Source organism: Mobula birostris, chromosome 4 (assembly GCF_030028105.1).
Source record: "Mobula birostris isolate sMobBir1 chromosome 4, sMobBir1.hap1, whole genome shotgun sequence".
Lineage (NCBI taxonomy): Eukaryota > Metazoa > Chordata > Chondrichthyes > Myliobatiformes > Myliobatidae > Mobula > Mobula birostris.
In genome coordinates this window covers 164,333,625-164,477,803 of record NC_092373.1, presented here as the reverse complement: position 1 = coordinate 164,477,803, position 144,179 = coordinate 164,333,625, and the positions used below count along the sequence as shown (strand labels likewise).

General features: G+C 41.8%; 1 protein-coding gene across 1 annotated transcript; it reads right to left on the bottom strand.

Moving 5' to 3' along the window:
- Nucleotides 1-62,020: 62,020 nt before the first annotated feature.
- Nucleotides 62,021-104,329, bottom strand: dkk2 (dickkopf WNT signaling pathway inhibitor 2). Its single transcript, XM_072257000.1, has 6 exons — nt 104,285-104,329; nt 98,707-98,772; nt 97,718-97,948; nt 75,607-75,760; nt 70,053-70,202; nt 62,021-67,151 (listed from the first exon to the last, which is right to left on the bottom strand). The coding sequence occupies exons 1-6, from the start codon at nt 104,327-104,329 to the stop codon at nt 66,913-66,915; spliced, it is 885 nt and encodes a 294-aa protein (XP_072113101.1). The 3' UTR covers nt 62,021-66,912.
- Between the last annotated feature and the right edge of the window lie 39,850 nt (nt 104,330-144,179).

Genomic DNA, 144,179 nt, shown 5'->3' with positions numbered 1-144,179 from the left:
CAAGCCGTTGTCTTGAGCCTCCAGCCTCCAACAGGCTCATACAATCACAGACATTCAGCTTTGACTTCCCTAACAGACTTGCAGGGATCTGCAGAGCTGGAGCTTTCCTGAGATGTGTGTGGCAAAGTTCCCATGGTCAAAAAATCTGATGCAGAATCAAAATCATTTTCTACAAGATAAACAAAAGATATCCACTTCATATGCTGATTGATCTCCTATGTCCTTCTGTACATTTGATGGCTGAATTGTTTTCTATAAATGCTCTATATTTGTCAGCTTATAGGGCAGTTTAGCTTAAAGCACACAAACCTGGATTTGAAGTGTGTGCTTACCACTGAGTGAAAAATTACTCTCCCAAACAAGTTAACAGATCCTCTTGCTCTAATTTGACATTGAACTATTCTTGCATTCCCATGTTTCATATGCGAGAAGTATAATCATCTTCCCAAGGTTACCCAATATTCCATACACAAATGGTAATGTTGCACCATGTCCACATGCCAAAAGGGTTTGGCATTGCTTCATAGAAGATGTCAAACTGAGGTTTGGAAGGGCAGTTGAGACATCTGAGGTACATTTCCAGCATTCCAAAAGACATTTTTATTATCTCTGAAAGTTGTCTGTTGCACTTGATTATAATTTGTTTCTGGCTGACTAATCTAATTTCTAAATCTATGTCTGAGTCATAGTTCCAGATAATAGCCTCAGTAACCACGATTGATTGTGCACCAGAGGAAAAGTTGAAGGTGAAAGGATCACAACCTTTGGTAAACAGATATTGATGAACAATATGCTTTACTTACTAGTCTAAGTTCTGGCAAAGAGAATTATTGAAGGATGGCACATTGTGCTGGGCATTTATCGGGATGCTAAACAACAAAATCATATACATTTTCTTCATAACGACTGAGTTTCATTACATATAAAGGACATCACTTTATATTTATCTTGTGTGTAGATTATAGTGATATTAATGCTTTAATTATAGGATAACTTCATATGTTTACTGGTAGAAGTTTACAGTCACACTTGTAGGTAGACTTGGATGAAAGAAGAATAAAAATGTTTAGGTTTGGTTTTGACATTATCTGCAAATAAAGCTGATACTAACACTTGATACTTACCTCAGCCTAGGCGTTATAGATTTTTGTTAAATTCATCCCCATTGCCATATTTATTGAGGTGGTTGATTAGCTGGATTCTATTCTCTAACAGAAATAAGTTGAAGAGAGCTGAATTGGCTTTATGGTAACATATCTTGGAAGACTATATCATATCCTAGAAGACAATATCATTAAGTACTGGAAACTGAGAAGTGCTCTAATTGAGGTGTTTCCATATCATTAGAAAGGAATTCATACGATAAATGATTTTAATCTTAAACATAGAGTAGGAAAATTTAGAGGTCACATTTAGAAACATGCTTGCACTCTCTCCAAAAACTTGTGCATGCTGAAATATTCAGAGTTTTCATGATTGAAATGATTGGATTTATGCTTTGTAAAGTATCTGCAGATATGAAGAAAAAGTAAGAAAATAGAATTGAGACAGAGATCAAACAGGATTTATCTAAATATTGGAGAAAATTATGACTCATGCCTGATCCAAGAGCATTTATTAAAGTTTCAGCTGAAAACTGTGAGTTCTGGAAATAGAACTCAAACTAGAATACACAGACAGCTACCAGAAGATCATCCACTGAAGTGCAGTGACCTGTGTAAACACTCCGTCGCTTCTGATAAAAGGACTTACCTGAAGTGTTGACCCAGTTCTTCTCTAAATACCTACCTCCCTGTCCTACGTTTTAAACCCAAGCCATTCTTTATCCCTAAGATGCCATAGGGAGTATGAAGCTGTTGGAGGGAGGTTATCCATCGAGTGTGGGTCACATTGATTTGATATAGTTTCCAAATGCATTTCTTTGAAGTTTCACAACCCACACCACTTGGTACTGCTATGTATTTTTTAAGTTTGATTCTACATGCTTTGTTGCATTGGGTTGATTCATGTGCTGACAAGTTTGTCATATGAGGAGAGGCTAAGCAGACTGAATCTGTATTCTCCAGAGTTCAGAAGAATGAGAGCTGATGTAATTGAAATGTAAACAATTCTTATGGGCTTGATAGGGTAGTATATTTAAGACAAAGATTGATAGATTTCCAGAGAGTGAGGGAATCAAGGGACATGGAGTTAGTGCAGGAATATGATGCTGAGGTAAAAGATTAGCAAAGATCTTACCGAATGCTGGCAGAGACTTAGGGGCTAAGGGGCTAAGGGGCCTACTTCTGTTTCTCCTTCTGAAGTTCTTAGATAGGAATATATCGTATATTGTTGCAAATGCTACATTTTTATGGAAGAAATATTCCTGGAGGTGAATGCTCCTAGCGGGATTCTGTTTGTTTTCATGCAGATGAGGAATTGGGTTAGAAATGTAATGCAACAACACATTTTTCATGTATTTTGTGAATGACAGCAAACATTGTTTTCGAAGCAGGAACAGCAGTGATAGGCAAAAATAATGACAATATCAGCTTGATTTTTTTGGCTTCCCTGCATCAGATGCATGAAGAAACCAACCTTCCACCCAGAGACTCTCTCTACACCTTGTTGCTTCAGAAAGGCAGCAAACATAATCAAAGCCCCTTCCACCCTGGATATTTTCTTTTGGTCCTCTTCCACCAGGCAGAAGATATAAACTCCAGGAAGGCATGTACCACCAGGCTCAAGAATAGCTTCTAGCCCACTGTTATAAGACTATTGACCATCTTATATGATAAGATGGACTCTTGACCGCACAATCTTCCTACCACGTCCTTATACCTGATTACATTTTCTCTGTAACTGAATTTGACATCTTGTTATTGTTTTCGCCTTGTACCACCTCAATGTACTGAAGTTGCAAAATGATCTGTATGGTTTTTCAGTGTAACTCAATACGTGTGACAATAATAATCCAATTACCAAGGTAGTCGGGTATGCAGCGCGGTGCCAATCAGTGCGCGTTGGAAAAGAGGAGTTCGACGGGAGGGCTAATTGAAGGGTGAATCCTTATATGAACCACAGTTGGGTAGCCTGCCACTGCGGACCAGATGTATTTGCCATAACAAGGCGAATTGTGAGGTCAAGAGTCCAATTTATCAGTCAATTTAATAGCTTTATAAAAACAGGATAGAAGTTGTCCTTGAACCCTGTGGTAGATGCTTTAATGATTTTATATCTTCTACCTGTTGGGTGGGGGGGAGAGAAAATGTCCAAGGTGGGTTAGGGTCTTTGATCATGGTGGCCACTTTACTGAGGCAGTAAGAAGTGTGCAGACAGAGTCTATGGATGGAAGACTTGTTTCCATGACGTGCTGAGATATGTTCACAACTCTCTGCACTTTCTTTGTTCTGAGTACAATTTGTTTCTATGGGTAGTATCACTTGATAGTAGATTCACCTTAAATTTACGTAGGGATCAGACCTATTGAATGTACATTGAAATACATTGTGGGATGCTCTCCTCACCTTGGCACTTCTTCCTCCCTACCATTGGCTTTTATATCTTCTAAGCCAAAACTATCAGATTTCCCCTCCTAAATCTTTCCATCATTTCCCTCCTCTATCCTCTCTGTTAGGGCATTTGTCTTCAATCAAGTTTGTGATAAGGTGCAAGGCCATAACCTCATTTCCCTTTCTTTAATTTGATATCTTACAGTATTTCTTTATTTCGTCTTCTTATGTTCCAGTGAAGTACCTTTGCATTTGGTTAAAGATGCTGCCTAAATACAAATTGTTGCTTTAAAATATATTTCTTGTGAACTTTACCGTGATGCATAGAAGATGACTTTATTTCAACTAATTTAACAAATATGAACAACTCATTCATCCTCCCTGGTATTCCACTAGCCGCTGGTTTTCAGGTGTCTCAAGGATGTATTGCATTCCAATCCATGAATGGTTAATAAATGTGTAATCACCTGCAGCCAATTTGTTGTGCAATTTCCATTTCCAGCTTTCTCTACAACTTTGCTAGAACGAATTTAAGGCTTGTGGCCCATTATATATATGATTATCCAGATGTTGCTGAGAAAGCTGTAAGTAATTAATGCCAGGTGTTTTGTATTTCTCTTGCTTGTAATATCCTGTTTGAAGCCTTACTACCTTAGGCACTGTTCCAAAACATTCAAAAACTTCTTTTAGTGATGAATATACTTCATTGCAAAGATGTGCATGCATTAAGAGAAATTGCAGAGACCACTTGCAGATGAAGGTGTGAAAATGAAAAAGGCTTGAGGGCTTTGCTGTTGCAAGCAGAGGCTGCTTTGAGCTGTAATCCAAGTCAAATCGAGTTTATTGTTAAGTACATAAGCATGGTGAGGTACAGGTTCAATGAAAACTTGCTTGCAACAGTATCGCAGGTACATGGATTGAGAACAATAATTCACAGAACATGGTCATATGTAAATTACTGATGAAATACACTCAGTGGCCACTTTATTAAGTACCTCCTGTACGATAGAAACTGGGCACTGAGTGCATGTAGATGGTCTTTGATGGTGTAATCTGTCCACTTTAAATTCTGATGTAATGTGGATTCAGTGATCCGACACTAACCTGATTTTTTCAGTCCGCTTACATATTGAATTCCCGTATTATAATTGTGACATTACATGCCCTTTCCAGCTCACTTTGCAATCTCAACCCCACATCTTGGCTACTATTTGGAGGCCTATATATGATTCCCATTTTGTTTTTTTCACCCTTGCAGTCTCTTAACTCCACCCACAAAGATTCGACACTCCCTGACACTGTCACCTCTTTCTAAAGATGTAATTCCATCTCTTACCAATAGTGACATCACTGCCTATGCCTTACTGCCTGTCTTTTCTATACAAAGTATATCCTTTGATGTTAAACTCCCAACTATGACCCTCTTTCAGCCATGCCTCAGTGATGCCCACAACATCACATCAACCAATCTTTAATTGCGCTGCGTGTTCGTCCACCTTATTCCAATTGCTATGTGCAGTTAAATACAACACCTTCAGTCCTGTCCTCTCCACCCTTTTGAATTTTGCCTCTTCAGTACAACTTAACTCTTTGCTCTGTCTGTATTTGTACCCAATCATTGGTTTGTACTTTTTTACATTCATGTTACATTTTACATCATCTACTTGTAAACCTGCTGACTCATCCTCAGCTCTAGAGTTAAAAATAAACGTGGACTAAGATGTTAACTGTCCTGTGCTATCATGAGTGGGATCATCAGTTGATCAGCCACCTGTCTTCAGGAGTTTCGGCCCGCTTATGATCAAGACTCCCTCGAGGTGGTGGGCCAGCAGTGCTAAAGCACCACCTCCCACTGGTGAACTTAAAAACTTGGCATCTGCCTCTATCAGAGTTGTTGGTCACTTCCATCCAACAGATAGTCTGCTCTTCAGGTGTCTATGCAACTCCTGAAGGGTTTGCAAGATATGTATACACTGTCTGACTATCTGCTCCTCTGGACATACTTGGTCCACACCCATGCTGATCCTTTCTCTGCTGCCTCAGCTACAACCCTGCTGGTTGACTTGATCTCTCTTCTAGTGAAGCCAAGGTCACACAGCCACTTCTGGAGAGTGAATGCAATAAACCCACGGCAGCCTACTTTGAATAGATAGCATGAGACCTTCTACCCTCTGTCTCTGCACTCTGATCTTAATTCTGCATACTTGGTTAACTTGCGCTCATGGGCTTCATCGATGTTGTCTTCCCAGGGGACTGTGAGTTCACCAATAACCACTTCTCTACTGGTGTCAGACCATACAATTATATCTGGACACAATGTGGTGAAAACTATTTGCTCCGGGAAACTGCCTTTCCCATCCACGTCGGCCTTGACACACCAATCATTGGCTGAAGAAAGTATGATTGATCGTGGGCTTGCGCTGTACACCCTTGACTCGGAGTCTTCTTTCACAAATGATATGCGATGTTCTGTGCAGCATGGGGCATGAGATAAGTTGTGCTGCAGTACTCTCTGCTCAATCGCTTCTGTTACAACTTTGAGAACGTTGTTATGTCTCCAAGTGTACATGCCGCTGGAAAGATTGACTCTGCATGCACTCAAAATATGTTGAAGTGTTCCCTTCTCACCACAAGCAGCACATCTGTCTGTCTTACCTTCATACCAGGTGCTGAGGTTGGCAGGTGTTGGGAGCAGATCGTACGCAGCTCTGCATAGAAAAGAAATGCGGAGCGGTTCCATCTGCCACAGAACATTCCAAGATAGATGTCGTTGTTCAACACTTTCCCACCGGGTCCAAGCCCCTTGTTTGGCTAGGCCAGCTGATTTAGCTAACCTCTTCTCCTCTTCTACCTCTCACATTTCCTGTGTTACAAGCTCACGGCACTCCTTACCTGTAGAAGATGACCACCACTTGTGGGTTGTCCATCCAAGTCCCTGGCGGCCTAGCTGGATAGCCCCAACTGTCTCCTTGTGCTTCAATCTAGACTCTGCCTCATCAACTGCTACACGGGCTGACCACTTCCTACTTGATCTCACATCTGGCTGGGTGTTCTTGATGACAGGGTCTTTTGAGTCTCGAGGCATCAAGAATGATCTTACCTTGGCTACCTTGACCTCTTCAACAAGGGATTGCACTGGGATGGTAAGCTTTGTCTGGCTACTGTGGATTGCAACATTGGTGAGGCTGCTTGGTACTCCAGGCCACTTCTTCACATACTTGTTAATCTTCTGTTCCATTGCCTCAACATGGGACGTTGCCACTCCATAGACAGTTAGTGGCCACATTATCCGTGGCATCAGTCCGTACTGCAAGCAGCACAACTTCAACTTGCCAGGCAAGCCACACTTGTCAACAGATATCAGACCTCTGCTGATCTGTTCTCCTGTCTCTTGAACCCTTTTGGTGTCTCTCAGCTCCTCTGTGTATCATCGCCTAAGGCTCTTAACTGGTTGGTCCTGAATGGATGGAATCTCCTCTCCACAAGGGGTGAAATGAAAGTCAACCAACTTTCTTCTCCTAAGAACAAGGCTCCTTAACTTCTTGGTCTCGAACTTCATTCTTCCCCAATTCATTAAGCTCCTCGAGTCTAGATAGTACATTTTCCACTGCCTCCATGCTGGGACCCAAAAGGGTGAGATCGTCCATGAACGCTCGTATTGGTGGTAACTCCCCTCCGTCATCAAGTTCAACACCTGGTCCCACTGATTCTGCAGCTCTCACAATGACCTCTATGGCTAACACAAAAAGGACGGGTGAAATTGCACATCCCATTGGGATTCCAACATCCAAGCTCTGCCACCTAGTTGTAAACTGCTGAGTGGAAAACCTCATCCGGAAATCTATCATACTGGTTCTCATGCCTCTGCCATATTAATGTAAACCACTCCCAACAGCTCTAGCAAGCTTGCCTGCAAGGATATTGGTCGCCCTCAGATTCCAGTGAAATCCCTCCCTTTTGTACAGGTCACACCTGTCCCAGAAGAGATCCCAGTGATCAAGAGATCTGAGTCACTGCCAGTTCTTCAATTCTTCAGCCACACATTTATCTAGCATCTCATTCTATTCCTATCCTCACTGTCGTGTGGCACAGGCAGCAATCCTGAGATTACTACACTTGAGGTCCTGCTTCTCAGCTTCTTTCCTAACTTCCTGTATTCTTTTTTCAGGACCTACTCTCTTTTTCTACCTAATTCGTTGGTACCAATATGTACCATGGCTTTTGGCTGCTCACCCTCCCTTCTCAGGATATTGTGGACACATTCAGAAATATCACCGACCCTGGCATCTGGGAAGCAAACTACCATCTGTTTTTCCTTTACGCATTCATAGAATCTCCTATCTGTCCCCTGTCACTGCTGCCATCCTCTTCAGTTTCCTGCTCTTTGAGCCACAGGGCCAGACTCAATGCCAGAGGCAAGGCCACTGTTGCTTCCCCCAGGTAAGTCCCCCCTGCCAACATTATTCAAAATAGGGTACTTATTGTTGAAGGGGACAGCGACAGGGGTGCTCTCCACTATCTGGCATTCTCCCTTCCCTCTCCTGAAAGTCACCCATTTATCTTTCTCCTGTAGAGATGTCAATCCGAAATGGCTTGGGTTTGCAAGTGAGGAAAGCAAAGATCCAGTTGTACAAGGAGGTATTCAGGCCACTTCAAGCTTATTGATTATCTTTGAGGGGATGATGGTGTTGAGTGCAGAGTTGCAGTTGATGAAGAGCATCCTGATGTATGCATCTTTTCTTCTAAATGTTCCAGGGCTGAGTGAAGAGTCAATGAGGTGGCACCTGCTGTGGATCTGTTGCTCTGGTAGGCAAATTGGAGCGGATCCAAGTTGCTTCTCAGGCAGGAGTTGATACTGTATGTTTCATATTTCATCACTGTGAATCTAAGTGCTACTGGATGATAGTCATTGAGGCAGACTACTATATTCTTCTTAGGCACTGGTAAAATTGAAGCCTGCCTGAAACAGGTGAGTACCTCAGACTGCCAAAGTGAGAGGTTAACGATATCAGTGAAGTCTCTAGCCAGCTGACCAGCACAGGTTTTTAGTACTTGGCCAGGTATCCCACCTGGGACAGATGCTTTTCATGTGTTCACCCTCCTGAAAGCTACTTGTTCAGGGACTGTGGGAGATCAAGATGGTTCCTTCATGTTTTGACGGTCAAAACAAGCATAGAAGGCTTTGAGCAACACACATAAATGTTGCTGGTGAACACGGCAGGCCAGGCAGCATCTCTAGGAAGAGGTACAGTCGATGTTTTGAAAACGAAGACATGTTGTCACCTATGTCACTTGATTGAACTTTATAAGAGGTGATAATATTCAAGTTTTGCCACAACTGTTGAGATACTTCATTGATTCAAGTTTAGTCTGGAACTGCCACTTCGCCTGTGAGATGGCTTCTGGAGATCGTACCTGGACCTCTTGTAACATTCTTGATTACCAGTCTTGAGTGCCACTGATTTGGCCCTCACCAGATTGTGGATGTGATGGCTCCATAAGACCATAGGAACATAACATATAGGAGCACATTTAAGATATCTGGCCAATTCAGGCTGCTCTGCTATTTCATCACAGCTGGTCCATTTTTCCCCCTCAGTACCAATCTCCTGCCTTCTCCCTGTATCCTTTCATGTCCTGACTAACGAAGAATCCATTAATCTCTTCCTTAAATATACCTAATGACTTGGCCTCCACAGCCACCTGTGGCAATGAATTCCACAGATTGACCACTCTCTGACTAAAGAAATTCCGCCTCATCTTATTCTAAAAGGGCACCCCTCTATTCTGAGGCTGTCACCTCTAGTCTTACATTCCCCTAATACTGGAAACAACCTCTCCACATCCACTCTATCAAGGCCTTTCAACATTTGATAGGTTTCAATGAGGTCACCCCTCACTATTCTGAATTCCAGTGAGTAGTGGCCCAGAGCCATCAGACGCTCCTCATATGACAAGCCTTTCAATCCTGGAATCATTTTTGTGAACCTCCTTTGAACCTTCTCCAGTGTCAGCACATCCGTTCTTAGATAAGGGGTCTAAAACTGTTCACAATACTCCAAGTGAGGCGTTACCAGTTTCTGATAAAGCCTCAGCATTACATCCTTGCTTTTAAATTCTAATCCTCTTGAAATGATTGCTAACATTGCATTTACCTTCCTCACCACAGTCTCAACCTGCAAATTAACCTTTAGGGATTCCTGCATGAGGACCTCCAAGTTCCTTTGCATCTCAGATTTTTGAATTTTCTCTCCATTTAGAAAATAGTCTACACTTTCATTTCTGCTACCTAAATACATGAGCATACACTTACTGACACTGTATTCCATCTGCTATTTCTTTGCCCATTCTTCTTATCTGTATAAGTCCTTCTGTAGCCCCTCTTCCTCAAAACTACATACCCCTCCACCTACCTTCATATTGTCCGCAAACTTGCTCATAAAGCCATCAACTCCATCATCCAAATCATTGACATATAACATAAAAAGAAGCAGTTCCAAAACAGACCCCTGTGGAACACCACTAGCCACTGGCAGCCTTCACAAAAGGCTCCTTTTTCCTTCTGCCAATCAGCAAATGCTTTATCCATGTTAGTATCTTTCCTGTAATACCATGGGCTCTTAACTTGCTAAGCAATCTTATGTGTGGCACCCTGCCAAAGGCTGAAAATCCAAATACACACAATCCACTGATTCTCATTTGTCTATCCTGGTTGTTATTCCTTCAAAAAATTCCACAGATTTGTCAGTCAAGATTTTCCTTTCAGGAAACCATGCTGACTTCAGCCTACTTTATTACGTGCCCCCAAGTACCCCGAAACAACACCCTTAATATTCGACTCCAATAACTGCCCAACCACTGAGGTCAGACTAACTTGCCTATAATTTCCTTTCTTCTGCCTCTCTTCCTTCTTGAAGAGTGGAGTGACATTTGCAATTTTCCATTCCTCCGGAACCATGCCAGAATCAAATGATGCTTGAAAGACCATTACTAATTCCTCTATAATCTTTTCAGCTACCTCTTTCAGAACCCTGGGGTGTATAGCACCTGGTCCAGACCTTTCAGTTCCTCAATAACCTTCTCACTAGCAATGGCAACTTCACACACTTCTGCCCACTGACAATGTTGAACTTCCCACATACTGCTAGTGTCTTCCACAGTGAAGACTAATGCAAATTACTTATTCAGTTATTCTGCCATTTCCTTGTTCCCCATTACCACCTTGCCAGCTTTATTTTCTAGCAGTCTGATACCTACTCTCACCTCCCTTTTACACTTCATATATCTGAAGAAACTTTTGATATCCTCTTTAATATTATTGGCTAGTTTACCTTCGTATTCCATCTTTTCCTTCTTCATGACTTTTTAATTGCCTTCTATTGGTTTTTAAAAGCTTTCCAATCCTCTAACTTCCCACTAACTTTTTGTTCTATTATATACCCTCTCTTTGGCTTTTCTGTTGGCTTTGTCTTCTCTTGTCGGCTCTGGTTGTGTCACCCTGCCTTTGGAATACTTCCTCTTTGGGATGTATATATCCTGTGCCATCTGAACTGCCTCCAGAAATTCCAGCTGTTACTTCTCTGTCGTCATCCCTGCTGGTGTTCTTTTTCAATCAATTTTGGCCAGCTCCCTTTACTCCACTGTAATACTAATACATCTGACTTTAGTTTCTCCTTCTCAAATTACAGGGTGAATTATTTCATATTGTGATCACTTCACCCTAAGGGTTCCTTTACCTTACGCTGTCTAATAATTTCCAGTTCATTGCACAACACCCAATCCAGAATTGCTGAACCCCTAGTGGGCTCAACCACGAGCTGCTCTAAAAAGCTATTTTGTAGAAATTCTAGAAATTGCCCTCTTGGGATCCAACATCAGCCTGATCTTCTCAATCTACCCGCATATTGAAATCCCCCATGGCTATTGTAACGTTGCCCTTTCGACATGCATTTTATATCTCCCATTGTAATTTCTAGACCACACCTTTACTACTGTTTAGGGGTCTGTATATAACTCCCATCTAGGTCTATTTACCCTTTTGGTTCCTTAGCTCTACCCACAATGATTCAACACCTTCTGATCCTGCCACTATTGATTTGACTTCACTTTTTACCAACAGAGCCACATCATCCCCTCTGCCTACCTGCCTGTCCTTTCAATACAATGTGTATCCTTGGATGTAAGCTTCCAGCTATAATCTTCTTTCAGCCATGACTCAGCGATGCCAAGAATGTCTCACATGCCAATCTGTAACTGTGCTACAAGTTCATCTACCTGATTCCATATACTGCGAGTATTCAAGTGTAACAGCTTCATTCCTGTATTCACCCTTTTTGATTTTGTCTGCCTTTTACACTGCATCTCATCCTGTTGACTGTAACTTTACCCTATCATCAGTCTCTCCTTGCTACCAGTTTGACTATTCACTGTCTCTTTTTGTAAATCAACTACCTCATCCTCAGCACTATCACTCTGGTTCCCAACCCTGTGGCAAATTAGCTTAAGCGTTCCTGAACAACTCTCGCATACCCGCCCGCAAGGATATGGTTCCCCCTTGGGTTCAGGTGTAACATGTCCCTTTTGTGCAGGTCATACCTTCCCCAGAAGAGATCCCAATCATCCAGAAATCAGAACCCCTGCCCCTTGCACCCGTCCTCAGCCATGCATTCATTTGCCAAATCATCCTAATCTTACCCTCACTGGGCATGACATGGGCAACAATGCAGGCATACTACTCTGGAGGCCCTGTTTTCAGATTTCTACCTAGCTCCCTAAGATCTCTCTTCAGGACCTCCTCACCTCCCCTACCTATGTTGTTGGTACCAATATGTACTGTTCACCCTGCTCCTTTAGAATGCTGTGGACCCAATCTAAGGTGTCCCTGACTCTGGCACCTGGGAGGCAACATACCACCTGCGTGTCTCTATCACACCAACAGAATCTTGTTTCTTTTCCTCTGACTATCATCACTGCAGCGCTCTTCACCCCTCTTCTCCTCTCAGCCACAACACCAGACTCAGTGCCACAGCCCTGGTCGCTGAGTCTCCCCTGGTTGGTCGTTCCCCCTCAAGAGAATCCAAAGTGGTATACTTATTATTGAGGGGTCCATCCAGGGCTTCTTGTTGGGCAAAACTCTGAATGATTTTGTGGGAACATACTCACCTACAACTGTTTTAATAAAGTTCGTGGGAACATGGTGTATTCATTCAGATCCACAGACAGGTGCTTGAACACGGCCCAGTCCACCGAATCGAAGCAAGCCTGTAGTCACTTCTCTGCCTCTGGCGACCACATCTTTGCTGTCCTAATCTCTGGAGCATTGCTATTTAGCCACTGCTTGTACTTAGGTAGGAGAAGGACTGCCACATGATCAGATTCACTGAAGTGCAGTCTGGGCTTTGAATGGTAGGTATTCCTTACCTTACTATAACAGTGTAGGGACCTCTCATGCTACAGGTTATATGCTAATGGTTATTGGGCAAGGTTTTCTACAAACAAGCCCCAATTATGATTTGCAATGCATTGGCTTAGACATCATGCAGTATCTCAAGCCCTTGATTATATTTGTTGTATGAGGGGATGACTGGTGTGGGTGTTGAGTCCAAATGCCAAGAAGAGTTCCTGTGAGGGACTAACCTATTACATCAACCCTCTGTATTCCTGGCAATGTAAGTAAGACCTCCTTTATATTCTGGAAAAGCAGGCTTCAACTCCATTAGAACACAAGCACCTAAGAAAGAAGACAAGAAGTTCATCCTACTCCTCAAATCCGATCCAACATTTAATTGGAACATTTCTACTGCAATTCCATTTTTGTGCTACTTCCCAATATGCTTTGATTCTTTTAATATATTTGAAAACAATAACTGAGCCTTCACAAAAAAATCCAAAGATTCACCACAGCTTGTCTGAAGAAATTTCTCCTCATCTTTATCTTAAATGGGCTCCCTTTTATTTTGAGATTATGACCACTAGTTCCTGGCTTAGCCATGTGAATCATTCTTTCTGCCTCGAACCTGTGGAGCCTTCTAAGAATTTTGTATGTTTCAATGATGTCTCCTGTCACACATTGAGACACCAGAGAATAGAACTCTGTCCTACTCAATCACTTCTCATATAACAGACCTGACAACAAGAAACCAGTCTTGTCAATCGTCAAAGCAATCTATCAATAGGAGGTATATCCTTTGGTGAAAAAGGAGACAAAATTCAAGGTGTGGCCTCTCTAAGACTGCATATAAATAGAGTAAGGCATGTTTATCCTGGTAATTAAATCCTCTTGCAGGCTCTGTCTAATTATAGCAAGACAACTTGATTCTCACATTCACATCCTTTTATACGACCCATGATAAGATTTGTTTCATTGCAAGATGATGTATAAATGAGTTATATATTGTATCAAAACCCACTTGCCTTTCTCCTTTAAACTCACCGGAGTCAGACCTGAGTGAAATATTTACATTTTAGGGAATGGGATAGCAGTGTGTACTATCAACAAGATGCACTGCAGCAACACACCGAAGTTTCTAAGGCAGCACCTTGCAGACCCACAACCACTACCATCCAGAAGGACGAGAACAGCAGATACCTGGGTACACCACCACTTGGAAATCCCCCTCCAAGTCACTTACCATCCTTCATTGTTGCTGGGTCAAAATTGTGGAATTACCTCCCTAACAGCACTGTGGGTATACCTATATGTCAGGGACTGCAGTGGTTCAAGATGGCAGCTCGTCACCACCTTCTCAAGAGCAACTAGGGATGGGCAATAAATGCTGGCTTAGCTGGCGATGCCCACATCCCATAGATGAATAAATTAAAAAAAAAATAAATAAACACTAGACTGAAATCTACCGATATTACGTTACTATTAAGCTCACTTTGCATTGTAAAAATGTTAGTTCTTAGCCTTTACTCATTAAGCTGACATGTCACAGGCCTGGATTTAGGATTGAAGTGGAGAAATTTGCCTTTGGTTACATGATGGCTTCCTCTCGCAGTCTAACAATATGCCAGTAGTTGGTCATTGTAAATTGTCCTGTGATTAGGCTCAGGTTAAGTAGGTGGGTTACATAGAAACATAGAAAGCCTACAGCGCAATACAGGCCCTTCGGCCCACAGAGTTGTGCCAAACATGTCCCTACCTTAGAAATTACTAGGCTTACCCATAGCCCTCTATTTTTCTAAGCTCCGTGTACCTATCCAAAAGTCTCTTAAAAGACTCTATCATATCAGCCTCTACCACCGTTGCCGGCAGCCCATTCCACACACTCACCACTCTCTGAGTAAAAAACTTATCCCTGACATCACTTCTGTACCTAGGTACAGAAGAGGGCACCTTAAACCTGTGCCTGTGCCCTCTTGTGGCAACCATTACAGCCCTGGGGAAAAGCCTCTGGATATCCACATGATCAATGCCTCTCATCATCTTATACACCTCTGTCAGGTCACCTCTCATCCTCTGTCGCTCTAAGGAGAAAAAGCCAAGTTCACTCAACCTATTCCCATAAGGCATGCTCCCCAATCCAGGCAACATCCTTGTAAATCTCCTCTGCACCCTTTCTATGGCTTCCACATCCTTCCTGTAGTGAGGCGACCAGAACTAAGCACAGTACTCCAAGTGGGGTCTGACAAGGGTCCTATATAGCTGTAACGTTAGCTCTCAGCTCCTACATACAATTCCACAATTGATGAAGGCCAATACACCGTATGCCTTCTTAACAACAGACTCAACCTGCACAGCTGCTTTGAGTGTCCTATGGACTCAGAACCCAAGATCGCTCTGATCCTCCACACTGCCAAGAGTCTTACCATTAATACTATATTCTGCTATCATATCTGACCCACCAAAATGAACCACCTCACACTTATCTGGGTTGAACTCCATCTGCCACTTCTCAGCCCAGTTTTGCATCCTATCAACGTCCCGCTGTAACCTCTGACAGCCCTCCACACTATCCACAACACCTCCGACCTTTGCGTCATCATCAGACTTACTAACCCATCCCTCCACTTCCTCATCCAGGTCATTTATAAAAATCATGAAGAGAAAGGGTCCCAGAACAGATCCCTGAGGCACACCACTGGTGACCAACCACCATGCAGAATATGACCCGTCTACAACCACTCTTTGCCTCCTGTGGGCAAGCCATTTCTGGATCCACGAAACAATGTCCCCTTGGATCCCATGCCTCTTTACTTTCTCAATAAGCCTTGCATGGGATACCTTATCAAATGTTTTGCTGAAATCCATATACACTACATCTACTGCTCTTCCTTCATCAATGTGCTTAATCACATCTTCAAAAAATTCGATCAGGTTTGTAAGGCACGACCTTGACAAAGCCATGCTGACTACTCCTAATCATATTATACCTCTCCAAATGTTCATAAATCCTGCCTCTCAGTATCTTCTCCATCAACTTGCCAACCACTGAGGTGAGGCTCACTGGTCTATAATTTCCTGGGCTATCTCTACTCCCTTTCTTGAATAAAGGAACAACATCCGCAACCCTCCAATCCTCCGGAACCTCTCCCATCCCCATTGATGATGCAAAGATCATTGCCAGAGGCTCAGCAATCTCCTCCCTCGCCTCCCACAGTAGCCTAGGGTACATCTCATCAAGTCCTGGTGATTTATCCAACTTGATGTTTTCCAAAAGCTCCAGCATATCCTCTTTCTTCATATCTACATGCTCAAGCTTTTCAGTCTGCTGCAAGTCAGCACTACAATTGCCAAGATCCTTTTCCATAGTGAATACTGAAGTAAAGTATTCATTAAGTACCTCTGCTATTTCCTCTTGTTCCATACACACTTTCCCACTGTCACTCTTGATAGGTCCTATTCTTTCACACCTTATCCTCTTGCTCTTCACATACTTGTAGAATGCCTTGGGGTTTTCCTTAATCCTGCCTGCCAAGGCCTTCTCATGGCCCATTCTGGCTCTCCTAATTTCCTTCTTAAGCTCTTTCCTATTAGCCTTATAATCTTCTAGATCTCTAACATTACCTAGCTCTCTGAACTTTTTGTAAGATTTTCTTTTCTTCTTGACTAGATTTATTACAGACTTCATACACCACACTTCCTGTACCTTACCATAATTTCCCTGTCTCATCAGAACGTAGGTTGCTGCGTGGTGCGACTCATTGGGCCCGATGGACCTGTTCTGCATCGTATCTCAAAATGATTTGAATGTAGGTCAGTAGCATAACTATATTTTCCTTAACCTTTAAAATTCAGTTTCAGGAAATGAGCAATGATGCATGCACGCTATCTATTTCTACCCCACAGCACAAAAGAATACCATAATATCAGTGCTGTCTCTTTGGAAGAACTATCCAACAAGTATTGGTTCCCTCAACACACACAAAATGCTGGTGGAACGCAGCAGCTCGGGCAGCATCTATAGGAAGAGGTACAGTCGACGTTTCGGGCCGAGACCCTTCGTCAGGGCTAACTGAAAGAAGAGATAGTAAGAGATTTGAAAGTGGGAGGGGGAGATCCGAAATGATAGGACCCCCTCCTGTCTTTCCCTACCATTTTGAATCTCCCCCTCCCCCTCCCACTTTCAAATCTCTTACTATCTCTTCTTTCAATTAGTCCTGACGAAGGGCCTTGGCCCGAAATGTCAGCTATACTTCCCACAGATGCTGCCTGACCTGCTGTGTTCCACCAGCATTTTGTGTGTGTTGCTTGAATTTCCAGCATCTGCAGATTTCCTCGCATTTGAGTATTGGTTCCCTGTTCTTTTTCAATCACCTTGCAAAGTCTTTTAGCAATTTACCCTTTTGAAAGTTACTACTGAATCCGGTTCCGTTGATCTTTCAGAGAGTAAACTCCAGATCATAGTAATTTGCTGTATAAAACTCTCCATATCTGACCTATGGCTTCTTTACTTATTATGTTAACTTTCAGCCCTCTGGTTATGATTGATAAATTATTCCACTAGATTGGAACATTGAAAACTCCTTTCTTTAAGGAGAGAGAAAGGCTGTGAGAGAGAACAAAGATGAATTAAAGAGGCAGAGAGATACAGAGAGAGACAGAGAGTGACAGAGAGAGGGTGAGGCAGAGAGAAAAAACAGGAAGTTATTGATGTTAATTTAACATCTGTTCTGGAAAAGTTGTGGTAATCCACAACAAAGTGACTGAGAGATTTCAGAAATTTAAGCTGATTTTGAAAAACTTAGCCCCTGGCCCCCTTGCTTTTGTTCCTTATGTGTCTTATTTACAAAGCTATATGATCTGGACTTTCTGCATTAACACCTACGTACAGGCAGAAATAGATGAATTTGGAAAGGGTCATTATGTCACACAGAACTCATTGAACATTTTGAGGAAACAGCTAATTTAGAATACAGTGGCACCTCTATGTACTGTAAGTGGTTTACATAGACTTCCATAAGGTATTCATTGTTGGGGAGATCATCTGTTTTGGACAAATATTCAAAATCATTGTTTAAAATAAAAGTATTACAACTATAAAAATGTAATGGGCTAGAAAAGCACATATTTCTCTCTCTCTCTCTCTCTTTCTCTCTCTCTCTCTCTCTCTCACATTCACACAAATTCTTAGAAAGAACTGAATTAAGTTAAAGGAAATGATTTGCCTTTCTCTGAGTAGCCTTTTATCTTGTTGATTTCAATGGCCTGAAAAATACTGGCACTAAGGTAATTTGGCTTCAGTACAGTTTTCTAATCTAACATTTCCATGAGGAAACCAACAATTGTCCAGTTAATATTCTACACAGCTGAAGGCTATGCTATCATCTCTATTTGGGAATTGCCTAGTTATGGGTATATCTTTTGACGGATCTTAAGGATCTCAGTGGAAGCTTTGCCCCGGTGCTTTATTTAAGAATATATTACTCAAAATTAAAATTTGTGGAATCAACTATCCAATTATAGGTCAACTAACTTCCCCTCCATTGACTCGGTCTACACTTCCTGCTGTATTGGAAAATCAACCAATTTACTCACGAATCCCTCCCACACTGATCATTCTCTCTTCTTAGACAGAAGATACAAAAGCTTGAAACCATGTACTACCAGATGACCAGATTCAAGGTCAGCGTCTACTCGGGTGCTATCACACTCTTGAACGAACCTCTCACACACTAAAGGAATCCATACACTAGAGGAATTCTTGATCTCTCAATCTATCTTGTCATGGTCTTTGCACTTTACCTGTCTACTTGAACTTAGCTTTAACTGTACACTATATTAACATAGAGCCTGGGTCATTTCAGCACAGTACAGGTCCTTTGGTCCATGATGTTGTGTCGAATTTTCAGCCTATTCTAGGGTCAATATACCCCTTTGTTCCTACACAGCCCACCATTCCTCTTTCACCGATGAGTCTAAGAGTTTCTTAAATTTCCCTAATGTACTGTATCTGCCTCTACTACCATCCCTGGCTGCTCATTCCATGCACCCACCAGTCTCTGTGTGAGATCCCTCCTCTGACATCCCACCTGTACTTTCCACCAACCACCTTAAAATTATGCTTCCTGGTATCAGCCACATCATCTTATATGCTTCTATCAGATCACCTCTCATCCTCTTTCACTCCAAAGAGCGAAGTCATAGCCTGCTCAGCTTATCCTTATAAGACAGACATACAGTCTAATCCAGCAAGCGTCCTGGTAAATCTCTTCTGCATCATCTTTAAAGCTTCGACATCCTTCCTATAATGAGGCGACCAGAGCTTTTGAAATCAGTCTAATGGAGACCAATACACCATGGGCCTTATTAGTAAGCCTAGCACCTTGCATGACACCTTTGAGACACCTATGGATATGGATCCTAAGATCCTTCTATTCTTCCACACTGCTAAGAACATTGTCTTTAACCCTGTATTCTGCTATAAATTTGACCTTCAAAAGTGAATCACTTCACACTTTTCCGGTTTGAATTCAGCCCAGCTCGGCATCCTGTCAATGTCCCGTTGTAACGTACGACAACCTTCTACGCTATCCGTAATATCCACGGTATTCTGCATTCGTTTTTTCACTGTCTCAGTGTTTGTATATATGGCAAGGTCTTCCTGGATGGCGTACGAACTATTTTGTTTCTTGTACTTTGGTACACGTGACAATAAACCAATACCAAGTCATTTGAGTTGGGGGATCGCATTTCCTCGGATAGCTTGCACAGGCCACTCCCACCTGAGCATTGAACCATCTTCAATGCTCCACTGCAGGAAGTGAGCCAACTTAAAGCAAGCTATCCATTTTATCCCTTTCTTCAGTCTTGGTCTGTGCACAGCATACTCAGGGTCAAGGTATATTTGTGCTCCTGCCTTGGGCAGACAATTGAAGAAAAAACTGTATAGTCCAGTTAATAAGTCTCTTTTCCTCCAAATTAATGCACAAGTGCCCATCTGTTTCTCTCCAGATCATTGCACTTCGCTCTATCAGTTATTGCTTCAATTTTACAGCTTTCATGGCAACTCCCTATTTCTCATCTGATAGTTGCCCGTTTTAACTCAGTCTTTCTCTGCCATAAACCACTGTAACTTGTGCTCATGTATGATGATCACATATGGTGGGGTATTTTATTGAGTAGGCCACCATGGCCAGGTATTGTTGAGACAGCAGATCCTGAGGCCCTGTCCTTAGACTGTTTTGGCAGCTTTTTGATGATAATATGATACATCCTTGCAAATGGATCCTCAGTTTCCTCACTTGCAGACCCCAGTCAATTCAGATTGGCAACAATATCTCCACCACAATCACTATCACCACAAGCCTGTGTGCTTAGCCCCTTGCTCTACTTGCTTTATACTTATGACTGGGAAGCTAAGCACAGCTCCAAAGCCATACTCAAGTTTGCTGATGACACCACAGATGTTGGCCAAATCAAAGGTGGTGATGAATTGGCATATAGGAGGGAGATTGAAAATCAGGTTGATGGGTGTCACAGCAACAGGCTCCGACTCAGGGCACCATTGTAGTGTAGACGTTAGCATGGCACTAATTCAACCTGAGGTGTTCCAGACTTCTGAGTTTATTTGATGTGCATCCTTTAAGAGTGTGTGGGTTTCCTCTGGGTGCTTCAGTTTTCCTTCACAGTCCAACAATGTGCCGGTTAACAGTTCATCATGAACTCCCCTGTGATTAGACTAGCGTTAAGTAGGTAGGTTGCTGGGTGGTGTGGCTTGTTGGGTCAGAAGGGCCTGTTCTACACTGTTTCTCTAAGTAAATAAGATAGAGCTGATTATTGATTACAGGAGGAAGAAATTGGTGTTCATCAGCCAGTGCTCATTAAGGGATTGGAGGTGCAAAGGGCCAGTAACTTTAAATTCCTTGGCGTTACCATATCAGAGGATCTGTCCCAGGACCGACACACAAGTGCCATTTCAAAGAATGCATAGCAGTGCCTCAACTTTCTTAGAAATTTGCGCAGGTTCAGCATGCCATCTAAAACTTGGACAAACCTCCACTGATGCACAGTGGAGAGTATCCTGACTGGTTGTATCACAGCCTGCTGTGGAAACACAAGTGCCCAAGAGTAGAAAATTGTGGTGGGTATAGCCCAGTTCATCACAGGAAAAGCCCTCCCTACCACACAGAGAGCATATCTACAAAGAACACAGACACAAGAAAGTAGCATCCATCATCAAGGACCTCCTCCGGGCATCTCTCTTCTCACTGCTTTCATCAGGAAGGAGGTACAGGAGCCTTAGTTTAATATCACCAAGTTCAGGAACCATTACTACCCTTCAACCATCAGGCTCCTGGATCAAGGTGGACATCTTCACTCACTACAGCACTGAACTGATTGTTGAACGCAACCTGCTGACTCACATTCAAGGACTCTATTAATCATGTTGTTAGTATTTATCTTTCTATCTGTCTGTCTGTCTACTTGTTTGTTTATTTCTTATTACTTATTTCTTGTATTTGCACAGTTTGTTTGTCTTTGTGTGTAGTTTTTCATTGACTATTGTACTTCTTTGTTCTACTGTGAATGTCTGCAGGAAAATGTATCTCAATATTGTATTAGGTGACATACTGTATACTGCTTTGATAATAAATTTATTTTGAATTTAAATGTAATTAAGAATAAATTTAATGGTTATGAATTGTTTTGAATTAAAATAGCAGAAAAGAAATAAGCAACCTACCTTCCTGTACTATTTTCATCCAGACCACTATGCACATCAGCACATGTATATTGTTAGACATCGGGGAAGATACGTCTATGAGGATTCTCTCAAATGTGGACAAAGCACTACAGAGAATATCCTGATGGGTTGCATTTCAGCCTGGTATGTCCACTGCTCTGTTCCACACTACCTAAGACTGACTACTATACTTTGTAGCATTCTATTGTTACTGTATTTATTGTTGTACTCTATTTATGATAAATATGTTTACTGAGATCTTCATACCAACAAGGAATTACATTGCACCCTGTTAACAATAAACTAACCTGAATCTGAATTAGGTTCACCTGCCCTATTACCCCTGCCCTTTCAACTGACCAGCAACCCAAACTCTCCTTCCAGGTGAATCACCTGCAATTCATCTGCCTTAGTGTACTATATTTGGTATGCATGATGTGGTCTCCTCTGTTTTGCCAGAATCAAACCCAGTTTGGGTGACAACATTACAGCGCACCTCTGTTCAGTGTGTAAGGGTCAGGTCACTTTAACTCTCCACCCTACAGCCACTCTGACCTCTAAATTCTTACAATTGCAAAATAAAAGCGAAGTTCAAGGAATGGTACTTCATCTAGCAACATTGGGACTCAATAATTTCAGAAAACTAGCCTTTCCAGGTTGAGTCAGAATTAGCTGTTTTGATACAATGACAATGAGCTGTGATGGCTACCTCCACAGACGTCTCCTGACCTATTGAGTCTTTGTAACATTCTCTTTTATTTCAGACTTCCATTCACTGTGGTGTTCTGGTCCTCAGATTTCAAGCATTTGTTTTTATTTATCTTTCTCTCTGTACAACTCCTTCACAAAATTCAACTCTAATTGTCAAGTCTTCACCACTGCTTTTTGTCATCTGAATTTTTTTGGTTTCTACTTTATCACGATCATTCTCTCTATTCTGTCCGACTTTTCCCCTCTCTGCAGCTTAAAACATGTTCCCTTTCTCGTTTTATCCAGTTCTGATGAAAGGTCATTGACCTGATGAATTTCCCTCTCCACAGATGCTGACTGACCAGCAGTGTGTTTTCAGCAACTTTTGGTTGAAGCTGAAGAGCTAAATATGAAGTGCATCCAGCTCTGCAGTTACTCATTAAAGCCAATGTCAAATGGTCTAAACTTTCTTCTACTTCTCACCTACTTATTACAAAAAAAAATGGAAAAAAGGAAAACACAAACATCAGTTCTGACTACAGAAATTCCTATTATTGGCAACAACCAAAAACAGGTTGTGTAGACTAGGACATTATATCGTGGAATATAGAAGATTGAGAGTTGAACTGATAGAGCTATCTAAGATCACAAGGAGCATAGACAGGGTAAAAATATACGGTTCGTTTTCTCAAAAAAGGAGTACTAAAAAAAAGGGCATAGGTAGAGGTGAGAGACTTCAGAGGCATCTTCTTTACACAAAGAGTCTGCACATTTGGAAATAGTAACTCAGATGGGCACATTAGCAACATTTAAAAGGCATCTAGAGAAGTGCATGGGTTGGAGAGGTTTGGAGCGCTATGGGCCAAACACAGGCAGGTTGGACTTGCTCATTAGTCAATATAGTTGTCATGTATGAGTTGGGCTGAAAGGTCTGGTTTTATGCTGTATGATTCTAACACTCTATGATCAACAATTGCACCATGTCATAGAACTGAAACAGGAAGATATTTCTAGTTGAAAATATGTTTGGAGGAGTCATCAGCTACTTTCCTGGCTTAATCTCATGGTGCTGTGCTTTTCTACACCAGTTGGAATACAATGAGACTTTTCATTACTTAGCTGGATAGTTGTAGGCTGCCAGGCAGACTCCTTCTTCTGTGTCCAATAACTTGACAAGTCCTAAATAAAATTTTGCAAAAAAAAAAAATTGAAAAAAGGCATAATTTGTACTGTTTCTTCTTCATGGCATAGCTTGGAATAATCCTGGCCAATCCAGGAGAGTTAAGAACCCTAAATTGAAAACATTAGCTTTATAGCAGGTAAGCTCAGCCACTTGAAACCAGACCAGACAACAAGCATCTGTTTCCGAAAACTGCAAGACATCTGGAACTGAAGACACTTTCCATTAAATATTAAGCCAAATGCCTTTTCTATAGGTCATCTGTTTCTCTCTCTTAAATTACTTTCTTGCTCAACAGGTATTCTTGAGTACAAAGTAGAAATGAGGAAAACCTTAGACTCCCAGGTTCAAGGCATTGTATTCCCAACATGCCAATAGTTCTGCCTAATGGTCTATAAGTTGGCTGGTACTATTGCTGCATGATATCAAAAACAACTGTAACTTGGCAAGACTCAATCGTGGGATCTAGGGAACAGGATATTTAGGATTATGACCCCTTCCACTGAGCTATTGGTTGATCTATATATCCATTAGTTTACGTTTAAGTTCTGGAAATAGTAACCCCCCCCCCCATATATTTAATAATGATGGCTTATCCAACACTGCCACAGATTTTTCCACACTCATTTGGGTGGAACAGTAACAAATCGAACCCCCTATCCTATCCCTTGACAACTGGTCAAGTGATAGTGATCAGTCCTCTGTTAGTACTTCTCTTGCCTCTGAGTCAGGAACACTTTAGCCCATTCTGTCTTCTGAGGAGATGTAGCTCGTTGCATTAGCTTGAAGAGTAGTGATTTCCCTAGCAGTGTGGTCAACACTGAGCTGTTAAGCAGCATCAATGGAACTGATATCATGTCATTGACAAGCTAGGGTCTACGGAAGATAGCAGAGTTCGATGTGACTGCTTTGTGTTCCAAAATTCCACAAAGACAACGCAGAGGAAGACTGATGTCTTTGTGGTGTTGCTAGAGAGGTCAATACTGGCCACCAAGGATAATGACTTTACTCTTTTGTGAGACAGCCCCAGAAGAAAAAACAATTTCTCTTTTTATTTGGTACCTGGGAAATCCAGAGATCATTTCAAAGAAACTGCATGTTCTCCTTTCAAGGTATTCACTTGTCATACATGCCAAGTTAATCTCCTATTCTGAGTTCTTGAAGGAGAATTAGGCAGATGGGATCAGATTGCACTCTGAATTCATTCGCCCGCAACGGTAGCTATCACATCATATTAGTATCACTCTAAGAGGGTTGGTTAAAATAAACTCCCCATCCTCTACACAGCGGGCAATCTCTATCACTAGCTGTCTCTCAAACTGGCTCATTTGGAGTCACTCCTATCTTCATGTTCGATTGTCACATGGTAGGTGTTGAATCAGGAATGCTAGTAGTATCGTCAAGGATGCCTGCCACTCTTGCCTTGCCCTTTTCACTGTTTTCCCTTCCAAGAGAAGATAAAGGAGCTTAAAAGTCTGGACTCAGGTTTAGCTTCCCTTCCAATCCTGTCAGCCTTCTGAACTAATCAGCTTTTTCACATCACGCTCTTGATGATACCGCCACGATCTTGAACCCTTAATTCCAGCTCTTCTCTTATTGTAACTTCAACATTTCTTTTTGCACTCAGTTTACATGACTGTAGTTTGCACCGTTCATTGCTTTGCTGTAGTTATTGCTGCATTCATTGCTACCATTTATGTAAGTTTCACATAAGCAAGGAATTTCTTGCTCATAATAATCTGAATCTGATTCTGGTTGGGGGTTTAAATTCTGTTTGAAACACTTGAACATAAAAGCTCATGATAGACACTGCTGTGCAATACAGAAGAGATGCTCCTCTGTCAGATGTCCTGGCTTTCAAGCTGAGCTCTGACTGCTCTCAAACAGATATAAAATTTCCATGGGGCTGTTTCAGAGAAAATTAAGAGCATTATCCTTGGTGGCCTATACCTATCTGTCAAGCAATGTCACAAGGACTGATCTTTTGTTCTTTACCACGTTGTGTTTAAAATGTGTGCAAGTTGGCTGCTGTATCCTCCATTACCAAGTTAGCTGCACTTTAAAAATTGCTTTATTAGCTATAAACTGCTTTGTGGCATTCTGTAACGAAGGCCATTGCAAGTCTTTCTCTCTAATTACTGTGATCCATTAAGGCCCACTCCAGGGTGTGAGTCACAGGGTGAGGTTGGGCAAGCTAGGATTTTATTCTTTTGAACATAGGGGATTGAAGGATGACTTTACACGAGTGAATAGAATTATTATGGGTATAGATAGAGTGAATGTACATAGTCAATTTCCCAGTGAAGGGGAACTAAAAGCTAGGGGCATAGATTTAAGGTGTAAGGTGAAATATTTAAAAGGGACCAGAGGGGCAACTTCTTCACACGGAGGATGATGCATATGTGAAGTGATCTACCAGAGGAAGTGGTTGAGGAAAGGTACAATAACAACATCTAACACATTTGGGTAACTAAGTGGATAGAAGGAGTTAGGATCTATTAGACTCCTGCTGTAATACTCTGTAACTCCTATAGATCTGAGCAAAAACTTCCTCTAATTATTTTTCTGCTGAACTCTCACCCCTCTGGCATTGCTATTTGCTAATGAGTTTCTCCTTCTTAAGAGGTCCCAATTGTATAAATGATGATTTGCTTTCAGTCTGGTTTTGTGCATTCTGAAATGACCAATAAGCCCAAAGTTGGAACTGTAGACTTCCGTTGATGGGACAGGAAAAGCACAACAGGACAGGCTTGAGTTCTTCCAGTACTTTAGCTTTTATTTCACATCAAAGCTCCTTCAGTTTTATTGTTTTACAGGCCAGGTGGGCTCACCTTCTGCCTCTGCAGATATTTTATGCGCTCTTGATGTAGACATTTTGCAGGGATGGGTGGCATCTCCCCAGTGCCTGGAGGTGACTGCTACAGGTAATCCAGGCTTCAGAGGTATATTGGAGATCAGGGAGCATAGTTGCCGAGTAGACCATGAGTTTTGTGCCAGGTCTGATGTATTGATCTTCAGATATCCTTTTCCACAATCAGCACAAGGCTGTGCTGGTGCTTTGAAGTGGTAATGAATTTCATCATCTACTTTTGCCTTTGCCAAAATAAGGAAGTGGTCCACATTTTCCAAGGTCTTGCCATGAACCTTTATTGTGTATGTGTTATGTTTTATAACATGTATGTATATACAATGGTCAAATCACATGTTTACTTTGCGACATGTGAAGCTTTTTCCAGTTTTTTTCACTTTTTTCAGTTAGTCCTGACGAAGGGTCTCGGCCCAAAACGTCGACTGTACCTCTTCCTAGAGATGCTGCCTGGCCTGCTGTGTTCACCAGCAACTTTGATGTGTGTTGCTTGAAATTCCAGCATCTGCTGATTTCCTCATGTTTGCGACATGTGAAGTTGTTAGATTTGTCAATGTTAATTTGTAATTCTCAATATAAATGGCCATTTTGTAGCTATGATATTTATTTTAATGGCATTAATGGGTTCCAGAGACTACTGTATAGCTTATATCACAGCTATATGCTTGTGTCAACATTTGTTGCTCTTTGATAGATCATAGAAGTCAGTCCAGTACAGTGCAGGAAAACACCCTTCCACCCAACATATCTGTGCCAAACACAACACTGAATTAAACTAGAGAGACACAAGAGACTGGAGATGCTGCAGTCTGGGGCAACACACAATATGCTGGAGGAACTCAAAAGGTCCGGCAGAATCTGTGGGAGGTAAGAAACTACAAGAAGTTGCAGATCCTGGTTTCTGGAGCAACACTCTGTTGGAGGAACTCAATGAGTCAGGCAGCATCTGTAGGGGAGGAAAGGAATTATAAGGGATTGCAGATGCTTGCATCTGGAGCAACAATGAGTCTTTATGCAGGGTTTGATCCGGAAATGTTGACAATTCTTTACTTCCCTAGAACTGTTGATTTCCTTCAGCAGATTGTTTGTTACAGCAAATTAAACTAAATTACTTCTGGCTGCATAAATCTGAATGTTTTCTGGTGTCAGTAGTTACTGATCAAAAGAAGATCCAGTGAAGGAGATGAAACATAAAACAGTGAATAGATTAATGGCAAAAATACTGAAAGGAAAATAGGAAGATTTTTGTTTTGAGCAATGAGTTGCTCTGATCTTGAGTATACTGCCTGTCAGAGCAATTGTAACAGATTCAATAGAACTTTTCCCCAAAAATGGCTTTATAAAGAAAAAAAGAAAGAACTTGCAATTTTATAGTATCTTTTACAACTTCAAAATATCCTGAATTTTTTTACAACCAATGATGTAGTTTTGAAATATAACATGAGTACTAGCCTAATATGGGTAAACATAAGAACATAAGAACATAAGAAATAGGAGCAGGAGTAGGCCATCTGGCCCATCGATCCTGCCCTGCCATTCAGTAAGATCACGGCTGATCTGTCCGTAAACTCAGTTCCATCTACCTGCCTTTTCCCCATAACCCTTAATTCCCTTACTATGTAAAAACCTATCTAACAGTTTCTTAAATATATTTAGTGAAGAAGCCTCAACTGCTTCCCTGGGCAGAGAATTTCACAGATTCACCACTCTCTGGGAAAAACAGTTTCTCCTCCTCCGTCCTAAATCTTCTCCCCTGAATCTTGAGGCAATGTCCCCTAGTTCTAGTCTCACCTACCAATGGAAACAACTTTCCTACTTCTATCTTATCTATCCCTTTCAAAATTTTGCATGTTTCTATAAGATCTCTTCTCATTCTTCTGAACTCCAGAGAGTATAGTCCCAGGTGACTCAATCTCTCCTCATAGGTTAACCTCTTCATCCCTGGAATCAACCTGGTGAACCTCCTCTGCACTGCCTCCAAAGCCAGTATATCCTTCCTCAAGTATGGAGACCAGAACTGCACACAGTACTCCAGGTGCAGCCTCACCAGTACCCTGTATAGTTGCAGCATGACCTCCCTGCTCTTGAATTCAATCCCTCTAACAATAAAGGCTAACATTCCGTTTGCCTTCTTAATAACCTTTTGTACCTGCAAGCCAACTTTTTGTGATTCATGCACAAGCACTCGCAAGTCCCTCTGCACAACAGCATGCTGCAATGTCTCACCATTTAAATAATAATCTGCTCTTCTATTATTCCTTCCAAAGTGCATGATCTCTCATTTACCAACGTTGCGTTCCATCTGCCAGACCTTAGCCCACTCACTTAACCTATCTATATCCCTCTGCAGACTCTCCACATCCTCTGTACAATTTGCTTTTCCATTCAGTTTAGTGTCATCAGCAAATTTTGCTACGCTACACTCAGTCCCTTCTTCCAAATCATCAAAGAGGTGGACTCTGAGCATGTTGAGCAGCAAAGCTGATTAATGAGAGTGACTGATGGATAAATGTTGCACAGATCAAATTTTACAAAAGGTAACTCCCCTCCTCATCAAAATAAACCCATCTGAAGGAGCAGACAGGGTCTTGGTTTAATGCTAGGAGGTTTCCTACTCAAGGGCAATTCGCAACTGGTGCAGCATGGCACTTTTGGCATTGGAGAAGGTCCAGAGGAGGTTCACAAGGATGATTCCAGGAATGAAAGGGTTACCATACAAGAAACGTTTGATGGTGCTGGGTCTGTACTCACTGGAATGCAGAAGGATGAGTGGGGATCTCATTGAAACCTTTTGAAAGTTGAAAGGCCTAGATAGAGTAAATGTGGAAAGGATGTTTCCCATGGTGGGAGAGTCTAGGACAAGAGGGCACAGCCTCAGGATAGAGAGGTGCCCTTTCAAAACAGAGATGTGGAGAAATTTCTTTAGCCAGAGGGTGGCGAATTTGTGGAATTTGTTGCCACGTGCGGCTCTGGAGGTCAGATCATTGTGGGTATTTAAGGCAGTGATTGATAAGTTCTTGATTAGACATGGCATCAAAGATTACGGGAAGAAGGCTGGGAACTGGGGTTGAGAAGGAGAAGAAAAAAGGATCAGCCATGATTGAATAGTGGAGTAGACTCAATGGGCCAGATGGCTTAATTCTTCTCTTAAGTCTTATGGTCTTAACATATATCTCTGAACGGAAACAGCCATAGATGGAGAACTGGAATTAAAGAACACTGCTGTGCAATTTCAGCCCTGGAGAGTGGTGTAAATGGTTGGACAAAATTAAATCTGTTGGATTCATACTTGCTAAAAGTTGTTCATCTTTTAATCTTTTAATCTAAAGTTATTAACATGAATTATTAAAAAGCATTGTTTTCTCACAAATACTCCCCAATTTGAGTGCACTTACCTCTTTTATTTATCATGTTCCCTTGAAATCACTTTGCATCCTAATATACAAATGTATTATTGTTCCTATAATGTCTAAGCTATAATCCTGGAATTCCCCATATAATGGTGTAGTGGGATTAGCTTCACTGTGCAGTCTAGGTCTTCAAGAATATAGCTTATCCTATGTTTTCAGTACAGAGAATGCTGTTCTGCTAGAAATACTGCAAAAAGCATCCTAACTTGGAACTTTCCTAAAATCTGATACGTGGCAGAAATAATAGTGACACAGCAGATTGCAGATGCTTGAATCAGCAATGATGGAGATCACAGCAGGCTGTGCAGCGTCTGTGGGAGGAAGGAGATTGTTGATAATTTGGGTCAAAACCCTGCATCGGGACTCTGCATCTGGTAGAAATACAAGAATTGTTGATAAAGCATAATGAGACAGTGATTATATAAATTGCAAACATTACAATATGAATTGTTTCCTTTGTATGAAGCTCTAGTTCCTGACATGTTCTGTTAGAATATAAGAGAAGGGTCTTATGAGCCTGCTTCACCATTCAATAACATGCAGGCTGAACTATGCTGTCTTGTTCTAGACTGATTAATCAGGGGAACCTATTTCCCAGCATCAACTTACACCATGAACCAAAACAGATTTTAGCATGTTTTTAAAGTGTGACAAATAAAAATGCTTCTCTATTCTTTTTCAATCTTTTTTATTGAGTTTCAAATTGATAAACATAACAATGATATTGATACAAAGAGATCGGGATTACATTAATGACGGTTAACGCATACAGACACAGACTCCAAGAAACATATTTAATTTAAACCTCCTAATCTCTTAATAACTGAACATGAAAAAGATTCCAAAAAAAGTTTTACCCCTACACTAAAAAACAACAAAACAAAACAAAACAGGAAAAGGGCTGCCATATTTCATCAGTTAAAATCATTATTTGTCATTAACTCCGCTCCTCTATACACAAACAAAAAGCTATTAAGAAGGATTCAGAAAAGGTCAACTTACTTCATATGAAAATGTTGAATAAATGGCCTCCAAGTTTCTTCAAATTTAACCGAAGGATCAGTGGTACCACTCCTAATTTTTTCCAAATTTAAACATGTTATAGTTTGGGAAAACCATTGAAATGTAGCAGGGGGATTAGAATCTTTCCATTTAAATAAAATGGATCTTCTGGCTATTAGTGTAACAAATGCAATCAAATGACAAGCTGAAGGGGATAAATGAATAAAGTCTATCATTGGTAATCCAAAAATTGCAGTAATAGGAAGAGGTTGTAACTCAATATGTAAAACTACTGAAATAATATCAAACAACACACATCAAAGTTGCTGGTGAACGCAGCAGGCCAGGCAGCATCTCTAGGAAGAGGTACAGTTGACGTTTCAGGCCTAGACCCTTCGTCAGGACTAACTGAAGGAAGAGTTAGTAAGAGATTTGCAAGTGGGATGGGGATGGGGAGATACAAAATGATAGGAGAAGACAGGAGGGGGAGGGATGGAGCCAAGAGCTGGACAGGTCATTGGCAAAAGGGATATGAGAGGATCATGGGACAGGAGGTCCGGGGAGAAAGACAAGGGGGGGGAACCCAGAGGATGGGCAAGGGGTATAGTCAGAGGGACAGAGGCGCGCTTGATTCCCACTGGAAATGTCTCATTTCAAGTTTCATGTCCTGTCATATTTTGGAATGAACTGCTAATCTTGGAGAATCGTTAATGATTCAGTGAAGTTTTGTGTGAATGTGCAGTGGCAGTGGATCGCAACTGGTTATTATTAGACAAACAATGGGAGTCCTGTTGGATTATCCATTCAGTGATCTTGCTTCTCTGTTGTCATTTAACTGGCACCAAAATTGCCAATGTGAAATCATTTATATCATTACCTTGAAAAGTGGAAAATTGAGGTAAAGTGCAGAAACTGCTGAAAATACTCAACCATAGCATTGGTGAAAAACAAACCCTATTAACATTTCATGGTAATTTGAAAAGGGAGAAAAAAACATGTTAAATTGCAGAGGGGATGGGGGAGTGATAAACAGAACAAAGGGAATATCTCTGATAGGATAAGACTGGTATTGCTAAGGTGATGTCAAAGTTTATAGAGCCATGGCCTAATAGATTAATTGGTCTATTTGCATGTCAACGCCTATTGCTCCTGTGAGGAGTTTTCACAGAACTGCACCGTGCAAGACTATAGATGTTATTAATCTTTGTCAGCTGAGAATACAGATGGTATTAGTGCATTATTGGAAAAACTCTGGGCTTACCAAATAACTCTCGTCCCATGCTGAGCCTTCTGCTTCTCATCCCCTTCAGTTCAAGGAAGTTCAGCTTCCACCTTCAAAGAGGTGCCCTCAAATTTCTGCAGCACTTAGTGTGTTTGTCAGTTCTCGCCCAGGTAAACATGACGCATTGGGTAGCTCAGTATTAATATCTTCCTCAGAAGTGATAAAAAAGTGGAAACATGCATCGCTCTGTGCAAACAAACTTGCAATTGTTGAAGGACACTCCCAGTCGAGCATTTTTTTTGTGTCTTCAATTTGCAAGTCTACCATCAGGCTGACCTACTGAATTTCTTTTACCAGAGCAACCTGACAGCGAGTGTAGATGGGACCCATCTAAGGATCCAGAGCCCAGGAAATCCTGAAAATTTTTTGATGCTTTTCGAATTTCTTAACAGGATGTATGAATGTCCTGTCTCGTTCTCTTTCTCTCTCTCCCTTTTCTTCTCTTTCTCTCTCTCTCCGATTCACTTCATTTTCTTCATCTTTTCTGTTTGGCTTAATCATCTTATTTTCTTTTCCAGCTGATTTTGTGCTTCAGGAGGATTTATTGCTGTCAGTGCAGCTAAAAGCCACAAAGCTCATCCTCCAGAATACAAATATTAAAAAGTTGGCAGTTTTAAAGCAGACTGACACAAATATAAAAAAGCTGACAGTTTTAAAGCAGAAAAACAAATCCTTCTGAACATTGTGCACATGCCCTTATCCTAAACCATCTGGTTTTAACTACAATGATGAATCAAGAAAGCAGGTTTAATATTTTCACCTGTGGACTTGAGTTTTTTTTTAATCCACTTCAGATGAGCTGATATAAACAATACAGGTAAATATCTTTATTTTAGTATCACAAATTAAGTACCTAGACAATAAAATCATGTTATTTTGGAAAGCATCTGCTTCTGATAAATCTTTTAGATAAAATTGATTTTGTAATATTTGCAAAAATAATGCAGCAGTTTTTTCTGTCTATTAATGACCCCCTTCAAAGTAAACTAAACATTAAAATATGACATTGGCTCATATTGTCTTAATTTTATTTGGCAGCACTCAAGATTTTATTTGTTTGCTGAATTTATTCAATTTATTTTGCTTTGGGCAAAGGTTAATCAGTTTCCTTTGTGTTGATTTTACTGTTCTGAAGCATGAATTGGGAAATTCCTCCTGCTGGATCTAAAGAAATCTATGGATTGTATTTACAGACATAGACCCTGCATCATTAGTTGGAATCATGCAGCTCCAATGAAGGAAGGACTTCGAATTGGGTGCTGGTTCAACTATTTACAACTGCCTGCTTCTTCTGTGGACATCATTATTAATGGCTAGTTTATTTTTTAAAGTGCCAGATTATTAACCTGAATTTAAATTCCACATAGTGGAATTAAGTTCTGCTAGGGTGAGGTTCAAACTCAAATCTCTTGTCAGTCTAGTCGGCTTGTAATAGGCTGAGTTGTGCAGCTGGTAGATCTGCTAACTGACAGCTCCAGCAGCTTGGGTTCAAATCTGAGTCCGTGTGGCGTTTCAATGTTCTTCTTGTTAGCAAGTTTACTGCATCAGAGGGAAATGAGGGATTGCTACGTTCTGTGTTTTATGGAATCATCAGTCACCTCAGACATACTGGATATGTCGCTATGACCCATTGGCTTCTCAATACACCAGATGGACCGGACTGCTGATTTGAAGAAGGCAAAAGGTCTATGTTTCATGATAAACTCTTTGTGGTGCTCAGACAGAGCAGTCTTGTCTCACTCTTGTTCCTCCAATTTGGAACATCTAATGATTAAGTGTTAACCATTCTACTTACCAAGAAAGTGCTCCTCCTTGATCCTGACCACACTTTACATACTGCCAAAGGCTGATGTTAACAGGCACTCAAGGTATTGAGTGCCGCCATCAGCAAACAAGAAACAGCCTATCCTGACACCGTTCAAATCATTGCAGAGACTTCGATCAGGCTTGTCTGAAGAAATCTCTGCCCAATTATCATCAACATTTCACCTGCAGCACAAGAGATCCCAACACACTTGACCACTAATGCAAGAATTCTGCAGGTGCTGGAAATCCAAAACAACGCTCCATCCATCCCTCCGTCCCTTCCTCTATTCATCCCTCCATCCCTCCCTCCTCGAGAGAAAGACTCAAGAGCTAAGGACAACAAAGGTGCAGTCATGGGAGGTAGAGGAGCAACTATAAGATTGCTTTGAGTTGGTAGGCTGGGCCATGTTCAAGGACTCATCACGGGATCTGAACAAATATGCCATGATTGTCAAAGACTTTATGAAACAGTTGTAGATGAATGTGACCCCACAAATCATTAAGTGTCTTCCCCAACTAGAGGCCCTGAATAAGATCCACAATCTGCCAAGGACCAGAACGGTGGTGTTCAAGTCTGGTGACCAAGTAAAATACAAAAGGTCCAGGTACGACCTCCGGAAAGTTATCTCACATGTGAAGTGTCAATTCTAGACCAAACGAATCTCTGAATGATGCTTTACAGCTGCAGAAGGGCTTGAATTCTATCACGTCTTACAAAGTGAAACCAAGTGATCTAGGTGACAACAAAATGTTTTGCTCCCAGATGAGCTCAATGCCTTTTATATTCGTTTTGACTATCAAAATATGGAGGTATCTTCACAGACTTCCATAGTCCCTGATGGCCCTGTGATTTCAGTCTCTGAGGCCGACAAGAGTGCTTTCTTCAGGAAGTGAACCTACAGAAAGTATCCGGTCTAGGCCTGGCTGAGTACTGAAGATCAGTGCTGATTCACTGGCTGGAGTGTTCACTGATATATTTAACCTCTGGTTTTGGCAATCTGAGGTACCTACCTGCTTCAAGCAGGCTTCAATTATAAATGGTGCCTAAAAAGAACGTGGTAAGCTGTCTCAATGACAATTGCCCAGTAGCACTTACATCAACTATGATCAAGTGCTTCAAGGAGTTGGTGATGAAATGTATCAACTCCTGCGTGGGAACTGACTTGGATCCACTCCAACTTGCTACTGTCACAAGAACTCAACAGCGGTTGCCATTACATTGGCTCTTCACTCAACCCTGGAACTGCCAGACAGTAAAGGTGCATATATCAGGATGCTCTTCAATGACTACCGCTTGGCATTCAAATCTAATCAATAAGCTCCAAGACCTAAGTCTCAATACCTCCTTGTGCAACGGGATCCTCAATTTCTTCATTTGCAGACCCAAGTCAGTTTCAATTGGCAACAACATCTCCTCCACGATCTCCATCAGCACAGGCACACCAGAAGGATGTGTGCTTAGCCCCCTGCTCTGTTCGCTGTACACTTACGGCTGTTAGGCTAAGTAAAGCTCCAATGCCGTACTTAAGTTTCCTGACGACACCAGTGTCATTGGTCAAATCAAAGGTGGTGATAAGTCTGGAAGGAGGCTGAAAATCTGGCTCAACTTCGCACTCAATGTTAGCAAGACCAAGGAGCTGATTATTGACCACAGGAGGAGGAAACTATGAGCCAGTCTTCATCAGGAAATCAAAGGTGAAGGGGGTCAGCGATGTAAAATTCTTGGTATTATCATTTCAGAGGATATGTCTTTTGCCCAACACATAAGTATCATTACAAAGAAAACATGGCAGCATCTCCACGTTTTTAGAAGTTTATGAAAGTTTTCAGTATGTCATCTAAAACATTGACAGACTTCTATAGTTGTGTGGTGGAGAGTATATTGACTGGTTGCATCACAGCCTAGCATAGAAACATTAATGTCCTTGAATGGAAAAGCCTACAAAAAGCAATGGATGCAGCCCAGTCCATCACAAGCAAACCGCGCCCCCCGCGCCCACTGAGCTCATCTACATGGAGCGTTATTGCAGGAGAGCAGCATCCATCAGTAAGCACCGCTGCAACCCAGGCAATGCTCTATTCTTGCTGCTGCTGTCTGTAAGGAGGTACATGAGTCACAAGACCCACACCACCAGAGTCAGGAACAATTATTACCCCTCAACCATCAGGCTCTTGAACCAGAGGGGCTAACCTCACTCACCCCAACAATGAACTGTTCCCATACTTTTAAAGACTCTTCGCCTCATGTTATTGATAGTTATCATTTATTATTATTATTATTATTGTTCTTCTTGTATTTGCGCAGTTTGTTGTCTTTTACACATTGTTTGTTAGTCCGACTGGTTGTGTGTGGTCTTTCATTGATTCTATTGTGTTTTTTTTATTTACTGTGAATGTATGGAAGAAAATGGATTCTGGGTTGTATATGGTGGCATCTACATACTTCAGTCCTCCAAGAGGAACACATCTTTGTTGTGGTTTGAAGACTTGAGTGCCTCAATGATCCAGAGAGCTACGTTGACTGGAGTTAGGGCTTTATGCTTTGGCTCTTGGTAGGATCACTCATGCCAAACAGATCAAAGGGTAGAGGCCAGACTAAGAGTGACCCACTGATCCTTCAGGTTTGGGGATTCAGCTCAGAACTAACAACCCTGACTGGTCAAACAAAACTGTTATGGGAACAGCACAGAAGAATCCTTCTACATCCATGTGCAAAGGTATTCCAGAATCTCCACCTGGGACTTGCGTGACTGACAATAGACTGAGAGAAAGCTACCGTTGTGATAAAGGATGCCGTGAATGCCAGTAGAGTTGGAGGAGCTGCCAATGTGAAAGCCAGTTTCTCCCTCACAGTTAGCAGGAGGAACCTGGTGGAGTGGGTGGTGTATTTTTATGAGATGGTGCCCTCTTCACTTTGTTTGTGTTAGTCTTCTCTGTTTTGGATGCATGGGCTTGAGGGTCTCGATACCATCCTGAATGTTTCTTCTCCACTCTATGAACATAGGCCAGAGATTCCCAGGAGCCAGCAAGAATGTTGCCTTTCTTCAAGGAGGTTTCGATATCATTCTTGGGTGCTTTCCTTTATCCATCTTGTATTTTCTTTCCATGAGGGAGTTCAAAATGGTGTCTGTTTCAGGAGTCTAGTCTCAGACATGAACACTGTGCCCTGCCCAGCACAGCTGACCAAGGCTTCACCACTGTGACTGTTTCCCTGGTGGAGGACACTGAAAATTTGCGGTGAATTTGAAGGATTTTTGCAGAGGTAGCTTTGGTGATACTTTTCCAGTGCCCTGTGATTCCCTGTTGTTCATCATCCAGGTCTCAGGTGCCTATAGGAAGGCAAGGATCATTGCTGCCTGGTAGACTGCAGTTCTGTTCTGCTTCTTCAGCACTGCAGCACCCTATCAGCACTGCTCTAGGAATACAACCCAGGCCTCTGCTCAACACTTGGAGGTGGTATTTAAGTACAAACCCTTCTGCTCAGGTTCAAGGGTGCTACTTACTGAGCCACAGCAGCACACAGCCAGGAATTAAGAACTGAGAGGGTGGCGTGAAGGAGATTCTCAATATCAGGAAAGGATTTTCTATGTTTTCCATCCTGGTGACACCTGACCTCAAACTGGTAACGATTGTCACTAATATATCTAATGGAGCACTCAGGAAAAAACACAGTTGGGATGTGGAGCAAGCTGACACAGGAAATACCTGAGGCAAAAAAAAAAAATAATTTGAGGAATACTTGTAAATGAATATAATAATATAGCATTTATAATTAATATAATAATAATTATACAGACATGCTTGACAGAGAAAGAAATAGAAGGACGTGTCTGTAGGTCAGGTAGCATCTGTGAAAAAATTAATACAGTTAATGTTTCAGGTTGAAAATTCTTCAAGGGTCTTCAACGTGAAACATAAGCTTGTTGCTATGTTATAAGTAGTTGCTATTGTTACTATATGTAGTTGTTATTAGGAAGGAGAAAGTTCTTGGGAAGCTCGAAGGTAAATAAGACTTCTTGACCAGATGGACTATACCCCAGAGTTCTGAAAGGGGTAGCTGAAGAGATTGTGGAGGCACTAGTCATGATCTTTCAAGAATCTATAGACTGTGGAATGGTTCCAGAGGACAGGAAAATTGCAAATGTCATTTTGCTCTTTAAGAAGAGTGGGAGGCAAATGACAGAAAATGAAGGCCAGTTAACCTGACTTCAGTAATTGGTAAGATGTCAGAGTTCATTCTTTAAGGATGTGGTTTTGGAGTACTTGGAGGCACATGATAAAATAGGCCCAAGTCAGTATGGTTTCCTTAATGGGAAATTTTGCTTGACAAAACTGTTGGAATTCTTTGAAGACGTTACAGCCAGGATAGACAAAGCAAAGTCAGTGGATGCTGTTTACTTGGATTTCCAGAAGACCTTTTTACAAGGTGCCTTACATGAGGCTGCTAAACAAGATAAAAACCCTTGGTACTGCAGGAAAAATACTAGTATGGGTAGAAGAGTAACTGGCAGGAAGCACAATGGGAATAAAGGGGGCATTTCTGGTAGGATGCTGGTGACTAGTGGTGTTCGGTCAGGGTCAGTGTTGGGACTGATTCTTTTCACATTATATGCCAATCATTTGCATGATGGAATTGACGGCTTTGTGGCCAAGTTTGCAGACAATGTGAAGATAGGTGGAGGGGCAGATAATGTTGAGAAAACAGGGAATCTGCAGAAGGGTTTAGACAAATTAGGAGAATGGGCAAAGAAATGGCAGATGGAGTACTGTGTAGAGAAGTATTTGGTCATGCCCTTTGGTATAAGGAATAAAGGCATACAGTATTTTCGAAATGGGAAGCAAATTCAGAAACTAGAGGTGCAAAGAAAGAACCTCATGCAGGACTCACTGAAGGTTAACGTGCAGGTTGAGTCAGTAGTAAGGAAGGCAAATGTAAGGCAAACGGACTCATTCCTCCGAGATGCAGCACAGGGCGTCATAGGAAGTCATTCCTGCCTGTGGCCATCAAACTTTACAACTCCTCCCTTGGAGGGTCAGACACCCTGAGCCGATAGGCAGGTCCTGGACCTATTTCATAATTTACTGGCATAATTTACATATTACTATTTATTACTATTTTCTATTACTATTCTATTACTATTTACTAATAGTAATATTACTATTACTATTTCTATTACTATTTATTATCTATGGTGCAACTGTAACGAAAACCAATTTCCCCCGGGATCAATAAAGTATGACTATGACTATGACTATGACTAATGTTAGCATTCATTTCAAGAGGGTAGAATGTAAAAGCAAGGATATAATGTTGAGACTTTATAAGGCACTGGTCAGATTGTACTTGGATTATTGTGAACAGTCTTGACCTCTTATCTAAGAAAGGATACGCTGGCATTGGAGTGGGTCCAGAGGAGGTTCATGAGAATGATTGGAATGGAAGTGTTAATTTTTGATAAGCATTTGATGATTCTGGCCCTATAGTCACTGAAGTTTAAAAGAATAAGGGGGTATCTCATTGAAACATTAAATTTAGAAGGGCCTAGATAGAGTGGATGTGGAGAGGCTGTTTCCTATGGTGGAAGAGTCTAGGACCGGAGGGCACAGCTTCAGAATAGAATGTCATCCCTTTAGAACAGAGATGAGGAGGAATTTCTTTAGCGAAAGGGTTGTGAATCTGTGGAATTCATTGCTACAGATAACTGTGGAGGTCAGGTCACTGTGTAAATTTAAAGCGGAGGTTGGTAGGTTCTTGACTAGTAAGGGTGTCAAAGGTTATGGGGAGAAGGCAAGTGAATGAGGCTGAGAGGAATAATAAATCAGCCACAAAGGAATGGCAAAGCAGATTTGATCGGGCAAATGACCTAATTCTGCTCCTATATCTTATGATCTTATGGTCTAACAAGCTGTTTCTCTATGCACAGATGTTGAGTATTTGTGACTCTTATTTCAAATTTTCAACACCTTTCAGTTCTTATTTACATTTGTCTGTAGGGTTGGTTAGATGAAAGGCCTAAAAGGACAGCCAAGCAAGAACGTTGTTGCTCAATTGGTTGAATGTATCATAAAAACGGCATTCCACAATGAAGTGACTTCATGCAGACTGAGTGGATCCACAGTGGTCTTCATAAGGTAGCTTTCAACTTTAGACTGTTGGTAAACAAGAACCATTGGATCAAGGACTGATATATATCTTTCTAAATCTTCACTAACTTCATAGAAAGAGTAAGTTGTAAGGGACAAATATTGGGAAGTAAATCCTATTAAATTGATATTACCATGCCATCTTCTTTTTTCTCTGGCAGCATATCTTACAGTGTATGATAAATTATTTGACCATCCTACCTATGCTATTTAAATTGACCCATTCCCTGCTCTTTCCCTGAAGGTCTGCAGACCTCTCCTTTACATACCAAATCTACTCCCGACTTAGTATTGAATCTGCTTTCCTGGTCCTTCCAAGCTTTGCAAGTCATCATAACTTGTTATATAAAGAAAATACCCCGCTAGGAATAAGGTTGCCCTGGTCCTCACCTACCACCCCACCAGCCTTTGGGTCCAACATATTATTCTCTGTAACTTCTGCCACCTCCAACGGGATCCCACCACTAAGCACATCTTTCCCTCCCCCCCCCTGCTTTCCGCAGGGATCACTCCCTACGTGACTCCCTTGTCCATTCGTCCCCCCCATCCCTCCCCACTGATCTCCCTCCTGGCACTTATCCTTGTAAGTGGAACAAGTGCTACACATGCCCTTACACTTCCTCCCTTACCACCATTCAGGGCCCCAGACAGTCCTTCCAGGTGAGGCAACACTTCACCTGTGAGTCGGCTGGGGTGATATACTGCGTCCGGTGCTCCCGATGTGGCCTTCTATATATTGGCGAGACCCGACGCAGACTTGGAGACCACTTTGCTGAACATCTACGCTCTGTCCGCCAGAGAAAGCAGGATCTCCCAGTGGCCACACATTTTAATTCCACATCCCATTCCCATTCTGACATGTCTATCCACGGCCTCCTCTACTGTAAAGATGAAGCCACACTCAGGTTGGAGGAACAACACCTTATATTCCGTTTGGGTAGTCTCCAACCTGATGGCATGAACATCGACTTCTCTAACTTCCGCTAATGCCCCACCTCCCCCTCGTACCCCATCCATTATTTATTTTTATACACACATTCTTTCTCTCACTCTCCTTTTTCTCCCTCTGTCCCTCTGTCTATACCCCTTGCCTATCCTCTGGGTTCCCCCCCCCCTTGTCTTTCTCCCCGGACCTCCTGTCCCATGATCCTCTCATATCCCCTTTGCCAATCACCTGTCCAGCTCTTGGCTCCATCCCTCCCCCTCCTGTCTTCTCCTATCATTTTGGATCTCCCCCTCCCCCTCCAACTTTCAAATCCCTTACTCACTCTTCCTTCAGTTAGTCCTGACGAAGGGTCTCGGCCTGAAACGTCGACTGTAGCTCTTCCTAGAGATGCTGCCTGGCCTGCTGCATTCACCAGCAACTTTGATGTGTGTTCCTCCTTGATTTCTTTTTCATTATTTTATCCATTAATTCACAATCTTTGATTTGTTTAAAATAATGCTCTCTTATAAAACTACCTCCCCAGGTTTAGTTTTAAATTTTGTTTTAACTTTTTAAGGTGAATATTTTACAAGGCTTGTTCAATACAAGGATTCCTGGTTTCTAACAAGGGGCTTGGCAGGAAACATATAATGTCTACAACTGAACAGAATGGCTTTAGATTCTGTTACTCCAAGTAATGAATAAGTGGATATTAAGGATATTATGTTCTGCATTCACCACAACCTGGAGATAGTTTTGGCTTATGCACTATATGAGTGCAAGTTCTGAGGGTTTGCACATTATGGCACTTGCAAATGACTATCCAGCCTCTATCCACAACTATGATAGATCATTCAAGAAAAAGTATCTGTAAGGATGTGGTGCTGGGCCGGGCTAATTTAGCCAGTTGCCATAAAATAAATGGATCATAATAAGTGAGTTTTTTTAGTGTTGATAATCTAATTGCCCAATATCTAATTTCAGAGCCAGCAGCAATGGGAAGATTCTCAATGTATGCATCGGTTGCTCTGATCTTAAATGTGATAAAAGTTCATTCCTCCCATTTTTGGAAGGCAAACATTTGAGACAAGGCTGGACTGCATTGTATCAAATGAAAGATATGACACAATGGAATTATATAATATGCATAGACCCAGCACAATAATCACAATTCAACTATCAATAATTTTATAAGGGGGGTATTGTCTACCTTTATGCTTGAATCCAAATGTCCCCACACTTACAAATAAAATTAGTGAAGTCCAAAGAGCTGATTATTGACTACAGGAGGAAGAAGGTCAGGGAATGGAAGTGGAGAGGTTCAGTAGCTTTAAATTCCTTGGCGTTAACATGTCAAAGGCTCTGTCCTGGGACCAGCATGTAAGTGTCATCACAAAGAAGACACAACAGCACATCTACTTAGATGATTCTACTATGTAGATTCACATGTCACCAAAATCTTTGACAGAATTCTATAGATACACAGTGGAGTTTATTCTAACTTGTTGCATCAGAGTTTGGTATGGATACCTAGGAATGAAAAAGGATACAGGAAGTAGTGCATACAGCCTAGTCTATCACAGTCAAAGCCCTCCCCAACTTTAGGTACATATATATGGAGCGCTGCCAGGTGAAAGCAGCATCCATCATCAAAGACCCCACTGTCCAGGACATGCTATCTTCTTGCTATTACCATTGGGCAAGAGATACAGAAACCGTAGGTTCCATACCATCAGGTTTCAAGTTCAACTTCAAAATTCAGGTTCAAGTTTAATTATCATTCAATTGTACATGAATATAACCAAATTAAACAGCGTTCTTCTGGGGAGTAGTTAGAAATGCAAGGTTATTACCCTACAAAATTTAGGCGATTGAACTTGCATGGATAACTTCAATCACCACTAATGTGAACTGATTCCATGACCTACAGACTCACTTTCAATGGCTCTTTGCAGCTCATGTTCTTAGTATTATTTTATTTGCATAGTTTGTCCACGTTCTTAGTATTATTTTATTCGCATAGTTTGTCTTTTTTTGCATATTGGTTATCTGTCAGTCTTTGCTGATGTATATTCTGTTGTATGTTTTATAAATTCTATTGCATTTCTTTTTTCCTCTGTAAATGGCTGCAAGAAATTGAATCTCATGGTAGTATATGGTAACATGTAAATACTTTGATAATAAATTTGCTTTGAACTTTTGTCTTTCTCCCACACAAAAACCAAGATCCAGTTCAGACTTTTACAATCATGCCCTACACAGCATCCAGAGAAAGAACACATCAAAATTAACATGCCAACTGCAACATGCGCACCATCTGCCTGTGTGCACTGCAGTGGGGGAGGTAAAGAATTCAAAGAATACTAAAGAAAGAAGACCCAGGGAATTTATTTATTCATTGTTTATGTATTTAGTGATGCAATGTGGAGTGGGACATTCTGGCTCTTTGAGCCATGCTCCTCCAACCTGATTAACATTAACCTAATCACAGGACAATTTACAATGACCAGTTAACTTACCTAGTACGTCTTTGGACTGTGGGAAAAAAGCAGAGCACCTGGGAAAGCCTACATATTCTATGAGGAGAACATACAGACCCCTTACAAACAGCAACAGAATTCACCTCTGAACATCCAGAATGCCCCAAGCTGCAATAGCATTGCACTAACCTCTACACTACCATGGCGTGAGAAGTTTCAATCCATTTCCCAAAGGTTAAAGGCAAGCTCCAGAAGACAGTAATAATAGATGCTGATGTTATAACTTGCCCCAGCTGCGACACAACTCGCTCAGTAAAACCAGACATGACTGCTTTCTGACTACATACTCCCAATGAGTGGGTTGTGCTGGTTCAGCCTACAGCACTCTGCAGCCCCTTGTGATCCTATGCGTTGGAACCTCCATATCAGGCTGTGATGCAACTCGTCAAAATCCTCTCCGCTGTACATCTGCAGAAATTTGGAAGGGTTTTTGGTGATATACGTACCAGCTCTTAATGAAGCAAAGCTGCTGGCATGACTTCTTTGTGATTGCATCAGTGTGTCAGGTCTAGGTAGCATGCAGCAGCATGGTCTCCATTCAGGTCAGCTCTTCCGAACCGAATCTGGCTTCTCCTGCGGACCGACGGCCTGACTTGAATCTCCCAGCATGACAGCCCGGATCGAATCTCCTAGTCTGATGGCCCAGCTCGAATCCCCCAGCCCAGCGACCTGGCCTGAATCCCTCTGCCTAACGATCCCCAGCCCAGCTCGACATCCCCGTTCTGATGGGCTGACTCGCCTTCTCCGAACCGCCAGCCGGCACTTACGACATCCCGGCCATCTACTCTGAATAATGAGCAGCTCACTGATGCAGTGGACCTGCTGTACAGGTAGTTATTGGAGACAAGAATAGTCTTACTGTGTATAAGAACACAGCTGATGGGGGAAAAAGCGCCTTTGGTTCGCCCGGAGAGGCTGCTGTGTGTATATGCACCGACATCTTTCCAGAAGATGGTGCTTGATTCAGGGATTCAAAGATAATGAACACTGTGATGTGAGAGGCAAATGGGAGAGGGGTAGAGTGGGATTGTTTGGAAATAAGCAGTGGGCAAAGGCACTCAGTTTATGTGTGTGCATATGTAATTGTGTGTACGTACGTGTGTTTGAGGGAGAGAGGCAAAGGAAACAAAGTCTGTACATGTTTAGTGTCACAATAGGCAAAGTGAAGAATCGGGAGCAATGGCATAATTTAATGTGGTTCTCACATTGAAAGCTTTTAACCAAAGCAGCCCACTTGAAAAATTATGAAAATCGCTGATGCAGGCAGGGACCGAGTTGAGGGATATGCAGTCTGTGCAAGAATAAAGAGCTGAATCAGTTTCAGTAGTTGATCCACAAATGAGCTGGGTCCATCCCAAAAGTGAGTCACTGCCAGCTCACTCCTACACAAAGTTATACAGTTTGTAGCTCTACTTGACTTCACAAAGTTGTCCAGTACATACTTTTTAAAAAATGACTTAAGTTGCTGTACTTAACTTTTGATAATGTTATTGGGAATGATTGTTACAAGTGCCTGTTATTATTCCAGTTATCCTGGCAATTATTGCAAATGATCTCCTACATCAAAGCGTGGCACAGATGTGTTTGACTTCTTTCCCTTCCTGTTCGGGTTAAAGTTTAGTGGAGTCAAGCTGTATTTTCCCTTGCTGCCCACCTTCCACATCTGTTGGATAGCGATAGTTCACTTTGCACAATGTTCAAAGTGAAACAGCTCATCTTTCCTCATATTGCAACAGCTTCCCTCCTGCTTCATGCTAACAATTTTCTTTTAAGTGAAAAGTTCCCACATGATGCTGAAAGGGTTAGGGTACAAAGTATTTACAGCACTCATTTCCCTCTTCCATGGCTACAATGACAAATTGAGGAACTCAAACTTGAATAGCTAAATAGTCCTACTTTGAAAAGGTATGGTGCCATTGATTGGGTTTTCTTTTTCCAGAGTTTTAAATTACATTCTCAGAAGACTGGTGGAAAGAGATAGCCCCTCGATCTTTGGTGTAGCGACAATCGAAGGATGTTGGGAATTAAGGAAACTACACTGTGTGCCTTTGAAGACATAATGTGTTCATATATAACAGATACCTTTCAAAGGTATTGTGCCATGGTGCAGACAGTTAAGGTTATGTAATGACCAAATTTTAAAACCAAGCAAAGTTCCCTGCAGACTGCTCACATTTCAGTGCCGACCATCAGACACCATATATCTTTTTTGTTTGCATGGGTTCCTTAACATCCCCCTGGCATTTTCTGACTGGAGAGGGTTACACAATTAGTGACAGACAGTGTCCTCCTGACTCCAGATGCCCTCCAGGTATGTTACATGCCTAAGGATGGAAGCGAGTCCAGAAACCAATTATTTACAAAGAGGAAACTTTTGTTTTGAACAGGACCCTCATGAGGCAGACTGTAACAACTTCAGCCTGCACAAGGGATGGGCAGTAATTTAAACTGTCTCCAAGGAACCTACCTTTCTCCATCGTCTGCTTCTGCTTATAGATTAACAACTCACGGAGTATTCTGTGTATTTGTTATGAAAGGTAGAGCAAGTAGTTTCTAATAGAAAATTGATCAATATAGAAGTATTGCTCTAGAGCAGTGGACCCAAACCTGGGCTTAAGAAATACTGTGAGCTAAGGTCGGGTCTGAAAATGGACATCAAGATTACAAGGGATCTGTGAAGTTTTAATGATATTGAGATAAATCAGAAAGTTTGCAATAAAAATAAATTTACACAACAGGTTGGACTGAAGTGCTTTTTGTGCTGTATATTTCTATAATTTTATGATTCTAACACAGAAAGAGATCATCAGGAGGCTGGCCCCCCCAGCCACAACAATCCAATCAATTCCTCTCACATCCATCCATTTGCCCTTTGATTAAAGAATACAACCAGATGCTTTATTAATAACATTTTTTGTAGTAAAATTTCTGGCAAACAATGGAGAGGTGAGTGGAGGGGAGGCAGAGTCGAGGCAAGGCCTGTCCACCAAAGCCGACAGTGAGGAAAGACCCAACGTTTGATCGATCGAAGTGCCAGGCTGATTTGGAAGGGTTGGGTATGGGCTGCAATGTGGCGGTGAGGTCCAGGCCCAAAGCATATCGAAGCAACAGTGCCCAGGTCCTAGAACGAGGAACAACCTGATGTTTGGATGATTTAAATGCCGGGCTGGGCCAGATTGAAAAGGCAGGGTGCTGGGACCAGAGGTGAAGCTCGGGCTGGTTCTGCTTACTGCTCTGTGACACTTACTTGGCTCTGCACTGAACGAGGGTTGTGGCCTAGTCCAGCTGCAATGAAGCCTGTCTTCGAGTCTGCAGACTCACTTTTGTTCTGAATGTTATTTGCTTACTTTTATTGTTTGCACCATTTTCTCTCTGCACTTTGAGTGTTCAATGGTCTTTTTTTTAATGAGTTCTTTTGGATTTCTTTGTTTTGTGGCTGCTTGTAAGCAGATGAATCTCAAGGTTGTATAATGTATACATACTTTGATAATAAATGTTCATTGAACTTTGACCTTTGCAATTTATTGTAGCCAATGCCTTTGGGATGTGGTGGAAAGTGGAGCAGCAATGGAAAATATTTCTTTAATATTTTAAGCAAGATTACTTTTTTATTTCCATCTTTTACAGTTTCAAAATAACAAAAAAGGAAAAGGGCCGGAAGCAAAACTTTGGGCACCCTGCATGGTCAGTACTTAGAAACACCCCCTTTAACAAGTATCACAGCTTGTAAAAGCTATCTGTAGCCAGCTAAGGGTCTTTCAATTCTTCTTTGGGGGATTTTCGTCCATTCCTCCTTGCAAAAGGCTTCTAGTTCTGTGAGATTCTTGGGCTGTCTTGTATGCACTGCTCTTTTGAGGTCTATCCACAGATTTTCAATGATGTTTAGGTTGGGGGAATGTAAGAGCCATGGCAAAACCTTCAGCTTGCACCTCTTGAGGTCGGCTATTGTGGATTTTGAGGTGTGTTTAGGTTCATTATCCTGTTGTAGAAGCCATTCTCTTTTCACCTTCAGCTTTTTTACAGACGGTGTGATGTTTGCTTCCAGAATTTGCTGATCTTTAATTGAATTCATTCTTCCCTCTGCCAGTGAAATGTTCTCCATGCCACTGGCTGCAACACAAGCCCAAAGCATGAGTGAGCCTCCCCCGTGCTTAACAGTTGGAGGGGTGTTCTTTTCGTGAAATTCTGTGCCCTTTTTTCTCCAAATATACCTTTGCCCATTGCGGCCAAAAAGTTCTATTTTAACTTCATCAGTCCACAGGACTTGTTTCCAAAATGCATCAGGCTTGTTTAGACATTCCTTTGCAAACTTCTAATGCTGAATTTTGTGGTGAGGACGCAGGAAGGGTTTTCTTCTGATGACTCTTTCATGAAGGTCATATTTGTGCAGGTGTCACTGCACAGTAGAACAGTGCACCACCACTCCAGAGTCTGCTAAATCTTCCTGAAGGTCTCTTGCAGTCAAATGGGGGTTTTGATTTGCCTTTCTAGCAATCCTATGAGCGGTTCTCTCAGAAAGTTTTCTTGGTCTTCTAGACCTCAACTTGAGCTCCACCGTTCCTGTTAACTGCCATTTCTTAATTACATTATGAACTGAGGAAACGGCTACCTGAAAATGCTTTGCTATCTTCTTATAGCCTTCTCCTGCTTTGTGGGCATCAATTATTTTAATTTTCAGAGTGCTAGGCAGCTGCTTAGAGGAGCCCATGGCTGCTGATTGTTGGGACAAGGTTTGAGGAGTTAGGGTATTTATAAAACTTTGAAATTTGTATCACCTGGCCTTTCCTAATGATGACTGTGAATAAACCATAGCCCTAACAAGCTAATTAAGGTCTGAGACCTTGTAAAAGTTATCCGACAGCTCAAATCTCCTGGGGTGCCCAAACATTTGCATGGCGTCCCTTCCTTTTTTTTTCACTCTAAAATTGTACAAAACAAAAATAATACACTAATCTTGCTTAAAATGTTGAAAAGAATGTTTCATCTTTAACTTTATGACTTTTGGAGATCAGTTCACCTTCTACTCACTTCACTATTCATAGTAACAGAAATCTTGATCAGGAGTGCCCAAACTTTTGCATGCCACTGTATATTTAAGTACAAGTGTAATATGTCTGATGTGGTTTTAAGAGTCATTTAATGCCATGCTCAAAGCTTATTAGGCTGTTTCTCATTATTTGTACCATATTTCTAAAATTTGCAACTTAATTCAGTTTGAAAACACTTGATGGGTTTATTTCAAATAAATTTATCAATGGAGCATGAAACCACCAGACTTATTCCATTTTGGTTATTCTGGCTGCCGAACATGGTGCTTATTTCTTATTTTCTGTAGTTATGTGCTTAAATACAGTATATCAATTAAATACATCTTTTGTGATTAGCAAGACTGGTGCATGGTTAAGGAAAATAGAAGCAAAGACTGTTTCTCAAAGGTGGAGGACATGTTTCTTGACGTGTCAGTAAACAGATGGAACCACCAGTACCATTAGAAGACCAACTGAAGAAATAAATGGGCAGCCTATTATTTAGATGGGGAGAAAATTCAAAATGTAGAGATGCAAAGCGACTTGGGAGTCCTTGTGCAGGATACCCTAAATGTTAACCTCCAGGTTGAGTCGGTGGTGAAGAAGGCAAATGCAATGTTGGCATTCATTTCTATGGGTATAGAATATAAGAGCAGGGATGTGATGTTGAGTCTCTATAAGGCACACGTGAGACCACACTTGGATTATTGTGTGCAGTTTTGGGCTCCTTATTTTAGAAAGTATATACTGACATTGGAGAGGGTTCAGAGAAGATTCATGAGAATGATTCCAGGAATGAAAGGGTTACTATATGAGGAACATCTGGCAGCTCTTGGGCTGTATTCCCTAGAGTTCAGGAGAATGAGGGGGGATCTCATAGAAACATTCCAAATGTTAAAAGGCCTGAACAAATTAGATATGGCAAAATTATTTCCCATGGTAGGGGGTTCTAGGGCAAGAGGGCACGACTTTAGGATTGAATGGCGTCCATTTAGAACAGAGATTTGGAGAAATTACTTTAGTCAGAGGGTGGTAAATCTGTGGAATTTGTTGCCATGAGCGGTTGTGGAGGCCAAGTCATTGTGTGCATTTAAGGCAGAGATAGATAGGTTCTTGATTGCTCAGAATGGGGATGCCTGGAAGAATTGGATCAGCCCATGATTGAATGGTGGAGCAGACTTGATGAGCCAAATGGCCTACTTCTGCTCCTATATCTTATGGCTTTTTTTGGTCTTATGAAGTGCTAGTATTAGAGGGAATAGTCAAAACTGCAGGTGGAATTGTGTGAGTGGTTGTTGAGGTCGGAGCAAAAGTTCAAAGTTCAAAGTACAAAATAAATATGTCACCATATACTTACCTGAGATTCAGTTTATTCATTTAGAGATACAGTACGCAATAGGCGCTTCCGACCCTTTGAGCCACACTGCCCAGCAACACCCACCAACCCTGATTGACCCTAACCTAATCTCTGGGCAATTTACAATGACCGGTATGACTTTGAATTGTGGAGGAAACTAGAGGACCTAGAGAAAACCCACACATCCCACAGGGAGGATGTACAGAGGCTCCTTACAGAGGATGCTGAGACTGAATTCTTAACTCCAATGCCCCAAGCTGTAATAGCATCACGTTAACCGCCATGCTGCCATATTTCTCGCAATTTTCCTGCAGGCATTTGCAACAGAACAAAGAAATACAACAGATCAATGAAAAACTGCACACAAAGACTGATAAGCAGCCAATGTGCAAACGAAGACAAACTATGCAAATACAAATAAATAAACAAACAAACAAACAAATCTGAGAACAGGAGTTGTAGAGTCCTTGTAAGTGAGTCCATAGGTTGTGTTTAGTAATCAGTTCAGTGTTGAGGTGAGTGACATTATGGACACTAGTTCAGAAGCCTGACAGTTGAAAGGAAATAACCTGGTGGTGTGGGATCTAAGTACAGGAGCATTGCTCAAAATTTCCAGTGCTGCTCAGTTAATTGGTAAAAGTCATTAAAACTACAAAGTGAATCATCAAAGTATTGCCAAGAAACAGGTGACAGTTGTCAACAGTTTTACCAAGAGACCAGTCATATTTACCAGAGCTACCAACAGGTTGTGATTTGGTCAAGTTCCTGAAATACTCTTTCTGCCTCAGCAAGGGTATTATAGGCAAATAGTAATCTGACGTACTAGCCAAAAAAAAATTCAGAAATTGAGGCTAGTTCCTTGCTGCTTGTGTCTGGGCCTATGATGCCTTTACTTTCCAATAAGAATAGGAGAACTGGGTTAACACTTCTGCAAATATACGACACATCACAAGTACTAGTCTAGCCAAACAACTCTCCTGTATCTGCTGAAGTTAGGGAAGGTGTTATATAAGTATTTTTATATGTAAAGAAGAAAAGCATTAATACATTTAAGATTTTAAAACTACTTGGCACAAAGTATTGTCTATTGCAAGACATTAAATTTATTAGACTTCAGTTTAAAATGCAGTAATTATTACAATGTGTCCAATCTGTATTACAAGACTCAGGAACCAAAAGGGTACTCTAGTATCTGCTATCTTAATTATCAGATTGCAATTTATATATAATTCCACTTCCTACTTGACTTAATGGGAAACAGATAGCTCTGACTGAAATAAAGGTCAGCACTGGTTAGTGGATCAGCGATCTCCAACTAGGAAAGGTTAATCCCAGGGATACTTCCATTCAAGACATGAGCATTCTAACCTGTGGAGATCACACCCATGTTGGCTTCATTGCTGCACCAAAAAATTTCATTGGGCCAACTTCCAGCTGTCATTGTTTGCCATCCTCCTAGTCCTGGAGATATGCTGAAAAACTATCATGGCTTCCATTTCATCTAAACATAATTTGTCAACTGTGACAGAGCTAACATCTCATGCTTCCCAGAAGCAATTAATACATCCACCCACCCCTAGCCCCAGCATTACTCCATTCACCTAAAACTTCCAGACATTGAGGATATTTTCCAACTTTTAAACTTTAACAATTGTCGAGTATATTAAAAGGCTGAATAAAAGTTTGGATGAATTCCTTTCAAACTGTTATAAACCAGTTTCATTAGTAAGGAGTTCCCACCAGCTATGCTCTGAAGGTGTGTAGAATACCCCAGGTCAGGTGTCCATTGGTGTAATAGAGTTATATAGCCATAAAATTATATGGAAGAAGAATAGATCCTTTGGCCCACCATGCCCATGCCAAACTTTTTGCTTATCTATTTTGCCTGCATTAGATTGGCATCCTTCAATTCCTTTCCTACCCAAGTGCATGTCTAAATGTCTCTTTAACATAGTTATTTTATCTGACTCTATCACATCCTCTGGCAGTTAGTTCCAGATATCAACCACTCTCTGTATAAGAAAACTTTCCTCTCAGATCTTTAAAACTGTTTCTTTTCACCTCACATCTATGCCCTATTGCTTTTGATAACCCTACTACCAAAAAAAAAATACCCTATCCGTAGCAACACACACAAAATGCTGCAGAAGCAAAGCAGGTCAGGCAGCATCTATGTAAATCAATAAACAGTCAACATTTGGGCCGAGACTCTTCTTCAGGACTGGGAAGGAAGGGGAGAAGACTACAGAATAGAACGATTGGGGGAGGGAAAGGAAAATAGTTAGAGGGTGATAGGTGAAGCCAGGTGAGCAGGAAAGGTAAAGGGCTGGAGAAGAAGGAATCTGATAGGAGAGGAGAGTGAACCATAGGAGAAAGGGACCATTGGAAGGTGATAGGCAGATGAGAAAAGGTAAGGGGTCAAAGTGGGAATAGAAGAAATAGGGAGGAAGAGGAAATTCTTTTTACCAGAAGGAGAAATTGATATTCATACCATCAGGTTAGAGGATACCCCGATGGAATATAAGGGGTTGTTTCTCCACCCTGAGGCCTCATTGTGGCAAAAGAGGAGGCCATGGACTAACATGCCAGAATGGGAATGGGAATTGCATTTAATTGCATTTCTGATTTTGCAAGATGGAGCAGAGGTGCTCAATGAAACAGTCCCCCATTTACGACGGGTCTCACCAATATAGAGGAGGCCACGTCAGTAGCATTGGACACAATAGTCAACCCCAACAGATTTGCAGGTGAAGTGTTGCCTCATGTGGAAGGACTGTTTGGGCCACTGATTGGAGGTGAGGGAAGAGGTGAATGACTACCTGAACCATTTCTCTTATAACTTGGAAAGCGGCCAGAGCGTGAGTGGGCCAGTGAAGGAGTGGAGCTTTGAGGCTTTGATTCCAGAGGCTTCGATGAGAAGAGGCGGAGGACAAGCTAGCTCGCAGTTAGTTTTTACAATGTCCCCTGAGACGGTGATGTGCCTCACATGTGAGATGTGGCAGTCTTGGGGGAACACCCCTCTCCCGCAGAGTCACATCTGCCAGAAGTGCATATGGCTGGGCAATCTGGAAGACCGTGTAAGGAATCTGGAGCAGCAGCTGGATGACCTTCGACACATAAGGGAGAATGAGGCAGTCATAGATGAGAGCTACCGGGAGGTAGTCACACCTAGGCTGTCGGAAGCAGGTCGTTGGGTGACAGTCAGAGGAGGAAAGTGAAGGTGAGCGGACAGGTAGCACAGAGCACCCCTGTAACCATTCCCCTGAATAATAAGTTTACTGTCCTGGATACTGTTGGCGGGGACGACCGACCAGGTGTGAGACACAGTGACAGGGCCTCCGGCACTGAGTCTGACCCTGTGGTGCAGAAGGGTGGGACGGAGAAGAGCAGAGCTGTCGTCATTGGAGACTCTATAGTCAGGGGAGCAGACAGGAGATTTTGTGGACATGAAAAAGACACCCGCATGGTTTGTTGCCTCCCGGGTGCCAGGGTCCGGGATGTCTCTGACCAGGTGCACGACATCCTGGTACGAGAGGGAAAGCAACCAGAAGTCGTGATACATGTTGGGACCAACGACATAGGCAGGAAGAGGGATGAGGTCCTGAAGTGTGAGTTTCAGGAATTAGGCAGAAGGCTGAAGAACAGGACCTCAAGGGTGACGTTCTCAGGATTGCTGCCAGTGCTACGTACAGAGATGGTAAGAGTTGGAGGAGATGGCAGTTGAATGCGTGGCTGAGGAGTTGGTGCAGGGAGCAGGGTTTTAGATTTTTAGATCATTGGGATCTCTTCTGGGTAAGGTGGGACCTGTACAGATTGGATGGGTTGCACCTGAACTCGAGGGGGAGCAATATCCTTGCAGGTAGGTTTGCCAGCATGGTTGGGGAGGGTTTGAACTAATTTGCGAGAGGGATGGGACCCAAAGCGATAGAGCAGTGAAAGAAGTGCGTGGAGTAAAGCCAGATCTAACATACAGAGAGGCTTTGAGGAAAGAGAAGCAGAATAAACGGTGTAAAGACAGTAAGGTAGAAGGGCTGAAATGTGTGTACCTCAATGCAAGAAGCATCAGGAACAAAGGGGATGAACTGAGAGCTTGGATACATACATGGAATTATGATGTAGTGGCCATTACAGAGACTTGGCTGGCACCAGGGCAGGAATGGATTCTCAATATTCCTGGATTTCAGTGCTTTAAAAGGGATAGAGAGGGTGGAAAAAGGGGAGGAGGGGTGGCATTACTGGTCAGGGATACTATTACAGCTACAGAAAGGGTGGGTAATGTAACAGGATCCTCTTTTGAGTCAATATGGGTGGAAGTCAGGAACAGGAAGGGAGCAGTTACTCTACTGGGGGTATTCTATAGGCCCCCTGGTAGCAGCAGAGATACAGAGGAGCAGATTAGGAGCAGATTTTGGAAAGGTGCAAAAATAACAGGGTTGTTATCATGGGTGACTTTAACTTCCCTAATATTGATTGGCACCTGATTAGTTCCAAGGGTTTAGATGGGGCAGAATTTGTTAAGTGTGTCCAGGATGGATTCCTGTCACAGTATGTGGACAGGCCGACCAGGGGGAATGCCATACTATATCTAGTACTAGGTAATGAACCGGGCCAGGTCACAGATCTCTCAGTGAGTGAGCATCTGGGGGACAGTGACCACCGCTCCCTGGCCTTTATAATTATCATGGAAAAGGATAGAATCAAAGAGGACAGGAAAATTTTTAATTGGGGAAAGGAAATTATGAGGCTATAAGGCTAGAACTTGCGGGTGTGAATTAGGATGATGTTTTTGCAGAGAAATGTACTATGGACATGTGGTCGATGTTTAGAGATCTCTTGCGGGATGTAAGGGATAAATTTGTCCCGGTGAGGAAGATAAAGAATGGTAGGGTGAAGGAACCATGGGTGACAAGTGAGGTGGAAAATCTAGTCAGGAGGAAGAAGGCAGCATACATGAGGTTCAGGAAGCAAGGATCAGATGGGTCTATTGAGGAATATAGGGAAGCAAGAAAGGAGCTTAAGAAGGGGCTGGGAAGAGCAAGAAGGGGGCATGAGAAGGCCTTGGCGAGTAGGGTAAAGGAAAACCCCAAGGCATTCTTCAATTATGTGAAGAAAAAAAGGATGACAGGAGTGAAGGTAGGACCGATTAGAGATAAAGGTGGGAAGATGTGCCTGGAGGCTGTGGAAGTGAGCGAGGTCCTCAATGAATACTTCTCTTCGGTATTCACCAATGAGAGGGAACTTGATGATGGTGAGGACAATATGAGTGAGGTTGATGTTCTGGAGCATATTGATATTAAGGGAAAGGAGGTGTTGGAGTTGTTAAAATACATTAGGACAGATAAGTCCCCGGGGCCTGACGGAATATTCCCCAGGCTGCTCCATGAGGCGAGAGAAGAGATTGCTGAGCCTCTGGCTAGGATCTTTATGTCCTCGTTGTCCACGGGAATGGTACCGGAGGATTAGAGGGAGGCGAATGTTATTCTCTTGTTCAAAAAAGGTAGTAGGGATAGTTTGGGTAATTATAGACCAGTGAGCCTTACGTCTGTGGTGGGGCAGCTGTTGGAAAAGATTCTTAGAGATAAGATCTATAGGCATTTAGAGAATCATGGTCTGATCAGGGACAGTCAGCATGGCTTTGTGAAGGGCAGATCGTGTCTAACAAGACTGATAGAGTTCTTTGAGGAGGTGACCAGGCATATAGATGAGGGTAGTGTAGTGGATGTGATCTATATGGATTTTAGTAAGGCATTTGACAAGGTTCCACACGGTAGGCTTATTCAGAAAGTTAGAAGGCATGGGATCCAGGGAAGTTTGGCCAGGTGGATTCAGAATTGGCTTGTCTGCAGAAAGCAGAGGGTGGTGGTGGAGGGGGTACATTCAGATTGGAGGATTGTGACTAGTGGTGTCCCACAAGGATCTGTTCTGGGACCTCTACTTTTCGTGATTTTTATTAACGACCTGGATGTGGGGGTAGAAGGGTGGGTTGGCAAGTTTGCAGACGACACAAAGGTTGGTGGTGTTGTAGATAGTGTAGAGGATTGTCAAAGATTGCAGAGAGACATTGATAGGATGCAGAAGTGGGCTGAGAAGTGGCAGATGGAGTTCAACCTGGAGAAGTGTGAGGTGGTACACTTTGGAAGGACAAATTCCAAGGCAGAGTACAAAGTAAATGGCAGGATACTTGGTAGTGTGGAGGAGCAGAGGGATCTCAGGGTACATGTCCACAGATCCTTGAAAGTTGCCTCACAGGTGGATAGGATAGTTAAGAAAGCTTATGGGGTGTTAGCTTTCATAAGTCGAGGGATAGAGTTTAAAAGTCGCGATGTAATGATGCAGCTCTATAAAACTCTGGTTAGGCCACACTTGGAGTATTGTGTCCAGTTCTGGTCACCTCACTATAGGAAGGATGTGGAAGCATTGGAAAGGGTACAGAGGAGATTTACCAGGATGCTGCCTGGTTTAGAAAGTATGCATTATGATCAGAGATTAAGGGAGCTAGGGCTTTACTCTTTGGAGGGAAGGAGGATGAGAGGAGACATGATTGAGGTGTACAAGATAATAAGAGGAATAGATAGAGTGGATAGCCAGCGCCTCTTCCCCAGGGCACCACTGCTCAATACAAGAGGACATGGCTTTAAGGTAAGGGGTGGGAAGTTCAAGGGGGATATTAGAAGAAGGTTTTTTACTCAGAGAGTGGTTGGTGTGTGGAATGCACTGCCTGAGTCAGTGGTGGAGGCAGATACACTAGTGAAGTTTAAGAGACTACTAGACAGGTATATGGAGGAATCTAAGGTGGGGGCTTATGTGGGAGGCAGGGTTTGAGGGTCGGCACAACATTGTGGGCCGAAGGGCCTGTACTGTGCTGTACTATTCTATGTTCTATGTTCTATGTTTACAAACTTTTATCAGGACTTCCCTCAGCCTCCTTTGCTCGAGGAAAGCAAATTCGATCTTTCTCCTTAATAAACCTGATTCGGATTCTGATCTCTGCATTCTCTCCACCACAAATGCATCTACTTATTATGCGCTGACCAGAATTGCGCACAACATGACATCCCAACATTTATATTCTATATTCAAGCATGCTAAACATCATTACTACCTTATCTCCCTGTTATGCCCCCTTCAATAAACTATGTACTTTAACTCTAAGGTCGCTCTGTTTATCAAGCTTTCTTAGTGCCCTGCCATTTATAGTGTATGTCTTACTCCTTCCTGACTTCCCAAAGTGCACCATCTTGCACTTAAATTCCATTTGTCAATATTCCACTCAAATATCCATCTGCTTCCTCGCTATCCACAATAATTCCAACCTTCGTTGCATCTGCAACCTTTAAAATCATACTTCACACATTCACATCCAAATTGTTAATAAATATCACAAAAAAAAGAACTGAGCCCTATAGTCACAGACTTTCAATCAGAAAAGTATCTTTCCACCGCTATCCTCTGCCTCCTGTCTAAACCAAGCCAAAGTTTGGATCTAGGTAGGCAGCTACCTGAGATCCCATGTGTCTTAATCTTCAGAATCAGCCTATTATTCAGGACCTTGTCAAATGGCTTACAAATGGGTGAGACCCATCTTCCTTCAGAGTTCTTGCCGCAGGATAGTGGTTAGCTAATTTGAATAATAGCAACAGTTTCTCAACTTTGTGACATATTTAACTGAGAAACATCAACCTTTTTTGATTTAAATGTTTCCACTATTTTATCGTAAGCACCTCATATTCATTTTTGAATGCTATTTCCTGTCTTAGAAGATGATTCTAGAAAGCTGGACCAAGAATACTGGCTCACTCTTCTGTGTTTCTATCATTTGGGCGAGACATTAAACAAACCTAATTTTTCAAGTCTACATGCCCAGAAATTCATCCCTATTCACTAGCGTTAACATCAAATATAAGTCACTTTCAAAAATTGGATACAGTTGACAGAACTGAATTCTGCAGCAAGAGCCAAATGTACAGCAGTATATGAGATGTTTAGGGTCATTGACTCGGCATTGAAATATTAGACAATGTTTCATGACGTTATTATCTCAGTGCTATTTGTGGGAGCTCTCTGTGTCCAAATTGGCTGCAACATTTCCCATAGCACCAAAGGTTATGCTTCAAATTATCTTAGAATTCTGATATCCTAAAAATGTGGAAATTTTTAAATGTAATTGGCAGTTCTTCCTTTCATACACTCACTGGTCACAGAACTGTTGCTCACTGGAACTTTTTTTTTGTTTCTCACACCATTCTCTGTAAAATCTAGAAACTTATGTTTGAAAATCGCAGGAGATCAGCTGTTTCTGATACTCAAACCACCCCATCTGGTACAAACAATCATTCCACAGTCAAAGTCATTTAGATTACAGTTCTTCCCCATTCTGATGTTTGGTCTCAACAACTGAATCTCTTGACCTGCATGATTCTATGCTTTGAGTTGCTGCCATGTGATTGGCTGATTTGATATTAGCATTAATGAGCAGGTGTACCTAATAAAGTGGCCACTGAATACAAATATGAGAATGACACACATGTATCTGCTCCTAAATGACCATTAAATGTCAATCAGTAAATAAGGAAGTTTAGATATAAGTAGACCTTCCTGATGAAAGGTTGACATTGTGGTTCTGCCTCCACAGACGCTGCCTGACAGCTGAGATTCATAGCTCTTTTTTTGTAGCTTGGATTTAGGTTTATGTCAATGGTTGTTGGAGAACAGACAGTGAATATTTGAATAAATCAAACAACTTTTCGGCGGAGGACCTGAGATAAGAGGATCAGTTTTGTTTCACTCTGCCACAAATCTAAGGCAGACGTAATGCACTGAGTGGTCTCATACAGAGTTATGAACTTCAATGGTATTAATGCCACAGGGAACAACTGTACTTAGGTTCTATTCCAACATCTGTCCTGGCCTGTCCCAAATATTACAAGGAATTTTGGCCCCTTTCCCTTTCCTTTTGGCAGGGCTCTTTCTGTGTATATCCTTGTGGAGGATGTCACTGATGACAAATGAACACTCGCTGATGAGTTCAGATCGCAAGAGGGTCTTTGTAAGAAGTTAAGATTTCCCACTGGTACAATGAAAACCTAAGGGGCAGAACGGGAGAATTTATGTTCCCGTGTCTGGCTTTAGTCTCGTGTTTGAACGGTTGACCTGCAAGCAACCTGTAATGGAAAGATAAATTCATTCTTTATTTCATAGGATTCAAAACTACTACAGAGTAGAAGACAACAATTGCTCTGCAGGTAAACAGATATCTGATAAAAGGGTTCCCTTAAAAGAATAAAGAACCAGGTTAAGACATCTCTGTGCAGCTTGACAGATGGCAATGATTTGGAAGTATCCACCAGACACAGATGGCCTTGTGATCCATGATTGCTAAGCTTTCAGAAAACCCTTTTATGTGATTCAGCATTGGTGTCATTGTCATGGTTTTTGATTTGTTGGCTAATTCAATCAAACTGATAATCCCCGACTGTTCATCTCTACATCAAAGGAAAATTTTCCCAAGACACAAGAATCTCATGGCCCTTATTATTTGTTGTCTTATTGTTGATAATTTCAAATCAAAATCACTTGTGGGCTAATCCCACTTCTATAACTTCCAACGTCTTTTTCTTCAGTACATTGTTTATCCCTCAATAAATCTTCAAAGCAGTTTAGTCTATATTGTTTGAAATGTTGGTGCTTGCTGTTCGTTGCTGGCTACCCCCTAAAATGAAGGTTTAGAATGAACAAATTTGGCTTGCTTAGGGTCACATATAGGCCAGACTGGGTAAGGATGTCAAATTTCCTTTCCTTGGATAATCTAAATAAGATAGCATGCAGAAATGTAGCTTCCAGTTTATGGAGGATTAGTTTTATGTTTGTTTTGTTTGGCGTTTGGGTAGAGGTAGAACGTAAAGACTACCAAATCCTGTTAAGACGCACAATTTTATGTAGCAGACATTGTTTGAATGCTTTCACAAGGAACCTAAGACTTCCATTGAGCTTTAAGGAGGCTAACCGAGAGCTTAATTGCCAAAAGGACACAAGGTTCCCAAGGTTTGCAAGGGAAAGAGATTTTTTGGTAGAAGTGCCTTTGAAAATCATATTTTTAAAAGTGAATGCTTGACCCTTCACTGGAATGTTCGGAAATGTTGTTTATGTTTCACTGCTAGTGCATATCTTCTCTTTGACATTGAAGCGTAACTTTTTTTTACCCATTATTTTTACCAATGACACTAAAGGGTTTTCAATGGGGACATGCTTGCATTGGAAACAGTTCCCTTGGTTGATTCCTGGAAAAAACAGAACTGTTGATGTTTGAAGAAAAGATGAGCAGGTTGTGTTTATATTTATTGGAGTATAAATCTTATAAAAATAAGATTTTGAGGGGGTTTTGTTGAGGTGGATGCTGAGAAGATCCTGTAGTGGGGCCAACTACAGTGTGGGGTATAACTCCAGAGTAAAGCATTTTCCAGTTCGGATGTTGAGGAGGGGTTTTTTTAAAATCATGAGTTGTGATTCTTATCCTCCTGTTAATTGTGTTTTTACATCCTTTGGAATTCTGTATCTGAGACATCTGTGCAGGCCATGTCACTGCATATATTCAAGGTGAAGAATGAAGGACATTTACAATGCAAGGAAGTCAAGGGGTATGAAGAAAGCAAGAAAGAAGTGTTAGGGGCAAGAATGGAGCAGCGCTGACCTAATGAATGTCACAGCTGCTCTGTTCCTGGTCCTCTGCCATCATGTTGTCATTCTCACACTCCTGTTTCTTAAGTTCTTAAGTTCTTTGAATTCTTGATACAGAGGCAATGGATGGTGTAAGGTGGGATTGCAGGTAGTTTGCCAGAGAGCTACTTCATGCTTTCGAATTATGCTTGAGTACACATCTCCAGTGTCACTTTCCTACACTAATCCAGATCTCTTGACTTATGTTTGTATTTTATATCCTAAATTCAAATTTTTGGATTACACTCAATGACTGAAGCTTTATAACCTCCCAAAGATTTTTCTCATTTCAGTCTGGACTGACAGGATCCTTATTTTGAGCCTCTGACTCTTGACTTTAATTATGCTGCTCAGGGGAAACATAATGTCTGCGTCTACTTTGGCAAGGGTTTTGTCTGTTTTGATGTTATCAACTTCTATTCTTCTAAACAGGCCCAGTCCTTCAAATGCAATTTCTCCATTCCCATCCTTAAACATTCCACAGCCCATGAAAGACTTCTTTTTAATAGTGGAATAGGGATTCCTCAGCTTCATGAACTGGTGAGTACTATCACCAGGTATCCCAACGTTTTCTGAATCCATGGGAGAAACATTACTTCACATTGACTGTAGCTGATCAAGAAGGTACCCCCTCACTATTAATTTCTTGTGGGGCAATATAGGAATCTGACACTTTTGCATGACGAATAATTTTAAATGAGAGATCTTTTTGGCTGTTTGGCTCCCTCCTCTCACCACGGGACCTGGAGGTTCAATGGCACAGTAGCTCTGCCTTTTCAGGGTTGGATCAGCACTGAGGCAAGATCAGTCCATCACTGAAAAGGGTCATCCCATCCTGAATTTCTACTGTGGTACTCACTACAGAAACATACCATGTAATCTTCATCAGAAGACTAGATGGCTCCAAAATAAGGCTTTATGTTTGGAGGCAGAAGAGATGGCAGATGCTGGAATCTGGATTCCAGTCCAGATGAAAATACCAATTGTCCATCTCCTTCCATATATGCTACCTGAGCTTCTGATATTATTCCAGCATCTTGCTTATTGCGAAGGCTTTATATTTCAGGCATAGTTATGCCTTCCTATTTTAAACTATACTGTCATAGAAACAAAAAGGTATTCATTCTAATGTTTGACCTAACACCAGGGATGAGTAATCCACTAGTTTAAAGTACAGTTAGTGAGGATAATCAGCTCCCTGTCAATATGGGAGATCCTGCAGCTAAATTCACACCTCTTGCACATAATTGAGTTGTGATTTGTTATGCTTGTGCCCAGGACTCTGACTCCAAAGGAACTTGCTGCTGACCATCTTTCGCGATGGTGTTCAGAATGTGCTTCCAATTTCTACCGTATGAATTCAAGCTCAGCAGCTGAACAACATGGAAGTTAAAAAAGCACACAACACAAAAGTTACAATCAAACAGTGTAATTAATGAATAATTGCAATTTGCTTTATTTTAAAAAAATTATTGATAGTCATATGTAAAATAAATTCTTTTGAATACATGTAAAATACTATACAAAAGAAAACTTTATTTCCCCTTGCAACATGGGATTTAAAACTAAATATAATTGGTTCTAGTTGAATGATATTAACAGCTCTGAAAAGCAACACTGAAACACCTGTAAGAATTCCACAGCAAAATGGTAGATTCAATCTTAGATTAAATAATCTTGCTACTTTAATAACATTGATGTGAAAACAGAATATTGGTAGATGCAAAATTATTAGAATTTCTCCTATTATTCTGAAATCTGTGATACCTGCTTTAAAAGTAAGTCTGAAATTCAATACATATATTCCTTTAATAATTACAAAGGTGACTTTAATATTTATGGTGATGGTGGGTGGTAAGATGAGGGATGTAGAGACAATAGAGGGGATGGGAAAGCCAAGAGATGATAACTTCCATTTGACTTAGCATACCAGCAGTAATTATATCCACAAAGCAAACGGAATAAAGTGTATAGTATATCGTGGTGTCTCATTCCCCAGATCCTGCTTTCTGAGAAAATCCACTGCAAACAATAAGTGTAATAACTTATTTAATACATGACTTTATATGATTGGCATTTGTGTCATCTGTGATCTCAAACAACTTTTCATCTGATCTGCATCTCTCTTCTTTTCCAGCATTAGCAGAAACTCTTGTGGTTGCGTTCATCTCTTCCAACTGTAATTTCTTTCTTGGATATGGCAAGCAGTTACTTAGTTATTCCGAATATTGTGTGGTAACAGATTGGTGTCCAGTTGATTCAAAGTTCCCTTATTTGCATGGATCTTGCTTGTGCCTCTTATAACCATAGATATTCCAAACCACTTTAGAACCATGCACAGACTCCGGTGCAACATAACACACACAGTATCCCTTATAATGCAACTATAATCTCCCAGTAACCTTTACATAGACTGACATTTCGCATCTTGCATCTTAACATTGCATCATCAACAGCACTATTACAGGAAATAACTAGCAGAATGACTGGGATAAAAATAATCCCATTCACTGGATACAGATCAAGATAAACTTCAACAGCAAATTTCAAGCAATTCATCATCTGGACTCCTTTAAAAAGATAATTTTCTGGCAAACTCTCACTGCTATCCATAGTTCCCTGTATAATTCTCTCCAAAATTACCTCATCATTTTATTTTTCCACAGTCACTATAATGTGTGGTTTAAGAAGAGGAATTAACATAATTTATCTATGTTACATCTGCTGTTCTAAGCATTATTCACTAATAGTACATACTTCATTATGCTTCATGTGGGCTTTAAACCCTCGAAGTGTCGGAATATTTAAAATACATCTTGATAATTGTAGCAAACTCTTAAAAGAACAAAAAATTGCTACATGTGTTAGCACAACCAGAAAATTAGACTCAGCACCCAAAGTAGAGACAAGAACTGGCTTGAATTTTCTCTTCAAAAGAAATCTCAGGCTTTGGATTATAGAACTGTACATAAAATTCTGAACATGTTTACATTTAGCAATCACTAACATGTTTTGTGACATTATAAGACATTTTTCTCCTTTGGTACTGATACTGAGAAAAATTCTGTTAATATATGGCATGGTCTATGTCACAATTTCTCTTTTCTCAACCTGATTTCTGATCCTTTCATGCAATATATGTAAGTATTATGACAATTCGACTCTCTAATGTGTACAAGTGTTTCACCTAGTGCACTTTCATCGGCAGCAATGAAGCTCTGTTAAGTGTAAACATGTGCAAATATGTGCTGCCAATGAAATATTTGATCTCACCTTACTGCCATCTGGGTAAAAGTACAGTTCACAGCACATTTTGACAGTCTGTATTTTGGTTCCATGATTTTCTGTTCATTGGGCAAAAATCAAAAATCAAAATCCTGAAATGTACTTTCAAAGTCCAGGGAGTGCTTAACTGGAAAGTCTCACTGAAGTTAACGGGTGAGAACTTGGCCTTTGCCAGCATGAGCTTCAGCAAAATGGCAGTCTGTTTCCACTCTGCAACTCAATTATAGGGAAGAAAATTTGGAGTATGAAAATGTTACTGAATAAAAGGCTTATAATTCACTAGGTTACTGCCTCATCCAATTGTTGTCACTTATGGTTTGCATTTTTTACTGACTGAATCAACTTGTGAGATTAAATATATTGGACTGTGCTGAGAACAGCATGATCTAATATTGTAACCACAGTTCAGTTTCACGGATTGATTAAGAGTTGATAGTGACAAAAACTATCAGCTTCATCTCCTCTTGATAGATCAACTTCATTTATTCTCCCGTCGCATCTCCCGCACCCTTTCTTTCGCCAATGTATGTTACAAGGGACTTCTGCTGAAATTTTGTTTGAAAGTCAGCAACAAATACATGATCAAAGGTGAACTGATATTATTCAACTACTAAATTTCCAGATGTTAAACTAGCCCTAGTGCTAGTTGGACGCATTGCAACAATGAATTGCCTGATTGACTGGTGCCGCCAATTATGATGTCTCTATAGAATCAAAAACATGATCAACAATTATGCCTTCAGCGCTGGAGTGATATAACCTTACATCTCCCTGTAGCTCTATCCCTACATGCGTATCTGATTCACTATTAAACTGAGCTTTAGTCTGCTTCACTGACCCATCAGTTAGTGCATTCCAGATCACAACCTGCTGTAAATCAACGTTTCCACATCAGTTTGGTTCTGTTACTAATAACCTTAAAGCTGTAGTCATAGACTTTCCTGTCAGTTTAAAGTATTTCCCCATTTACACTATCAAAATCTTTTTATTAGCTTGAGCACTTCTTTTAAATCTTGTCACTACTGTCTCTTCTCCAAATTCATTTTCTCTGATCTCTTTCAATAACCTTACTAAACTTTCATTAACTCGCTTCTGCACTCAATCTCAGGTTTTGGCATTTTGCTGGTGCTTAGATTGGATATGGTACCTCAGACCTAACCAGTAAAAAATTGACAAATGTTTCTTGCTTTAGTAAAATTAAGGGTCCTATATATTTTCTATCAGTCTAAATATGGCACCAAAGAACACAGAATACTTTGTGTTTCTGCATCCCCTTCTGAACAGAACTACTTGTAAAATACTGCAGATTGTGGAAATCTGAAATAAAGTCTGAAAGTAAACAGATAATCAGGTACTACATAGAAAGATAGAAACAGAATGAACGTTTCACTTGATGGCATCTGAACAGAATTAGAAAAGCTTTGATGTGAACACAAGACAAGGTGGGGAAAAGAGTGGAAGATAAATGACAAATATGGTGAATGTAGAAGATGAAAGAGGGTGCTAAAGAGATTAATTATGATATAACTAAAAATGGTTTGGAGGACAATGAATAGAAGAAATTGAGAAAATAAAAATACATTTAACTTTGGAAATGGAAGTGCCAGAATGTAATTATCTATTAATTATCAGAAATCACTGAATATTCAATGAGTCCTGAATATGAGACATTGCTCCTCAAGCTTATGTTTAGCTGCATTACAACAGTGTAAAAGATCAAGGACAAGAAGATCAGCATTTACTTTACTTATTTCCTGATTTTCTTTGCCAAATTCATCACTTCATAGCTTCAGGCATTATGTAGAATTTCCCCTCCCGTCAAGCCATTTCTCCAGGTGCTCTGCCTTCTTCCAAAATCTACTGCAGAATATTCTTCTGTTGTTCATTTTTCATAAAAATACACAAATTAGCAACAAGTTGACTGGACCATTAGTGAGTAGCCCTCACTTTAACTTCATGCACTGCATCTTTCAACTTCTGTGTTTTGAAACAGATTTTTAAATATCATGAATCACATCACACTTTGAAGAAAGGAATCCGATACACAAGCTTAGATTGTTTTAGATAAACTATTCAACAAACTTCCTAAAACTTACTCGGTGATTAATTGAAAATGGCCTTTTAACTTTTCACCTTTCCTTGAGATATAAATGTTTAGTCTCAGTTTTCTCAATGATAGATGTGGTCTTATCTATTTGAATTGGGTTAGTGGCTTTGTCTGTAATGTAATGAGAGATAAAAGGGACTTCGAGTCTGCATGAAAATGGTGGATAGATGAACTGGAGAGATATTCTCCATGGTGGAGTTGAGTGGAGGAGCAGATTTGAGGGTCTGTGGGACTTGTCTGTATTATTAAGTTTATAGCTATTAGTGAAATGTTTGAAGTGTGTAACATTGTGTGACTCTGGCGAATGGCATCTCTGCAGATGAAACCAATAGGTTTAATGTGGGAAAAGACATGACTAATGACTGTTCTTTTGCAGCCCGCTGGAGAAATGATGAAAGATGGTGACTACTCCTGCTCTCCCAGAGGCAACACTGCAAGTCAATAAATGCAGGCTTGCATGCATCCCAAAATGTTTTAAAGTGCTGGGACAGGCCCTATGGACTAAATGGCTTCCACTTGTGCAGAAAGGTTATATGTATAGATTTATAGTTCACATAATCCAACCAATATCATTGTGGGTCATTTCCAACAGTGGGAGCTCAAGTGAAGACCTATCAACAACTTCGTGGAGGGGCACTGGGATGAGAAATAAATACCAGACCTGTTAGTGATACCCACACCCTGAGAATTACAAATTGTAATGGAAAATAAAGACTGCGGGCCAATGCTGCCTGCTGCAAGGTTTTTAATTTATTTGAAAATGGTAACCTGTCAAGGATTCGCTGAAGTGAAAATGTCGTGACTCTTGGACCTATCTTCTTCGCACTTTTGCATTAAGCGAGAAAGGATTCTTGTTAAAGAAAAGCTGCTTTAACAAATCCTGCATTATTTACATGATATGGTCCTATAAAGCACCTTGTTTCACACAGTCTCAGGGCTGTAGCACAATCCCAATGCCTTCAGATTTTCTGGCAGATGTGGAGCCTCGATTTGGCTTCTTTCCAAATTTTGCAGGAAAGTCCTTTAGCACAGTCACAGCGCTGGAAAAGCTCTAAGCCATGTGAACCTTTCCTCTTCTGCTTTGTACATACTTCTCCTTGACGAAGAACAGGCTTGCAAATCTTGGTCCAAAAGTGGCGGGCGCAACAGAATCCTTCTGCACAATCAGAAGAACGTAAACAAGAGTCTCCTTCGTGACCTATGCAATGAAAAGGACTTGAAATTACATATTTCTCTCCACATTGGAAAAAGTGTGCCACCAAGGTCCATAGTGGTTACACGTTCAGACAATAACGTGTACTGAACTGATGAAGACGCTACGGGGAGGTGGAGTCTTACTGGAGCAGACAGAGTTGAAGAGTTTTTTGGAGTGAATTCCAAAGTTTGCGGTCTCAGAAACTGAAGGATACCAATATTGAGATTTAGGAACTTTAGAGGGTAGAATTGAAGAATTGCTTGTAGGATGTATACCTGACCAAAGGGAAGGTAGGGCAAACTAATTGTACTCTTTGTATAATGTTATAGAAAATGAAACAGCTCTTGACTGTAAAGAGTTGTAAGTCAATACCTCTTTGTTTAGAAGCCTAAATCTTTCCTAGCTATTGCCTTAAAGCATCGAGAAGCAACATCTGCAGAATGTCATTTTATGAACAGCCACATGAAAGAGCAGGCCTGCCCTCGATAATTTACACCAATTCATGATTTTTTTTTGTATGAGGTCTATTGAGTCCCATATTGAACACACTAGTCGACAAATTGTAGTTGGTGAAAACTTAATCCAATTTTAAACACAAATCCTTCCACTGGCATTGAGAACTATCTGCTGATTGTTTTATGAAAAAAAATACCGTAAAAGTGAACAGGTCCTTCAGAAACAATCCGAATTCATGATTATGGAAGTGATGTGAAGAATTTGAATTCATATTTCTAATTAACTGGGGCAAAGGGAGTGTTCTAACACATGCTGAAGTACGACAAAGCAACCTAGATTACCCTGATGTTCATCAAATTGAGCTTATCTTTCATGCCTATATCCTAAATGACTATAATTTATGTGTTTACTATGAAAAGCAAAGTTAGCAATTATGCTGCTAAGTATTCCTGGAAATGTCATTATATAACCTCCAGCGGTTGCCTTAGTCAGTCCAAGAGCTTATGTTCCATTCATTCCACTAATAACCAGTTGACTAAAATCATCAACAACAGTGAAGAACAGCAGTTTCCTTCCATGTCCCTGCGTGATTTCTTTCTGCTACTAAATTACTATGATCTAAAGATGCCAAAAATAATCTCAGAGGAGTAATGGATGTACAGAAATTAGGCCAAAGATGAGGTGAAAACTTTTGTCGAACTGGATATCCAGAAGACCCTGCAACTAAAGTGGGGGATGTAGCTGGAGAAAATGATCAGATCAAGGATAGATCCCTGAAGATTCTAGATAAAACACTATGTGGGTGAGAACTCTTTTACTTCAATTATTACTGGAGGACACGAGCTATTATCTATCAATGGCAAAAAGGTCTTGGATGAACCTTACTCCAACTGACTGTGTCAAGGACTATAGAGAAGACAAAAAGGAGTAATGGAGCATGGTCACGTTCACTGGATGTGTGGTGTATTTGCATATATTTATGTAAGCATGGTTAGATAATGTAAGTACAACACGTGAAGATTTCCTCACTGTTAGAAAAAGAACCACTATTCAAAGACTTCGTATCCTTTAAAAGTTATTATGAGTAGAATTTATCCACATTTTAATGGAATCCAAGATCCAGTTTAGGGTGACAACAGGATGGGAAAATAGGAAAATAGGAATGTACAGGTCCGCTTCACCATTTAACACAATTATGGCCCATCATTCATTTCAGTGCCATGCTCCTGCTTTCTCCCACATCCCCTGATCCCTTTAGCATTAAGAAATACATCCATCTCCTTTTTGAATATATTTAATGAAGTGAATAAATTTTAAAAAGGGCAAGAGATAAAGGCTGTGGTGAAGACAACCCGAGGCCTCTCTTCCCTGTTGGGAAGCTATAAGTATTTTGTGTGCAAATTAGTACTTGCCTGAAAGCACAGTGCAATGGACAGGAAATTTGTCCCAGAGACTACTTCATGTGAAGCATGTAAAAACCCACCTGGTGAAACAAAGAACTCAGAAATATGTATTACCTTATTTAGAGGGGTAACATCAGTTTGGGATATTTACTGGAGTAACCTTGTTAAACTCCCTCTAGTGAACTTTTGCAAAATCACCCTCTGAAATATGGTAAAAATTATCTGTCATCGCTCCATAATTTTGCTAGTCTGCTCTTCTGTCAGCATGTCGAATGATAAAACATCATTCATAGGCTGAAAAACTTTATTTGCTGGATTTTATTGGTAGTGAATGTGATGAGCCTTGTGACCAGAAATCAAAGTATATTTCTAATTTGCACCCTTTTTGTTGTAGAAGAGGAATTCCCCATCTGAGTTCTAATTATAACTAGACTGGTCTGGAATGGAAATAACTAATGCATTATTTTACAGTTCCACTAGAACTTTAGCCAACACATTAAAATTTTTGACTCACTTTCTTCAAGTATACAAGTTATTCCCAACAGTCTGGTATGGCCCTATATGTGACTGCAAAAGTTTGTCAAATAATGGTGAGTAAGCACTTATTCTGGTGTTATATGGAGCAGCCACCCAAATATAAGTTGTGGGGTTGATTATTAAGTGATCTAATTCACTGCAAAATATTATAAAAATCCACAAGTAGCCGTTGTTTTAAATCAACTTTTAGCATCTTTTCAGTCTCCCACCAGTTGTGGTGGTAAACTACAAAGACTTCGTGGGCAGCATATTCCTGGGATGGAACTTGCTGCTAACTTCATGGTGCATTCACAATACATACACTGCCTATAGCGGTACTGTATCTCTCAAAATGAAGTAGTAGAGGATTTGATTCCCCATAAACAAAATACTAAAATTTCCCTTGGTATCTAGATCTTGATAGCATGGTTAACACTCCTCGGTAAGGTCAGATGTGACACTTGGCCACATGTTCCTGATAAAATTTGAGGCTGATAAAGAATTTAGTAATCATAATGATGTCACTTACCTTTCTCACGTGATGGTTTAGCCTGGGTGTTGCCCACAATCTGCCAGTATGTGCCCTTGGATCCACGGTGAGTGACCTTTTTCGAATGCTCTTGTATATCCCCAGTGGACGTTCTGTGTTGAGTGCCATCAAGAAGTGCAACACAGATCCCTGAGAGAAAGGGTGACAATGGCAAAAAGATTACCACACAGCCAGAAGCTAGTCACCGTTAACCCAGTGGCAAAATCTCAAGGCATGGGAGCACATAGGAGCTCTGTGTGAGTGGCGCAGTGAAACATTGAGTGAGTTCACCATTTCAGAAAGTACCCAACAGCTTGCACCACTGAACTTCTCCTGCAGCATGTGCTGTCTACGTATAGCCTTCATTATGAGCTTGGAATCAACAGAATGGAAGAACTTTACCTCATCCTAAGATATGTCATGTAGAGAAACACACTTGTGCATGCATAGAAACAGGTAGAAATGTTTGTGTGTGTGTGTGTGTGTATACATACATGTATGTTTGTGCTTATAAATGCACAAATAATTCCAGAGATGAATACTTGTGTCTGATCTGTTATCCATTAACATTTCAAGATCAGTCCATTGGTTACCTTGCTGGGCAACTTCCCGGTACCTGGAATCCTATTTCTCAACATTCATTTACTATTTCTTTGGGCAACATAAAATTCTCTTACATTCATTCGTGTCTCCTTTCATTACTATTATACTAATGGCTACTATTTTCTGCTCAAGTGAATGCATTTACTTAGCAACTAAGTGCCTAATTTAGCTTTTTAATGAGTCTAGTAATTTCCTTGCTTCTTTTCTGGCCCACAAAGTATTCTTGTGCCAAATGAATCACTCTATCCATTTGTAATTCAGTTATCCTTTCAGCCACCTTGGTATCTTTATAGTGATTTAAGTTGCTTGCTATGATAGTCTAGGTATCAGAAGAATACAGGAGTGTAGTGCAGAGATCCTTGCTGCTTGTAGACCATGTTCAAGGTTCAAGATCTTAATCTTCAAGCACACTTTTCCTCAATCAACAAAGGCTGTGTTACTGCAAGAAAGATATCACAAACATAGAAAATCCTCTTAATGCACTGAAAGGATAACCAAAAAATGTCAACACCCTGATCCTGGGTCCCAGAACCCTGTCTGGGTTCAAAAGAGTAGAGATCTGAAATAGAAAATGCCACTGTTTTAAAGGGTTAAATTATGAAGAAATGTCTCTTGGAATGGCATATATATGTTTAACAGGTGTGTTGGGTAGGAGATGGTTTTCTTGTTAGTAGTTTCAAAGTGACTGGAGGATTTAATTAGACCATCACAAAAAAAATCCATTCCTTTGTTGAGGTAATTAAGAACAGGGATAATATTAGAATTAGAATCAGGCCTTCCAGGAATGAAATTTAAAGACAATTGGAAAATTGTGATTAAAATCTGGAATTCTCTCCATAACTTGTGGATTCTCTGCAAAGTAAATTGTTGGAACTGAAGGTGACCTGTTCTGTTATTAGTTTCATATTATTCTCAGATGTCTTCAGTTGTCACAGTCCAGCCCCCTTCCCTGCTAAATAATGGCTCAGATCTCCCTACGCTCTTGAAGGAGATACCTGTACCAGTTATTAGTCTTAGTGGATTGTCCAGCCATGCTAGCCTTTATAGATCATATGACTATAGGGCAGAGAAGACCATTTACTATGCACTATGTTGAGAGTCCTTTATACTGGAGCCAAAGTCCATTCCTAACTTCAAATAGTCTTTAAATTTCAGATACCACTCTTCTTTTCTCTCTGTGTTCATCGTATACCATTATACCACACCATTCCACCAAAAACTGAGGTGTGGAGACTGAAGTCAAAGATGATGACAGAAAACTGTTCAGTCTTCATCAGGATCAGCTCTTTTCTGACTGGTTGCTTTCAAGGATTGGTTTATTACTCAGGGGCTAATATGATGAATAGTTGTATTGATAAGTCTGCTACCGTAGAATGGATATGTCCATGCAGCATCATGGTCTATCTGTCTTGATAGAGATATTACCTGGCTCATGGGGTGAATATCATATTGGAGTTTGCATAAGTGATTCTTGATGAGATCACCTTCTTCTGAAGGATAAGGGATGAAGGCAGGAGTCAGACAACACAGTGGTGGTTCCCTTACAAACACCTTGAGCAGGGTTGTCTGCTGGACCTAAAGAACCACTTCTTTCATCCTTCTACATCCATCTCTGGTGCTGTGGTCACTGTGAGTCTTGCAGCTGGAGCAGTAACCACTTGCGGAAGGGTATTGGCTTCAACTGCAACAAATCATCAATCTGGATAAAATCCAGCAGACTTTTAAGCAAGGAAATTGGTTCAACCAACATTCCCCAAGTGATCTCCAGCTTAAACATGCTGTGCAAGTTAAATATCCATTTATTATAAACTGATGCTTATGGTAACTGAAGGAAGTCAGGAAGTGCAAGAGTGTGAGATTTCTTCAAGCTCAACACTTTAACACGACTTCATTGCTTTTTTTTGGGATGTAGTTTCCAATGGGACTATAAAAGAGCACCATGAGACACAGGTGTGAAAAGATCATTCTTGTAATTTCCTTCTGAGAACTATAATGTGGTCAGTTGCTGATATTGCTATAGTATGTCTATAGCAAACTCAGTTTTTACTCATTTTATGTAGGGTAACTGTTTTGCCCTCATCCAGTGGACTGTGTAATTGCTAGAGACAGAGCATCTTGGAATTTGTAGCAGAGAAATGGAACAAAGTGATACATCTGTTCATTGGAAAGCTGCATGCACCATTCACCATGTGCACAATCGCTGAGCCAAACCATCCTTGGTGATCATTTGCAGTCCTTATGATTCAGCACAGAGCTTAGCAAGCATTCAATAATTTTAATTTTTGTTTAAGGATTTATATTTTTACTAACAACTTAATGATTTAATTTTTATTTTTGGTTAATTGCTTTTGAATTGTTTGACAATGTATATAGACCTTGGTTCATCTCGCCCACCTGGCATCATGGATCCAGTTTGTGTTTTGCCGTAGTTACAGTCTGCAGTGCAATGCAAACCCTAGCACTGGAGGACAGTCACAGACAGGGCAAGTCCAGTCCAGCAAGGCACTCTGATGGTGTGCCGGATGGAAACACTGGAGAAATGGGATAAGGAACCTGCTTGGTGATGTCAATTGCCGCTTCTCAAGCCAGAGAGTTTCTTCCACACAGTCCTGCTGTGGACGTTTGCACAGCTGGATTCAGAACTTTGGGCTCACATTGGCTTAAATATTCATACTTGTCTGTAGCAATTCTCTCTGATTGTTTCAGGAAGCGAACAGTGCAGGTTACCACGTCTGAAGGGCTGGTGGAAAAGGACACACATCACTGAATGTAATTTACTCTGAGCTTGATGCAACTGGTGTATGGCAGCACTGTTGTCAATGTATCCCAGCTGAGAATAACCCAGCAAAGGAAACTTTGGTAAATACACCGTTTGGTTTTTGGAAATGAAAATGGGTGGAAATTACTTAAACTGTCTGATTTTCTGTTTCTCTTCCTCATGACCAATTCTTTTCAGAACAAATCCTGAAACATTGGGTTCTTATATCAAACATCCAGTAGAATGGCAGCTGTTCATCACGTTCTGCTTCTAGCATCAGCGGGCTCGCCACAGATCTGATTTATTGGCATGCAGTGTAACAGTGAATTCCCACACCATAGCCACAGAATGTTTTAAAGTTACACCACATTCTTTGTATGTTTCACATCCAGTGCTACAGAACAGACAGGCTGGAACGTGTTGCAAGATGCCAGTACATCTATATTGACACTTATTTCCCTAACTTCACAGTTATGTGCCTGAAATTCTGGGACATTATCTCAAGGATGGAGTTCCCAAACTCACTGGGCAAGCTCTGTGAGCAATTTCACAGCAGTGTCTGCCTTTGGCCTCTTTAATGGGGTCTAAAGCTGTGCACTAACCCTCTGCGGTTCTCCAGCAGATAGGTGTTGTTCTTTTTAACCTACCTGCAGTCTGAATGGAGTGGATCTGTCATGGGGAAACAATAACTCCCAAGTAATTCACATTTATTGCTTTGCTTTTATGGGCTAACTCTTTACAAATATATCTTAAATGATAAAAATTCTAAATGTTTTGTTTTTTTTTCAATAATTTTAATTTTTGTTGAGGAATTTATATTTTTACTAATAATTTAATGATTTTTTAAATTTTTTTGTTTAGTTGCTTTTGAATTGTTTGACAATGTTTCTGAATGTTTTGTATATAAACCTTGTTTCATCTCACCCACCTAAAAGCATGGCATCACCCAAACCCATTGATTTTGGACCCGGATTTTAATTATTGACAGGTTAATATCTCTGGACAACAAAATGTAATCAGGTCGTATGTTGGTGGCTGTCAGCAGGTTCTAGCCTAATTTGTTCGAGCTGGCAAATCACATGATAAGGCCCGAACCAAAGGGTTAACCTCCTATGTATGGACAGCACAGGGAAAAGTTCTGATACCAGATTCATTCAAATTCTGTGAAGACTTCTCTGTGACTACATAAAACAACTAAGTGAGTGGGGCCTGAGGGTGATTCAGGTCCCAAGCCTGAAATTGTGTTGCCCCAAATGCAGCAAGGCGATCAGGTTACTAGGTGTAAACAGAGTTTAAACAAAGGATTTTACAGACATTAACAGACATCCCAGATTTCTATACTTCATCCAGGCCAGCCTTAAAAACTTCAGCAAAATCTCAAAGGGGTTCTGCCCACACATCAGTATCTCCCATCTATTCAGACAACAAGGTAATAAAGAGGAATTCTGCTTCAGTGATATTGGTTTAGAGACAATTGTTAGCCAGACAAATTGTTCTATGCAAACTTTCAAGTTCAATTGGTTGGAACTACAGCAGCTCCAATAATCCATCCCCTCAAACTACAGTGCTGCCTCTGTTCAGAACCTGCACCAATGCAGTACACTCTCAGTACAGCACCTCCATTAGTGCAGTGTTTGCCTTAGTACAGCAGCTATAACAGTGCTGCACCTGCAACAATGCAGCACTCCTTCAGTGCAGGACATCCAGCAATGCAGCACTGAAAGGTCAGACCACCTGTTTTACACTTCTGCGTCCCCACTCCATGCCTTTGAGCAGTTAATGGCCCCTTTCTGTGTCATTATTTATCTAATACAGGTGCTCCTGAAATTATAAATGCTTGACTTGTGGGCACCCCATACATGCGAACAAGCATCTGGGAAACCAGTGCCAGCTGCACTGGGGCTGTGTGCATCTTCTGCCAGGGCGGAGCACCTTCTCTCCCCACCCATCACAGAGCTGCAACAATCAGGTTGCCCCAAGCAGAGTTTGGAGAGCCAAGCAGCCACCGAGCCTTAGGAACCGGCTGGCGGCCACGCTTCTGACACCTGCTGACTCTCCTGTCGCAGTCATTCTATTTGTTTCCAACATACGAATGGCTCAGTTTGGGAGCAGTTCTCAGTAAAGGAGCCCTGTTGTAACCTGGGGGCTTCCTGTAGCATGACTGATAAAGCAGTGATATCAAAGTGCACACACCATTACTGCAGTAATTCCCAGGGCAACACATGGAGTCTCTGTGGCATCGCTTCTTCCTTCGTCTGCAGGAGAGGCAAGTTGGGTAGCCTTGGTGGTGAGAGTGGTGACAGTAACCACTTGGTACACATTCCTTATCGCTACTGCATGCTTGTTTCTGAAGGACAGAACATAAAATCACAGTGTATGCAATTAAGATTTGATTAACAATAGTAACAATAAGTGAAACAAATGCTGTAGATGGTTCTGTGGAGGGGGTGGGGAATATGAGAGCATGGTGATAGTGGGTGGGACCAAAGATTGTTGAAAATCCACTCAGCACCTTGCCCTGAAGGGGAGAGTATCAGGTTTTGATGCACTGTTGGTTGTAAAAAGTGGCTGCACTCAGTAAAATCCCTCGCGTTATTGAACGCTTGTGAAAGATAGCTTTGTCTGAAATCATTTTCACACAGATATCCTCTTCTTATCTCATTCACAATGTCATGTCCCCTTGCTCCACAGTAACCATCACAGATTTTGCTTCACTATTTACTGTTGGGTATGAGACGGTGGAGAGAACAGGAGGATAATTAACACAATAGCACACTAATTGGAAGGGTCATAGCAGACCAGTGTAAAACTCCCAAGGTAACATTGTAACTATGTAAACTACAGTGACATTTCTGCATGCTGAGTTGGAAAAGCTTAAATGTCTTTTTGCAATGAGTATATATTACATTCATAAATCTAGCTATTACAATAAATAAAAATGTTAGTAACTCATTGTTTTCCCAGTCAACTTTAATATGATAATTTCTTATGTCAGCGTGCTGCAATCTTACCTATCAATGACTGCTCTGCAGTGCCATTACTGCTGGAAGGGTGTAATTACAATTTATAAGTTTAAAAAGGAAGGATTTCAAGATTGAAATATATTTATCACATGCATATTGAAACATACAGTGAAATGCATCATTTGTGCATTTTGTATTATATTATATTGACTTTTTTATTGTTTGCATTGAGATAAGTCCTTCCATGGCCTCAGGATCACATTCCAGAGCAGTTTGCAACCAATGAAGAAATATTTTGGAATTGTTATCTCTGTCAGAATGTAGCCGTTTAGTGACCAGTTAGGTCCCTCAGACCAAACTAATACCAGAGCATCTGTCAGTGTGCATTTTGACATGTACAGGTAAATTTCATAATAAATACAAGGAAACATATTTATAAAATGTATAAATTAAAGACATAGGTATAATTTCAAAACAGATCCATAATCACACCAGTTCTGGTCCAATTACCCCCTGTATTTAATTCAATATCTAAATAGCACACAATAATTTGCATACATCATTAAGCTAGACATATAATAAATTCATTTTTCATACTGCATTTTTAAAATAGTGTATATATTTATTTTTTAAAGAAATCTGGAAAAATATTTTTAATTTTAGCTGTAATACCGCAAAAGGTCAAGCAGCATCTGTAGAGGCAAGGAGCTGTCTGACATTTCATGTTGACACCTTGTGTCAGGAATGCATCCATTGCCTCCACAAATGCTGACTGACTCACCAAGTTCCTCTGGCAGTTTGCTTTTTGCTCCTGATTCCAACATCTGCAGTCTCTTTTAAAAGGACGATTTTAAAGGGAAGCCTGATAAAATTTTTTTCTGTTTTAGTTACCATGTTCCAAATCCCAGGCTGCCCCAAAGCAATTACATCAGAGATCAGCTAGCATATAGTATAAAACATGAGTAATGACTATAATATTACAATCTGATTGAAGGATTAAAAGAGAAATCATAAATGAATTTATTACTCACTTCTCATAGCACAATGATTAGATTATCATTTTATAATCACTGCCATGTATCTGTGATTCTTTATAAAGAGGCTACACAGAGAATCCCCTGGAGATCCACAGCAAAATCCACGCTATCTTTTAATTAAGTTTGGGTCTGTATAGTTACAATGCTGTCGGGAGTAATGCTATCTATTTATAGTCAGCAGTGTGGATCTTGGGTCTACTGTACTACTTCTGCCCCTGAGTTAAAAGGTTATGACTTCGTGCTTTATGTACAAGACTTGAGCATGTATTCCAGACTAACATCACAGTGCAGGAGGTGCTATTATACTCAGATGGCTATTGTATAAAGTTGCTGAAAATGAAAAGAAAATTGAAAAAGTAAGTTGTGATTAGGACACAAGTAAGTAGAAATTAGATTTGGTACATCATAACAGCACTGCATACAACACAGGTTCTACAAAATAATTGCAAAATATCCTGAAAGCAAGTGTGCAATGATGTTAACATAGCTTCCATCTCAAACAGCAGTGTTCAACAGCCTCACTCCACTTAAATAATACATTGCTTTCCCACTCTCCTTACATAAGAATTTGCTACTTTATAATCTATATGACTCTGTTTGTCCATTCACTTAATTGGTTTACACTCCTAGCAAATCTTTTACTCAGAATTTAGAAAGAGTATTACTTGATCTAAAATTGGCATTACATGAAATTGAATTCAAGTTATGATCCATGTTGTTATAGAACACAGAAGAGTACAACACAAAAACAGCCCCTTGGGCCCATGATGTCTGTGCCAAGCATGGTACCAATTTCAACTAATCCCTTTTGCTGCACATATACCTCCATTGTTTGCTTATCTGTGTGCCTATCTAAAAGCACCTTAAATGCCACTATCATATCTGCTTCCACTAACAACCCTGTCAGCACATTGTCGGTACCACCACTCTCTGGGTGAGAAAACCTTGCCAGGTACAACCCCTTTAAGCTTTCCTCCTCTCTATTTAAAGCCTTCTAGTATTCAATACTTCTACTCTAGGATAAAAAGATTCTGGCCATCTATCCTATCTATGCCTCTCATAACTTTATAAGCTTCAATATTGCATTCAATATTTACCCAGTCAATTCGTATTTCAACCCCTAGCTCTCAGGACCTGCGCACTTTTGTTGACTGAGCAATCACAATCAGTAGGTGCAGTGATACTATAACTGAGCTTTTGCCGTGTACTTGGAAAAGATCAGTTCTTAAAGGTACAATCACAATAGCAGACAGACACTAGGGGAGGAGAAGGTCTTTACAATGGTGCACTTCTGCACCTTCAACCCTCAGAACCGATCATGGTGCTAAAAAATACTTCTTGTTTTAATTAATCACATCCTTCTAAAGGCATTTGTTAGTTTGAATTCAGACTGAGCACTTGAGAATGTGAATGACTTGTCTCCAGTGAGTTTGGGATCTACTTTATAAGGTGTTTCAGCGTCCACAGAGTAATCCCAGAAAGGATTCTTGACTAAATACAATAGAAGGTCATGCATTTGTTTGCTTTTGACTGTTCAATGAACAGGCATTTTCATGTTCTTGGGAGCAAGGGATGAAATAGGAATAGCATAACGCCTGATGTCACTGCATGATCTTCAGCTGGATGTAATCATTTGGAACCTAGCCTGACATGTTTATTTCATTTGGAATTGCTGCAATTTTATTCAGAAATGATTGCAAATATAATCTACTTGATGTAATCCTGATTTGGAACACATAACACTCTTTCTAAATTCTTAGTAAAAGGGTTGCTAAGGGATACAAACAGGTTAGCCTCTCAAAGTTCAACCCTACGTCCTGTTGTGAGAGATGGAACTGGGTAAGGCTGGCCAACAGGGCTCTGGTGAGGCTGTATAGGCCAATCCCCTGTACAGTGAATGCAATGGATTGCAGAAGCTTTGCTGAACTCCAACCATACCATTGACTTCAGAGGACGATGGAGATGGGAGGTCATCGATGGCCTCTGCTTCAGTGGAAGCTAAGGGTCCAAGTAAGTAAATATAAACAGGTTAAGTGAGTGAAGAAAACCAAGTTATCTGGATTAAAGTGTGGAGAAATTTGATGCAGGAAGAGAGGGAAATAAATGTAATATTGAAGTGATGTGAGACTGTTGAATGCTGCTGTTCTGAGAGAAGTTTGCATCACACAGAAGGTTGGCAGGCACGACAAGTAATGGAGAAGGTAAATAGGATGATAGCAAATGGACTACAAAAGTGAATAAGTTTTGTTATAAATGTACAGGAATTAGCTGAGATCATGCCTGATATATTGTGTATAGTTTTAGTCTCCTTAGTTAAGGAAGGATATACTTGCCTTGGAGGCAATACAAAGAAATCCACTTAATTGATGCCAGGTATGAAGGAGTTATTATATAAGGGATGAACAAGCAGATGGCCATACTACATGAGTTTAGGAGAATGGACAGTAATATTATTGAAAATAAGATCCCCAGCAGCTTGATAGGATATATTCTGAGAAATATTTCCTATGGTGATTAACCTAGTACTGGGAAGTACGGCCTCAGGACAAGAAATTGGTCTTTCAAGATTAAAGAGAAGGAGTTTCTTCTGTCAGAGATATATGACTCTTTGGACTTCTCTACTTCATGAGGTAGGATGGGCTGAGTCGTTAAGTATTTTCTGGATTACGGGGAAAGCCAGGGCATTGAGGATCGAACATGAAAATGAGTTGAGTCTTTGATCTTACTGAAGGCATGTAGGGATGTTTATTCTGCTCCTAGTTCTCATGCTCTGTGTAGACTGTTAAACTGAGATCCTTGTCTATCTTTTAAATAAAGGCAAGTTTTCCTGGCACATAAAAAAGATGTATACTTATTCATGTATGGGAAGTGGATATCACTGGGATATATTGTCTATCCCTAATTGTTCCTGAAATGAAGAAGTTGTGAGTCAACCACATTCTTAGTTCCGAAATCTATGTAGATCAGATCAAATAAGAATAGCAGATTTCTTTCTCTTAAGAGTATTAGTGAACTAATTATATGCTTGCAATAATTTAGCACTTTCAAGACAATTGAAACTGAGACTAATTGAATTTTAATTCCAAGTTCAGTTAATTATAATTTTAGTGGAACTGAAATTTGGAAAAAGAGATCACAGCTCCTAAAGACAAGCATAATAATGAACAACATGATTTACAAATAAAAAGTATAAAATATAATAAAATATGCACATATTAAATTTGTAAAAATCTCAAATTCTGGAAGTTTGCAATATTGGGAATATTGTTCTGCCCACCTCACCAGTCTTATTCAATAATATTCCCTTGACAATATAAGAGTTCCCTTGGACAATTTTTACATATGTATCATTGTACTCAGCATTGAAAGAGGTTTGCAGCAAAAATATCAGATTCTGAACTGAGGCTTTGGCAAAAAGGTGACTGATGATTCAAGGGTGTTTCTGTTTGTGTTCTCTTACTGATTAATTGGCTGAGACACAACATGATCCACACAAGAGCAAGTCTCCTATTCACAACCCCCTTACTAGTTTCAATGGGATAATGTTCCCATTGTGAGCAAACTGTTCCTCTTGTAAATAACACTCTTCTTTGGATTAGTTTATTCTCAATAATCTAAAGTGCTATCATACTCAAGAATATTGCACAACATCCTAAAGACTCACTTCTTTTTACATTATTTTATGTTCAACAAGTAAGTCTTTCTTTCCTGAGGTTATGAAATTTAACATGCTAGCTCGTTAATCCTACTGGCAACATACTGAGCATGTTTTGAGACTGGTCAGCTGGCTGACCTATTTCCACATCACTGCCAAAGCTGCTCCTTGCCAACGTCAGGGAGGTAGACAAATACACTTGAGGAATGGCTTTCCATCTTCATTTTGCCAAGATGGCCAGTCTCCTCTCCTTGTCTTCTGACATCCAGAACTCATTGAGGAAGAGAAACAGATGGTACGAAGAATCACAAAGTTATAGTTGTACAGCATGGAAACCGGCTCTTTGGCCCAGGTTCTTGGGCATTTAGTGAAATTCTGTCTGCCAGCACCAATGGCCCATTCTCAACTCTGTAAAAGTTGGCACAATCACCTTGTCACCCCAGGTTCTCCATTTTCACCTAAACTGCCAAGGGCATATAGACTTGTAGGTTAATTGGACATGCGGTTAATTGCAGGTAAATGATATTAGCTTAGATTGGGATCTTGTTACAATGGACCATTTTGGCTAAAGGACCTGCTTCTCTACTGTATGACTCTATGAAAAGGAAAGGAAAGGTACATCGCATCCGGAATTTCTCCAGTCAGCAGACAATTTCCCTCCACGCCTCTCTGACGTAGTGGGGATTCGCGTACGAGGCAAGTTACAGCAGTGGTTTGCCATTGCCTTCTGCCCGGTGAGTTTCCAAAGAGATCACCAGCTCGTAACCCAGCACGGATGGAAAGCGTGCAGGGGAGCCGGGTGGATTCGAACTCGGGACCTTTCGTCCTGAGGTCCGACGATTCTACCATAAATTACCCCAAGTACAAATGAGATAGGATTGTAGAGATTGGAATGAAAATTAGTAAGGGAATGGCTTTACTCTGTGAGCTGGCACAGATTTGATGGACTGAATAATGTCTTTCTACACCATAAGGAGTCAGAAGATCACAGGGCAACACATTCAAAATGCAGGAGAAACTTAGCAGGTCAGGCAGCATCTATGGAGAGGAATAAAAAGTCAACACTTTGTGCTGAAATCCTTTATCGGGATTCATAAGGTCATAAAGTTAAGCTGACCAAGTTGCCTGAGCTAGTCCCATTTGTCTGTGTTTGGCTCATATCCACCTAATCCCTTTTCTCCATGTAACAAATATCTTTAAAATATTGTAATTGTACCTGCCTCTACCACTTCCCCTGGCAGATTGTTCCATATACCCACTCACACTACCCTCTGTGTGAAAAAGTTGTCCTTCTGATCTCTTTTAAATCTTTCCTCTCCCACTCGAGACTTCTGCACTAGCTTTAGAATCCCTGACCCTGGGGAAAGACTGTTATCACCTTACACTCCAGTACCTAATAAAGTGGCTACTGAGTGCATGTTTGTTATTTTCTGCTGCTGTAGCCCATCCACTTCAGGGTTCAACATGTTGTGCCTGCAGAGATGCTGTTTAGCGTAACACCTTTGTAACGTGTTATTTGAGTTATTGTCGCTTTCCTGTCAGCTGGTACTAGTCTGGCCATTCTCCTCCGATCTTTCTCATTAACAAGGTGTTTTCACCCATAGAACTGCCGCTCAGTGGATTTGTATTGTTTTTTTGTACCATTTTCTGTGAATTCTAGAGATTGTTGTGCATGAAAATCCCAGGAGATCAGCAGTTTCTGAGGTTCTCAAATCACTCCATCTAGAACAAGCAATTATTCCATGGCCAGAGTCACGTAGATCACATTTCTTCCATGTTCTGATGGTTGGTCTGAAGAACAAGTGAACCTCTTGACCATGTCTGCCTGCTTTTATTGTTACCATCTGTTTGGCTGATTAGATATTTGCATTATTGAGTAGGTGTACCGGTGTACCTAATAAAAAGGCCACTGAGTTTATCCATGCCCCTCATGATTTTATAAACCTCTTTTAAGTCACCCCTCAACCTCCTATATTCCAGGGGAAAAGTCCCAGCCTTTCCAGTCTCTCCTTATTACTCAATCCCTTCAAGTCCAGCAATGTTCTTGTAAATCCTTTGTGCACCCTCTCCAGTTTAATGACATAAGGACTTGGGAAACTGCAACTCAAACACTAATGGTAATAGATAGACAGATAGATAGATATACATTATTTCTGTAATACTCAACAGAACAACCAATAAGATTCATCCACACTGACAAATAGCTAATGAGGGGCTGGGTCGAGGCTCCCTAATTTGATTCCTGATCTAATTTGATGTGTTATGCACTTGTTGCATCATCTGATGTAGAAAAGACCAGAATAAACTGATTTTATTGCCCCAGGCTATCAGCCACTGACCAGCTGGGAAATTTCGAAATGAAAGAATTTAGAAATTTAGAAATGGGTGCCACGGTAGCTTAGCAGTTAGCGCCACACTGTCACAGCTCGGGGCATCGGGCTTTGGAGTTCAAATCCAGTGACGTCTGTGGGGAGTTTGGAGATTCTCTCCATAAACATGGGTTTCCTCCAGGTCTTCTACTATCCAAAGATGTACCAGTTAGTAGTTAATTGGTCATTGTAAGTAGTCCTGTGATCAGGCTAGGGTCAGATAGATGGGTTATTGTACGGTGTGGCTTGCTGGGCTGGAAGGGACTGTGTTATGCTCTCTCTCTAAATAAGTAAAACAAATAAATTAGTCTAAGTGATATTTTGGCTCAGCTACCACTAATTAGTTCGAATACTAACAATATTTGAGCAAAGAAGTTATTAGACAATAGGTGCTTTTCATAAAACTGCATCTTCAGAAATGAAGATGATGCTGAAGAAAGGCAAATGAAACTTAAGCATATTTTTATCAAAATAAATCAAAGCGATCACGTTTTCATTAAGTTTCTAGAATTTATTTGCAAAGAGGTAAGTGCCTCAAAGCAAATGTCAGAACGTACAGTAGTCAGGATTGTTTTTGGAGCGAACAAGCTGGATAGGAGATTTGATAGAGGTTCACACACAAAATGTTGGAGGGACACAGCAGGTCAGGTCAAGCAGCATCTATGGAAGTGAACACAGAGTCGACCTTCTGGACCGTGATCCTTTGTCAGGACTCAGGGTCTCGACCCGAAACATCAACTCCTTGTTCCTTTCCATGGATGCAGTCTGACCTGCTAGGTTTCTACAGCATTTTGTTTGTGTTGCTCTGGATTTCCAACCTGAAGAATCACTTTTGTTTTGGATATAGGGGTACAAGATCATGGGTTTAGGTCAGGGAGATTGCTCGGGGTAGTGGGTGATTGATGATCTGAGGCACAAATTCAATATGTTGGGCAGGTAGGTAGAAAGCACAGGTAGGATGTGAAGAAAATGATCTCGGACTGATTAATCAAAACTTTCAAAAGGGAAGCATGGTGTTAATGTAAGTAGGAGTTTGATGGCCGATGCAGACACTCTACTGCACTTTCTGACTCTGTGACTGGAAAATAGGTAAGCATCTGGGAGAAATTAATTTCAGGGGCTATGGGAAAAGAGTAGGGGTATGTGGCATAATAGATGGTCACACAAAGAGTTCCATATGCACTCAGTGGGTCAAAGGAAACCTTCCATACTTTAATCACTTTTGCTTCTTCAGGTCTACTAAAAATGTAGAAAAAATACAATCTGCAACAATAGATGTGAATTATAGAAATATTGGAACAAGAGGAGGCCATTCATAGCCCTTGGTGTCATTCAATGGGGTGTTGGCCGGTCTGTCACCTTCCTATATCCAACTTATTCAATCAATTGATGATCAAAACGTACCAAACTCAGGCTGACTCCTCAACAGCACCTGTTCCAAACTTCTAACACTTATCAAGTGTAGAAATGATTCCAAAATTCAGTCATAAAAGATACCCATCTATTATTTTTTTTACTTCAGGCTTACGAATCCAGTGCCAAATATATAAAATGTTTCTTTACTCTATCAGTTCAGCTAAATATCTTGGAAAATTTTAATCAAATCATCACTTAATTCCAGAGAATAAATTAGTTGTTTGTGTAACCTCTCATGGAGTCATAGAAGACTACAGCACAGAAGCAAGCCCTTTGGCCCATCTAGTCCATGCCGAGTCACATTGATCCACACCTAGACCATAACCCTCCATACCCCTCCCATCCATGTGCCTATCGAAATTTCTCTTAAATGCTGAAATCAAACCCACATCCACTACTTCTGCTGGCTGCTCATTCCACCCTCTCACCACCCTCTGTGAAGCAATTTCCTCTCACGTGCCCTTTAAATGTTTCACTTTCAACCCTTAACTCATGACGTCTAGTTCTAGTCTAGCCTCCCTGAACTTCAGTGGAAAAAGCTTGCTTGAATTTACCCTATCTATACCCCTCATAATTTTGTATACTTCTATCAAACCTCTTCTCATTTTTTGATGCTTTAGTGAATAAATTCCAAACCTTTCCCTATACCTCAGGTCCTCAAGACCCAGCAACATCCTTGTAAATTTTCTCTGCACTCTTCCAATCTTATTGACATCTTTCCTGTAGGTGGGTAACCAAAACTGCACACAATACTCCAAATTAGGCCTCAACAACGCCTTATACAACTTCAGCATAACATCCCAAATCCTGTAGATAGATTGATAGATAGATAGTTACTTTATTGATCCCAAAGGAAATTACAGTGTCACAGTAGCGTTACAAGTGCACAGATATACTGTAAATGTTAGAAGAGAAGTAGAAAGAATTAAAAAAAGTCACCACAGACAGTCTAACAGGAGGCAGTCATCACTTCCCTGGCTATAGGTTGACTCACTATAGAGCCTAATGGCCGAGGGCAAGAGTGACATCATGTAGCGCTCTTTGGAGCGGCACAATAGTCTTAATCTGTTACTAAAAGTGCTCCTCTGTTCAGCCAAGGTGGTATGCAGAGGGTGGGAAACATTGTCCAGAATTGCCAGGATTTTCTGTAAGGGTCCTTTGTTCTGCCACAGCCTCCAGTGTGTCCAGTTTGACTCCTATAACGGAGCCAGACTTTCTAATCAGTTTATTGAGCCTGTTGGCATCACCCGTGTTGATGCCATTGCCTCAGCACACTACTGCTTATAAGATTACACTGGCAACAACAGACTGTCAGAACATGTGAAATAAATGCCTGTATACTCCAAAAGACCTCAGTCTCCTCAGGAAGTAGAGATGACTCTGGACCTTCTTGTACACAGCCTCTGTATTGGTGCTCTACTCAAGTCTGTCATCCAGGTGCACCCTCAGGTACTTGTAGGTCCTCACCACATCCACTTCCTCACCATCAACAGTAACAGGGAGTAATACAGGCTTAGTCTTCCCAAGGTCCATCCCCATCTCCTTTGCCTTACTGATGATGAGTTGCAGATAATTCAACTTGCACCATTTGGCAAAGTCGTTCACCAGGGCCTGTATTCATCTTCCATTCTCCCTTTATACACCCAATTATTGCTGAATCATCAGAGAGTTTCTGCAGATGACATGACTCAGTGTTGTACCTAAAGTCTGAGATATACAGGGTAAACAGGTATTGTTCTCATACTTTGATTTATGAAGACCAATGTGCCAAAAGCTTTCTTTACAAACCTACGAGGGGTGACTGATAAGTTTGTGGCCTAAGGTAGAAGGAATCAATTTTAGAAAACCTAGCACATTTATTTTTCAACATAGCCCCTCCTACATGTACACACTTAGTCCAGCGGTCATGGAACATACGGATCCCTTCTCTGTAGAAGTGGTCCACAGCAGGGGTGATTGATAAGTTCATGGCCTAAGGTACCACTCTCGTTACATGCATGTGCAGTTCAACTATTTGAGTGATAATGCAGAAAGTTTGAAGTTAATAACTCATCTCCTTCTACCACAGGCCACGAACTTATCAATCACCCCTGCTGTGGACCACTTCTGGAGGTTCAAGACGCTGACTTCTACAAAGAAGGGGTCCGTATGCTCCATGACTGCTGGACTAAGTGTGTAAATGTGGGAAAAATAAATGTGCTAGGTTTTCTAAAATTGACTCCTTCTACCTTAGGCCAGGTACTTATCAATCACCCCTCGTCTCTAACTATGATGACACGTTCAAGACAGAATGGATCTGTATTCCCAGATATCCCAGGTACTTATCAATCATCCCTCGTCTCTAACTATGATGACACGTTCAAGACAGAATGGATCTGTATTCCCAGATATCTCTGTCCTACCACGCTCCTCAGTGACCCTGTATAAGTCCTACCCTGGTTTGTTCTTCCAAAATGCAACACCTCACACTCATCTGCATTAAATTCCATCTGCTATTTTTCCAGCTTGTCCAGATTCCACTGCAAGCTTTGATAGTCTTCTTCCCTGTCCACTACATTCCCAAACCTGGTGTCACCTACAAATTTGCTGATCCAGTTTACCACATTAGATGGCAAACAAAGGACCCAGCACAAACCCCTGCTGTACACCACTAGTCACAGGTCTCCAGTCAGAGAAGCAACCACTATCACTCTTTAGTTTCTCCCGCGAAGCCAATGTCTAATTCAATTTACCACCTCATCTTGAATGCCAAGTGATTGAAACTTCTTGGTCAACTTCCCACGCAGGACCTTATCAAAGACCTTGCTGTAGTCCATGTAGACAACATCCACTGCCTAGCCTTCATGAAATTTCTAGGTAGCTTCCTCGAACAGCTCCATAAGATTGGTTAGACGTAACCTACCACACACAAAGCCATGTTCACTATCCCTAATCAATCCTTGTCTATCTAAATTTGTATATATCTGGTCCATTGGAATACCCACTACTGATGTCAGATTACTGGCCTATAATCTCCTGTCTTATTTTTTGAACCTTTATTAAACAATGGAATAACATTAGCTATCCTCCAATCCTCCAGCACTTCACCTGTGGCCAGGGACATTTTAAATATCTCTGCTAGGGCCCCAGCCTCCCTTAGGGTCCCAGGGAACACCCTGTCAGGGCATGGGTATTTATCCACCATAGCATGCCTCAAGACAGCAAACACTTCCTCCTCTCTGATCTGTACACAGTCCATGACTTCACTACTGCTTTGCCCCACAACTATAGACTTTGTGTCCATCTCCCAAGTAAGTAGAGATATAAAAATTCCATTGAAGATCTCCCCCATATAGTCTGAAATTGGATCTTAGCGGCAAGATGAGTGACTGTCTTTGCCATCAAGACAGCATTTGATATTTGGCATCAGGATACCCAGCAAAACTGAAGTCGATGGGCATCAAAGAGAAAACACTCCAGTAGTTGAAGTCATACGTTGCAGAAAGGAAGGTGGTGTGGTCAGTGGAAATCAAGTATCCTAACTCCAGGGCACCACCGATGGACTTCCTCACGGTGGTGTCCTAGATCCAGCTATCTTGATCTGTTTCATCAATTATCTTCCTTCTCCTGCAATGTCAGATGTAGAAATGTTTGCTGATGACTGCTCAACTCTATTCTCAACTCCTCAGCAAATAATGCAGCCTGTGTCTACATGTAGCAAGTTCTAAACAACCCTCAAGTAAGGGCTGACAAGTGGCAATTAACATCTAGGCCACAAAAGTGCCAGGCACTGACCATCTCCAACAATAGAGAGTCTATATATCATTTAATATATTACCATCGGCAAGTCCTCCACCATCAATTTCCTGTGGGTCATTGTTGACCAGAAACTCACTTGGATAGTCCATGTAAATACTATGGTTACAAGACAGGATGGAGACTATATATCCTGCAGGGAGTGATATCTCCTGACACCTCAGTTCTTTTCTATAATCTATAAACCACAAGTTAGATGCATGTTGGAATACTTCCCACTATCTTGCACAATTATAGATCTAACAATGCTTGTGAAACCCATCACTTGTAATGATCAATAAGCAAAGTGTTTGGAATCAAATGTCCTTGCTTGCTCTCCCAGGGCTGGGTGTGTCTGCACCCACGCCATCCCCCGCCCCGGCAATCCTTCTCTGCCACCTGTCCTACACCTCACCTGTGGTGCTCCAACCCTCGCCATTCCCAACATCCATTGCACTTGCCAGATTTACAAAACTTGCTTTCTGTTCAACGATGACAAATACAGTACTGTGCAAAGTTTTAGGCATCCTAGCTACAGGTATATATATGTGTGCGCTTATGACTTTTGCACAGTACTGTAAGTGTTGATAGTGTACCACTCCCCGGGTGAAAAAAAAGTTTCAAATTAATTGGAGGACCTTGGTGAAACGGTTTTTGGAAGTTGTGGATTCTTTTACCGAATTCAGCTTGTGTTGTTGAAATTGGAGCTCAACTCTGAATGCCAAATTTGCTTTTCTTTGAAATGCAATGTATGTTGCATGTATAACATCTTTGGGCAATACATTTTGCTTCAGTTTGATACAAATAATTGAGCATTAAGCATAATGGCCTCTCCTGTTGCTATAAAGTGGCTTTCAGTGTGAAGTAGCCATGATGTAAATAGCAAATCCTATCTTCAATCTTATATCAGCATTCATTCTGTAATATACCTCAATCAAAATAGAAGAAAACTCAACATTTGACAGATATTTATACAAAAAAAAATAAAATCAACCCTACCCTTACACTATTCTAATGAATCCAAATGACAGCCTGGGAATGCCAGATAAGGATGAGAATGCACTTGCTATGATTCCTCAAGAAGTCTGCAAATCTCAGGCATAAACAGAGGATGGAGACATAAAGTACTGAAGATGCTGGAGTCTGGAGCAACAAGCAATCTGCTGCAGGAACTGAGCAGGTGGAGCATTGTCTACGGGGAGAAAGGAATTATTGATGTTTTGAAAGCCTGGATCAGTCCCTATGATCCCACAAATGATGTTCATCCAGCAGAAGTGAAATCACAGAAGGGGAACATTGAGAAAGGGTCTCACTGAACTCTCGTCAAAGATGGGTGTTCATCCAGCGTGTTGTTTGTTACTTAAATATGGATCATCTGGGTGGGTGTACCTGAGAACTGTGCCTCAGGAGAGAAATGGAAGACTTCCTTGGGATGTGGTGTTATGCTGAAGTTTAGAAATTTCATGCAACATGAGAATGAGGGAATCCAGTGCTTGGATCAGGAAGGGCAGCTGTGTGCACACTACTCATCCTCACAGAGTGAAAGTTAATGCATTTGGAATCCATGAGGAGTGCCAAGACCATTATGTGCACCAGCATGCTGAAGCCCTGCCTGCCACAGGTCTGTACCTGTTCAGATATAGGGGAGGAAGGTTATTACTGATGAACAGGAGATGAAACCCACCAACCCCCAGAAGTGATGAGAGTGATTCTAATCTGCAGCTTTGAGATTGCATCATGCGGGGGTGTTTCAGAAAGGAGTAGTATGGTGGAACAGTAATGCTACAGGGAATCCCAGTTCTTATGGACATGCTGCTTTCCAACTCCAGTGAAATTAATCTTCACCGATAGTATCCTGGTTGTTACATAATCCTTACCTATGCAGCTTTGAAAGTTAGGAACTTAGATGGTGACCCTCCCTCACAACATTATATCATTTACACAGGTTTTGAAAGCATTGCCTTTAATCTCATTTGTTTTGTTACCTGACTGTCTCTTTGTGTCTTGCTATTTTTGTACACAGAGTAAAACAAATATCATTTCATTTTCTCAGCAAAGCATTTGGCAACTGTGAATATCCCAGATACTTTTTAATCATTCACTTTTGCTGTTTATTCCCTACTTCTCTCATAAATGGTTCCTTTCCTTTGCCTGTTGCTCTCCTAGTCTGACCCATCTGAATTACTCTTCTGTTGTGGCTTTACCTTTCACTCTCTCTCCTCTGTCTTCGAGGAGAAGAACAAAATCAAGGTCCAAATATCTTATATAATTGACAAAAGTCCTTTGCAAATGCTATTCCCTAGAACAATACGTAAAAACATTTACAATATTTTTTCTTTATCATGTGCGTGCTATAAACTTGGCACATTGGAATTCTAATAATTCAAGAGTAAAGTGCAATGCAAGAAAATATAAACTGTCAAATATTTTGAGTTAAGCAAAATAAATAACACAGCAAAGTGAGATCTAATTAAGGAACAGAGTTGATGTGTGCTGCGAAATATCAGGATTGTTTTGTAGATACAATAAAATCAACTTTAACCCTTCAATCACTAGTCATGACTGCATACTATATAATAGAGAAGCTACACAGTATATCATTACTAGAATGTGGACATACAAGAAAGACGTTGAAACATGCAGATTTTTTGCACTAGTGATGATTAGGAGATACTTAATATTAGGCAGCTTAGAGATAGATTCCTGCTAGTGGTTGAGAGGTGGAGATAACTGTAAGATTAAATGTTAGCGATTTAACACAGAGAACAAAATAAATATATGTTTTTTGGCTGTAGAATCACTTTTAGTAATTAAAACAGATGTTATGCCTCATAATATGATAAAGCAGAACAATAAACATGGAACAGAAACACAGGATTAGGAGTACTGTACTGTGGACAGTGAAGAAGCTCAGTTGTACGACGAGACTGTGTTGTAATTTTTATGCAATCATATGCAGATGACACTGTGTTAATTGCAAGTACTGAGGAAGAACTACAAAACTCAATTGATATAGTTGTTGAAGAAAGTGCAAATATGGGTCTATCTATCAATTGCAAAAAGACAGAATGTATGGTGATATCCAAAAAGAAGGAGAATCCTATCTGCAAGCTGAGAATAAATGGGGAAGACATAAAACAAGTACAGAATTTTGCTACTTAGGAAGCTGGGTGACATCAGATGGCAGGTGCAACATGGACATCAAAAGAAGAATAAGGATGGCAAAAGACACCTTTACGAGAATGAAGAGTATACTGACCAATACTAAACTAGGCATGACAACCTGCCTCAGAGTACTGAAATGTTACATTTATCCAGTTATGTTATATGGCTCAGAATGTTGGACAATATCTAGTAACATGAGGAATCAAATTGAAGCAGCAGCGATGTGGTTTTTGAGGAGGCTGCAAAGAATATCATGGACAAAATGAATATCTAACGAGGATGTCATGAACAGAGCAAGCACAAAAAGAGAAATAATGTATGAGATCATGAAAAGGCAACGTGACTTCATTGGACATGTGATTAGGAAAGAGGAGTTCAAATGTACGGTAATTATGGGAAAGATTGAAGGGAAGAAAACAAGAGGAAGGCAAAGACAAATGATGATGGAGACAGCAGCCAGAGAACTGGAAATGAACACCAATGAATTGATCTACTTGACCCGAAACAGGAGTGTGTGGGCCATGGCAGTCAAAGCTCAAACTGGGCATGGCAGCTGATGATGATGATCCTGAAAAACAATGTGCTAAAATAAGATTACTTCCTTGTGTATATATCAGTAAATAAGATATTTTCCTTTCATATTTTAAAAGTGGCCCTACCATCACATTGTAGTACTTCAAACTATATTTCAAGAGAATCAGAATCAAATTTATTTCCATTGATTTAGGTGATGTGATATTTATTGTTTTGCAGCAGCAGTACGGTGCAATGACTTAAAATTAATGCAAAGCAGAAGGAATAACGAGTTTAGGATTAGAGTACAATGGTGGTGAAGCCTTCCTACAACTGAGCAGATCTTTGGGGCAATCAGACCTGGAATAACGAGTACTGTTTTTTATTTTCTTGTTTAAGGAAGAATATATTTGCCTCAGAGAAAGGACATGTTTTATAGGATTAATTATTGGGATGGAGAGATGACTGATGAAGAAAGATAGAGTGAAATTGAGAAAACGGAGAGGTAATCGTTCTCAAAATATTTGAGGAAGTTTTACAGGTTGCTTTCTGTTTTGGGGGGATATTAAACAAAGAGACATAATTTCAGAACACATAGACACACAATTAAGACTGAGATGACAGACAGAGGATAATGAATGCTTGGAGTTTCCACTCAGGAATTGATTATTTTTATGGCTGATATAAACAGACTTTGGACCACAGAGGAATCAAGATCTGTGCCAGAAAATTTGAACTGAGGTTGTAGATCAGATCGGATGATGTTAAAACTTATTTAAATTGTGGTGTGACCTGTTTATTTTATTTTTATGCTTGATCCAATTTCTTCGGCATTCAATGTAAAATTTGACTCACTTTGTAATCATGTCACTTCAATGTAAACAGGCCAGTCTGCTACTTGTTCATAAAGTCATGGTAATGTGATCTTCCCCCATGACTTGCCATACCTCTCTTCCCTGTAAACTTCCTTTTAAAAGCCAGTGGTACCTTTTAAGAACTCTTAAGTGATGCTCCCTTTGATTTGCTACATTCTTTCTAACCAAGCCAACTTTAAATGCATGTTATTGTTAATTGATATGGATTATAGTGTAATAACCACCTGGATTAACTTTTTGCTTCTCATACCTTCTATCCTCCCCTAAGTACCTTGTTTGGATCTCTCTCACCATTTTTCATTAACATGTTGCTGTTAGTAACATTACCAGAAAACAAAGCACCACTTTCAATATTTACACTGATAGGCACCCAAATCTGAGTCTGCACCATACGTCATGACCCAGACTGTTATTCCATGAGTGGAGATTTCCTCCATTTTTATACTAAAGCCTTTCTTCCCATCGCCCCATTCTTTAGCCACCAACACCATCTCTATTATCGGTAGCTGTCTGAAAGTCAGCCACACTGTTTATAGTATTGGCACCATCCTTGATCTCATAATGAGTTCTGGGGCACATGCACATGTCAAGATAATCAAGACCATCCATTTTTACTTCCATAACGTTACCCAACTCCACCCTGCCTGACATTGTCCAGTGGTGGTGTAGTAAATTCAAAAGGGCAGTGGTTTAAAGTGAGAGGGAAGAGTTTTAAAGAGGACCTGAGCGGTGTGCTCCATTTCACTGTAAGTGGTTGATATCTGGAATGTGTTCCCAGTGAAGGCAATGAAATTAGGTACAACTACTACCATTACAAGATATTTGAACAGACACTTACAGTATATAGGCAATGCATAGAAGGATAGGAACCTAATTCAGGCAAATGGGTTTAGAGTAGATGGGCAAATGAATTGAATGGCCATCATGGGCCAAAGAGCCCATTTCTATCCTGTATAACTCTCTGGTTTTGACCCTCATCCACACCTCTACAGTTGGCTATCCCAATGGTTTCTTTCATTCCATCCTTCCTTAACTTACAGTCATTAAAAAATTAGCTCTGGATACCCCTCCTCACACCAAACACATTCACCCATCTCCTTTCAACTTTGACCTGGCTCTCATTCAAGTAACTCCTAAAATTCTCACCTTGTCTTCATATCCCTCTACGATCTTACTAATCGATCCTTATGATCTTCACTAGCCCAATATTATCCCAAGATAACTGCAAAGCAAACTCTGCAGATAGAGAAAATATGAAACAAAAACAAAAAAAAGTTGGAAATACTCAGGCAGAGTCTAATGGAGAGGAAACAGAATCTATGTTTCAGTTTGATAGTTTTTCACCAGAAGCGGGAAAAATAGAAATCTAACTAGTCTTAAGTTGCAAAGAAGGAGGACCTCTTCCACAGGTGCTGCAAGAGCCGCTGAGTATTACTGCTCCTAGTTAATTCTCCAAGACATCTACACACAATGTTTCCTTCCTTAACCCCAGATAAAATTACTTCACCTGTGGCCCATTGCCAGCTGTACCATCAGCGGCTAAGGTTTCAATCTCTGGACCATTTCCTATACCTTTCTGCCTCCTCCTCTTTCTTTCTGCCATTAAGACATTTTGTAAAAACCCATTTGTTTGGCCAGGCACTTTATTATTTCACCTATGGGGCTTGACAGGTTTTGTGTTGCTTGATTAAACTCCTCTGTTGCATTTTGGAAGAATTCCCTATGGAAAGGGGGCAGTCGCAATGTTGTAAATAATTGTTCTGCATTCAGATTAAATTCTTGACACAAGGTGTCAGCCTTGGCTCAGGGTGGCGGCCTTCTCTGAGTCAGGAGACTATTCACTGAACAGCTTCTCCTGCTTTTTAAGGTTATAACACAGGATAACACACAAGTATGTGCGATAAATTTAAGAGAGATTAGACTGAGGAATGGCATGTTATGGGGAACTGGCACAGGAGTTGAGGCCAGAATTAATTAGCTATTGAACAGCAAGGCAAGCCTGAGCAGCCTATTACTTCTTGTCTTTCTCTTAATTCAGTTCTTGTCTTCTTGTACTCTAGAGATATTCTGTATTTTCTGCCTTTTGGCTGAGATGTTAAAACAGAGTTTTATGTCATGGAAGTACGAAGAGAAGATTACCTGACTTTATTCAAAGAAAAACAGATACCCCCCCCCCCCCCGTGCCATAATCAGATTAAATCCCTCACCCACCACCTACATATACATTATTTTACTTTGTTTTATTGAGATACAGCGCAGAGTGGGCCTTTACGGTCCTTTGAGCCACGCCGCCCAGCAATCCCCTGATTTAATCCGAGTTTAATCATGGAACAACTTACAATGGCCAGTTAACCTGCTGACCAGTATGCCCATGGACTATGAGAGCGCCAGAGGGAATTGCACGCGGTCACCGGGAGAACGTTAAAAACTCCTTACAGGCATTGGCAGTAATTGTACCTGGGCCGACTATACTATAAAGAGTTGTGTGGACCGGCCACTGTGCTACCATGCTCCTATTTGGCTTGTTTGAAAATCAGATGTTATATTCCCTGTAATGACCGTGTTTCAACTTCACTGGGGCACCTATGTGCCGTTCAAACACAAGCTCTTTCTCTCCCATTCACCCAGTGGTTTAATCCTATAATATAAATGCATATTGAATACTATAGCTGCCACTACACCATCCTCTCACTGACTACCTGATAGCTGTGCTACCACAAGGTGCTATAAAATGCAGAATCTGAATAGGTGGCTCTGTCTGCTGAGTTTGCACTTTATTGCATGGACCCTGTCTGGTATATTTTGCAATGTGGTAGGTGAGCTAGATTAGCTGAATTTCTGTAGCACATTTCATGGCCTGGAGTTGTCCAAAATCATGCTGCAGCTGACAAAGAAATTCTGAAGCAAATTGTTGCAAATCAGGAAATGTGGCTCATTTTGCACAGCAGGATTCCAGGTGCAGAAGATCTTCTTTATTAATGCAGGCTGAGGGATATTTACCAGTCAAGGCATTGGGGCAAACTCCAATTTTCCAGAGGGATCTTTAGGTTTGACTGAGGAGCAGTAATGTTACATTTCCTCTGTATGGCACCAAAGCTTCAGCACATGCATCCGGAATTCGGAACCGCACTTAGCCTCAGATGTTAGTGCTACCAACTTCTCACACTAAAATGATTTAAATAGTGATACGGATTCGCCAGGTAACCTTTTCATGATTCAAGATTCAAGTTTATTTATCACGTGTACATCGAACCACACAGTGAAATGCGTCGTTTGCGTTGGCAACTAATAAACCCAGGGTGTGCTGGGGGCAGCCTGAAGTGTCGCCACTAATGCTTTCTTATTCTGGCTGAAGAAAATGCACACCCCATCATATACCCGGAGCTCTATTTCTAACCTCACGCTGCACTCTGTACTTCTGATACTAAATCTTCCAGTTCTTAAGAAAATTTCATTGTGGCTTACCAAATACATTAAACTAATAAAAGAAACAGATCATATTTCGGCGACTTTACAGAGAATTATTTCAGTTAGCTCTGCAAAGGGGATATTCAACCGAACGGGTCCACGTCAGTAATAATAAGGCTGAAGTTCATTTCTCCTTCACGGTTCTAAAGAGCCCGACTTATATTGTTGACAGCAGGGCTTTTGAAATTTATCGGCGTTTTTATTGCTCTAACTTTATCAGTGGGCGGCAGTAAGAGAATTAAATACCGTTTGACTCCGTAAGTTTAAAGTGATTGACTCAGGAGAAGTGGAGACCCGCCAAAGGTACTGGCGGGAGCCTGCCGGCTACTCCGCCTTGATGTTCTCCGTTTAAACTATTAGTTTGCGGTGTATTCAATCCTTAATTTCGCCCGCTTTCTGCCAAAACTTTCACTACTTAAACCTTCCCCCCACCTCTTCGGACTTGCCATCGGATGAAAATCCATTTCTATCTCCGTGCCATCCCTTGCATCCATCAGAACTCTAGAAAGCCGACCCGTTCCAAGAACAGAGTAAATCGTTCAAAGTCCAGACAGTCGTCAGTCTGGTCTTTCTAAAGATTCCACCGACCCACCGTGGGTTACAGACGCACCAGTAGGTAGATTCACAAGAAAACTCGTTCTGGTGGGAAATGGGACCTTCGCACTCTTTTATCTTTATCTTTGTATCCCTCTCCCTCTCCCCTCCCTCTCCCACTTCCTCTCCCCCTCTCTCACCTTCCCCTCTCCCTCCTCACTCTCTCCCTCTCTCTCTTTCACTCATCAATGTCTCTCCGGTCTCTGCCTCTTTCTCTCGCTGTATCCCCTATTAACTCCGCCGGCCGTCGTCTTCCCCTAACCACTGCACAGAGCAAAGACCGGAGATAACAAGGATGGCTGCGTGAGGGTGAAGTGTCTCAGCCCAATCCCGACAGTTTATCAAACTCAATTTGTGGGCCATCGAGACCCTATCTCAGCTAAACAGCCGCTCACCCTCTAAAAATTAATCCCTACCTTACCCACAGCTCGTCGCTGCCGGGCCAGCCCACGGTGCACAAGATGAGCTCACTCACCTGGCTCCCGGCGGCACTTTTCTTATTAACCTTCGCCTGCGGAATCGCGGTGGATCTGTTGACGGGCAGTTGGTCCGGAGACTGCCCACTGACGGGAGTCTTGATGGAATTGACCTTGGATCTGCCGCTGTCAGTCCTTTGGACCCCGAATATGAGCAGCGCGGTCCAGAGAAGGAACCAACCAGAAGGAGACATGGCCAAAAGTCTTGTAGAGAACGAGAGAGGTGAAGTCTGTGTGAGAGCCAGCGACTCACATTAATAATTCTCCAAATGACAGCACTTTAACAGAGATCTAACTAAATAGAGCACGGTTAGGCTCGACAACACGGCGTCTGGTTATCCCAATGGAATCGATTTATCGGAAATAATCTGCAATGATAAAGTCTTGGAATTAGGTCGCCTTTAATTGCTCCGTTTGAAGCCGCAGATTGCTGTCTGCGCCCCTCGAGCTCTCTACCCCTCTATTTATAGACCCTCCTCCGCCCTTCCATGCAGGAGATGACGGGCGGCGTGAGGAGGGAGGGGGGTCGGCTACGATACAGGCGGGTCTCCCTCCCCTTCCCACCACTGCCGCCACTACAAAACTCCCTCCCTCCTCATCCTTGAGCGATCATCTCCAAAGATTCAAACTAACGGCGTGATACTAAAGGGATTCCTGTGGGAGAGCCGAGAAGGGTGTAAAGGGGTGGGAGGGGCATGTTGTACGGGCAAGTGTGGGTCAGACCCTCCAATTCTGCTCCCCCCTCCCTCAACGATTCATTGCCCCATTTTCACACACTCCAGGAGAACAAGCGCTGCTGTGCGCGGGGATGAAACTCTGACCACTTGCGGATCGCACCGCGGATTTTTGTTTTCGGAGGCATTCGAGATGGCAGCCTCCTGATTATCAACAGCTAGACGAAGAGGTGACCGTATTTGACTGGCGAGGAGAAATCAGTTTGTCTGATCCGTTCTACCGACAACACCGCCTCGACCGACTCACTACTCACCCTCTGACCCATGAACTTACGATTCCCAGACGCTCGAGAAACCTTCCTCTTCCCTTCACCGTTCCCCTACATGAAGGTGGGAGAAGGGTTAATATTAAAGTGCAAGAGGCATTTTGCAGGTAAGTTAAAATCGGAGGGACAAAGGAGGGGTTACGCTCTCCATAGTTCGCTTCAAGAGCGATCTCTCTCTCTCTCTGTTGCTAGATCTTTGCTACCGGTTTTGCGTTAAGAACGGAGAATCTGACGGTCAACCAGTATTGTCCATACACGGGCTACGTGCGGCAAATCGTCCCTCCGGACGCGGCTAACTGCATTCCTTACGAGAAGAACAAAAATATGGGTAACTGGTGCAGGGCAAATGATGTCAGTGCTCGTAGCAGTAAGGTACCAACTTGGGAACGTTAACCTTTGTCAATAAGAGGAAATTAGTTGGAATGTGACCGTGATTTTATCTCCTGGGTTACCGAATGGAGCTAGGACCACGAACATAAAACCATGGCCCTTGACAATCACTGACCTCATTTCCTCTGGTGATTGTTCATCCTTAGAGATCTGAAATCACGCACTTCTATCTCCTTTTCAGGATCCACAAGCCTGTCCTTGCCTTACAGAAGTCTCTCCTTCCTCTCTTGACAATCCGTAACTCAGTTTCACTACGAACATTCTCGTCACCTTCATTGCACCAATAATGCCCTGTGCCCTAAGCTGCAGAGAGTTGTAAACTTCGCCTGCTCCACCATGGGCACTAGCATAGCACCCAGGACATCTTCCTCGAAAGGGCCGCGTCCATCATTAAGGACCCCCGTCACCCAGATCATAAGACAAGACCATCAATCATCATGCCTTGTTCTCATTGCTACCATTTCGAAGGAGATACAGGAGCCTGAAGCCACACTGTCAACGTTTTAGGAACAGCTTTTTCCCCTCTACCAGCATATTTCAGAATGGACATTGAACCCAGGTACGCTACCTCGCTACTTTTTTTCATTTCCGTTTCTGCACTATTTAATTTAACTTACACTTACTGCGCGCGCGCACTCACACACATTTCTCTATTATCATGTTTTGTGTTATTCTGCTGCCACAAAGGCAACAAATTTCACGGCATATGCCGGCGATATTAAACCTGATTTTGATTCTTTCTTGAAAACAAATATCAACTAGTTCTCCTACATCACCATCCTCATTCGTCTGCCTGAGCTTATTACCTCGTTAAACCAATGATCAAATATCGACTGCCGTTCCATTTACCGAGGGAGTTATCCCCCGTGATCCTGACTGCACGCTGTAGGGTCTGAGGTATTACCCTTTGAATTGTTTTAAAAATATCGTTAAAATCATTTAACTTCGCATAATAAGTTTTCTAAATTATTTTCTGTGTGTTAACAGTTTTGAAAATTAAATTACAGATATTTGAGCTGTTTAGTTCAGTTTTAACAGTTTTTGAATGTCTTTAAATGTTAGGGACATCTGAAAAAGGTGTTAAAATCATAGTCAACTTTGCAAAGTTCTGCCCCATCCCTACCTCCTTAGGTTGCTGTCAAAGCTTGTCAGTGTGACCTTTGTGGTAATTCCAGCATGATCAGATGTTCTCCCGCCCCCTCGCCCCCTCTCTCCCCCTTAACCCCCTCCCCCACCTCCCCCTTCCCCACCTCCCCCCTTTCCCCTCCTCATCAGGCAGAAGATGTACAAACATGCAAGCATGTACCATCAGGCTATCCAGCTGTTGGAAGACTTTTGAACAGACCCCTGGCATGATAAGCTCACAATGGACTTTGCATCTTATTGTGTATTGTACCTGCAGTTCACTTTCTCTACAACTCCAACACTTCATTCCACATTCTGTTATTGTCTTCCTTTGTTCTACTTCAATACACTGTTGTAATGATCTGTATGGAAGGTGTGCAAACAACATTTACCAATTTACTCTATATTCTGCCTGGTTAGCCTCCACCCTGTTGGTATGAACACTGATTTCTCTAGCTTCCAGTAATTTTTTCTCCCACCCCCTTCCCTCTTCTTCAATTCCCCACTTTGGCTCCCCTCTTACCTTTCTCTTCTTCTTTTCTGCCTATCACCTCCCCCCAGTGCCCCTCCTCCTTCTCCCATGGTGGACTCTCTTCTCCTGTCAGATGGCTTTTTCTCCAGCACTCTACCTTTTCTAACTCTCACCTCCCAGCTTCACACTTCATCCACCCGCCGCTCCCCAGCCCACTTGGATTTACTCCTTCTAGCGTGTACTCGTTCCTCTGCCCTCACCTTCTTCTTCTGACTTCTTGTCCCTTCCTTCCCAGTCCTGATGCCCGAGAGGTTGACTGTTTATTCGTTTCCATTGATGCTGCCTGACCTGCTGAGATCCTCCAGAATTTTGTGTGTGTCTTTCAGTCTACCTCAGTATAAACATATTTACCAAATTGTACTAATATGTCAGCAGAATGTACTACTAAAATATAAAGACCAGGACATGAATGTAAAATTAACATCTTCTTTGTGAGGTGCATTCTTTAAATAGAATAGGAACAAATGAAATTTCCAATTCATCATTGACATACAGTAGTTCAGGGTAGTGTGTATGCATATCAGACAAATATTGTACATCTAAAATTCATACTGAAGAATAAATATTCCTTTGGATTTGTTCCTTCTCCTCTTACTTGATATTGAGGTTTAGTCTCAGAATTTAAGGTTTCAGTTCTTCCATCGTATCAGAGTAATGCAGCACGAAAACAGGCCCTTCGGACCAACAATCCAGTGCTGACTATCAAGCAACAGGAATTCTGCAGATGCTGGAAATTCAAGCAACACACATCAAAGTTGCTGGTGAACGCAGCAGGCCAGGCAGCATCTCTAGGAAGAGGTGCAGTCGAAGTTTCAGGCCGAGACCCTTCGTCAGGACTAACTGAAGGAAGAGTGACTATCAAGCACCCACTTTACTCTAATCCTATACAAATTCTGTTTCATTCTCCTCCCCAGATTCTATTGCTCATTTATACCCTATGGGCAGTTTGGTGGCTGTTCGTCATATTCAATGATGACAGGAGACCTGTACAGGAGAGATTTTAAAGTGGAAAAGCCCTTGCACTGGGGCAGTTCCACTCCCTTTGTCACCAGGTTCGGATATGGCCCAAGTGCGGAGTGAAGCAGGTCGATAGTTCACAGACTTTGATGCAAACAGTGTTAAAGGAAAGAGAAAACCATAAACGCTAGGCCAAACAGAGCTGTTAACTAAAACTCAAATGGAAAACGAAGCCTACTGTCATAGAGGGGGCGTTGGGAACGGACCCAAATGCAAGGCACAGACACTGAAGTACTAGGAACAGGAACAGACAAAACTAAATGACGGGACAGGACACAGACCAGGAGTAGGGACAAGAACACAGACTAGGCTAGGGAAGCAGGACCAGGACGAGGACCTGGGAACAAGGAGCCTGGGCATGGACTCCGAGCCAGAGACTGGATAAGGACCCAGAACCTGGGTCTTGACTCGGGCTCAGCCCCCAAAACCTGCGAAGACGTGATGAGGCTCGGGTCCTTGGAGACCAGGCGAAGACGTGACGAGGCTCGGGTTCTTGGAGACCAGGCGAAGACGTGACGAGGCTCGGATTCTTGGAGACCAGGCGAAGACGGGTTCTTGGAGACCAGGCGAAGACGGGTTCTCGGAGACCAGGCGAAGACGGGTTCTCGGAGACCAGGCGAAGACGGGTTCTCGGAGACCAGGCGAAGACGGGTTCTCGGAGACCAGGCGAAGATGTGATGAGGCTCGGGTTCTTGGAGACCAGGCGAAGACAGGTTCTTGGAGACCAGGCGAAGACGTGAGGAGGTTCGGGTTCTTGGAGACCAGGCAAAGATGTCAGGAGGCTCGGGTTCTTGGAGACCAGGCGAGGACGTGATGAGGCTCGGGTTCTTGGAGACCAGGCGAAGACGGTTTCTTGGAGACCAGGCAAAGATGTGATGAGGCTCGGATTCTTGGAGACCAGGCGAAGACAGGTTCTTGGAGACCATGCGAAGACGTGACGAGGTTCGGGTTCTTGGAGACCAGGCGAAGACGTCAGGAGGCTCGGGTTCTTGGAGACCAGGTGAAGACGTGACGAGGCTCGGGTTCTTGGAGACCAGGTGAAGACGGGTTCTTGGAGGCCAGTCGAAGACGGGTTCTTGGAGACCAGGCGAAGACGTGACGAGGCTCGGGTTCTTGGAGACCAGGCGAAGACGGGTTCTTGGAGACCAGGCGAAGACGTGACGAGGCTCGGGTTCTTGGAGACCAGGCGAAGACGGGTTCTTGGAGACCAGGCGAAGACGTGACGAGGCTCAGGTTCTTGGAGACCAGGCGAAGGCGGGTTCTTGGAGACCAGGCGAAGACGTGACAAGGCTCGGGTTCTTGGAGACCAGGCGAAGACATGACAAGGCTCGGGTTCTTGGAGACCAGGCGAAGACATGACAAGGCTCGGGTTCTTGGAGACCAGGCGAAGACATGACAAGGCTCGGGTTCTTGGAGACCAGGCGAAGACATGACGAGGCTCGGGTTCTTGGAGACCAGGCGAAGACGTGATGAGGCTCGGGTTCTTGGAGACCAGGCAAAGACGTGACGGGGCAAGGGTACTTTGAGGCAACTCCTAGGCAGGACCTGGGACTCCAGGGCAGGATGCAGGACTCCACCCCACAGAGGCAAGGACAGGGAGGGATAGACCCAACCGCAGGGTATCGGCAAACGGCTTGGTTTACCTGACGGAGGGAAGGGAGAGACCCAACCACAAGGTAACGGCAAATGGCTTGATTTACCTGACAGAGGCAAGGGACAGGAAGGGGCAGAACCAACTGCAGGGTAACGGCAAATGGCCTGGTTTAACCAATGGAAGCGAGGGACGAGAAGGGACAGAACCAACCACAGGGTAATGGCAATCAGCCTGGCTTACCCGACAGAGGCAAGGGACAGGAAGGGAGCTAGGTCCGGGGTGGCTCCAAGACTCGAGGTGGCCGGTGACCTCAGCAGGCTATGGAACTGCCAAATCCATATCTCAATGACTGCACTAGCCTTCCACCAGTGGGTTGCTCCAAGGGGAGACTGACAAGACAACCCCACAGCCACACTCGATCCCAGGGCCACTTATATTCACAGCCGCAAGATGAGCATCAGGTGCCTATGATTAAGTCCAACCGAAACAAGGGACAGCTGGAAGACCCGGAGTCCAGAGTCCACGGACCGGACCATGAACCGGAATGTGGACTTCAGACCGGACCATGACACCTACACTGCGGCTGAAAAGAACAACTAAGAATTAAATGAATACCGCTAGTCTTCAGGGTCAGTTGGCTCGACAGTCCAAATTCTCAGGCAAGGTGGAATGCAGGCAGGCAGCAAAGTGTTGCTGTGTCCAAGTCTCGGCAACTACTATGACAGAATGAATGGAGTTAAATACTATCACAAATAAATAATAACTAGCTGACACGTGCATATTCACGAGCGTAATTGCTGTATCTCCTGCGCTGCCCAACCCGTGACCTCAGAAGTCTGGGTCCAGTGGTACGAGCTGTCATCATAAACTGGGCTCTTCCTTGGTTGCAGTGGACGACCATGGCTTACTCTGTCATGCTCTTTGCTCTCCGCAAATTGTTGCAGAGCTCCCATCCTGGCCATTGGATCTCACTGTTAATCTTATCCACACACTACGCCATAGCTGACCTCACATACCAGAACAGGCACGTCCCTATTTCACTGTGGTATGAGGCCCGCCGGCTACCCTCAGCTGATGAGGTGGCGCATCAGGGTGTGGCCACTGTCGCATGTGCACAGTTACCTGGAGCCACAGGTGAGAGCTGAGTGTCCAGTGGGGATCAAAAGTGAATGAGCTGTCCTGGAGTGGACATGACAAACCCCTTCACCAGAGATGCTTCCCCTCCCCAGACATCCCATACACCCCAGGGACAATTTCTAGTGGCCAGTTAACACATCAAACTGTGTGACTTTGGGTTGTGGGAAGAAACTGGAGCAACCGGGGAAACAGACTTGGAGGAAATGTGCAAACTCCATACAGACAGAAATGCATTTTAGGATTGCATTTTGGTTGCTGGATCTAGCTTTCGAGCTGCACCATTGCACCATCTTCTTACAGTTCCTAGGTTGTTAAATCAAACTTATAGCATTGATCTCAAAATCTGAAGTATGGAGTACCACTGCTATCTTCACAACTGCTCACCTGCCCAGGTATTATTACTTTGTTGCTCTTAAGAAAGGTAAACAAAAGTTATATTTTTAAAGCTGATGACACACATTGTCAGACAATTTCTGTGGGATATAACATTCTTAGCAGTGTGGAGGAACAGAGGGATTTTGGTGGTTCACATCCATAGATCCCTCGAAGTTACCACACAAGCTGATAGGTTTGTTATGGTGTGTTGGCCTTCATTTACTCAGGGGATTGAGTTCAAGAGGCGTAAGGTAATGTTGCAGCTCTATAAAACCCTTCCTGGGTAGTCCACACTGTGGAGTATTGTGTTATTATAGAAAGAATATAGAAGCTTTAAAGAGGCTCAGAGGATATTTACCAGGAGGCTGCCTGGACAAGAGAGCATGTCTTATGAAGATAGGTTGAGCGAGCTAGGTCATTCTGTTTGGAGCAAAGGTGGATGAGAGGAGACCTGATAGAGCTGTACAAGATGAAAAGAGGGATACGTAGAGTGACAGCCAAAGACTCTTTTCCCCAGGGAAAAGTAGGGAATACACAAGAGCATAATTTTAAGGTGATTGGAGGAAAGCATAAGGGGGATGTCAGAGTAAGTTCCTTACACATTGAGTGGAGGGTGCGTGAAATACACTGCTAGGGGTGGTGTAAAGGAGAATACGTTAGTGGGATTTGAGAAACTCTTGGATAGGCATATAGATGATAGAAAATGGAGGGTTTTGTGGGAGGGAAGAGTTAGATTAAGTTAAAAGGTCGTATGACATAATTGGCCTGTACTGTGCTGAAATGTTCTAAGTTTTATCTTCTAAAATATGCAATGAACTATTTTGAATGTGTTATTTTCTCTCTTTCTCTTTTTTCCTTCAACTTGTACTAATGTCATCATGTTTCCTTATTTTGTCATGTATGTTATGTATAATTTATGTTCATTTATGTTCATGTAATTTATGTTTCTTAGTTTTGTAATGTTACTGTGCTGCTGTTTATGGCACGTAACCCCTGGGTATGTATGCCCGTGACAATGAACTTGAACAATACTCTCCTGTATCATTGGCAATGTTTGGGAAGGACTTACTGCATTCTAGACAACATAAAAGACTATGGTAGCATTCACAGAACAATGAGTCTTATGCAAGCTTGTTCTCTTGGAGCTCATGGCATATCTTCACGCATTATTTGTGCATTACCACATTTCAGGATAGTAATGGAACACTGCCTACACTATGTGTGATATGGACATCTGTGATATCCTTTGTCTTCTCAAGATTCTTCTTCCATGTGACTCTCTGGCTCCCACCGCAGAATCCAAAGAAATTCCTCGAGAAATCAATTATTGTTGGTTGTCACTCTGCCACTTAATCTTTTTGGCAGGCTTTGATACTTGGATCCATCCTTAAATGAAAGGATGTGCAACCTCTTTCAGAAGATAGAAACATAGAAAACCTACAGCACAATACAGGCCCTTCCGCCCACAAAGCTATGCTGAACATGTCCTTACCTTAGAAGTTACCTAGGTTTACCCATAGCCCTCTACTTTTCTGAGCTTCATGTACCTGTCCAGGAGTCTCTTAAAAGGCCCTATTGCATCCACCTCCACCACTGCTGCCGGCAGCCCATTCCACACACTTACCACTCTTTGCGTAAAAAACTTATCCCTGACATCCACTGTGTAGCTACCTCCAAGCACCTTAAAACTGTGCTCTCTTATGCTAGCCATTTCAGCCCTGGGAAAAAAGCCTCTGATTATCCACACGATCAATGCCTCTCATCATCTTATACACCTCTACCAGGTCACCTCTCATTCTCCATCACTCCAAGGAGAAAAGGCCAAGTTCACTCTTTCTCATAAGTCATGCTCCCCAATCCAGGCAACATTTTTGTAAATCTCCCCTGCACCCTTTCTATGGTTTCCATATTCTTCCTATAGTGAGGTAACCAGAACTGAGCACACTACTCCAAGTGGGGTCTGACCAGGGTCCTATATAGCTGCAACATTACCTCTCAACTCCTAAACTCAATCACATGGTTGATGAAGGCCAATGCACCGTATGCTTTCTTAACCACAAAGTCAATCTACGCAGCAGCTTTAAGTGTCTTATGGACTCGGACCCCAAGATCCCTCTGATCCTCTACACTGCCAAGAGTCTTACCATTAATACTATATTCTGCCATCATATTTGACCTACCAAAATGAACCACCTGACACTTATCTGGGTTGAACTCCATCTGCCACTTCTCATCCCAGTTTTGCATCCTATCGTTGTCCCGCTGTAACCTTTGACAGCCCTCCACACTATCCACAACTCCTCCAACTTTTGTGTCATCAGCAAATTTACTAACACATCCCTACACCTCCTTATGCAGATCATTTATAAAAATCACGAAGAGTAGGGGTCCCAGAACAGATCCCTGAGGCACATCCCTGGTGACCGACCTCCATGCAGAATATGACCATCTACAACCACTAAGATATTGCTTTCGCTTAGATCATTCATCAGCATTACAAATGAATGCAAGCAAACCAAGTCAAATTTTACAAGTTCTTGTCAGAGAGGTTACAAATTGATAGAGGAATGTAGGATGTTACAGCAAATAATCTGGTGGGAGTCATGCTAATGTTCTGTATCTAAAGCTGCAAAACATTGTAAAAAGCACCAAATTCCTCAAGTAACACACACAAAATGTTGGAAATTTCAGCATTTTGTGTGTGTTGCTTTGGATTTCCAGCATCTGCAGATTTCTTTGTATTTGTGAAATTCTCAGGTTCCTGAGGCAAAGAGGTATTGATATCTCATATTCAACAGAGCTTAATTATGATACATAACTTCTTTATAAACATAAAACCATAAGACCATAAGACCATAAGATAAAGAAGCAGAATAAAGCCATTCGGTCCATTGAGTCTGCTCTGCCATCTATTTTCCCTCTCATCACCATTATCCTGCCTTCTCCCCATAATCTTTGACACCCTTACTAATCAAGAACCTATCAACCATTGCTTTAAAACTAACCAACAACTTGGCCTCCACAGCCATCTGTGACAATGAATTCCACAATTCTCCACCCTCTGGTAAAGAAATTCCTCCTCAATCTCTGTTCTAAAAGGACATCCTTCTATTCTGAAGTTGTGCCCTCTTGTCCTAGACTCACCTACTGTCAGAAACATCCTCTCCACATCCACTCTGTCTAGGCCTTTCAATATGTGATAGGTTTCAATGAGATCCCCCCCCATTCTTAAAAACTTCACCGAATGCAGGTGTAAAGCCATCAAATGCTCCTCTTTCATGAACCCTTTCATTCCCAGGATAATTCTCCATTGGACCCTCTCCAATGCCAGCACTACCTTCTGAGATATGGAGCAAAAGCTACTCACAATACTCTGAATGTAGACCGACCAATGCCTTATAAAGCCTCAGCATTGTATCCTTGCTTTTATATATTCTTTTATGGTCCTCTTGAAATGAGTGCTAACATTGTGCTTGCCTTCCTTGCTACCAACTCAACCTGCAAATTAACTTTCAGGGAATCCTGCACCAGGAATCCCATGTCCTGCACCTCCAATTTCTGAAATCACTCTCCATTTAGGAAATAGTCTATCCGTTTATTCCTTCTACCAAAGTGCATGACGATACATCATACACGTCCCTCCACTGTATTCCATCTGCCACTTCTTGGATGTTGTTTAACATTCCTCCTAACCTATCCAAGTTCTTCTGTGGACTCCCAGCTTCCTACACAACCACCCACCCACTTGTCTTTGTATCATTTGCAAACCTGGCCACAAAACCATCAATTTGTCATCCATACCATGAAGATACTACATGAATAGTAGCAGATGCAACACTGACTCCTGCGGAACACCACTAGTCATTGGCAGCCAATCAGTAAAGGGCACCTTCATTCCCATTCTTTGCTTCCTGCCAGTCAGCCAGTCTTTTCTCTAATGCCATGAGCTCTTACCTTGTTTGGCAACCTGATGTGTGTCACCTTTTGAAAATTCAGGGAAACTCCATCCATTGACTTTCCTTTATCTGTCCTGCCTGTTCTTTCCGCAAAGCATTCACAGTCGTCAGGCAAAATTCATGTCATGCTGACTTCAGTCTATTTTATTGCGTGCCTCCAGGTACAAAGAAACCTCATCCTTAATATTGGACTCCAACATCTTACTAACCATTGAAGTCAGGCACACTGGCCTATAATTTCCGACCTTTTGTCTCCCTCCCTTCTTAAAGTGGGTAGTGACATTTATGATTTTCCAGTTCTCCAGAATCATTCTTCTCTTGCCTTTGTTTTACTCTTTATATATATAAAAAACTTGGGATCCTATTTTATAATATCGGATAACCTACCTTCATCTTTCATCTTTTCTCACCTTATTGCTTTTTTAGTTGCCTTCTGTGAACTTTTAAAAGTTTCCTAATCCTTCAGCTTCCCATTCATCTTTGCTATATTTTATGCCCTCTGCTATTTTTTTATGCTGACTTTTTGACTTCCCCTGAAGTTGCCTTATCCTCCCTTTAAAATACTTCTTTGGGATGAACTGATCCTGAGCTGTCTGAATTACTCCCAGAAACCCCAGCCATTACTGCTCTACCATCATCCTTGCTAGTGTCTCCTTCCAATCAATTTTGGCCAGCTCCTCTCTCATGCCACTATAGTTACCTTTACTCAATTCTAATACAGATACGTCCAGTTTTAGTTTCTGCCTCCCAAACTACAGAATGAATTCTATCAGTTATGATCACTGCCTCCTAAGGATTCCTTTACTTTAAACTCCCTGATCAATTCTGGTTCATTACACAACACCCTGTACAGAATTGCCTTTTCCCTAGTGGGCTCTATCACAAGCTGCCCTAAAAAGCCATCTTATAGGCATTCTACAAATTCCTTCTGTTGGGATCAAGCACCAACCTGATTTTCCCAATCTACCTGCATATTGAAACCCCCATAACCAACTACCATTGCTTTTTTTACATGCCTTTTTGAGCACTCATTGTAATTTGTATCCCATATCCTAGCTTTTGTTCAGAGGCCTGTAAATAGCTCTTATCAGGGTTGTTTTACCCTTGTAGTTTCTTAACTCTGACCATAAGGACGCTACATTTTCTGATCCTCTGTAACTTATTTCTAAGGACAAAATTTTGTTTTTTACCAAGAAAACCACCCCACCCTCTCTGCCCACATGCCTGTTCTTTCAATAAAATGTGTATTCTTGGAAGTTAAGTTCCAAGCTGGGATCTTTTTTCAATCAGCACTCTGTGATGCCCATGTCACACCCGTCAATTTCTACAAGATCATCTATCTTGTTTGATATACTGTGTGCAGTTAAATATAACACCTTTAGTCCTGTATTCATCACCCTTCTCAATTTTGTCTCCATGTTGCATGAAGTTAAATGCTTATCCCTTTCTAAACTTGTCATTTTATCTTTTTATTCTGGAGAATTCTGAAACCTCTCTTGCACTCTCCTTCCCTTTCACTTTATCTATATCTTTCCAAGCTATTGAAACCACCCTCAATCTACAGTCCTAGCCATCTGATTTGCCAGGACCCAGGTCCCCGCATGGTTCAGGGGGAGCCCATCCCATTGGAAGAGCTCTTACCTTCCCCAATACTGATGCTCATGTCTTATGAATTCAAACCCACTTTTTCCACTCCAATTTGAGTCCCTAGCTGCTCAAATTCCCTCATCAGAACCTCTTTTCTAGTATCAAGGGTCATTTGGTGCCTAGTTTAATTTTTTGTTGTGACCTACTGGAATTTGTTAATGCTTGTAGATTTCTGAGAATACAGTAATATTTGAGATTATTTTAACTGATACCAGACTGAGCTTTTGTTCATTCCCTGTAGTTTTGGAAACTGTTATTTAAGTATGGAAGATTAGCTCTGGAATTCCTACAGCAAAATGTAAGCATCCTCCATGAGAAAGGTGGCCAGGCTGCTTTGCTTTCCCAGTGTCTCAACCATGGACTCAGCCATGGGGTCTGCAAACCCTCGCAGGTGGGCTGCAGAATGAGTTTGGCAATCATCCTTGTGAGTACGCACGTTCCAGCCAATTCATGTTCCATTGTGGTGGTGTTTAACTCCCTTCTTTTATTGCCAGTCTTGTCGAGACTTGACCAAAAGCAGAGCAACGTCAATGTTCCCTGCTTACTGTTGTCCTGGTTCCGGAAAAGAAGACTACCATTTAGAGTGATGCTGTTCAGGAACGGTTTTTATTTAGTATTTAGCTAATACTGCTGCCCTGCAGTATCGGCGTTAGCTTTCATTGTAAGTTCTAGTTAACGGCCCTGTTGGCCTAACATTTATTGCTTTTCCTTTATTTCTGCACAGTTTCTATTAAAAGTCAGTGAGCTGTTGATTGGCTTCAGTGGCTCTCTCTCTCTCTCTCTCTCTCTCTCTCTCTCTCGGCACCTCGACCATAACACACATTCCTGTCAGCGAGTCTCAACCAAACAAAATGGACCCAGCTAACCCTGGCCATGACATTCAGTGGCCGGATGGGAAAGAAGTTACAATCAGTTGAAGCTGCTTTGGGAGAAGTGACTGTAGCAGAGCAACAGATACTCTCAGAATGACAAGCCCTGTCCAGGTCAAAATTCGTGGAGGAGAAAGTAAAATCAGTAGAAGCTGGGTTAGCAATGTTTCTTGTACAGTGCAACAGCTACTTTCAGAGCGGTAAACCCAGTCCCAGCTGGAAGTATAGGTGTCAGCCCTCACAGCAACGGTTTGGCAATGCACCACAAATAACTGGAATTAGGCTGCAGCAATTACTGCTGTCATGGCTGTGCCTCAGCAGCTTACTACCGACAGCCAGAATCAGGTGACAGCCAAAACTGCTCTTGTAAAGCACAATTCAGCTGCCTTCGGCTTTGTCAGTCCCACTCTCAGCATCTCCCAGATCCTCTGCTTCAATAGTCTCTAATGCCCCAACTCCCGTAACTGCTTCCAGACCAGAACCAAGTATTCCTCCACCAGACAGATACTCTGGTGACCCCGACGGCTGCAGGAATTTTATCACTCAGTGTGAGCCTTCCAAGCCCAACCTTAAAAGGACCCAAACTCAGCTTGTTTAAGGCTCTATGGGAACAAAGTTCCACCACAGCCCAGCGGTTTTGACAATTTGTTGTCAAGTTCAAGAGAGTTTTTAATCTTCCAGTGCATGGTCGGGCGGCTGGCCACTGATTTCTGGACATGTGCCAAGGTAGATGGACAGTGAGAGACTGTGTAAAGTTCCGCTTGCTTATGGTGGAGATGGGGTGGAATGAGAAATCCCTCATCGCTGCCTCTGAGTGCAGGTGTCCAGCATGAAACTGTAATGCACGATGAGCAGGATGACCTGATTAATCTGGCCATTCAAATTGACAATCGGGCAACTGAGTGATACAGAGAAAAAATGCCTTGAACTACCTACTCCTTAGATCACTGTTTGTCTGCAACCCCTCCTGTATTATCCAGTACACGATCTGCAGAGGAGCCTATGCAGCTAGGGAGCATGGTCTCATCTCAGCGGGAATGAAATCGGTGCAGGAGAACATGTTTCTGACTCTACTGAGGTGATGCAGGATACTTCTCGGCTTCATGTCCGAAATGCCCAGTAAAAGAGGATACCCATCAGTAGTGAGGGGAGTATTGACAGTTCAGTTCTCCCTGCAAGCATCTTCCCTTAGCTGTGTAATGCTCCCAGTTTCCTTACCGCGGGGGTCTCAAACCTATGAGCTTCGGGCATTTATTGACCCTGGGGCAGCCAGGAACCTCATGGATATCTCTCTGGCTCAGAAGTGGCATGTTCTGACTCAGGAACTGAGAGAAGATATCAACAACAAGGCTCTAGATGCTTGGCCTCTTAGGCACTAGCAAGATCTACCTTTCCACAGAACTCCTCCAACTTGTGCTAGTGGGCACCCACATGGAACAGCTCTCCTTTTATCTAGTTGATTCACCTGAATTGCCGCTGGTGGTTGACGTTCCCTGGTTATCTCGACACAACACAAGGATTGATTGGTCCCTAAGTATGCTCCAAGAGTGGGGACTGGCTTGTCTGCCTACCTGTCTGGGTTCAGCTCAGACCCCAGTCCACAAATCTTCTCCAGTGTCAACTGCTAGTGTGGACCTGTCTGATGTTCCAGCTGAATATGTTGACATTCTTGATGTCTTCAGTAGGAAGAAGATCACCTCTCTGCCTCCACACTAGACATACAACTACACCATTGACCTCTTAAACATATTAGTCCTCCCCAGGGCTGGCTCCTTTCCCTCTCTCATCCTGAAACAGTGGCCATGGAAGAGTACATCAAGGAAGCACTGGCCTCAGGGTTTATCCATCTGTCAACCCTGCCAACAGGGGTGCTCTTCAAAAGGGATGGCAATCTCCCTCCCTGCATTATCGCCCCTCCACAACATCATGGTGAAGAACCAATACTCTCTTCCCCTGCATTCAAACATCTTCAAGGAGCAACCACATTTTTGAAGATAAATCTGCGGAGTGCTTACAGTCTGGTTCGCATACAAGAAGGGGACGAGTGGAAGACTACACTCAACATGTCCAGTGGCCACCTTGAGGCCTTCGATCCAGCCAACACCTCTGCTGTTTTTCAGGCCTTGGTCAAAAACGTGCTCATGGACATGTTTAATCAATTTGTTTTCATGTACTTGGACAACATTCTGATTTATTCCTACTCTTGCCAGGAACATGGCCAGAATGTCCGGAGGGTTCTCAGGTGGGTCCTCAAGAATAATCTTTACGCAAAGCCAGAGAAGTGTGGGTTCTTCAAGGAACAGGTGTCATTTTTGGGCTATATTCTCACCCCTTCCAGTGCTCAAATGGACCTGTGTAAAGTTAAGCCAGTCACAGAGTGGCCCAAGCTATCTATAGTCAAACAGCTGTGGTGCTTAATATGCTTTGAAAACTTTTATCGCTGCTTCACCAGAAACTTCAGTTCCATCACGGTCCCCATTAATGCATTCATTAAAAAGACCTCTGCATGATTCCTTTGGACAAAGTAAGCAAACCAAGCACTCTTGGAACTAAAACAATACTTCACCACTGATTCGGTACTGCAACATGCAGACCCCTCCCATCCATTCATTGTCAAGGCAGAAACATTGGAGCTATACCGTCCCAGCACTCTTCTGTGGATAACCAGTTGCATCTCTGTGCCTTTCTTTCCCTTCGCTTGTCTCCTTCTGAGTTAACTCCAATGTCAGGAGCCAAGAACTTCTGGCGGTCAAGGAGGCCTGGAAGCATGGCCACACTGGCTGGAAAGGGCAGAGCACCACTTTCCGGTATGGACAGATCACAAAAACCTCTCCTACATTCGTGACGCCAAGAGACTTAACTCCGTCAAACTGATTGGGCTGTGTTCTTCACCCGGTTTAATTTTTAATTTCACCTTCACCGACTGTCTCAGCAGCAAGAATATCATGGCCTGTACTCTGTGCTCTCTGCAAGAAAATGAAGGCTGATGCTCTCTTCCAGTATTTTGATGTGCCTGAGGACAATGCCAATCCAGAGCCCATCCTTCCTCACTCATCTATTGCTGCTCGGTAATTTAGGGTTTAGAAACAGAGGTCAGGGCTACCCAACAGTTGGATCCACGCCCAAGCAGGGGAGCTCCTAACCGACTGTTTGTCCCTGTCACGGTGCACTCCAGACCTTGGAATGGGGTCACTCCTCTCATCTGGCTGGTCATCGAGGAATTAGATGGACCCTGGAATTTATCAAGAGATGACTTTGGTAGCCATTTATGTCTCAGGACATCCATGACTTTGTCTCTACCTGTCACACTTGTGCCCGCAACAAGATGTCACATCAAAGCCCTATTGGTCTGCTAAGCCCACGGCCTGTGCTCACCACCTCTGGTCCCACTTTTTGGTGGATTTCCTAACTGGTCTTCCCCTGTTTGATGGAAACACTACCACTCCAGTGGTATGGACCGGTTCTCCTGACTTCCCTCTTCACTGCTCTTCCTAAGCTTCTGTCGGCTCATTAGATGGCCACCCTCATGGTTGAGCACGTGCTCAGGCTGCACAGCATCCCTCAGGACACAGTGTATGATTGAGGACCACAGTTCATGTTCCATTTTTGGAAAGACTTTTGTTCTCTTGTGGGAGCAGCAGCTAGCCTCTCATCTGGTTTCCGCTCCCAATCTAATGGCTGGACTGAGAGAGTGAATCAGGAACTGGAGATAACACTGTGCTGCCCGGTCTCTTCCAACCCCACATACAGGAGCTCCCAAATGGTTTGGGCAGAGATTGCCCACAATAACCTCCAGTTGTCCTCCACTGGCAATGACCCCCTTTGAATTCAAAAGGGATTCCAGCCACCACTCCTTCTGGATCAAGAGATTGATGTCGGAGTTCCTGCTGTTGAACAGTTGGTCCAACATTATAAGCGAGTATGGAGATGTTCCAGGTCTTCTCTGCTGCACACTCAGAAACAATGTACCCGACAGGCTGATCAGCTCTGTTGACAAGTGTGGCCTCTCAAGCCAGAGGAGAAAGTCTGGCTGTCAGCTAGGAATCTTCCCTTGAAAGTCAAGAGCTGCAAATTGGCCCCATGGTAAGTGGGACCACACATAGTCTCATATAGATTGTGCCTACCAACATCAAAGAAGATTCACCCAATGTTCCATGTTTCCCACCTCAAGCTGGTGACTACCTTCCCCCTGGCTTCAGTCACCCCTCTCCCCATTCGATGGATGGGTCCCTGGTCTACTTGGTGCGGGGCTGAGTCCAGTATCTCGTAGACTGGGAGGGGTATGGCCCTGAGGAAAGTCCTTGGCTTCTGGTCCATGACATCCTAGTCAAGCCTCCCCTCTGGGATCTCCTGCAGACACAGGTCTCTAGTGCCTCAGAAGCCACCACACCGACTGCAATGGGATCTGCGCGCCATTGCAGGCAAGCTGCAGAACGCGCTCGGCAATCACGCTCATGGGTATGCAAGTTACAGCCAATTAATGTTTCATTGTGCTGGTATTTAACTTCCTTCTTTCAGTGCCAGTCTTGTCGAGACCTGGTCAAAAACAGAGCAACATCAACACTCCTTATTTGCCGTTGTCCTGATTCTGGGAAAGAAGACTACCATTTAGACTGACGGTGTTAAGGAGTGATATTTATTTCGTATTATGCTTCTACTGCTAAGCGCTGTATCCTTGTTGGCTTTAGTTGTAAATTCTAGTTAATGGCCTTGTTAGCCTAGCGTTTGTCTCCTTTATTTCTGCGCAGTTCCTATGAAAAGTCAATGAGCTGCTGATTGGCTTCAGCATCTCTCTCAGGCCTTAGGCCATAACTGCACATTCCTGTCACCCAGAATCTATTTATGACTGACAGCAATACAGTTATAGACCACCAGTATGTTATGTAAGAATGAGTGTCATGTTAAAACCAACAGCTAACATCAGATGATTCAAATTAGTATTTTGCAATCTAAGAAAACTATAATGTATAATTGGTTAGGCACTTAAGAGTCAGGAAATAGGTCCCCACCATTAAAGAAAAGAACAATGCATACTTTATTTGTTAGTCACAATTGAATGGTGGTAAATTGCTCTTTGGTCAGATGTTTTAACCCAAACCATAAATAGTACAGCATTTTTTCAAATGGTCCGCAATTCAGTGGACTGATGGATATGAAAATGAGCAGTACCATATGATCATTACTCTGCTTGTGTGCAGAAACTGTCACTCTTGCCTTCCACCAGTCAGTTATTAACACATTTTTCTAGGTGACAGTAGCACCTCTGGAAATGATTAACGGCACAAACCTTGGAACATAAATGATGCAAAGCCACTTTATTGGTTCCCTAGGGTGCCCTATAGGTTGAAAAGAGCATTAAAAAAACTACTTTTGAAAATACAGTCAAAGCAAAGACTAATAGCTTTAACAACACACCACACATTTTCCTCCAAACCTCTAAATCTCTAAATCTCTGGCTAATAATAATGTAAATGTTGATAATTCTGCCCTTTTTAGCCACAGAACCAAATCCAATCACCCTTTCTTTGCAGATATTCATGAAAATCTTATTCCCAAATGTATTTCCATCAATTTCATAATATTTTGGTAGTATCCCCCTCTTAGTCCCTCTCTCCATCACCTCTCTTAATCTCTCTGCTTCTTAGTCAGTTATCCACATCTTCCTCATCTCCATGCTTAATAACTGTACTGTTTCAGGTTGCTCCCATTCTCTGAGCTTCCACTTACCCTGAACACTATTTTCCATATCCCATGCTGCACTGTTTAACTTATCATTACTCGTGTCTTCCATTGCCTACAACGGCTGTCTTTCCTACAGCTTCCATGTTGTTCTCGTGCTTAGGACATCCCATCAGTTCCTTCAATATCTCCAAATTAAACTCCCAATAAGTCTGTCCCAAATTCTTCATTTATCTCAGAGATTTCCATGCATCTCTCCAACTCATAGTTCATCATTAGTGGTCATACTTTAACTCCATATGAGAAATCCTTCCTTAAAAAGAAAATAATAATCCATAAACCCATCCAACTTCGTGAACTTCCACTTATTCAGAGCTGTTGTGTATTTAATATTTCAATCATTTTTGAGAAATATTGCATATCTATATTGTTTGATTAAGCATTCTTGTTCATTTAAATAATTCCTTTCAGGTTATATGTATAATTATGTGAATTACATACATCATCACACTGCTACGTGATATGTGTAAGCCTCACTTAAAATAAATTTGCAGTTAGATCTGCAGCCCCGGATTCCTGGGTCTTCATTTGAATTAGTTTAATGTTTTGAAGTTATAAAACATAACAAGACCCATCTCTCTGACAAAATGTTTAGTCACCTCACCTAATGCATAGGATGCTCTTCATTGAATCAGAATCAGGTTTATTATCACTGGCATGTGTTGGGAAATTTGTTAACTTAGCCGCAGCAGTACAATGCAATACACGGTAATATAGAAAGAAAGAGAAAGTAAATCAATTCCAGAAAGCATATATGTGTATACTGAATAGATTAAAAATAGTGCAAAGACAGAAATTATATATGTTAAAAAAGTGAGATAGTGTTCACGGGTTCAATGTCCCTTTCAGAATCATATGGCAGAGGGGAAGAAGCTGTTCGTGAACAGTCCCCTCCCTAAACCGTTCCTTGACTACAGCTTGGCATTCAATACCATCATCCCCTCAAAACTAATCTATAAGCTTCTTGTTCTAGGCCTCAATACCTTATTGTGCAACTGGATCCTCAATTTCCTCACTTGCAGACACCAGTCGGTTCGGATTGGCAACATCCCCCTCAGCACAGATGCACCGCAAGGCTGTGTGCTTAGGCCTCTGCTCTACTCATTTTATACTTATGACTGTGAGGCTAAGCACAGATCCAATGACATATTTAAGTTTTCCCACGACATCAGTGTCATTCACCAAATCACAGGAGGTGATGAATCAGCATTCAGGAGGGAGACTAAAAATTTGGCTGAGTAATGTCAGAACAACATTCTCTCACTCAATGCCACCAAGACCAAGATATGATTATTTACTTCAGGAAGAGGAAATCATATGTCCATGAGCCAGTCTTCATCAGGGGATTAGAGGTAGAAAGGGTCAGCAAATTTAAATTCCTCTGTTATTATTTCAGAGGATCAGTCCTAAGTCCAGCACGTAAGTGCCATTATGTAGAAAGTACAGCATTGCCTCTCTTTCTTAAAGAGAAAATTCAGCATGTCATCTAAAACTTTGACAAACTTCTATAGATGTGTGGTGGAGAGTATATTGACTGGTTGCATTGTGGCCTGGATATGGAAATGCCAATGCCCTTGTATGAAAAAGCTGACATAAATCAATGGATACAGCCCAGTCCATTATCGATATAGCCCACCCTACCACTGAGCACATCTACACGAAGCACTGTCTCAGGAAAGCAGCATCCAGGCCATGCTCTCTTCTTGCTGCTGCCATCAGAAAAAAAGTACAGGAGCCTCAGGACCTGTACCACTGGGTTCAGGAACAGTTATTACTTCTCAACTATCAGGCTCTTGAACCAGAGGGGATAAGTTCACTCAAACTCACTTGTCCCATCACTGAACTGTTCCCATAACCCACGGCAAACAAGAGAAAATCTGCAGATGCTAAAAATCCAAGGCAACCTGCAGCATTTTGTGTGTGTTCTCATAACTTATGGACTCACTTTCAAAGGTTCTTCATCTCATGTTCTCAATATTTATTGCTTATTTATTATTATTATTGTATTTTATTTTTTTCTGAGCTCAAGCTGATAAAACCTGAAATACGGACATGGCCAATCACACTGGGTTCTCAATTGCTTGGAACTTTCGGACTATTGTAGTGGTGTTTAGTATTGTGACTTTTTGAAGATTTACGTAACTATTTCTGTGTAGGCTTAATTGTTTAATTTTATTTTGTAATGAACTTGGGATGATTCCAGTTGTAGATATTACTATTGGAACAATGTATACCCTGTTCATGTTCCATACTTTTCTAATTCAGCATATTTCTGGTGTTTTTCACATAATTGATTTCTGTAGGCTATGTGTGTTTAGAATGGTTGTATCTATTAAGTATGTTGCTCTTGCTTGCTTATCCTGTATTATTGTATCCAGGCAGTTATCTTGGTTTATCCTATTTGTAATAATGGATCGGTTGTAATATAATTCGTGGGACCCTGACTCAAAAACTGGATCAGGCTTGTAATTATAATAAGGCATTGTGTCCTTTATGGGTTTGTATTTTAAAGCAAAATTTTGGTGAATGATGTTTGCCACTTGATTAGCTCTGTAAGTAATTAGATTGAGTTAAACTGCTGCAAGATTCTGTAATGTGTTGGATTGTTTCTGGTTTCTCTTGGCATTTTCTACATTTATCATCTTGAATTTGCTGGTCTTTTATCATGTATTTTTGATATTTTTGTGTTAACCAACTGGTGCTATTATTATTATTATTATTTCTTTTTTCACTTTCTTTTTGTATTTGCAGTTTTTTGGGGTTTTTTGCACATTGGTTGTTATCTGTCCTGTTGGGTATGGCCTTTCATTGATTCTATTGCATTTCTTGTATTTACTGTGATTGCCTGCAAGAAAGTGACTCTCAGGGTTGTATATGGTGATAATAACTTTACTTTAAATTTTGAAATTGTAACTTTTTCTTGAAACAAAAATTGAAAACGCTAGAATAACAGGGTCTTTTTAACTGAGACATTAACTTAACAGGTACTGCACGGCCTTCTGTGTATTTCCGATATATTTTATTTAAGTTTCACATTGGCAGCATCTGCACTTCATGGATTTTCATTAACTTTCATTGTCTTTGACATTAAGTATAAGCACCCTAAGTACATTTCTCCATTAAAGGCACTATACAAATTTAAATCATGTTGTGTACTAACTCCTCCAAAGATGTACAATAAGGAAAAACGTTTACAAAAAGGTCAAGTTAAAGTTTTTAAATATACAGTGGCATGCAAAAGTTTGAGCACCCTGGTCAAAATTTCTGTTACTGTGAATAGCCAAGCGAGTAAAAGATGAACTGATTTCCAAAAGATATAAAGTTAAAGATGACACATTCCTTTAATATTTTAAGCAAGATTACTTTTCAATTTCCATCTTTTACAGTTTCAAAACAACAAAAAAAGGAAAAGGGCCCCAAGCAAATGTTTGGGCACCCTGCATGGTCAGTACTTAGTAACACCCTCTTTGGCAAGTATCACAGCTTGTAAACACTTTCTGTAGCCAGCTCAGAGTCTTTCAATTCTTGTTTGGGAGATTTTCACCATTCTTCCTTGCAAAAGGCTTCTAGATCTGTGAGATCCTTGGGCTGTCTCACATGCACTGCTCTTTTGAGGTCTATCCACAGATTTTCGATGATGTTTAGGTCAGGGGACTGTGAGGGCCATGGCAAAACCTTCAACTTGCGCATCTTGAGGGAGTGCATTGTGGATTTTGAGATGTGCTTAGGATCATTATCCTGTTGTAGAAGCCATCCTCTTTTCATCTTCAGCTTTTTTACAGATGGTGTGACGTTTGCTTCCAGAATTTACTGGTATTTAATTGAATCCATTCTTCCCTCTACCAGTGAAATGTTCCCTGTGCCACTGGCTGCAACACAAGCCCAAAGCATGATCGATCCATCCCTGTGCTTAATAGTTACAGAGGTGTTCTTTTCATGAAATTCTGCACCCTTTTTTTCTCTAAACATACCGTTGCTCATCGCGACCAAAACGTTCTATTTTAACTTCATCAGTCCACAGGACTTGTTTCCAAAATGCATCAGGCGTGTTTAGGTGTTCCTTTGCAAACTTCTGATGCTGAATGATGGTGAGGACACAGAAAAGTTTTTTTCTGACGACTCTTCCGTGAAGGTCATATTTGTGCAGGTGTCGCTGCACAGTAGAACAGTGCACCACCACTCCAGGGTTTGCTAAATCTTCCTGACGGTCTTTTGCAGTCAAACGGGGTTTTGATTTGCCTTTCTAGCAATCCTACGAGCAGTTCTCTCGGAAAGTTTTCTTGGTATTTCAGACCTCAACTTGACCTCCACCGTTCCTGTTAACTGTCATTTCTTAATTATATTATTAACTGAGGAAACGGCTACCTGAAAAAGCTTTGCTATCTTCTTATAGCCTTCTCCTGCTTTGTGGGCATCATATATTTTAATTTTCAGAGTGCTAGGCAGCTGCTTAGAGGAGCCCATGGCTGCTGATTGTTGAGACAAGGTTTGAGGAGTCAGGGTATTTATAAAGCTTTGAAATTTGCATCACCTGGCCTTTCCTAACGATGACTGTGAACAAGCCATAGCCCTAACAAGCTAATTAAGGTCTGAGACCTTGGTAAAAGTTATCTGAGAGCTCAAATCTCTTGGGGTGCCCAAACTTTTGCATAGTGCTCCTTTCCTTTTTTTCACTCTGAAATTGTACAAAACAAAAATAATACACTAACCTTGCTTAAAATGTTGAAAAGAATGTTTCATCTTTAACTTTATGACTTCTGGAGATCAGTTCATCTTCTCCTCTCTTAACTATTCATAGTAACAGAACTTTTGACCAGATGTGCCCAAATTTTTGCATGCCACTATAATTTCTCATAATAACAGAGTTCAGATAGAAGTATATTTCTAGAAATTTACCCTGCCTTTCTCTGCCATTCTATCATTTCCTCATGTATCAGTCTGAAGTGGAATTGCTTAGGTACTAAAATTCCAGCTAGTCAGTCAGATTTCAATCTTAGTTACAGGTTTAACAAAACAGGTTTGAGACAACATGATCTGAAGGTATCCTCATCCAGGATCTTAATATCCTGCAGTGTGATTCTAACTCAAAGTAACACCACATTTTAAAAGTATTGTTGCAATCTGTCAATTCTGTCTTCTAAAGTAATAACTATTTAGACTTGACTCTGGAAGATATGGGGTCATCTTCCACCCATTCCCTGATGCACCCTGGTTGATATAGACATATATATATATGATCTAATGGTCAACTCAGTTGATGAGAGGGCTTGGTATTTGATCTCTTGTTAACAGTGAGCCAGCGAAATTCGTTCCTTAAACAATAAATGTATTCGCCGCATTTTCCATTTTAATTTTTATCGATGCACAATAGAAGACATCCAATTGAGAAGCGTCATAGCTTGGATTGCCAGCTGCTCTGCTCAAGACCACAAGAAATGGCAGAGTTGTGGACACTGCTTAGCATATCATGAAATATTGGTACACCCTCTACATTTCTCACTGCCTTAGTAAAGCAGTATATATAATCAATGATCCCTCCAACCCCAAGCATTCTATTTTCTCTCCATCCAATTGGGCAGAAGCTACAAGGGCCTGAAAGCACGTACGTACCTCCAGGCCGAAGGACAGCTTCTATCCTGTTGTTATAAGACTATTGAATGGTTCTCTAGTCCAATAAGATGAACTCCTGACATCACAATCTATCTCGTCGTGATGTTGTATCTTAGTGTCTGCCTCTACTGCACTTTATCTGTAAATGTAACACTTTATTCTGCATTTGTCATGATGCGCTCACGAAGGACTGGACCCAGGTGTAAAAGAATGGCAGGATCCCCAGGAGGAGTTGGGAACAAAAGGTTAAACATCGAAATCAGAGCCTTGGTGGAGCAACTTAGCAACACAATGACAATTCATCCTTTCTGGCACAATGACCCACTAAGGCACAGTCCTCTTTAAATGATTGTAGGCTGCAGGAAACACATACAGCCACAATCAACTTAACAAGATTAACCCTGGAAGTCCTGCCCTTTAACTTAGCACCTAGCTCCCTGAACTCCTATGTAGGACCTCATCACTCGTCCTACCCATGTCATCAGTATCTACATGGACCACAACCTCTGGCTGTGTACTCTCCCACCTAAGAAGGCTGAGGACTCAGTTTGAGATAACTCAGGCCCTGGCACCCTGGAGATAATATACCATCTGGGAGTCTCATTCTCGCCCATAGAGTCTCCTGTCCATTCCCCTAACTAACAAATCCCTTATCACTACAGTGTGCCTCGTCTCCCCCACTTCCCTTCTGAGTCATAAGAGGCGACTCAGTGCCAGAGATTCAACCATTATGACTTTTCTCTGTTCCTCGACTCCCCCAACAGTATCCAAAGTGATATACCTGTTGTTGAGGGGGTTGGCCATAGGGGTACTCAATAAATCATAAAATGCTGTCAATGGCACTGTGTAACAATGGGAAGATACCATTTTTATTTCCTATGTGAGCCAAAACCACACAGTTCAAATATGTGCTCTTTAAATTTTGTATAACAATCCGTCAGCTTTCAGAGTCATCATTCAGATGCCTGTCCACATTGACCAAATGTTTTTTGTTGGGTGTTGAGGGTTGGGGCAGAGGAATTTTAACTCAAGGACTCGGAATCATTTCTGCAGTCTCAGAACCACAGAGCCCACGTTAACCTGCTTTTCAAAGAAATAAGTCATCTCATTGAAGTAATTCTGTGCAGCCCTTTAATTAATTTGCATGCCACAGAAGTCAAGGTATTTATATTTCCAACTCATATCTTAAATTCAACAGGGTTATAATCATTGCTATTTACAATAACTTGTGTAAGTTTGACCTTAACCTGTATATTAAATATTTTCACTTAGCTTTGGAAAATATTGTGCGCATAGCGCAAGGGTATTTTACCAGCTTATCAATTTTTTTTTGTCTAATCAACCAAGTTTTTTTAGTGCAAGTATGTCAGCTCAAGACTATGCTATATAAAGGTAACATAAACCACACACAGGATGAAGTGTTTTAACCAGTTTTCTCTGCCCACTCAACCGATTGATGTGAAGCCTTTTTTCACAGTTTACCGGGAAAATGTGGGTACACAGCCAGCTGAACTAACAAAGAATTCAACTCTCAAAAACTCTCAGTCAGGTACGGTTTTGATCAATTTTTTCACATAGGCCAATTCTTCAGTGTTGAATAAATAATAAAATTAAAGCTGCAAAGACCCTGTTTTTCCCCTTCCCTAACAAGTCATTAATCATTAGAATGCACCTTATTGTTGGTTAAACTCCTGACTAATAACTTAATTGTTGGTAATTCTAGATTTTGAGAGAAAGGGGTCTTGGTGCCAATAAACAATTCTTATTTACATACAAAGGAAAAGCAGTGACATATGTACTGTGTGGGGGAAAAAAATCACAGAGGATAACGAAATTGAAAGAGATCCAAGAGTAATTGTAGACTTAGTGCTTTAGTACACTCAATTTATACAGTGCAGCAGTCAATAAAGATAGCTGAACTATTGCCAAAGTAATAGGAACAAGTCAGAATCAGACTCAGATTTATCATCGCTGATTTATGACTTGAAATTTATTGTCTTGGGGTAGCAGTACAGAGCAAAGACATAAAAATCTTCAAATTTCAAAAAACAACTCTGCAAAAGAAAGGATTTTTTATTCTGGCATATTCTCCCATGTTCTCCAGTCCTGAAGAATGGTCTCCGCCCGAAACATCGACTGTTTATTCATTGCCATAGATGCTGCCTGACCTGAGTTCCTCTAGCATTTTGTGTGCATTGTTTTTAATGTTAATGGACCATTTAGAAATCTGATCACAGAGGGGAAGAAGCTGTTCCTACATTGTTGAGTGTGGGTCTTCAGGCAGCTTTACCTCCTCCCAAGTCAAAAGTATCATAAAATGATAGTGTCATACAGTACAGAAACAGGCCCTTCAGTCCATCAAAATTTGTGACAACCATCAAGTGCCCATTTAGATGAATCCCAAGGTAATACTGTTTTATTCTGCCTGTGTTTTCAGGGAACCACTAGATTCTACCATTCACCTACAGTAAACATTAGGGCAATTTATTGTTGGCAATTAACAATGACATGCATGTCTGTGGGATGTGGGAGGGAACCAGAGATCCTAAGGAACACCCAGCAGTCACAGGGAGGACATGGAAATCATCCAAGATCAGGATTAAACTCGGGTCACAGGACCACGACACAGCAACACTACTCAATGTATTGACTGATCAAAGAGTACACTCTTCTGGTAAGAACCAACAATGTCAAGAAGTTGGGAAGGCATTCAAGCGCTGAAGAAGATCCATAGATAAGCCTTGATAACTACCTAGTGCCAAATGCCCACATTATTGGGCAATTTCAATCTAGGGGTATCTGATAAGCAGCTGACACATTACCAGAGGCATACAGAAGTGAGATAGATCAGCTGGTTGAGTGATGTTGCAACAACAGACTGGCATTCAATGTTAACATGCGCAAGAGTTGATTGTGAACTGCAAGAAGGGAAAGTCAGAAGAACATTTTCCAGTGCTTATTGAGGGTTCAGAGTGCAAAAGGCGAGCAGCTTAATGTCTCTTGGCATCAAAGTCAAAGTAAAATTTAAGTAGTATATGTCACCATATGCAACCCTATGATTCATTTTCCTGTGGGCATACTCAGCGCAAATCTATAGAATAGCAACTATAACAGAATCAGTGAAAGACCAACCAGAGTGCAGAAGACAACAGACTGCAAATGCAAATATAAATAATCAGCAATAAATAATGAGAACATATAATAAGAATCCTCAAAGTGAGATCAGTGGTTGTGGGAAACATCTCAGTGATGGACAAGTGAGCGTAACATGTCAGAGGAAATATCCCAGACCCAGCACATTGATACAATCATGCATAAGGCATGCGAGTGGCAATACCACAGTAGGAGTTTGTGGAGATTTGATATGTCACAAAAGACTGTTACGAATTTGGATAGATGCGCGGTAGGGAGCATTCTGATAGGATGCATCACAGCATGATGCAGAGGCTCCAGTACACAGAATTGCAAGAAGATGCAGGTGCTTATAAACTCAGCCAGCTCCATCGCAGGCACAACCCTCAGGAAGGAGGCACCCATGATTGAGGACCCTTACCATCTGGGACATGCCCCGTTCACATTACTACCATTGGAGAGGAAATACAGGAGCCAGAAGACCCACACTCAGTGATTCAGGAACAGTTTCTTCCCCTCTGCTTTAAATTTCTGAACATTCCACAAACACTACCTCATTACTTATTTATTTTTGTGAATTATGGTGACTTTATGTCAATTAAATTGGTGATAATAAATCTAAACCTGATTCTGATTAATAAAGAAATCAATACCCAATGCCAATTTAAACTAAACTTGCAGACAAACTATATCATTCTTCTAGTTTAAGTTAGAACATAGTTTTAATACTGGCATAAGGTGTAATGGTGTCATAGAAACAGACCATTTGGCTCTTCAAGTCTGCACGAACCAACATTTTGCACGCCGCTGTTCCTGAGGAGACATTGGATTGTGTAGATGGAAAGAGAGTTTAAAAATGTGAGTGGGGGGAGCCGGCACATTTTGGGTGCCATAGTTCCCGAGGTGACATTGGAAAGTGTAGAGGGAGAGAGAGTTTAAAAAAGAAGTGTGAGTGGGGATGCCGGCCCATTTTGCGTGCCGCGGTTCCAAAGGAGACATTGGATTCTGCATAATCAGGCACTTGGAAGAATCCAATACAATGAAGTTGGGTTGAAGTGGAACAGCCATTGTGTGAGTCAGCCAGTGTTAGAATGGGAAACTGAGAGCTTGGCACATCAAGGCTTTGGCGAGAAGATGTGTAGGCTGTAGGTAGATTTTTTTTGTTAGTTGCTCTTTCTTTCTTTCTTATTGCAGACTTAGAGCAGTGGGGATGCCTGGCAAGATAGTGGAATGTTCTTCTTGTGGGATGTTGAAAGGTAGGGAGATTTCCAGTGTCCCCCATGACTACACCTGCAAACACTGCATCCAGTTGCAGCTTCATGTTAAGGAGCTGAAACAGGAGCTGCATAAACTCTGGATCATTCGGAAGGCTGAGGGGTTGATAAGTAGGATGTACAGGGAGGTAGTTACACCCGAAGGGCAGACACAGGCAACAGAGTGACTGCCAGGAGGGAGAAAGGGGATAGGCACCAATATAAAGTACCCCTGTCATGACTCCCCTCAACAACAGGTATAGAGCTTCAGTTACTGTTGGGGGATGAACTAGCAGAAAAAAACCACAGCAGTCAGTCTCTGGCACTGAGTCTGGCTCTGTGGATCAGAAGGGAAGGAACAAGAAGAAGCGAGCTGTAGTGATAGGGTTAGGGGAACAGAAAGGAGGCTTAGTGGGTGGGAATGAGATTCCCAGATGATATGTTACCTCCTGGGTGACAGGGTCAGGGATATCTCAGATCACATCCACAGCATTCTTAAGAGCGAGGGTGATCAACCAGAAATTGTCGTCCACATCGGTACCATAGAAAACACAGAAACAGAGAAAACCTACAGCACAATACAGGCCCTTCGGCCCACAAAGTTGTGCCGAACATGCCCCTACCTTAGAAATTACTAGGCTTAACTATAGCCCTCTATTTTTCTAAGCTCCATGTACCTATCCAAAAGTCTCTTAAAAGACCCTATCGTATCCACCTCCACCACCGTTGCCAGCAGCCCATTCCACGCACTCACCACTCTCTGAGTAAAAAACTTACCCCTGACATCTCCTCTGTACCTACTCCCCAGCACCTTAATCCTGTGTTCTCTTGTGGCAACCATTTCAGCCCTGGGAAAAAGCTTCTGACTATCCACATGATCAATGCCTCTCATCATCTTATACACGTCTATCAGGTCACCTCTCATCCTCCGTCACTCCAAGGAGAAAAGGCTGAGTTCACTCAACCTATTCTCATAAGGCATGCTCCCCAATCCAGGCAACATCCTTGTAAATCTCCTCTGCACCCTTTCTACGGCTTCCACATCCTTCCTGTAGTGAGGCAACCAGAATTGAGCACAGTACTCTCAAGGCTGGTTTGAAAAGCACAAGGCAAACCTGGAGCTTGAGCTCTCAAGTAGGTCTGTAAAAACAAAGCAGACCTGGAGTTTGAGGCAGAGTTGGGAAATTTGGAACAGCTCTGATGTTCCCAAGGCAAATCTGGAAAAAAAAACTCAAGGCAGATCTTTTGGGGCAGGGCTGGTAAATCTGGAACAGATCTGATGCTCTTGAGGTAGGTCTGAAAATACACAAGGCAGACCTGCAGCATATAGCTTGAAAACAAAGCATATGACTTGGAAATGGTGCAAGATCATATACAGTGGCATGGTAAAAGTTTGGGCACCCCTGGTCAAAATTTCTGTTACTGTGAATAGTTAAGTGAGTAGAAGATGAGCTGATCTCCAAAAGTCATAAAGTTAAAGATGAAACATTCTTTTCAACATTTTAAACAAGATTAGGGTATGCGTCCGGTGCTCTCGATGTGGCCTTTTATATATTGGCGAGACCCGACGCAGACTGGGAGACCGCTTTGCTGAACACCTACGCTCTGTCCGCCAGAGAAAACAGGATCTCCCAGTGGCCACACATTTTAATTCCACATCCCATTCCCATTCTGACATGTCTATCCACGGCCTCCTCTACTGTAAAGATGAAGCCACACTCAGGTTGGAGGAACAACACCTTATATTCCGTCTGGGTAGCCTCCAACCTGATGGCATGAACATCGACTTCTCTAACTTCCGCTAGGCCCCACCTCCCCCTCGTACCCTATCTGTTACTTATTTTTATGCACACATTCTTTCTCTCACTCTCCTTTTTCTCCCTCTGTCCCTCTGAATATACCTCTTGCCCATCCTCTGGGTCCCCCCCTCTCCTTGTCTTTCTTCCCGGACCTCCTGTCCCATGATCCTCTTGTATCCCCTTTTGCCTATCACCTGTCCAGCTCTTGGCTCCATCCCTCCCCCTCCTGTCTTCTGCCATCATTTTGGATCTCCCCCTCCCCCTCCAACTTTCAAATCCCTTACTCACTCTTCCTTCAGTTAGTCCTGACGAAGGGTCTCGGCCTGAAACGTCGACTATACCTCTTCCTACAGATGCTGCGTTCACCAGCAACTTTGATGTGTGTTGTTTGAATTTCCAGCATCTGCAGAATTCCTGTTATTAGGGTATCATTTTTGTTTTGTACAATTTTAGAGTGAAAAAAAGGAAAGGAGCACCATGCAAAAGTTTGGGTGCCCCAGGAGATTTGAGCTGTCAGATAACTTTTACCAAGGTCTCAGACCTTAATTAGCTTGTTAGGGCTATGGCTTGTTCACAGTCATCGTTAGGAAAGGCCAGGTGATGCAAATTTCAAAGCTTTATAAATACCTTGACTCCTCAAACCTTGTCTCAACAATCAGCAGCCAATGGCTCCTCTAAGCAGCTGCCTAGCACTCTGAAAATTAAAATAAATGGTGCCCACACAGCAGGAGAAGGCTATAAGAAGATTGCAAAACGTTTTCAGGTAGCTGTTTCCTCAGTTAGTAATATAATTAAGAAATGGCAGTTAACAGGAACGGTGGAGGTCAAGTTGAGGTCTGGAAGACCAAGAAAATTTTCCGAGAGAACTGCTCATAGGATTGCTAGAAAGGCAAATCAAAACCCCCGTTTGACTGCAAAAGACCTTCAGGAAGATTTAGCAGACTCTGGAGTGGTGGTGCACTGTTCTACTGGGCAGTGACACCTGCACAAATATGACCTTCATGGATGAGTCATCAGAAAAAAACGTCTCCTGCGTCCTCACCACAAAATTCAGCGTCAGAAGTTTGCAAAGGAACATCTAAGCAAGCCTGATGCATTTTGGAACCAAGTCCTGTGGACTGATGAAATTAAAATAGAACTTTTTGGCCGCAATGAGCAAAGGTATGTTTGGAGAAAAAAGGGTGCAGAATTTCATGAAAAGAACACCTCTCCAACTGTTAAGCATGGGGGTGGATCGATCATGCTTTGGGCTTGTGTTGCAGCCAGTGGCACGGTGAACATCTCACTGAAAGTGGGAAGAATGAATTCAATTAAATACCAGCGAATTCTGGAAGCAACCATCACACCGTCTGTAAAAAAGCTGAAGGTGAAAAGAGGATGGCGTCTACAACAGGATAATGATCCTAAACACACCTCAAAACCCACAATGGACTACCTCAAGAGGCGCAAGCTGAAGGTTTTGCCATGGTCCTCACAGTCCCCTGACCTAAACATCATCGAAAATCTGTGGATAGACCTCAAAAGAGCAGTGCATGCAAGACGGCCCAAGAATCTCACAGAACTGGAAGTCTTTTGAAAGGAAGAATGGGTGAAAATCCCCCAAACAAGAATTGAGAGACTCTGAGCTGGCTACAGAAAGCGTTTACAAACTGTGATACTTGCCAAAGGGGGTATTACTAAGTACTGACCATGCAGGGTGCCCAAACTTTTACTTCAGGCCCTTTTCCTTTTTTGTTATTTTGAAACTGTAAAAGATGGAAATAAAAAAGTAATCTTGCTTAAAATATTAAAGAAATGTGTCATCTTAAACTTTATGCCTTTTGGAAATCAGGTCATCTTTTACTCGCTTACCTATTCACAGAAACAGAAATTTTGACTAGGGGTGCCCAAACCTTTGCATGTCATTTTAGCTTTGAAACATAGCATTTCATTTGGAAGCACAGCAGGATCATATAGCTCAAAAATGTTGCAGTTGACTTGGAAACATAGCATATAACTCCTACGGGAGGAGGAGATAGCGGCACGCTGCGCACGCGCAGCCCTCTGGTAAAAATGATATTGTATCTGTTAAATAGGGGCCGTGGACAATTCTGATTTGATGGAGACAGACGTGAAAGCACAGAGGAACATCTGGAGAAATTTCTGAAACAGGTTCGCTGCCGCTGTTACTGGGCGATCGAGAATCTTCTGAGGAAAGGCCCCAAAATCCCCGGCTTTGCCTGCTGCTGGCGACCGAGATTGAGGTCGGATCGTTCGGATAGTGATGGTGCTCGGTACTCGGTGTCGGAGAGCTGATCGGAGGCTTGAAGTTCTCGGACGACTCAGAGTCGAACTGTGGTCGGGCATGGCAGGGAGAGTTTTCTTCCTTCTCCTGTCTGCGTGAGATGTGGGACATTTGAGAGACTTTGAACTTTTTACTGTGCCATGGACTGTTGTTCGTCAAGATATGGTATTGTTGCACTGTTGTAACTGTATGTTATAATTATGTGGTTTTGTCAGTTTTTCAGTCTTGGTCTGTCCTGTGTTTTGTGATGTGACACCGGAGGAAATATTGTATCATTTCTTAATGCATGCATTACTAAATGACAATAAAAGAGGACTGTGTGTCTTCATAATCTAACTCACAAAAAATAAAAGCATAACATGTAAGACCTTATAAACCTTGTTGATCCAGAGAACCTCAGAAAAAATCTTGAACACAAACTGGGGAAGCTCAGAATCTTCACTGGGTCCATAGATGAGTGGGATCACTCTGTCATGGAGCACTCATGAAGAATGGGACCCAGGTGTGGAGGAGTGGTGCAAATCCCCAGGAAGAGATGGAAATAGGACGTCAAACATCAGAATCAGAGCCTTGGAGGACCGACTGAGTGACACCACGATAATTCATCTCCTCCGACGCAATGACTCCACTAAGGCCCCGACCGACCTATGTCAGCCACAATCAACAAGATCAAACCAAAGACAGAAAGGCTCCAGCCAAGACATTGATTAGTAAATACAGGTGTTCAGAAACCCTAGAAGCGTAATGCTGCACAACAAGTCACAGGGACCATGACAGTACTCTGTTATTGTTTTCCCTTGTGCAACTTCGACATATTAATGTAATGAAGTGATTTATATGGTTGGCATGCAAAGCAAGGCTTTTCCCTGTACTTAGCTACATGTGACAATAATTAACCAATTTTCCAATTTAATTTACCAATTTAAAATAACCATACGTAATTGTCTTTACATTTTTCATTTTTATTGTGTTTGTATTGCTGGGAAGTTTGAATTTCATTGCACAAATAAGTCAGCTGAGAGTCTTGATCAAATCGTGGGGCTGCAGTCATGTTTTGGCTAGACTGAGGAAGATGGAGAGGTTTTATTTACCAGCTGAGGTTCTATAATGGCTGACTATTACTTCTTAAATAAAATGTGGAATTCAGAATCAGTTTTTTGGCTTATACATTTAGATTGCTAACCCACCTAAATAAAAACCATTCCACCATATCCATTCTTGCTGAGAGTGAGGTGGATAGAACTCCCCAAGGGTCCCTATGACTATCTGAACAGCAAAAGAACGTGTGAGTATTATTACTTTAAAATAGCAACCATGGCAGAAAGTTAAGAGTTGCAGTGTGCCAGATATTAATTCCATTGCATTTTCAGATGATTGCAAAGTTGAATGTTCACAATATCACCTGCTGTGATAACAGAAAACAGCAAATATTGCCAAACAAAATAAATGCATATTATAAACTACAGTTCCAATATCTCAAAGAGTAAAATAAAATGCTGGTCAAAATTACGTTGTTGCCTTTATAGCCTACATGCCTTGCGAAGTGAGCCCTCTCGTGTTATTTCATGAAATAAGTGAAGCCATAAGTGTGGCTATACCAAAGGTGGGAAGACGCTGGCCAGAATATGACAGAGTTTTGTACAGACATGTGTTCTATGTGAAAGTGCCTCAGTAATCAGCGCCTGAGTGCAATAGAGGAGTCAGGAAATTAGCATGCCAGCCACGTTATTCTCAAAGGTACATCATCAGGCTATAACTTTCACTGAACAGACATTACTGTAACTTTTAAATTTGTCGCACCATTTAATATAATCCCCCAATCTATTGAAGCTAATACTTTTTTTTTGGATGCATCATGCTTCAAGGTCTAGTGTTGTCCAATGCAAATTACCATCAATGGAGAGGGGTGGCAGCTTTAATAAATCACTAAGTTCAATGTAAAACACCCTGTAAGCTGTAAACTCTTGTAAACTCTTCACACTCCTCTTGGAGGGCAGTGGAGGAATTTCAAGTTGATTAGCAGTTCAACATGCCATGATGTGAATGCCCCATTCATGGCCATAACTGCCCACATACCCACCTATGTCTAGTGGGATTTGATTGCCCCTGGCCAGGTCAGTGTTTGTAGTCCCTCACCAATTATCTCTTAGAAAGGTAAGAGATAACAACCACGTGATGCCTCTGGTGTCTTGTTAGGGAGAAGGTCGCTATCCTTTTCTGCCTTTCCTATTGAAATGCCTCAAAAAACATAGTGATTGAATCCAAATCCCACTATTCCCTCTGTCAGTTTAGGTTAGATTAGATTAGATTAGATTTATTTATTGATCACACATAAAAGCATACAGTGATTGTGTCACTTTGCATTAACAATCAACACAATCTGAGGACAGGTGCAGAAGGTAAACAGGTTTGAAAAGTTCCGGATGATAACCTTTCTGCTCAGACCTCCTTTAAAAATCTCTCCTTTAAACTTAAACACCTACTGAACATGAAAGTCAGTGGAGTGGAGTATAAGGACAAAGAGAACGGTATCCTTGCTCTGGGTGGGATGGGAAAGGGTTTTGATGGTGCAATATTTGCAGTTGCAAGCACCACCAGCTATGGTGGACGGTAAGTCATGACTAGGGAAACAGGAAGTTATCATTAGCACTAATGTGGAGAGTTTCATCATCTGAACAGTTACAATGAAAATGGAGAGTGTGGGAGAAGTTGTTCAATGTGATGCAGTGAAAAAGTTTGAGGAACTCCGCAGGTTAAGTAACACTTGTGGGATGAAAGGAATTGTCCACATTTTATTTTGAAACCCTGCATCAGGTGTCAAATCATGTCTCAAGACCTGCCTCAAATCAGGACTTGAAGCAACATGCACAAAAGTCTGGAGGAACTCAGCAGCTCAGGTAGTATCTATGGAAATGAATGTTTCGGGCAGTGGGGAATAGAGGAAGAGGGGAGGAGGAGGGAAGCACTCAAAGCTTGCATTATGCCTCCATTGTTCAAAGTTTAACGCAAGTTTATTAACAAAGTACATATATGTCACGATAGACAACCCTGAATTCATTTCATTGCAGGCACACTCAATAATTCCAATAACCATAATACGATCAAATACCAGTGTGCAGGAGCAAATACAAAAATAAAGAAAATAATAATAAATACATAAGCAATAAATATAGAGAACATGAGATGAAGAGTCCTTGAAAGGGAGACCATAGGTTGTGGGAATATTTCACTGATGGAGCAAATGAAGTTATCCCCTTTGGTTCAAGAGCCTGATGGTTGAGGGGTAATAACAGTTCCTGAACCTGGTAGTGTGAATCCTGAGGCTCCTGTACCTTCTTCCTGATGGCAGCAGTGAGGAAGGAGCATTCCTAGGTGGAGAGGGCCCCTGATGATGAATGCTGCTTTTCTGTGACACCGCTCCATGTAGATGTGGTCTGTGGTGGGGAGTGCTTTGCCCATGATGGACTAGGCCCTATCCATTACTTTTCGTAGGGTTTTACGTTCAAAGCTATGAGGTAGCCAGTCAATATACTCTCCACCACACAGCTTTGGAAGTTTGTCAAAGTTTTAGAGATCATGCTGAATCTTCACAAACTTCTACAGAAGTCGAGGTGCTGCTGTGCTTTCTTTGTACTTGTACATAAGTGCTGGGCCCAGGACAGGTCCTCTGAAATGATACCACTGAAGAATTTAAAGTTGCTGACCCTCTCCATCTCTGAATTCCTCGTGAGGACTGTCTCAAGAACCTCCGGCTTCCTCTTCCTGAAGTCAGTAATGAGCTCCTTGGTCTTGCTGACATGGAGCTGAAAGGTTGCTGTTCTGGCACCACACAGCCAGATTTTCAGATTCCCTCCTACACGCTGATTTATCACCGCCTTTGATTTGGCTTATGACAGTGGTGTCATAATTGGGACTACTTCAAGCACTCAAAGAGTGCTAGCCCAATCCCAGTCTGAATACATCGCAGTTTCATCTCCCTGATCTCGGACAATGACCAGTCTGTCTCCTGCTCAGGACTCTGTCAATCCCATGCAGATCGGTTGCAGAAGACTCTTGGCTGATGAGAGGTCCTGGTGTCAGAGTCAAGGTTGCTGCTATTACTGTGGGGAGGAAGGTTGCCTGCAGGCCAAATGTCCAAGGCTGCAGCCATTGGGAAAACAGCTGAGACCACTCAGTGTCGGGGGAACTGTGACAGTAACAACTACCACTCCCGACCCTACGGATTCTGGTGTCATGCTGAAGGCAGAGATCTACTGTGGTAAGAACTGAAAAGAGGCGAATGCTTTTGTGGACAGCTGGTAATTTGCTGGACTTGGGGACCACCCATTAGTTTCACATACCACTGCAGGAGTCCTGGCTGGCCGTCCGCTAGGGTTCAGGAAGATCCAGCAATAGACATTGCTCTTGCAGATGAGGATAGAGGATCACGTAGAGGACATTAGTTTCTATATCATCAATTCGCCTCTCATACCCTTGATCATCAGGCACCCTTGGCTGTCCCAGCAAGACCTTTCCATGAATTGCAAGCAGTCCAAAACTCCAGCAGCTAAGCCTAAGGGATCCAGTTGCCAGGTCCTGACTAAAGGACAGACTCCTAAACACAGGCCCTTGTAGTGTGATCCCAGGGGGTCAAGGGCCATTTGTAACATTTTGTTGCTGTTATCTGAGAATATGGACAAGGATTTGGACTCTGAGTTAGCCACTGTTTGAAGGAAAGGTTCCAGTGAACCTATGGAGGAGACTGAGGTCTGTCGAATCACCCCTGCCACCTAAGGAGCCTTAAGAGTCATTCTCAAAGAAAGGTTTGGAGGAGATTGCAACATCCAAACTGGTTGAAATCCCTTCTGTCTACAAAGATTTGGAAGGGGACTTCAGAAAGGGAAAGGCCTCGACACTTCCACTGCACCAACCCTGCTACTTGCCTTCCAGGGGGTTGATTGTATGCACTCTCAGGCCCAGAGAAGTGTTATGGAGGAGTACATAAAAGAGTTCTTGTAATAGGATTCATTCAGCCCTCCACCTCACGAGCAGGTGTAGGTTTTTTCTTCGTACAGAGAAAGGAGTGGAGCCTGTGGCAATGTGTTGATTACAGAGGCTGAATTGCCTAATGGCCAAGAATCATTACCTCTTCCATTATGAACACTACTTTCGAGATTCTCCAAAGGGCAAGGGTATTCACGAAGCGAAACTTGTGGACTGCATACAATCTGTTCTGTATAAAGGAGGGTGATGAGCGGAAGACTGTATTTAACACACTGACGGGGCACTATGAGTACATGGTCGTGCCCTTCAGCCTTGTGAATGTGCCAGTAGGTTTCCAGGACTTTATAAATTACATGTTCTGGGATGCCCTCCATAAGTATGCCTTCATCTACAACGTTTGTACTTAGATGACATCCTCTTCTTCTCAAAGTCCATGGAGGAGTATGTCATTCACGTTGGAGATATCTTAAAGCACTTTCTAGATCATGGACTTTATGTCAAACTGGAGAAATCTGAATTTCACGTGACCACTGTTTCATTTTTGGGTTTCATCATCTCTAATGGCAATCTGAAGATGGACCTTACCAAGACGCGGGCAGTCAGAGATTGGCCACAACCATTCAATAAAAGTCCAATGATTCCTGGGACTTGCCAACTTTTACCAGAAGTTCATCTGGAACTTCAGCTCAGTGGTGGCTCCACTGACAGCTCTAACCAAGACATCCATGGGCCCTTTTGTCTGGACCACTGAGACAAAGGCTGCCTTAGCAGTGCTCAAACAGCAGTTCACAACAGCTCCCATTCTGGTTTCACCTAACCCGGACCTTTCCTTTGTCATGGAGGTGGATGCCTTGGACGTCAGAGCGGGTGCAGTGTTGTCTCAACGGACACCTTTGGACAGTAAACTGCACCTGTGAGCATTCTTCCCCAGGCGGCTATCCTTGGTGCAGGTGAAATGTGACATCGGATTTGAGAGCTGCTCACAGTCAAGCTGACTTTGGAAGAATGGCAACACTGGCTTCATAGGTAGAATCCTTTTATCATTTGGACAGACCGCAAGAACCTGGCTTATGTTCAGGAGGCCAAGAGACTGAATTCCATGCATGCCAGGTGGTCTCTTTTCTTTAAATGCTTTAATTTCGCCCTGACGTTTTAGCTGGAGTCAAAGAACCAGAAACCAGATGCCTTGTCCCATAAGTTCGACGAACCGGAACAAGAGGAGCAGCCTACCACTATTTTGCCCGAAGCCACGGTGGTAGCACCAGTTCCGTGGGGAATTGACACTCTTGTTCACAAGGCTAAGAACTGTTGTCCAGGTCAGCTGTCTATCCCAAGTTGTGTCCAGTCTCAGGTACTTCAATGAGGACACGCATCGAGAACAACTGCTCACCCAGAGAGGACCCTCGAGTTCATCAAGAGAAGATACTGGTGGCCTGGAATGGCAAGAGAGATCTGACAAGATGTTTAGACATGTGAGGTGTGCGCCCGGAACAAGGAGGCCCATACCCGACCTCAAGTGCTCCTTTATCCTCTGCCTGTTCCAGAAAGACCACGTGAGGAGAAGATGGCGGCGCGACGCAGCACGCGCAGCTCTCCTGTGAAATGATATCGTATTTGTAACTTGGATGCCGTGCACAATTCTGATTTGATGGAGACAGACGTGAGAAGCACAGAGGAACATCTGGAGAAACTTCTGAAATGCCCGGTTCGCTGCCGCTGCTACTGTGCGATCGAGAATCTCCGGAGGGAAGGCCCCAAAATCCTCGGCTTTGCCTGCTGCTGGTGGCCGGGGCTAGGGTCGAAGCGCTCAGCAGAGATGGTGCTCAGTGCTTGGTGTCAGAGAGCTGGCCGGAGGCTTGAAGTTTTCGGACGACTCAGAGTCGGACTATGGTCGGGCATGGCAGGGAGAGTTTTCTTTCTAATCTAATTTCATAAAATAGAATTTCCAGGATTAGTACTGAAGTTGTAGCAGAAGATTAGAAATTCCTGCAAAATATTAATTCCTTAAAGGCTCAGTAAATCTAAACATGTTGGAATGCATTCATATTATGGAATCTAATTCTTAGCTCAACAAACCACTACCAGACATCGTGCCAACCCTATTCTACTGCCCTGTCACTGATTGCCTGGAGTATTTGATGCCCTGCTTAAAACTAATTCAGATAGGATATATCACCATAAATACGATAGGGTCTTTTGGGAGACTTTTGGATAGATACATGGAGCTTAGAAAAATAGAGGGCTACAGGTAGGCCTAGTCATTTCTAAGGTAGAGACATGTTCGGCACAACTTTGTGGGCCTAAGGGCCTGTATTGTGCTGTAGGTTTTCTATGTTTCTAAGTAAATATTACCACAATAGATGTAAAACCAATATTTGAAGTTCATATTTCTCACCTCCATTCACCAGGAGTAATTCAGAGACCAAGACTGCTACTGCTGTGATGAAAATAGGAAAACTATTGTGTGCAATGTAAATGTAAATTTCCTTGGCACCCATACCCACCTAGATCCTCCACACTGATGCGGTGATCAAGGAAGCAGATCAGCATGGGCTCTTCGTTAGGCATCTGAAAAGATTCGACTTGCCCTCCAGGATTTTCTCAAACATCTACAGATGTGCTATAAATAGTATCCTAATGGGTTGCAACTCAGCCTGGTTTGGTAGCTGGGCCAAGAGAAACTGCAGAGTCTATGACAGACTTATCACTTCCTTCCATCCAGTCCATCTTCATTGTTTCCGAGATATAATAGTATTGGCAATAATGCCTGCCATCCTGGTTATTCCCTTTTCTCTCTTCTACCTTCGAGGAGAAGACACAGGAATGTGAAAACCCAGATGACCATACTCCCACTGCTAACAGACTTCTGAACCAATCATATCTTCTGTATCCCCTTGCTGATGGCACTGCCATATTCTCAAATCCTTAATTCTACCTCTATTATTAATTCTGTTACTGTCACTCATGTTTGCAGTACTTCAAACAAACTGAACCACGGTCTTTGAACTATTCTGCTGTTTTGCACTTGCCATTCCACCTATTGTTTTACTTATTATTACCTTGTTTACTCTATGAGCTTCACATGACCAAGGAATTTCATTGTACTCTGGTGTATATTAAAGTAATTAATAAATCACAAATGGCAGGCGTCCCTGCATCAATTCCTACGGAACACCATTAATTATGGACCTTGAGCCAAAATAAATCTCATTGACCACTATCCTCGTCTTCTATGGGCAAGCCAGTCAGAATTTAAATGTCCTGGTCACTAAGGATCCTGTGCATATTAATCTTCTGGATCATTAGTTATCATTTCACTTTTCCAGCTTCTGAAGTTTTATTTGATTTCCATTTACAATTCTCTGGAACCTTTTGAACAGAAGTGGCATGCCGACGTGTCAACTAACTATTGGGTCTAACACGACAGAGTGCACATTCATCATTCAATTTCCATTCTAAAGCTACAAGCCTTCTGTGTCATGAATTTGAAAATCTATTTTCAAGCAGATGTTTATTAATTTGCAACTTTGTAGATTAAGATTCAATAAAAATCATCCTTGATTCTTCTTCTAAAAGGTAATTGACTCTAATGTTCTGTTTGTCAAGCCAGTTTGATATATTTTGGAAGAACTCATTTATTAATATATTCATAAAGTCTTTTTGCTTTCTTCACACTGTAATTACTTCCTCTCACCAGTGAAGACAGCACATCACCTACTGTACATGATATCTAAATGGTTAGAAATATCTCACAAAAATGTGTGGTCAGTATAACAAATGTAGACACTATGACAATTTCGGAAGAAGTAGAGGATGATGTAAAGACAAAAATAAGCCCTGCTTTTGCTTGTTCTTTCACATATTATGGAAAGACCAGTTTACAGAGTGAGCAAGACTAATTATTTCATAACAAATAGATGAATCTCCCATGGCTTTGCAGAATTAATATAGATCTTCAATTGGAATTAGCATAGATATGGAAGATAGTGGACACTGGGGGATAAATATGTGATTCAATCCCCATTATAAAACCATTCTGTTCTCATTTTGAACAGAATTCCTTTCTATAAGGAAACTGCCTATGCAAACTTATTGCATGGGGCAGTGATGTCTCTACTGGCAAAAGGAAGCGATTTCAAGGTAATATACAGTATATACAATTTCTGTTCCACATGTGGATAAAGGAAGTTATGACTGAAAAAAACTGATGGCAAATGTGCTGGAACCAAAGGGCAGTGAGGAGTCTACCATATTTCCATGAGTTTAGAGTCACATATAGGCCAAATTATGACATCAAATATCTTTTTTTATAAAGTACCTTTCCCAGCATATATAACAAATAAACTGTTATCGGGCTTCCAGCTGGAGACAGGTATTGATTATAACTGACATTTCATCTTCAGGGATGAAGAGTTGGTCATCAAAACTTTGGTTATAATTGATACCTGTACCTGACCAGAAGCCCAAGAAGAGGTTATTCATCAAATATCTTGTTAGTCAGTAATAGTATCAGTTTTTTTATTCCGGATCTATTTAATGAATATGATTTAGTAGGTTTTGAATTATTCCAGTATCACAATAATAGTGACGTGATTACCATAGTCAACCCTAGAAAGCGTACAGCAACTGCACCCTTAAAGAATCCAACAAACTATTAAATGACATAAGTTTTCTGTCTTCCAGAAGCAGTCATGATATAGTCCTCACCACAAGAAAGGAAAGCCTGAGATCTATTTAAACTTACACACTAGTTTATGTTTTAAAAAATTCCAATACAACCAGTTTGAAAAGGAATATGGAGTTACCATGTTGTTGTGGGCGAAGTTTACCCCCCAATCAATTCAAGATGAGATTTATTATCAATGATATTTCATGTGAAATTTGTTGTTTTGTTTCAACTGTCTGGACCAAATGGTCTTGCTATTCGTGGGATCTTGCTGGGCACCAATATCCTGTCACTTTTTCATGTTTTAGTACCTGCACTTTGGAAGTATTTTGAAGAGTGAGATCAGCTGAGATTCTGGAAAGTGAAGGTTCCCTTCAATATTTTGTGCTGTGAATATAGCCTTGCAATCTTCTTTAAAAATATCACATTGTTCAAAGATGTTAAGCAGCCCTCTCAACTGCAATATGTTTGGTAATGTAAAGGATTTCTCTCATTTTTATTTTATGAGATGCATAGGAAATCTCTCCTTCATTGAAGTTACACACTTCTACTAGGTGTTCCCAACCTGTTTTATACCATGAACCCTTACTATTAACCAAGGGGTCTGTGGACCCCATGTTGGGAACCCTGGGAAGACATTCGCCATCGTACAAGTCCTGCTTTTCCAGTTTTTAAAAAAATTCTCCTCACTTATTCTGAAATATTCCATTCCCTAGTATCTTCTTTTAAAGACTAGCTTTATTTGTCACATGTACACCAAAACATACAGTGGAAAGCATCGTTTGCATCAAATCAAATCAGTGAGGATTGTGTTGGGCAGCCCACAAGGGTTGCCATGCTTCCAGCAGCAACATATCACTAACCCTAACAATATGTCTTTGGAATGAGGGAGGAAATGAGTGTCCTGAGGAAACCAGTGTCCTGCAGAAAACCAACTCTGCTAAGGGGAAATGTACGAAATTCTTACAGACTGCAGTGGGAATTGAACCCTCAGGAAGACAGGCTGCTCCCAGAAATCTGCATAGCGATATTGGCAGGAGAGGTAGTCCAATCACAATACGAGAAAATCTGTAAATGGCTGGAAATCCAAGCAACACACACAAAAATACTGGAGGAACGCAGCAGGCCAGGTAGCATCTGTGGAAAAGAGTAAACAGTCGACGTTTCAGGCTGAGATGCTTCATTAGGTCTTGGTCCAAAACATTGATAGTTCACTCTTTTCCAGAGATGCTGCCTCACCTGCTGAGTTCCTCCCGCATTTTGTGTGTGTGTTGGCAGGAGAGATAGTTTGGGATGCTGAGGGTGATGGATTGGAAATGAGACAGCTCAGAAATTAAACCTTGTCTGAGTCAGCATGCCCAAAGCACAAGATAAGATTATACTTTCAGTCCTGGTATATTGTACAATTCAGGGCCTGTCACTACAGTGTATCTCTAAATAAAAATTACATAAATAAATTACGGGCCTAATTTCACAAGTGTGGGATATTAGCCTGCTTCCACATTGAGAGCTAGGTTGCAGGTGTTGAGAGTGTTAGAAAGAGATCAAATAATGATCCCTGGGAGCCCCCTAAACTGAGACGGAATTTTGTATCTGGAGCCTAGAGGGTTTCCTGGGCTCTTTTTGATCAGTCTCTTTAAGGGACTTGTAGAGTATTTTCTTGATCCATACATACTTACCAAACAACTGAAGTATAATTCCTACATTAAAGTATCACTGGGCAAGAGGCAGTGGTACAAGCATGACTGTTGACATATCCCCTGACATATCCCCAACACATGCTGCTCTTGGGAAAGGCTGTAATGGGAAAGAGATGGCCACTCACCTTTTCACAGAATGGTTTTGCAAGTAGGGTGTGGAGATGGATTCAAGTGTTCGTGTCCTGGTTCATCCTCTGCAGATGTGTCATGGAGGACTCCCTGATCTACAGTGTGTTCCCAGGGATACACACCAAGGCAGATGTCAAGCACCACTGGTGGAAGACACTCTTTGGTCTGCCCAAAACATGTTGGTCCTCCAGCACAGCGAGATGTCTGTAAGGTAATGCTGCGAACTGGCATACTCCAGGCAGCAGGAGTTCGCACTGAGAGGTGAACTGAATCTCAATCCAGCCACTGCTAAGTCTCTGATATGGCAGTGACTGGAGCAAGGCTCAGGAGGGCCACCAGCATTTTGGCTGAAGAGGCAGAACAGGGCAGCTTTTGGTTGTGGCTGAGGAGGAAGGACAGAAATTGGGGGGACCAACTAACCTCATTTGAAGATGCAGAGGGTGGCAGGGAGTCGTCCCTGCCACTGGTACGGCACCAGGAGATGTCCCAGGGCTAAAGGAGTGAAACATCAATGAGTGGTGGTCTCCGGCTGATGACCCTGCAGCTTACCTAAGACACTGTTGGAGGTGCAGCAGGCAGCAACGTCAAGCGGGAAACAACATCAGCCTGTAGGTCTCACTGTGGGGAGGGACTGCAGCATAGTCTCATTCCACTAGTGCACACATGAAGGAACTGAGTTAGGTGGCGAAGCCCCTTGAACAATGAAAAGGATGTATCACCCCAGGGGCCCACATGAGTGGTGTGGTGCTGTTTGTTTAACTGCTTTCTTTTTTAGTAAAAACTTTATACTACTGAATATAATCAACATGAATGCAAACATTTTACACTGTTTCTTCCTTTGTATGTAATTTTTATGAAGAATGAAGTTTATTTTTTAAATAAGAAAATGTGCCTGGAAGTTGCACCTGGTATGTCTTGAGTGTGAAAGGGATACTTACAGTCCACGCTTAGCCCCAGCCTATTCTAGTCACAGAGTCCGAGAGACACAGCAGAGAAACATGCTCTTCATTCCACTGAGTCTATGCCAATGGTCAACCACTTATTTAGCCTATTCCCATACTGATTCCATATTTTTATTCTCCCCACATTCCCATCAACTTCCCTGTCAGGACGTTGGAGCAGGGATCCAATCGCAGACCCAGTACTGTGCATACAGTGATATTAATTGAGTAACAAATCCCGAGGTGCAAACAAAGTCAGTGTCAAAGTTCAGACAGAGATCAAAGCATCCAGCAAATCCAGACACCAGAATCGGGAAACAGGCAGAGTCAATATTCAGGCAGAGTACAGATACAAATGCTGGAAAGGCTCAGGAAAATTCACTGGCACAATCTAGCAACAAACAGGTGAAAGCACAGGACTGAAATACACTGAGCAATAAACAGAGAGGCAGACGATGTGAAGCACAGTGAGACACAGGTGGCAGCAATACAGGCAGCAATGAGAAGCAGATGAGAGACGGAGTACTCAGTAATACAGGGGCTGTGGCTCAGTGGACCCAGAAAGCAGTAGGGCAGGATTTGG

Excerpts from the sequence above, each read along its gene's own strand:
- dkk2 (XM_072257000.1), bottom strand. The coding sequence starts at position 104,329 with ATGGGAGCTCTGCAACAATTTGCGGAGAGCAAAGAGCATGACAGA. Across the intron at positions 98,773-104,284 it reads AGAGCAAAGAGCATGACAGA|GGGAACGGTGAAGGGAAGAG; the intron begins GTAAGCCATGGT and ends ACCTTCATGTAG. Across the intron at positions 70,203-75,606 it reads TGGGAATTACTGCAGTAATG|GGATCTGTGTTGCACTTCTT; the intron begins GTGTGTGCACTT and ends CCTTTCTCTCAG.